Genomic DNA, 136941 nt, shown 5'->3' with positions numbered 1-136941 from the left:
TCCTGTCTTCCCTACACTAAACCACTGCATTTTACTGTATTTTTACTGCCTTCCAGCCCTCTGAGCATGCCTGGGGCTCACACCCATTCATCAGCTCTGGCCTGCAGGGAGGTGTCCAGACCCAGCTGCAGAGCAGCTGCCAAGGCCTCAGAAGCAGGGACTGGAATGGGATGATAACATCATCTTCCCTGCAGAACCCACTTCTGGGCAGCATCTGCTCTTCTGGTAGCATCTGAAACCCAAACCTATGAGTGCCTGACTGATACCCTGCAGGGAAGGGGACCAGATGGGTCTGACATGGTCCTCTCTTGACAAACCCATGTTGGCTTTTACTTATCTCCTCTTTCACGAACTCGCAAGAAGTTTGAGCAGAAAGCAGTTTTCTTGCCTTTTTTTGCTGTTGACACAGTGAATTCCCAGGGCTCAGACCAACCTCCATGGCCATTTTATGTGTAGGCACTAGTGGAATATAAATAACCATCCCAAAAAGAAAAATGTGGGTTGGTTTGAACTCAGCACAGTAGTTAGCCTGCCTGGAAAAAAAAAAAAAAAAAAAAAACAACCCACAGGCTTTTGGAGGAAATGTGATGATAACTGGACTTTAAAGTTGTTAAAAGTAAGAAATCCTGTTCTTTAATTTAGGGCCAGTGTGACCTGGCAATTAGTCATAGGACAGGCTCCAGCTCAATTAAGACAAACAGCCCAGTGTAATGGAAATGGTAATGTGACCAACAGGAGCAACCTGAGTTATAGCCTCAATTTTCTCCATGCCTGATGGATTTGAAATAAGTTCAAAGAAGGTCAAGTGGTTGAGTTTTCATTTGCTGATCTCACACAAAGTTTTTCTATCCGTCTCTCTCCCCTTGTGAACTCCCTGGATTTGTCATCATTGTTCTGTCTCCCAGGCCTGAAGTTCCCCCTGGCTGTGTCTGGTCCAAAACACAGTCAAAGGTCCCAAAACTCTCTGAGCACAGTCCAAGAAGTGTCTCTGCTCATTCTCTCTGAAATTTTTCTTCTGCCAGGTGTTCCTTGGACTTTTCCCTTTCCCTTTAGTCAGCTCAGGTTTGAAGAGGGAGCAGGAGGCAAAGCCCTGGGAGTCTTTGCAGAGCTGCCCTTCAACCACCCAGCACCAAGTAGGGTCTGAAAATGCCCCAGTGCATCCAAAGGAGGTTTGGGATTCATCTGCCTCCTGTCCTCCAGCCTTCCTGGGTAACTGGGTGGTGGCTGATCCCACCTGAGCCAAAAGCTGGCTGGGAGAACGGCACAGTCACTCATTTCAGAGCAATCCTGCCCAAGCTGGAGGCTCCCCATGCCATTCCCTGCTGGACAACACCCCCAGGTGCATTCCATGCCTCTCCTCGTGGATGGCAGCAGGACCCAGCCATGCTGATGATGTGAGAGCTGCCATTCCCAAGCTCCATCCCTGGCAGCAGTTCCCTTTTTACCTCCCAGACCAAGGCAGCTCCTCCCGTGTTTGTGCAAGGCAGCAGTGCCATCCAGTGGCTCCAGCCCTGCGCCCCAGGGCCCCCAGCCCCACCTCTGGGGCAAAGCAGCCCCACTTCCTTCTAATCCAGGGCAGGCATCATCACAGCTGCTGCCAGGGAGGAGCTGGGCATTGGCAGCAGCTGTTCTTGCAATGATGTTGTGTCTTCCCTCAGCACTTCCCTTCCATTGCCTGCTTGGCGTCCCCAAAGTGACATGACTGATTTTTGGGGAGGCACCATAAGACAAGGCAAAGGGAGCTCTCACCACACCCAGCAGCATGGCCAGGGCTGATCTGGCTAATTTTGCAAGTGCACCTTTTAACCATCCAGGCTGCACTTGAGAAAGGGGTCTCAGGGGATTAACCCTTCTGCCACCTTGACCTCCCCCTTCCCCTCGACAATCCATGGCCAGCCCATCCCTGGCACTGCCAAAGGTCTCCACAGACCCTCAGACTCCTGTATGGGCCCACCTTTGGATTTTAACCACCTTTTCTCTTGGTTTAGATCTAAAATTCTTTGGTTCCCAAGGTGGGAATTCTGAGATTGGCCCTCTGTTCTCTCCCAGTCTCATTAACTCCGCTGCCAACATCAGGGACCTGCAAAGCTTCATTTCCACACAGTCAAAAGTTATTTTCTGGTCTCAGTGACCAGTTTCCCCTGTCCCAGCCTCCTGTGGCACCGAGGTGCTGTGTTCTGGAACACAACAGCAAAGGCAACAGAAAATTCTCCCTTTAATGCCTCTCCCTCAGATCTGAGATGCCTCGATAGATAAATCCCTCCCTCCTCTCTATTTCTGCTTCAAAAGACAATGAACTTCAAGAGAAGCAGTTACAGCATCTACTCCAGGCTGAAATCCCCTGAAATACAGGTATTTTAGGTAACACAGGCCCCTCTGGACAGCTTCTTAATGTGTGAAAAACAAAAAAACTCCAAAATTCCAGCTGCTGCAGCCTCAGCCTGTAGAAGCTCCCACACAAGGTGTAGTCTCTCCACGTCTTACCAGCAGCCAGAAAGCACAATTCCACAACCAGAGACATCTCCTTAGCTTGGAATTTCACGAGAAAAACAACCTGTTGTTCCCACATTCTCCATGCAAAGCACCAGGCAGCCGTTCCACCTGCCCCAACCAACTCCTTTGGTTTCAAAGCATCATTTCCCACACAAATTAAGGCACTAAGTTCAGTGTCCACCCCCTCGAGAGCTCTGTGCTCAATCTGGGCAGCCCCCAAAGCAGGTGAGAGTCCCCCCCACCCTTAGGCACAGCCAGAGCATCCTCCCCAGCAGGTGGGGAAGGGTTTGGGTCCTGTTTGGACCTTTAGGTCAGGGCAGCAAATTTTCCTGGTGCTGTTCAATGATGATATAAATCAGCCACACCAGGCCACGAGTCTCAGAAGCTATTAATTCCTGAGGAAAGGATAATGAAGCTAATAAAATTAGACTTTGCTGTCCCCAGAAGGCCCCTGTGAGTGAGATCCAATTGCATCCTGGGGCTGATGGGGAGCAGTTTGTCTGGGGGGGGGAAAAAAATACCAGATCTGCTTCTACAATTTGGCTTCTGAATTGTAAAGAAGCTCTGCCAAGGTGCACACATTCCTGCTTGTTTTGTCCTTAGTTCTGGCATCAAAGCTCTGGGGAGATGATAAAAAAAAACCCCACTCCTATGTCTGAAAATTTAAATTTAAAATTCAAGAGCCTCTTTTTTTTTTAAAGGTTTCCTGCCAGAAATCCTTCTACCTGATGGATTTTACAGTGTCACAGACGATGCTACACACTGAGCTTCCAAGGCTTTATCTGGGAACCACTGAATATTTATTTAAAAATGAAGATGTTGAAGTGCCCCACTTATAAAAAAAAAAAATTCAGCAATGTCAGCATCCAATGCTGCCTTATTTCCCCTGGAGGAGATTTCCTCTTCTGCCTGACTTTCCCCAGTCCTTTATAGCCCAAAAGGTCCTTCCCTATAAAGAGAAGGGCACTTTCTTGATGTGGGGGGAGGTTTCCATCAGCTCATCCACCTGTAGGGTTGAACAGAGATGACCAGGGGTGAGAGGAGACAGGGGGAGAAAGGGGCTGGAATGGTTCCAGTTTCAAAAACTGGGAGGTGAAATGCTGGATTTTAGTTGCAATGACATCTACCTGAGAGAACTGAGGTTCTCCCTGTCCACTACAACACCCTGCAGGCAGGGCTGAGCAGGGTGAGCCCTGGGTCAGCTCATTCCCACCCCTCTGCTGGACTTGTGAGCTCTGCAAGACCCTGATCCATGTCCAGCACAGCAAAACACAAATATTCATGTCTGACCAAAACCCTGAGACACACCCAAGCTAATTCACAGTTTGAAGCAACCAAGTTTGGCATCATTTTTTATTCCCCCCCCCCCTCAGGGGTCTGTTCATTCCCTACATGGCATCCGTGGCAGAGGAGCCAGTGGTTGTGGCTTGGGAACTGCTGCCAGAGCAGAGCAAATTCAATCAGAATGAGAAAACCAAAAGCAGCTGGCTCCAGTTAGGGCCTTATTTTTGGAAAACATCTGCCCAGGGATTCAAAGTAGAATGGCCAAGCCCCTTGAGCACAGAGGAGCCCAAGAGCAGGCACTGGTTCGTGTTGGGAGCTGTGGGATCTGCCAGGAGGGAGCTGTCAGCACACACAGAGCCCCATCAGGTGGGTCTGGGGCACAAACCCCTGGTGGGACAGAGCTACAGGGCCAGCAGGATCCCATATTCCCAGCAGAAAGGGCTTTGCCAAGGTCAGCTGAACCATGGAACTGCAGTGGGGAGAAGAGGCACAAGGACCACAAGGAGGTTACAAGAACACAGCTCTTTTTTCCAAGGAATAGCAGAAAAACCTAAATTTGACAGTTTGCTTTTAACAGTCATCTAAAAACCAAGCCACTAAAGTATTTTTAAGAGCACCCTCAGGACTCATAAATACCAGCTAATAAGTTCAAAGCACGAAGCAGAAACACGAAGAAAACAGTGGGGCTGGGACCCCTCCTGCTGCTCAGACCCTGCTAAAGCCCCACTTCATCTGCTGCAGCACCTCAGAGCTTTGCCCAGCATTCATCAAGCTGCCCACTGCAAGCAAATGACATCACTGGCTTTTTTTTTTTTATTATTATTTTAAACTCACTCCTATGAGTTGTGAGACTGGTGCAAGGATGGCTCTTAATTAGTTGTGCTAATGAGAGATCTTTGCACTGCTGCTTTGGGCTTCTGCTGCTCCTCCCAGGTCACAGGGAGCATCTCTGCTCCTCAGAGCCACAGTGGGCACTCACACCCTGTGGCAGGGTTACTTTTTAGAGAGCCTAAACCCTAATTGGCAAGAGCTGACACTTGAGGTAATTACTGCAAGCTTGGAGCAGGAGGGAGCAAGTTTTTTTTCTCCCAGCCACCTCAGGCACAAAAATGACCACCCTATCTCAGCACAGACAGATGTGCAAACAGCTGGGAGCCTGCCTGACTTGGAGGAGGAATAGAAACCAAGCTCCCAAAAGCTCCTGCACTGACATCCATCCATCCATCCATCCCTCCTGCTGTCCCTTCCCACGCTGCTTCATGGTGCACATCCCTTCCCTGAGCTCACAGCCTGAAACAGGGACAACAGCAAGGGCTGAAACCACAGTTTACTGACCAAAAACTGACAGATTGATTTAAATGGTTTGTTCAGGCCTGAAAAGGTGACTCTGGTGCTTTGTCACCACCTTCTCTCCAAAGTGCAGGAGGTTTATCCACAGCCTGAGGAGATGCCACAGCTCCTGAAGGATATCATCACCCAAAACCTTGGTCCTCCACAGGCTGGACTCCTGTCTGCAGCTCAGGGAGAGCAGGCAAAGAACAGCAACGCTGCCTCCTGTCCAGAACATGCAGGATTAAAAATCCAGGCTGGAATCAACCAAAAGGCCATTGTGCAGCTCCATCTCTTGGCTCAGACCTCAAGCTCTCCCTCTTAACCTGCTCTCCTCAAAGTGCTGAGCTCAGGAGGAGACAGCCTGGGTCTTGCCAATGGAGAGGACCAAAACCACACCAGTGACTGCATGGAAGAGGAATTCGGGTGGAAAAGGAGCCTTAAAAGGGGAACACTTGGAAGTGCTGCTGCCTGGTGAAAAGTATAAAAGAATTAGATCATTTCAGAAATATTTACAGCCTCTCTGCATTGCTGCAGAAAAGCCTCATGCTGCCATGTTTAATTTATTTCAGGCTTGGAAGAATAAATCTCATTAAGGGCCCAGTGCTTTCTTTTCACAAGGGGAAAAGCATGTGTTCACACTTTAGATAATTGCAAACACCCCTGGCTTTAGAAATAACCCCCTGTGCATCAGCATGGGCTCTGAACCCAGCAAGCCAAGTGGCTCCAGCCCAGGGAAACCCCCCAGGATGCTGCTCATGGCAGCAAGAGGGGCCCAAAGAGAGCATCAGGTGGGGCAAGAGACCCCCTGACAGGGAGAAATTGCTGTCTGGATACATGGACACTGCTCCAAAGCAGCAATCACTGAGGATATCAGCCCCTGCTTTGCCACCACAGCATCAGCAATCACAGTATGAGCAGTGCAGGGACCCCACTTGCAAACCCAGTGAGCTCCTGCCCTACAAACATCTCCTGCACTGGCATCCAGAGCCCATCTCTGCCCCAGACTGCCCTTTTTCCTTGATCCAGTGTTAAGCCCAACCCTTAAATATGCTGCCAGCTGCAGAGAAAAAACAGTTTAAGTGAGCTCATAGTGCTATTTTTCTTTAATTTTTTTTTCCTGCACATTCACCTCTGAGTCACAGATTTTACTGTTCAGGCATGTGCAGGTCAAGCCATGGAAGTATTTTCCTTCCAGTCCCTTTCCTGCCTGGCAGCTCATCCATCCCTGGGGAAAGCATCAGGAGTGACTCTGAGCTGTTCTTGCCTGTGCTAAGTGCTGGTAGGAGGGATCATGACAAGCAGGGAGTTTTAGTGAGCTGGGATGTGTTCAGGGCTCTGCTTTGTGTCCTCACCAGACCATCAAAACCAAGTAATTGCTAGAGAGAGGAGCCTCCACATGGTGCCACCTTCCTGCTTCAGGGAGAGCTGCTCCTGCTCTGCTGCACTGAAGCAGATGAATGTGTTTATTTCCTGGTGCTCCAGAGCTCACATCTCCTGGAATCACAACAAGCCACCCTGCAGACTCAATCTCCTCCTCGCTGATGGGGCCTCGGTGCAGATTTGACATCTTATTTCAACATCTTTGGAGAGGGGAGAGCCGCTCCATCCTCCTCCAGCTCAGAAATGTGATGTGGCTACATTCTGTTTTTTCACACTCCCAGACCTGGCAGCCACAAGGCAGGGATTTTTGGTTTCTCTTCCTCCCCAGCTTCCTCCTTTAGGCACATCACAGCCCTTGGAACATCTCCTTGCTGATTGCTCCTGCACATGTGAAAAACATCCACACGTTTTCCTCTCCTCCCTGTCTGCCTGCTGATGGATCTGTCTCCTGCACAGCACAGAGAGCCCCCTGTGGTTTCCTGGGCTGAAAATAAAGGAGCTGAATTAACCAGCCACCTCTGGAAGGACAGGTTTCCCTGGGATGGTGCCCGTGACTACTGCAGGAGGCTTCAGGATAAGAAGCATCAAGGATCATTTTTATCCTAAAAGAGGCAAACACACAGAGCCAAAGAATAAACCCTGCTCCAAGGAGCATTGGTGTAGCCAGGGAATGAGGTTCTGCCAGAGAACAGGCTAAACATGGAATTTTACAGGAGCTGCAGTCCAACACCCTGCATGACACGGTGTTTCCTGGCAATTCCATCCCAGCAAGGACAGGGCTGGGAAGAAGCAGGACCTGCACATCATTCCCAAGCCACCCCATGACGGCTGTACCGAACACCAATAACTGATGGTCACCTACAGCAGGAAAGGTTTAGCCCCCCCCAGTTCCCCACAATCCAAGACCCTTCCCATCAAAAGCTGGGCAGTGGCAGCAGTGCCAGGGATCTGCATTCCCAGGGATCTGCATTCCCAAGGTGCAGATCCAGCTGGAGGCACAGCCTGCACCTCGGATCCCAGCCCTGGAAAGGGGCTAGTGCACAGCTATTTTCCTCCTTCCAGCAACCACAGGCTCTGCTGCCTTGGCAGGGAGAGTTCTCCCCACAGGCAGGAATTTGAATATAAATGGAAAGCACAAGCAATTCCACATCATGGAAAAAAACCTCGGCGCGCTCAAACAGATGGATTTTACAGCCCCAATTATTGCATTTCATTGTCTCGTGCTGGCAAAGTCCAGGCTTCATTATGCTGCAAAAACAACCAGGGGCTGCTGACAGGTTGTTATTCTGCAAGGGAAGAGCAAGTGGGCAACCACGACATGGGGCATTGTGGTCAACCCAGAGGACAGAGCCCCAAGGTCACCCTGGGGCCCAGACTGCTCAAAATTTACTTTTGCCAACCAGAGATGCTTTGGTGAAAAACTCAATCTTTCCCAAAGGGGAAAAGGAGTGAATAAAATCCCTTCTTCTTCCTCTCTGCACAGGAGATCCCAAGTTAGGAAGCCTGGGAGCAAGGCAGGAAAAACCTTTGGGCTTCCAGGAAACAGAGAAACCCTTGTCAGGGTGACCTGGGGAAAACCTGTCTGGGCCAGCAGGAGGGACTCTGAGCTCCCACAGCATCAACCAGACCCATCTTTATGGTTCTTTCAGGCAAAAAGGAACAACAATCTGCTGCTTGCCCTTTCCTCCCACCACCCCAGCAGCGAGCAGCCTCCAAACACGCTCCCAGATCCAGGAATTAGCACATGAACATTGCAGAGCAGCAGAGCCATCCCTTGGGACGGTGCCAGCGCTTCACACACTCCTTTTATTTACAGCTCCTGTGACAATTTGTCTTCCTAAAGCTGACACTGTATTATATCTATTATTTAATGTTTTGTCTCTGTGATACTCTGTAATTTATTCCAGCCCTTAATAACACATTAAAGCCTTATGCTGTTATTTTCTTTGCCATCGTGCTCTTCAAGAGTGTGAGCAGCAATTTTATCCACAACTTCAGAGCATCCCTGGTACATCCAGCCTGGAATATTCACTCTCCTGACAGTGGAAAGCCCTGGTGCTCTGCAGTGGGAGAATTTCTGCTCTGGCATGGCCAGAGGAACAGAAGTAGATTAATTTCTCCTCCTATAAACGCAATTAAAGACCCTCAAGGGAGACTTAATAGCAACAGAATTTTTTTTTTTTTACTGTCTTCAAGTGTCAAGTCTTTCTGCTTTTTCAGCACTGGATACACCACTGAGTTTCAGAAGCAACCAGAGGCCCAAGGCATTGAAAACATGAAATTATTACCTTCCAAATTGAGAAACAGCAGCTTTTGCACTGAACGAGGCCACTCAGAAACATTTGTTCCCATTAAAATGATGCAAGAAACACCAATGCTCCCCTAAAACTCAAGGGCTTGAAAGTCTTCCAAAACTTCAGACCCACAGGAACTCAAGTTTAACCTCCACATCCACGAGTAAAGCAAAAGTGAAACAACCACTTGAAGTCCTACCTTGAGCAGATCTTCTCTCTCTGTGCAGCAAAACCAGCAAGGCCCAAGCTCCCTTTGCACCTTCAGGGTGAAGCAAAAGAGGAACACCTTTGGGGTGGCTCCTTATAAAGGTCCCAGGAAGCCCAAAGCCAATTATTTGCACCTCTCCCACCTGCACCTCCCACCAGCCCTCAGCTCTTCTCCAAATGGTTGAAGTGCTTGACATAATTAGCTCTTAATTGTGAGCAGCTGTACCCATTATCAGCTTAATTCCTAATTAATTGTTACAATTATTGTTGCCTTGCTTACCCTGTCTTAAGAAGTGTTTGTTCGGGAAGCAAATGTTCCACGTTAATTAACTGACTACCAAATTTTTAGCGTTTAATTAAATATTTTAAATCTGTTGCTTTATCTCCCCCCATAAACAATTAATGACTCAGGGGTCAATTAAGTGTGTTTTAACCTGCACTCTGCTCTGCTGGCAGGAGGCAGAGACCTTCATTGCAGAGAAGGAAACACTGGAAATGCATGGAAACATTGGAAATGTATGGAAACACTGGAAATGCATGGAAACATTGGAAATGTACGGAAACACTGGAAATGATTGGAAACACTGGAAATGTATGGAAACACTGGAAATGTTTGGAAACATTGGAAATGTATGGAAACACTGGAAATGTATGGAAACACTGGAAATGTATGGAAACACTGAAGATGTTTGGAAACACTGGAAATGTTTGGAAACACTGGAAATGTATGGAAACATTGGAAATGCATGGAAACATTGGAAATGATTGGAAACATTGGAAATGCATGGAAACATTGGAAATGCATTGGAAACATTGGAAATGTTTGGAAACATTGGAAATGTTTGGAAACATTGGAAATGCATGGAAACATTGGAAATGATTGGAAACATTGGAAATGTTTGGAAACACTGGAAATGATTGGAAACGTTGGAAATGCATGGAATCGTTGGAAATCCCGCTCCTTGCAGGGTGAGGATGGGGACAGGCAGCACCGCCCCAGGCAAACCCACCCAGAGCAGCACAGAGCACGTGGATCAGAGAAGACCCTTAATTTTAGGGGTGTCCACATGTGGTGTTCCCACTCCCAGACGTGCCCCTTGTGCCCCCTGCTTCCCAGACTAACGGGATCTCCTCTCTCTCCGAGTCAACCCCAATGCCAGGGCCGCTCTCTCCGAGCAGGGCCCTTCGCTCCCAACGCAGGGAGACGCTGCTGATGAATATTAATTGCTTTAACATCTTGTTGTGATAAGGCCAGGCCCATTTCCCTGCTTTGGCTCGTTGCTAGGGAACTGGGAATGGCAAGTCATGGATTTCATTTGCTTCAGGGCCCGCTCGGGTTGCAGAGCAGCGGCTGAGCCACGGAGCACGATTCGCCTGTTAATTATTTAGAGGCTAATAAAAGAAAGGGTGGGGGGGAGTGGAATCAGTGGTTTTTTCTCTCTCCTCACAGTTTGGCTTTCAGACTACACAGGGTCATTAATCCCCAGGGCCAGCCAGCTTTGGGGGCAAGGCAGGACCACTGGGCTGTTTAACCGCTGAGCTGCACCGTGCAGAGCGCGCGGCCGCCTTTCGGTTTAATTGCCTGGAAATTGTGAGCATCACATTCCCTCATTTCGCTGCTAATCTCAGGTGTAAACAAGGCAGCAAGTCAGGCTCGTCCTGTCGCCTCCACCTGCACGAGCAGCACGGCGAGGAGGGATTTTTTGGGGGCTAATTTCACGCTGAGCAGCTTTAAAATGGGGTTCCAGCTGACGTTTGGGTTAGAGCAGCGAGGTGTGGTGCTCTGGTTGTGGCTGATGGGATGTTTGAGTAGAGACTGAGCCCTTCAGCACTGCAGGGCCCAGAGCTCTTTTGTCTGGGCTGGTGAAGGTTCAGATGCTTGCACACCTCCCTGTCATGACACATGGAAATGCAAACAGCCTCTTAATATGTGTGTAATGTGTCATTAGTCATCCCCATCCTGTGCCATTTCAAGCAATATTTATCCTCCTGACAGAAGTTATTTTGCACCTACTTGCTGAGAATTGGTTTTACAAGGTCCCTCATGCTTGGATTGATTACAGTTATTACTTTAATAGTAAGAAAAAGGGATTTTATGACAAGTAGTGTGTTGGCACCCCATTCTGAGTTGCCCTGTGCTTTCACTCACAGTCATTAGACAGAGCTGTGCAGTTCATGGGGGAAGCATTTAGCTCCCAAACCCATGCTAAGGAATGCACTGTGTGCTCTAAATTGCCAGAATTTACCTGTTGCCTCCACTCCTCACACCTTGTCAGGACCCTGCAGTGGAGAACAAGAACAGGGCAGGAAGGAGATGCAGGTTAATTCAATAACTAATAACATTTACTTGGCAGTGTTTCCAAGGACATTTGACTTAGAGGTATACACACAGGTAAGACCAATGGATTCCCTTTTTCCCCCTGATTTAGTGGGAAGTTCTCTTTTTTTTGTCTAATTCAGTGTGGAGTCCTTTAAAATCCCATCATCACAACCCATGAGTGAACTCCTGCCTCTTTGTGGGCTCTGTGTGTTCCACTGACTGGCTTCAAGGCATGCAGAAAACCCGGGTGATGTGAGCTGTGAACACCTTGTTTATCCAGCACACCAGTGCTGCCACACCAGCAATTACCAGCAGCACCACTGGCAGCCACAGAGGCTTCCAAAAAGCTGCACTGGCCAAGAATCCTCCGGGCTCTTGGGGCTGATCCATCTGGACCCAGCAGCGAGGGCTGGGTTGGACTGTTGATTTTCCAGGGGTTATGCACAGAGGACACTTGCTGGGCCCTCTCAGAGCAGGAACTGGACTGTTTTCCAGCTGGAGCAGTGGAGCTGCATCCCCGTGCCCGTGTGGGGCTCACTGATATCCCAGAGAGGAAATCAAATGCCCAGCTAAACCTCTTGAGAGGCAGCAGCTCCCACAAGTGCGTGTCCTTATCCAGAGGCCTGAGAAGAATTCATGTTAGCATTCTCTCCTCCAAATCAATAACACTTCAATAACAGGATTATTAGCAACACAATATCATATTTTGCAGAAAGCTCGTCAGAAAACACAAACAGCTCGGTAACGCATTGAAAATGTTCATTACCGTGAGATGCCTCCCTGGGATTGCAATAGATTTTTCACTTTTTTATTGTTGTTTTTTTTTTTTTTCCCCAAGAAGGGGATCAGATGAGGGTGATGAATTGTTTTTCCCACAGCAGCCAGGCAGCAGAGCGAGAGGATCAGCTCAGCTTTGTAGGAGCTTCTTGAAAAGGCGAGAGGTATCCCTAAATTCTGTCCCCCTCCAAAGCAGTGCCAGGTGGCCAATGCCAGGAACATCTTCAGTCCTGCCTTGAATCCCATCAGACTTGCCAGGTGCAAAAGGGTTTTAACCAGGGGGAAAAAACAACGTCTGAAAGGTAAACAAAAAACAAATAAAGAAATACAACAATTCCCTCTGTGCCAGGCCCCTGTCGTCACTTTGATGTTGCCGCTTTCCACTGGGTCCCTGTCACGGATAATGTCGTTTGTTCTCTTTCTTTCTCGGGCACTGTCTCTCCCTCCGGCTCTTCTTCTCCCTCCCGGTTTTCTTTCTGCTCTGCATTGTGTGCCTACAATGGCCCCTCTCAGTTCTCCACAGGCTGCATTGTCCTGTAATTGCTCTGCTATCTCCGAGGAAGGGGAAACTCGTTCTGATTTGATCACCTTATTTTCCTCTGTATACACGATAAACGCTCCCATTAATCCGTCTGTTTGCAGTGGTGGATCCGGGCGAAACGTGAATAAAAGTCCTTACATAACAGCACGTCAAATTACACATTCCCGCTTGGATACTGGGGCTGTTAACACACCCCACGTGCTTCTATCTGCTCAAAGAACTCTGCTTTGAGATCTTTTCCAGAGCAGGTCCAGCAGCTGGAAAGGGGAAATGCGGGAGCAGCTGAGCAGGACATTCCCCACCAGGTGTAATCCTGGTTTGGAGTCTGGGGTGGAGAGGAATTTTCTTGATATTTTCTGATAATGAGACTTTTCAGCACAGGGGGAAGAACCCTATTCCTGAATATCCTGAATGCCCTATTCCTGAACAACAAGTAGCAAGAAGCTGCTGGTAGTGTTAGTCTGGTATCAAAGCCTTGCAGAGCTTCCCCAGGCTGTGCAGTGGGGAGTGTGAGGGCAAGAGCACAAAGCAGGGCAGGTCATGCAGATCAACAGACCTGGAGATGAGAACCTGACTCTGGAGAAGGTCTCAGACCAAGGCAGATCTCACCCAGGGCCCAGCATCTCACCTCTTGTCGTTTCTTACCTTCCAGGTGATGTCTCTGTGGTGGAAAGGTGAAGGGATTTTTGGTGAATCAGAAAAATATTAGACCTTGATGGGGTTTCCTTCCCTCAGTGCATCCAAGCACTCTTTACACCTGCATTAGGAGTAGCCAAGGACGGTTCAGATGCCAGAGAATACCGTGCCAAGGGCTGGTTTGGGACTCTGGGGAGAGAGGCTGAACCTGAGAGCAAAGTAGACCCGCTGGGCCAGCTCTCTCCTCCCTCCACCAGTTCCCATGTAAAGTTAAAAGGCAGAACAATTCAGCATCACAGATAAAACACTCTCAAGTTTTACAAGCAGAGAAAGTATTTTATTGGCACAGACTCTTTTTTACTAACCTGGCATAAAAGCTATCAAACTATATAAATAAACCTGGGGAATTATCTCCTCCCTCAGCCAGGACCCTCACTGGGCCCTGAATGGATTCATTTTAAATGGGTTATAAATTTCTGATAAAGGATATTTCGGCTCCAAATTGCGTATTTAACGATGCTGCTGAGCTCCTGCCCCTCTGCAGAGCCAGGCCAGGCTCTCAGGGGGGCTGCAGCAGCTGGGCTGGGCACTGTTAACCCCCTGCCCCTCCTGTGCCCCTCCCTGCATCACAGAACGGTGCTGGGCAGCCTCAGCACCCTCCTGGGGCTGGACAGGACTCACTCACCATTCCTGCCCTGCAGGAAGCACCCTGGAATACCTTCCACACCTGCCCTGTGGATTTGAGCCCCGAGGTGCCTGGGAGCAGAATCTGGGCTGGGGTGTGGATGTGGGGATGTGGGGATGTGGGGATGTGTGGATGTGGGGATGTGGGGATGCTCCTGCACCTCGGGAGACAGGAGGCATCATTCCCACGGGCTGCTGCTGTGCTGGGCACAGCTTCAGCTCCCACCTGCACTTCCCCTCTTAATTTAAATGCTAATTCGGAAAAGGAACATCAGGAGGAGAAGGGATCGAGGGGGAGATGCAGAGAGACACAAAAACAGTCCCTGCTGGTGCCTCTGCCTGGCAGATGAGAGCACGAGGGGAAGAAAGGAGTGCAGGACAAGGAGACAGCCTGGTGAACTTCCAGAGAAGGAAAGGATCCTCTGGCTGAGGGATCACACCTCTCTCCAGGGCTGGTGGGTCACACCTCTCTCCAACCCCTCATCCACCACTTTCCCCCTTTATGCAAAGGCTCCATTAAATCCCTCAGAGAAGTAGAACTGGAGCAAGTTCAGAGGCAACAGAGAGGGATTTAACAAGCTGGTGGGACAGGGAGAAGCAGCACACGTGGTGCCGTCAGGAGCTGTGACACCACGACTGTGGCACGAGGGCTGTTCTCTTGAGCTGCTCCCGAGTTCCTCTGATCCAACACGGTGTTAAATCAGCTCACATCACTCCTGAGGACCATTCCAGAAGAAAGGCAAATGCTAATGAGAGCTGTTGGTTCTGCAGTATTTCAAATGCACGTTTTCTCTTTTGGTCAAAAAGGGCTCTGTTAGGTGCAGGATTTTCAGATGTGCTCTGCTCAGCCTGGAAGGTTTACCAAGAGATGGGATTTTATTGGCAGCTCCTCACCACGGGTTGGGCCTGACAAATTAAAAAACTGCCAGCACACTTCAGACAAACTTGTCAGTGATCTGCTGCCTCCCCTCCAGGAACTGCCTCCCAGAGCTGCCTCTGTCAGGCAGAGCAGGGGGGAGAGCAAAGCTCCCAAATTTCAGCAGCAGGGGAGGGAGGTTTAACCATTTTTTTATCTTCATAAAGCTTTGTAAAGGCTGGATCCAAACCACACTGAACTCAAAATCCCCCTGGCCCTGAGGCTGTGCTGCAAAGTTGTTTCTCGTGTGATATCCAGGATCTTTAGCAGGAGCAGAACCCCGAGAGCTGCTCATGTGAGAAAGAGAGCCCGAGACCAAACAGGGAGTCACAGCCAGGAATTCATGCTTTGGAAGACAATGTTTTTTGATTGACTTTAAATAGATGTTTCCCTTCTTGTTCATAATAAAGTGAATGGTGCTGAGAAAGCCAGAGGGAAGGATATAAATCCAGCCTGCCCATTGCTTTGGAAGCATCTTTAAATATTTCCCTCCCACAGTCAGTGCTGGCTTGTGAGTAACAAATGACAGACAGAAGAGAGCAGATGAGTATCTATTTATGCAGGGAAATGAAATGTATGAATAGTTATTTTGAGGACAAATGTATTTTGACAGGTATCTAATTTCATTCTGTTGATAAAATGCACTCTCTTGCATTCTGGAGTTGATGACTTGTTGGTGGGTTTTTCTATTTGCAATTTTCATGGGTAAAAAAAAAAAACCAAGCTGAAAAATTATATTTGTCAAACATCAAAAAGCAATTTAATTTGTTGTCATCACAAATGTGTTTAAAAAAAAAAATAAAATCAAATAGCCAGACACTATTTATTCAGCACAACCCCCAAATGAACAGGGAGTTGTGGTGAGGCACAAACATGTAGGGGAGGAGCAAGTTGTAATCTGGTAATGAAGGGGAGCCCAAAAATGCCTCCACAACTTTGCATTGGAACCAAAAGAGAGAAGAAAAATAGCATTAAATCCAGAATCAGTGCTCAGCTCTGCTGGTAGCCCAGTGTGAGGGCTGGGGTCCATCTGCATCCCTGTTTTCCCTCAATTATCATATAACAATTACCAATGAGATATATATATATATAATCTATAACAATTATAATGCCTGGGAAACACCCCCAGGCAGCCAGAGCAGAGAGGACACAGCTCCTGAGCTCACTGACTACAAACCAACAGCTGCTCCCTGAACGTGGCAAATCTTATTCCTCTGGTGTCGATAACTGATTATCCCAACCCAGCAACACAAACATCTCAGGCTGAATTTCAGCCCCTGTTTAATATGTCTCTTTACTGTGGCTGTTTGACTGGCATTACATGGGAATTTCATGGCTCTTTAAGAGCAGGACAAGGTACCCCAGAGGGATTTGCTGCCAGTGAAACACTGGCCCGAGGAAGCTGAAATTTAGTGAGTGAGTTCTGCTGGTCTGGAACTCTGTGGAAGAGCCATCACCTCAGAAGCAGTGTTCCCTCCAAGTTAATAAAAAAATTATGGTTGCAGTAAAAGCCAATGACTAAATATCATCTGCCATTAAAAAAAAAAAGGTGGTTTGGGGAAGGACACTCAAACCTCACAGCTACCAAAAGAACACTGGCAGCCTGTTCCCTGCTTGGCCTTGCCAGCAGATAAATATTAGCCCTCCCTGTTACAGGTTGGACCTAAAAACCCAGTATTTGGTCAGAATTGAACCCTGGGCTGTGATTTAAAGCTGAGGCAGTTGCTGAGATTTGAGCTGGGGGGGAGGAGCTGTGCCTGGGGAGAGGGGGCACAGCTCCAGCAGGTGAGGGCAGGGGATGCTGCTGCACCATCCTGGTGTTGCTTAGCAACAGTTTGTGGGACTGGGATGTGTCTGAGGCTCTGATGAGGATGGAAGGGTCACTGCTGGCAGGGAGTGACCTCATCCTGGTCCTGCTCCAGTCCCATCCTCTCCAGGCCCCACAGCTGAGGGTGAAGCAGCCACCCAGCTCCCCTGCCCAGAGCTGGGCTCACCCAGGAGCACAGCACAGTGTCCCTGCAGCCAGGCAGCACTGGGGCTGTTCAGCACTGCTGCTGCTCAGCTCCACATCTGGGGAGGTGCTCCAGGCTTGCCATTTGTCCCTGGAGGGCAATTACTGCTCCCAGCTCCAGAGCTGCCTTCCCACGGCGACTTCCAGAGCGGGGCGGAATGAAACCCCTGAGCTGCTCTGAGCCCGGCCAGCAAACCTGCCTGGACAGAGCAGCCCTGTCCACCCCTGCTCCCACCTTCCAGCAGGGTTGGGGGTCCCCTTGGAGGCCCTGTCTGGAGGATGCACCTCCCCCTTTCAGCACATCTGCCCCCCGGGCAGGAACACGCTCAGCTCACCCACACAGGCTCAAACGCTGCAGATGGAGAGGCAGTCACTCCCACTCCTCAGGAATGATCCAGATTACTCTCCCCTTCTGGGTTTAATGCTTAATCCCAAACATTTATCATACTCCACTCCAAGCCTCCTACTTCTGTGCGTGTTCATTCTTCCCCAAAGCTGCTTTTTCCTTCCAATCTCTTTAATTATCCCCCCTGCAGCAGCGTCTCCAGCTGGTTCCTTCTGCTCTGCTGTCCTGTGGGTTGAGCATTCCTCCAAGGGAGGCATTAGACCTCTGGAGCAAGAACTCTCCCCTTCCTGGTGCAGTGGGAAAGGATAATTATGACATCCTGAAAAACACAGCGTGCCTCGAGCTGCATCCTGGCAGGTCCCACATTTCAAAAGGATGCAAAGGAGAATCCCCTGCTGAGGGGATGGAAAGGGACTGTCATGAAGAGCTGACTTAGCCACCCACCTCCCACCCCAGCCCCCCTTGCAGGCTGGAGAGCAGGGAAGGGAAGATCTGCTGGCACAGCCACCCAGGGCTTCCCACCCTGTGCCAGCTCCAGAACACCTCATTCCTGAAGATTTTCCACTCTTCTCCTGGCTTTTGGGGCCATTTCCCCAGGAGAAGCAAGAAGAATCTGGTAAGAGCAGGGAGTGGGGTTTTTTTGTGGCAGTTTGAACCGCTCTGACCCTGCAGGAACAGGCTCAGCCAAGGACGTGCTTCCCTCTCCTTTACCAGCAACACAGAACAAATCTGCTGTTTTGCTTTCAGGACAACACAGCTCCGTGTAACCACTGCCTGCTTGGGTTCCCTGCAGCTTTATTGCTGCTCTGCCCAGGGTTTCTTAACACAAAGGCTGAAAACTCGGGAAAATCCAAGCCTTTTGTGAGGGAGGAAGCGCCGAAATAACCAGCTGTAGCTGCAGAAGCAAACCTGCAGGATGCTGGGACAAATCTGGGCTACTGAGCCCATCCTTACCCGGTGTGGAGAAGCCCCCAGGATCCCTATTCCATTTTCTTTCCAGGCTGTACCAGAAAGGGGCTGAACGCGCTGCTCCGGGGGGTTGCCATGGTTACGGCACGGGGTTGCGTAGCAACAAGCTAAGCTGAGCATCGCCGAGGCGTTCTTTCCTTTCTAAATTCCTTCCCCTTGCGGATTCATCCGAGTGAGTTAGATTGATCTGCAGCCCCAGCACAAACACGCAGCAGGGAACAGCCACCTATTGATTTTTGCGGCAGGACCGTCTCTGGTGGGGGGGTGGGACAGAACGAGGGAGGTGCCCCTGGCACCGGGAAAAGCTCCTCTGCCCAGGTGGGACACACCTGGGTGGGTGGGAGGGGCTGGCACGGCCTCAGGGAAGGGGGGATGTGTGGGAATTCCACGGGGATGGACAAATTCTGCAGAGACAGACTGGAAATCCTGCGTGCAGCAGAGCATTTCCACCTCCCAGCACAGCTCTAGCAGTCAGGGCTCAGGCCCTCACTGGCACTGGGCAGTGCCAACATCCCCAGCACAAACAGGCGTCCAGCACCTCCAAAGCGCTTTCCTTCAGGCCCAGAACATTCTCCCCTGTGCTTTTCGGGCTGCAGAGCTCTCCAGCACCACCCTTTCTGGCAGGGGAACCATCCGTCCTCCTCCTGCTCCAGGAGGGCACTGGCAGAGCCTGGCTGGCACTCAGGAATGCAGCTCTGGCCCCTCTGTGCCAGGGGAGGAGTTTCTTTTCTCACCAAGAGAAGGCTATTTCTGCCTCTGTGAGGGGCTGTCTAACCAGATATAACTCAGGAATAATGATGAGATCGTTTCCTCTCCCATCCCAGAGCTCACCTCTGCTGACCCCCAGCCCTGTCCCCTCAGCCAGGGTCGTGCTTCCCTTTCCCTCTTTGCTGTATTGACTCTTCCCACCTGCCTTCTGTTCCCTGGGAAGGAAAAAAAAAGGAGGATGAGGCTTCCATCTGCAAGCCTGACATGGAGAATCAGCTTCATGTTGGTGGAAGGGGGCCACATCAGGGCTGCAGTTCTGGGTCCCTGTTCCTGACGTGATCCGTGTGCAGGTTTACCTTCAGCCACAGAAGAGAAACTTTTCTCCTTTTTTTTCCTTGACAAACACAGAGCTGAGGCAGAAAACAGGTTGGGTAGGAGTCCCTAAAGGGGCCTGTGAACTTTGGATACCTCACAGTCCTCTCTGGATCTCCAAAGGAAGTTTCTGTCTAAGACCTGAGCTCTCAGGGCCTTGGCAGGTGAGTCTTTGATGTCCTAAATTCTTTTCTTAGTGAGGGAATTTTTGCTTTGTGCTTCCTCTGACAGATCATTTTTTTCCCAGATTAAAAAAAAAAAACCAAAACCGACAACAAAACCACCACAACAAGACAAACAAATTGTTCTAATCCAACAAACAGGTGGCAAGGAAACAGCTTGCCTTAAATTCTTATTTGTAACTAAGTAAATCTCCTGGGATTAGGGTTATTCTTGCCAATATTGAGAAGTTTATCTGTGATTTTCCATCCTCACGGGGCCTGAGCTGCATTAAGACCAAACCAGAGCTATTGTTCAGTGCTCCCAGAAATCAGCAGGGCCGATGTGCTCGTGCTGACACAGATGAGCTGAGATTCTGAGCCCTGTGCTGACATCAGAGCCCGTGGATGTGCTGGACTGGGGGGCTCTCACCAGGCTCCAGCCCAGCAGAGCCACTTGAGTAGAGCAACCAGCCCAGCAGGCAGCTCAGTGGGAGCAGATTGCACAGGGCAAGCAAAAAAAAGGGAGCAAAAACCAAACTGTCCTTTCCTGAGGGCTGTGCTAAAACCCCAGTACAGGCAGAGCTTGGAAGGAGCACACGTCCATGACGTGCCTTCATTCCCAGGGATTCCCTCTCCAGCACTGCCCTGCTCGCTCCCTCCCTGCTATTTTCAGCCTCTCCCTTCTCCCTCTGGGGTAAATTAAAGCCAGCTTTTCTCAGCCTGCTCCCAGCCCTGCCACAAACACCGTGCAGGGAGAGATGGAATGATACTGAGCCGTGGCACACGTCCTCAGTCATCCCTGCACAACCTCCCTGGCACACAGGGCACTCTCCCAGGTCCCTGCCAGCACTCCCACACCTTCCAGCTGGGCTGATCTGCTGCACTCTGGGGCATGGCAGCACACAGCATGCTCTGCTTGCAGGGGCACCATCCTTCAGGGCACCACCTTCATGCCAAGCGGTGCTGAAAGCTCCGCTCCCTGCGAGTTTCCCCCTCTTGGAGATCAGAAAGTTTACCCCAAGGTGTTCATCTGGCTCTGCTGGGACCTCAGGGCACTAACACAGCATCCATCCAAGCAGTGGGACGGAGCACTTGCCTTCTATAAATTATTAGAGACAGCAATAAACCCACCAATGTTCTGCCCTCCCTCCCTCCCGCCCAGTGGTTGCTAAAATATTTATTGCAAGCATTCATATACAACTATTAAGAAGTATTTCCTAATGAAAGGGCTTTATAATGCACAGCTTTGGCCCTGTTCCCTCTATCCATCACCTGCAATGCAGGACAAGATTCCAAACAATCCCTGGGAGCCTTTAGTTAAAATGGGATTGGCTCCTTCAAGCCCAAGCGTTGCTCCATCCAGGCTTCAACCTAAGGCAGCAAAATCTACTGCAGCTCCAAGGAAGGATCAGCTCAGGGCAGGGGTCCTATTTTTTACCAGACTGTTGGTGACTGAGAAAAATCTTTATACAGTTCATAGTGAACCTTATTTTGGAGCAAATCAGGGCTTTTTGAGGGAAGCTGCATAATTGCTGACAAAGAAAAGCTGGGCCTGCCTGTAATACCTCCTGGAAACAAGCTGTCACTGAAAGCTGTCTAACACTGCCAAAAAACTGTGATTTCTTAGAGCTCCTCACTTCATCACATTATCAGGATATTGTGCAGGTTCCTGATGGTTGGTTTCCATTGCTGATTACTGGGGATAAAAGGCAATAAAGTAAATCCAGTGACAGGTTCCACCACCAGGCAAGCACAACACTGAGAGAAACTGATTAATCAGGTTGTTGGGGGAAGGCAAATAATTGCTGCATGAGTTTTATTTGAGATTCCTGGAGCACTTGGCTAATTCTCTCTTTTTATCAACAGCAGTTTCTCTTCCCTTCAGAAGCTCTTACAGGGGTTTACCCTCGTGGAAACACTCTCTAAACACTCCAGCTCATGCCTTTCCCAAGCACTTACTCATCTTCCATCAGCCTTAATGGGGTTTTGTGTCTATTTTTGTGTCTGGTGGGCACCAAGCCCCAGAAGGTGAAGCTGTGCAGGCTCAGATCAGGGATTCCTCATTGCTGGGATCATTGCTCAGGTCACTTGGAGCATATTCAATGCACAGCTTATATTCCATTTACCCCAGGAAGCCAAAGGGCTCTGTGTATACACCTGCCCACATTTTACAACCAAGTTCCTGCCCATGTCTTGCATCATTTGGAGCAGAGGGTTCCAAATGCTCAGCAGAGCAGAGCTCATGCTATTCAGAAAACCAAATTGCTCACTTGGTCCTGCTTTTTCTTGTCCCCCCAGATCTCAGGACCTTTGCAACCCCGATGGGATTAGCACAGGTTAAACAAAACACGCTCTGAGTCACAGTTGTGCTTGGCAGGTTAAACCCCAGGCTGAGCCCTTCTTCCCTGGGCCTGGGTGAGAGTTAAATAACAATGCACCAGCATGAGGGATTAAGCAGAGGTTGAGCAATCGGGTTTTTGTGCCAGTTTAGCTTTTGCTGACCCATGTTTGATCTCTGTCACCCTTCCACGCCCACCTCTGCAGGGGGAGACAGCCTGGGCTGCAAACACCACGCTGTTTTCTCCCAGAACAAGCTGAAAACCCTGGAGGGTTCCCTCAGACCCGGCTCTGGTGGGATATTTGTGCCTCACATTCGTGTCATTCACAGAGGTACCACTGAAGCAAACTCTCCCATTTCTGTTTCAGAGGCTTTCCTGCTCTCCACACCTCTGGAGAGCTGGGACTGATCCGGGTTCAGCAGGGCCAGGAGGGAACTCCCCACTCTCCGGGTCTGCTGCTTTGCTCCTGTTTTCCATCCCCACTGCCCAGCCAAGGGACACTCTTCGCTGAAGGAGCTCTGCTCCAGCTCTTTGCTTTCCCCTGGCTCCATCAGGAGCTGGATCCTCCAACCCTTCAGTCTATTTTGGGTGTTCCTCTGGCATCTGATGCTGTTGCTCAACAGCTGCTCCATTGCAAGTGTCGACCTGGGCTATTTTTGGCTGTATTATAGTGAGAGGGAGCTCAGAGGAGGCAACTGTCTTCATTACAGTCTCAAGAGCAATTCCCAGACATCAGCCATTGTCTGCATCAATACTTTTATTAATTTGAGTGCAGCATTCAGAGCAGGGAATATGTGCAGGCACTCTTACTGCATGCTGGCCTCAGCTTAGAGCCATTTAATTACCTCCATTAATAAGCAATAAGGCTCTTAAGAGTAACAATTTCCTTCTCGGGCTCCAAGACAGAAAATGCTGTCTTTTAACTGGTCTGAGAGGATAAAAAAAAAAAAAAAAATGCTTCTCAAAGCTGTGGATTGTGGAGGAAATTGCGAGTGTTTTAATGGGCAGGATATTTTTGATGCAAATTCTGATGCACTTTGCTGGTTTAATTGCACAAGAAATGTGCATAATCAAGCTCAGAGCCTGCTGCTGGAGGAGACTGTAATGAAGGGGGGCTGACATCACCAGAGCACGTGCACTGGGGACAGGGGCCATCCCAAACAGTGACAGAGAAGAAAAGGTGTGGAGATGGGAGACTGTGACACCCACAGTCCTGCAAACAGATGAACCAAGAGGTAAAGTGCTACTTGAAATGTCTTCATAAGAGAAATTTGGCAAAAGAAAAATCCCCTCCCCGGGGGGCCCAGACCTGGACAAGCCTTTGGAGGATTCTTGTCAGAAGGAAGTCATCCAAGACATCTGTAATTATACAATCTCTGCTCCCTTTTTAAATTATAATGGCTCCAGGAACGGTTGATCTACAGCTCATACAGCCTCTGGAAAATGTTTTTTAATGTAACAAGACAAGAAAGGTTTCAGTTACTGTAAAATTCATGACTGTTTTCGAGGCATAAAAGAGTTCAATGGCTTTTGAGTCAATTTAAAAATATACTGGATTTCGTGGCAGGAAAAGAGTTGCTGGTGTGGGCTCTGCAGTGAAGGCTCTCTCTCCATGATGGAGAGCACATAAACCCAGATCAACCAGAACCCAAAGTGCTCCTGTTGGAATTTATCTGTCTCGTGAAGCCAATGAAACACGAAACATTGGCTCCAATCAGATTTCTGGGCCGTGTTCCTGTCTGTACCGGTGCTGCTCAAAAAAAAAAAGCATTTAGTGCTTCCCCAAAACTCCCCAGGGTGTGGATTTGAGGGGTCTCCCAGACCCACCTGTGTGCCAGCAATCTGGGGCCTGGCAGCACAAGGAAGTCTTCTGCTTCAAGGAAGATTTTTTAGAGATCAAACAAATTGCAGGGCTTGGGGACTTTGCAGCTCTTGCAACAGAGGCCCTGGGAAGATGCCTGAGCGTGGCAGCCACTGAGAGATTCACGCTCGGCTGCAGGGAGTTCATCAGCAGCCACTGGAGCAGCAGCAGCTCCTTGATTTGTTGCCCTGTGTTTTCATTTAGTCTTCCCAGCTACGACAGCGCTGAGGATCAGAGCAGTGGCCCATGAAGGAGCACACCAAGTGGGGAGGGAGGAGAGCAGAGGGGACTCCCCAGCCAGGCTGCCTTCTCTCCCAGTTTATCAATCTCAGCTCTGTCCCTTTAAGGCTCCTGCCCAAGGCGTGTGAGAAGAGCAAAGAGAAGAACGCCTGCATTTCTTCCCTTCAAATTAATGTTTCAAAGCCAGCTGACTTCGAGTCGGTGCAGCAGAGCTGTGAATTATGCATGGCAGGGAACCTGAGCATCCCACTCCCTTCGAGCAGGAGCAGGAGGAGAAGGAGGGGGAGGATTTTGGTAGAATCTCCCCCCAAAAAGCCATCCTATGCCTCTCTCAGAGCCCCCTCTTTCCAGGCTCCTTCTCACTCCTCGGGACCCACCAAATCCTTTGCTCGGGAGCTGCTGGAAGCTCCAGGAGCTGGATCTGGGTGGTCGTGTCGTGGACGGGGGTGGATTCCCAGCGGCACTTCCAGGAGCGCCTCTGGCCCCTCGGGAGCTGCACATCTGTGCAGGCAGGGATGGGGATGCTCTGGAGGAGCCCGAGCAGTGCCTGGTCAGGGATTGCCATCTGCTGGCACCGAGGGGAAGCCCCGGAGCCCCGGAGCGGGGCTGCGGATGAGGAGAAACCAGGGAATCACCGTGCGGGTGGGGAGAGACCTTCGGGCACCATCCAGGGAAGTTCCACGCGAGAGTGAGGAAGAACTCTCCACTGAGAGGGAGGCTGAGCACTGGGACAGGCTGCCCGGAGAGCAGATATTGCAAAGCCAGCTGGACACAAATCCCGAGTGACCCTGCTGGGGCAGGGAGGGTGGATTTGGGAACTTCCAGTGGTCCCTTCCCAAGCATCCCCAAGGGATCAGGGAACAGCTGGGTGTGAAGCCGTGGATGTGGATGGAAGCAGGTTGCCATGGTGATCCTCTGGCAATGAGGACACAGAGGGGCAGTGGAAATGGCTGTAATTAATTTAGGGCATTAAGAACAATTAGCGTTTATTAAACGGGGTTCGTTGAAATCAGCGCAGAGCAAACAAATCAGGTTCTTCAACCCATAAAATAATGGAATCTGCTCTTTCCAGTGCAGATAATGTTCAGTGGGGGAAATGGTGCACAGGAAGAATAAACCATGCTAACAACCATGTACAAACAGCAAATCTCATTCCTCGGCATAACAATTTATCTCCTGTTCATCTGAAATGAAACCCATGGCCTGTTAATCCATTTCATCCACAACAGGCATTTCTGGAGATTAAGAGGTTGAGGAGTGAGTTAGTGCAGATAAACTGCCCTGGTTCGTGGCCCTGAGCGACAATCACCGTGGTCAGGGCTGACAAAGTGTTCCCAAGGAGCAGGAAATCCGTCTGTCACTCTATCAGTCATCAGGAACCATTAGAGGCGAGGGTCTGGAGGTGCCCTCCAGCACAGGGAAGTCCTTAAGACACCAAGTCTGGCAGCAGCACTGCACAGAGCCTGCTTCTGCATCCCTCACTGAATGTTCTCTGTTCACTGCCCCACCGGGGGGTGAGATCCAGGGCAGAAATTCTGAGCACTGGCTACTCACCCACCACTCTGATGCCTCAAAAGCAGGAACCTGAGTGTGTCCAGTGCCAGCAGAAACTGGATTTGAGTTTGGTCGCTCCCTGGGTACATCAAACACAGATGTCCAGATTCCAGAGATTCCAGATTTATTGAGCATTGATTAAATGAGAGGAAAAAAAAATCCAGTAGGAGCTGGGAGAGTCACAGATGAGTGCTGCAGCCATGTGCCAGCTCTCCCTGAGGGCATCTGATGCAGGCTATAATTAATATTACACAGTCCTGACAGGCAAGATGAAAGTCCTGGCCGGGCCAGGGTGTAATTTAGGATCTATTTATTCCCCAGCACAATTTATGAACTCGAACAAACGCAGTGCAGGGCAGATTTGTGGCTGGTACGTTGTGATTGCTCTGCAAAGGGTGTCAGGAGCACACCACAGGTGGCACAGAGCTCCACCAACCCTTTGCTTGTTTTCTACAGGAAGCTTCAGAAACGCTCTCCGTGGAAGTTATTACAGTATCTACTGGAATACATTCCCAGGGAAAGGTTCTAGCACACCAAATTGAGATTTACCAATGAACAACAACAACAACAACAAAAAACACAAAACAAACAAACACAAACAAAAAAAACCAACAAAACCAAAACAACCAAAAAAAGCCAACTGGGGCTAAAAAAATCATAGAATGGCTTGGGTTGGTTGTTCAAGAAATAACTGGGTGTGGCACTCAGTGCTCTGGGCTGGGTGACAAGGTGGGGATGGGGCACAGCTTGGTCTGGGAGGTCTTTTCCAACCCCAGTAATTCTCTGATGCCGTGGAGAGGACTCCAAAGATGATCAGATTCCAACCCCCAAATGCTCCTGGCTCCTCCCTGGTCGTTTGGAGCACGGGCCTCCCTGAGCTCACCAGCCTGAACTTGCCCCAGAGCAGACCTGGCTGCAGGGGGGATGCTGGGCTTTGTCTTCAGAACAATGAGAGGCGTGTTTGGCAGGTGTGATGCAAACATTCCTCAGCATCCTGCCTTACCTGGGCACGGGGTAAACGTGTGTTCACCTCCCAGTGACACCTGGGCAGGAGTCCAAGGCACACAACCAGCACAGCCAGGGCTTGTTCCCCGTTCCCGTTCAGCCCTTTGGGAGCCGATCAGGAAGAACCCGATGCCAAGGAGCAACAAAAAAACTTGTTGGGACAGGACTAAGTAGGAGGTCTCTGGTGAAAGGGGCTCCTGCCAGCAGCCCCTCCCTCAGGCTCTCGCTCAGGCAGTGCTGCAAAGCTGCAGATGGAAGGGGCTGGGCAGGGCCAGCACTCCCAGCCATGGACTGGGCTTTAAGTGATGTCATTTATTTCAGTGCCAAGTGCCTGATCGCTGCCAGCAGCTGGAGCAGGTCCTGCCATCCCAAGCAGGGACACTCAGCAGCACAGGCTGTGGTAGCAGGCACAGGAGCATCTGAGCCAGGAGGGGGGTCTGGACAGTCCAAGTGTCCACTGGGGAGGTTTGCTCCTGGCCTTGGCACTGCTCAGGCTGTTGGTTATTGGATCTGAATCCTCTTCCACTCATCCACTGACACTCCAAGGTCTCCAGGGCTCAGAATTTCTCCTCTCATGGGTTAGATCTGTGAATTAAAAAAAAAAAAACCAAGCTTGTGCCCTTCTTGATCTGTGACATAAAAGGAGGTGTCTAAACAGTAGAGGTGATATTCCTGAAGGAATGGCACACAGGAGCACGAGGTCTGGGCTCAGGTACTCCCAAGACACCTGACAGAGCATCAATCCAGCCTTCCCACTGCTTCCCAGAGCCGAGCTGAGCCCATCCCGGCTCCACCGCTGGGTGGGAGCAGCAGGGCTGGATTCGTCTGTGCCTGGGGGAGCTTAACCACCAATTACACGAGCTGCGCTGCTGATAACAACAGCAACAACAACAATAATTACCATTTACAGGCGTCTTTGCCTTTGCAGGGCTCTTTAAACCCATTAACTAATTAACACGGTTAAAACCTTTGTTTAGTTCGGAGCATCATCAGATGGAGGTCGCGCCTCCAGCACACAACTGCTGACATGGGATGGCGCTGGGAGCAGCTCTTCTCGTTTATTTGTGGGCACGAGTTCCCACCTCCTTCTCCCGCTGGGAGAGCAAGAGGAAAGGTGGCAAACAGGTTCAGATACAGCCGAGAACACAACTGCCTTCGCTGGTTTTCTGTGGGCTCCACAGAGTAACTGTTAAGGGGTTTTTTTAAGAGTAAATCAATGCTTTTATAATGTATTCAGCTGGGAAAAAAAATTAAAAATTAAAAAAAATTAAAAAAATCAGCAGCTGGGCAGGAGCAGTGGGATGGACCAGCAAAATGAAATGAAAGTATTGTCAAGAAAGGCACAACAGCCACATGTCCTGCATGATTCATGCAGCCTTTAAATAATACATTGCATGGACACTGTGGGATTCACACCGCTCAGGGAAGGTTATTAGCTAAATCACTGTGTAATTCATATAAATGAACCTGGATCTTGCAGTGGGAGGATTTCATTGGGGGAAAAAAAAACCAACCCACAGAGTTTATAAAAATCAAAGGATTGTCAGGGATTTAAGCACCGTAGAGTGAGAAAATGAGAGTGAGTTATGCAGGATGACACCTTGGTTTGCACTGTCTCAGCTGAGTGTCCCTGGCTCTGAAGGAGTCTCATCTGGACAAAAAAAGCCTCCCTCCCTAAATCCTCCAGCAGGAACCTTACAGAGGCCTTTATTAGGGCTGCAGAGAGCAGCAAGGCACAGTAAATTGGGATTTTGTCAGAGGGCTCCCCCCGGGCTGTGCCTTCACTGGGAGCCCATGGAGTGGGAAACTCCAACACACAACCCACTGTATCCTCAGAAAAAGGGTCACAACAAGTGCCAGGGGAGGGCAGGCCAGGAGGGAGGGACAAATTGCCTCCAAGGTCAGAGCAAAAAAGTCACAAAGCAGTCAACAAAACTCCCGAGGAATGAGCTTGAAGGTCACAGCAGCTCAGTAATGATCACAGGAACACAAAGAAATGGCAAGAGCTAAAGTTTAAATAAGCATGTCTGGTAAGAAAGAACTGCTCTGCCTGCAAACCCCCAGGTCACAGCAACCAGGAAAGAAAAGCCAGGACAAGGCAAAGTCAGAAATGCCTCGCAGGGAACAGGGCCCAGCACCTGCACACTGCACAGCCAGGCTGTGAGAGCTCAGCTAGAGCCCTTCGTGTCACATTAATATAATCCTTGGTGTATAAACAGCTCTGCTCCCTCTTCAGCTTTGATAAATGGAGCACTGGTGCCCACCCATACTCTCCAAATAGCACCATTCATTAGTTTGTCATTGCTGGATGCTTCCAGAGGAGATGGTAAATCTTACCCACGGGCAGCAGGCTCAGCCCAGCCAGCTCTGAGTGGCCAGAGCTGCTGAGCTGGAGCAAAGTGATCCCACTGTGCCGGGGAAGGCACAGGAGAGGGGCCAGGCAAGCCTCTGAGCTCTTCCTTCTTCTCTCCCCCTACTCCTCTCCATCCTAACAGAGTTCTAAACTCCATCTAAATGATCCTTGAATCACCACTGATGGAAGGCCCAGCTCGTGGGAGGGCTGGGGACTGACAGAGCAGCCGTGCCTCGGAGGCACCGCAGGTCTTTGGGTAACAATTCAAGCTGCACCCTGAAAACATCCTGCTGCAGCCCTGCCTCAGAAATGCCACAGCCTCATCTGCACCATGGGGCTGGGAGTGCTGATGCCTCTTCCCTCGGAGCAGATTGCCCAGGAGATGTGTCCTGTCCGTGGCTCCATCCTTCCTGCTCCTGTCTGTGTGCCGGTGTGAGCAACTCCAGCCATCTCAGCCAACCTTCCACTCGCAGTGCCCGTGGCTGCCGCTGTCCCTGGGGCCGGGGTCCCTGTCACTTTGAAGATCCCACCTATTTGACTGCTCTGCACTCATTTGTTTAATGAACCTCAGGGGGCCACTGCACTAAAGCATCCCCAAACAAGTTCAGAGCTCTGCAGCTTCTCCACTAATTAGGGACCCCTCTGGGGCTCGACACGAGAGGTTCTGGCGTTCGAAGCTGGCAGGGAGCCAAGGCAGTGCTGGAGCTCCAGCTCAACCCAAGCATGTTTAATGCTTTCCCTCCTCTGTTTTGTTCCCCCTCTCCCCAGCCAGTGCAGGGTTGCCAGGCACAAACACAAACCATCAGGTCAAGGTGCTCTGAGGTGGGGGAGAAAGCATTTTTTGTGAGCATGAACAGACCAGCCGAGCTCTGCAGTGAATCCCTGCACGTCTGCACCTCTGTCTGCAGACACCACACAGCCCTCTCTTCCTCTTCCACAGGCCCTTCCCTCAGTGCCTGTTAACCTACTTACTATTAAAGGCTCCTGGAGCTCCAACTGCAGCTCAGCTTATTCATTAGTGGCTGTCCAGGAACGGACCAAGCTCAGTTCAAGGTCAGAGCATGGCCAATCCCAGGCACAGGCCACACACTGCATGATTTCCAGGGGTTCAAGGTGGGGAAAACGGGGGGGAAATCTCCTGTTGAAGTGCCTTGAGGATGTGGGAGTCTATGGCTGAGAGATGCAAGGCAAAATCCGCTCTTCTTGATGCAGGAGTTTTCTCTCTCCTTTCTCTCCTCTGCAGCGCCTGGCCCTTGTCCTTGTCCAAAAAGTGGAATGCACATGTCCTGGGTTTTTAAAAAAAAAAAAAAAAGTGATTCATGCTAATCAGGGGGAACAGGAAATAAATTGATATCTTTTGCAATTCATTACAGCAACTTTATTACTTCTCCGAATTTCCCCAAAGTAAGGGCCACTCAGAATCCGCCCCGCAGTGCTCAGGGCACCAGGAGTCCTGCAGAATTAATTGCCAGGCACATTAATTACTGATTAAATAGGAAATCCCCCAATACCATTAGAAAGGGATGATTAAACATGCACCACTGATTGGACACCTCCTCCCTCCCTCCCAGTCTCACTGTAAGTCACCTTCCTGTTGATCAAGTTCAGGAGGACAAATGTCTAATAGGAGGCAGCAGTGGTAAATAAAGAGCCTCACCAGAGAGCTGGAAACACCTTCCTGGACTGAAGCTGCAGAAACCCCATCCAGGACCCCACATACTGGCTGGAGCTGATCTGAAGCCAAGAAAGCTGCTCATTTCCCACCTTGGGTTTGGCAGCTGCGCTGGCAGCATCAGGAACCCTTCCAGGTGCTGCTCTCTTTTGCCACGTCCCATCTGCCCCATCGAGGGGCTGCCAGGAAATGGGCACAAGGCAGAAAAACCCGCCAGGCTCTGGACATTTCTGTGCCCACGAGGAGCCGTGGATGGGCTCAGAGTCAGGGCTGGAGGTTGGGAGCAGTTCCTGCCCTGAGATCTGCCTGCCTGCTGGAAGGGAAGGCTCGCTCAGCTCTTCCTAAGGCAGATCAAGGGGATCCCAGAGGGATCAGTGGTTGCTGCTGGAGCTGGGTAACTTTCTCTCCCCCTAAGCAGGCTCTCCATCCAGCCACGTCTGGAGAGCGATCCCGGGAAGCTGCCGGGTGGTTAATCCTGGCAGCTCTCACCAGAGGTCACTGCTGACCACTTGGATCCCCTCTCTGAGCTGCACCAGAGACTCACATCTGGGGGGAAGAATTGTGTGGGTTCCCACGCAGCCACCGTGGAAAGGAGGATAGTTTCTTAGGGTCAGCATCCACCTGGTGGATGGATGCAGGACAGGACAGCCCGCATTCCCGGGAGCGCTGGGATGAGCCGGGATGGTTGCTGAACCCCTCTCCTTGTCCCGGTGCCAGCACCTGCTAGAACCAGGACAGCAAACCCCGGCACGCCCTGGGAAGCTGCTGCCATCTCCTGGGCAGCCTGGCATCATCGGGAACCCTGTCCTCGCCCCAGGGACGGCACCAAACAGCGGCACTGCTCAGGGAACATCCCCCTGCCTTCCCCCTGGACAGGCCTGGGGACGGGGGGATGGCAGTGGAAACGCCAGGGGAGCAGCCAGGGAGGAGTGCAGGACGATCTGCAGAGCTTTCTTTGCAGAAGGGCTGGGCACACCTGAAAACGGGAGGGGAATGAGTCTGGTCCAGGAGTGCCAGCAGAGACCTCCTCTCTGTTTGGGGGAGAGGAGGCAGAGTAAATCCAGTCACTGCCCTGCAGACCTTCAAGCCCCTGGCTGCTATTTCACCTCCCTGTGAAGATGAAGGACCGTTTTGGGACCAAACTTCTCGGGCTGTTCCATGGTGCAAACCCAGAGACGGGCAGTGCCCTGTGCCAGGACAGTCCCTGCCTCCCCTCGCTGCCTCGGGCAGGTCTTTGCATGAGCAAACAGTGTCCATTTGCATGAGGGTGGGACAAACCTGCTGCTCCAGAGGTTCCATCTGCCCAGGTGCCACACAGACCCTTCAGCACCTTCCACCACCTCAGGGATGGAACTCGGGGCACGTTCGGTCCCTTAAAGGCCTCCAGTGCCACCCTGCAGCATCACCTCCCAAAGGAGGCACCTCGTGGGATCAGGGCAGGGGCAGGGGGAGCTGAGGAGGTGGCACAGGGGCGGTCTGATGGGAAGCTGCAGCTGTAAAACCCACGGCAGGAGGGGACGATGGCTCGGAGCTGACCTGAGACAGCACAAAGCAGCAGTGGAGGCCGGGCAGGAAAACCCCCTGGTTAAACTGCTCACTGTGGGGAAGTGGCTTTGTGCAAGATGTTTGCCCTTCAAACCAAAGTCCTCCCTCACCACCCTGCCCTCCCTCTCCCTGCAACCCTCCGGTGGGAATTACGAGGGGGCTTTTAGGACCTCGTCCCTGCAGGGAACAATCCACCTTTTCTTACTCAAGCCTGGATAAAACCCCTCCAGGGCTGACAGACTGGGGTTAAGCCCTTCAAGCTGAAGATTCCTTGTGCTGTCTGTGGGAAATCCCGTGCCATGCCAGAGCCTGGCTGGCAGGGGCCCAGGGCTGAGGTGTTTCCCTGCACACGGGTGGGGACTGGCAGCCTCCCAGCTGCCTGTGCTGCAGAATGCATTCCTTGCCTCATCTGCAGCCCCAGTGAGCACAGGTGAGCCTGCCCTGCTCCCTGCCCTCTCTGTTCTTCTCCCCTGTGCTGTCTGGAGGCAGGGGATGGCGTGGCAGGGCCCTCTGGAAGCTGCCGTGGTGCTGGGAGCTCCCAGGGGAGGACAAGGGATCCCTCCAGGCCAGCCCAGCAGTTCAAGCAGTAAAACACCTTCATCCTACATCTGAAAAAAACCACACTATTTGCAAAACAGGCCAGTAAAATCTCAACTGCCCCGTGTTCTTCACCCAAAGCAAATAATCCAATGAACCCCTGCAAGAGCAGCTCAGGGCAAACACTCCTTGCTGGGCAGAGTCCACCTGGTGCCATGCAGGGCCAGCAGCCAGTGGGGAGGATGCCCTGGTGTGCAGGGTGAGTGCAGCACAGACCAGACTGTCCCATCCAGCACCAGGCAAGGGGGTGCAGAGAACTCTGTGTCCCTGCTTTCCTCAGCACCCTGCCCTGGCCCTGCCTTCACCTCTGCTCCACCCGGAGGGCTTTGCCTGCTGGAGCCACAGTGCCTGACCCAGCTCACCTGGGATTCACCTTTCCAGCTTGCCCACAGTTCATATTTCCAGCTCCCACTTCCCTGCTCTGAAACAGGTGGGTTTGTGCAACTGTTTATTCCCTGTGACTGCTGCATTCTGCCAAAAAGACGCCCCCTCCCTGGCCATCCCCTCCTGGTGGGGTGCAGGTGGGAGGAGGTTTGCTTTTCCTGGCTTTCCCCAGAATACTCACTCTCAGCCAGCGTGCTGGAGGATTTCACTTCCATTCCTGAAGCAGAGCCCGGAATTCCAAGTGCTGCTGTTTTCCCGGGGGCTCCACTCCTCCACCTGCCAACAGGAACATTCCCTTAAATCATTCCTTTCACAGATTCACCGGAAGACAAGGCAGGGAAGGAACCACACACTTGTGCTAAGCAAGGAGAGACAGACAGGGAGATAACTGCTGTCTGCTTGCCAAAAGAGAAGAAAAGCCCGAGTCATTCCATCTGTAGTGTGGGTGGCAGCCAGGGAAACACCCCTGCAGCCTTTCCAAACCATCCCCGGGTGCCTGGGGAGCAGCAGCTCAGCGCTGTGCCTGGGGAGCCTCTCGTTACCCAGAGGCTCTATTTACTTTGGCACCTGCCAGCCAGACTTTGGAGCTGCCAGCCCAGCCAGATTCCCCTCCCTGGCTCTGATCCTCTTCCAGCCAGGGGAGACACGAGGTGTGCTGGGCCCCTGTTGGCACCCCCGGGGTCCTGCAGCTCCCTGGGGTGTTTTTGGGTGCTGCTCTGAGCACAGCTGAGCAGTCCCAGCCCTGTCAGCTCCTGCTCCACCCATCCTGCTGCTCTCTCCAAGCATTTTGGGCACTCTGGGAGCTCAGGCTCCTTGTGAGCCCCGTGACTCAGATGCCCCTGTAACACGTGTGGGTGTCCCACAGTAATTTCTGCTTCCTGCCCTTCCTCCATAGCCCTCACACCCCTTTGATTGGCTTCCTTACGTGGCCTCATCCCTGGCTAAATCAAAGACCAGGAAGTCACCTTTGGGGATAGAAACATTAATTTTATTGCTTCACAGACCCCTCCTTTTGACAGTTTTCTGGCTGGGTCCCCTCAGCTCCCACTTTCCCATGGAGGTTCAGCCTCTCCATGGTCCGATGAGGAGCCAACCTGAAAGGCCCAGAGAGCAGCTCCTGTACCCAACACTGTCACTTCACCATCCCTCCCGAGGATCCCTTTGGCCCTGGGTAAGTTCCTGTTGTGCTTGTGACACGGTCCCATCCTGCCTTCTCTTTCCAGGCTGAATTCTCCCCCGAGAGTCCAACACATCCAGTTCCACCCCTGTCCCAGTGACGTGCCCTTGAGTCACCCCCCACCACCCAAAGGATGGCACAGGGCTTGTGCAAGGAGCCTTTGTGTGAAACTGCCCAGGGCAAGCAGCATCACCAGGGTTTGTGTGCTTGCAAAACCCATCTGCTTCCAGCTCCATTTGCTCTCAGATCGCTGGCTTACTTTCCATGATTCTTATGGTGCTTCCAGAAGAGGTCGTTCCACAGGTGGGGAAGAGCATTCCCTGTTTCCAGGGGTCCCTTTGAGGAACCCTCTCCTGCTCCCTTGCACTTGGAGGGGGATGTGCAGAGCCCTGAGCTCAGCCCTGAGCTGACAGTGGCCATCAAAGGAGCCGCAGGCACTGCCCAGGGAAGCTCCCAGTGGGGCAGAAGGCAAGGGCAGAACCACAAGGAAATGGGGCTCTGCAGGAGCATTTGATTCTGTGAACTTGGCAAATCAGAAAATGTCCCTTTCTTGTTTTCTCCACCCTCTCTGCATTAGGGTCAGGTTTACCTCTGACCCATGCCAGCATCACTGAACAGGTTCCAGCTCTTTCCCTGGCCTCTTTGCTGCTGCTCTCCTCTCACTCTGCCTGTCCTGAACTCACTTATCCCTCTTCTTGAACTTTTCCCTCACTTGTGTTTAGCTTTTATTTGAAGCATTTAACACACCAGTTTCTTGCTAAACCTCCAGGCTGCTGAAACCCTCCTGGCTGAGGTGCTCTGGGGCTGGAGCGAGGGAAGGTGAGCACAGGGAGGGCAGCCCAGCCCTTCCCCTCAGCCAGCACGAGTGGAGTGACTCAGCAGAGCCAGGGAGGAGCTGGATGGAGTGGGCTCGGCAAAACTGCAGCATGAGGGCACCAAAAATGCCTCCAGGAGTTCCTGTGTGCCACCAGTGATGCACCCCCCTCACCAGGGCAGGTCCAGATTAGAATTTTTGACTGAAAAGAGCAGTCAGACTCTGGGGAACGTTGCCCAGGGAGGCGGTGGAGTCACTGGCTGGACGTGGCACTTGGGGACATGGTGTGGGGGTGGTTGTGGTGGTGCTGGGTTGGTGGTTGGACTCGACTGCCCCTGTGATTCTGTGATCTGCAAGTGTAAGGGGGCAGGGAAGAGCTTTCCCTTCTCCTGTCTGGGGGTGCAGCTCCTCTGCAGTGCCTGTGCCCTCAGTTTTCATTGCTGGAGGGGACTGCCCTCAGCACAATTCCCGCTGGGAACAGGCTCTGGAGCGCTCCCTGTTTCAGGGAAACCAGTTCAGGGCCATCCCCTGTAATTAGTGGGTGTCACACTGCCTGGTTTCGCTCTGCTCTGTCCCTGCTGCTTTCCCAAGGGGGTGGAAGGCGAGAGGGATGAGCCTCTCCTGCCTTCAGGAACAGGGAAGTGCTCCCGGTGTCCCAGTGCCCCCAGAGTTCACCCACAGCTCTGCCCCCAGAGCTCAGGGAGCACTTGCACAATCAGCCTCGAAATCAGCCAGTGGTGGGGTGGGGGAAATGGGGAAATCCAGGCAAGAGGAAGGAGAGGAAAGAGAAACTTCTTTTTTTCACATATTATTTGAGGGGTAGAGCCAAAGTGACTTGAGAAGAACCACCCAAGGGATCTGTCCCAAGAAAATGTTGTGTTCATCGCTGAAGGGCTGTGGAAGGGGGTCATGAGGGACCATCCTCTTGGTCCTTCACACTCCAGCTTTCTCCAGGCACGAGCAGAAGCTATATTTGAACATTTCTACAGGATGTGCCCTGCCTGGGTTTTCCACACCTTCTGGAACTGTTTGGCCTTCAAGAAGAGCCTGGACCAGAGCTGGAAACAGGGCTGGATGCTCCTCCACGTTTCCAGAACGTGGGCTTCTGCAAGAAGTTCTGCGAGAGGTTCCAGGACTGTGAACCTGCAAGCACACCCCAGTGTTCACCATGCAAAGCAGCTCAAGGGATGCACACTTGATTTCCATCCTCAGTGATGTTCCCATCTGTCCATTTGAACCCTTCCCAGCTGGCCACCCCTTTATTTCCACCAGTTCCCCCCCCGAGGCTTTCAGGTAGAAGGAAGTGATCTGTGCCGGTGAAATCTCCCAGCTGGGGTGTGTGCCTCGAGCTGGATGGGGAGGAGGAAGCATTTGCATTGACCTCATCAAAACCCCAGTATAAAACAGGCTGGGGAGCGTTGAGGCTTCCTCATCTCCCAGGTGCAGGTGTGGGAAGCAGAGACACCGGGGTGGATCATGGCACCTGCCCTCCTCTTGGCACAGCTCCTGTTCCTGGGGGCACTGCTTGTCCCGGCACAGGCACAGGCGGAAAAGTGTCCCCAGCTCGGGAACGCGACTGAAGGCAACTTCTCTGTGACAGTGACCCCCAGTGTGTACCAGGCAAACACAACCTACCTAGGTAAGGCATCTCTCCTGCAGCTCTGGGACCTCCCACTGCTCACAGGCGTGTCCCCTCTGCCCCTGAGCCGCTGCTTCCTCGAGTCTTGTGTTGTTCTTGGACGTGTTTAAACCGTGTGAGCTCCAACACTCTTTTTTTTTCCATTTTATTGTCGTTTATTGCAGGCAGGAGATAGATAAACAGCACTAGTTGTTACCTCTGTGTTCCTATTTCGTGTTCTATGCCTGCAGGGTCAATCCTAAATTCTCTTTCCTTCCTCAGGGCGCTTTTTTCTCCCTTCATCTTTTTGCCTCAGCTTGCCCAGAAGGACCTGAACGCTCTTGGGAACGCAGAATTTGGGGGGAAGTCGTTCTGTGGTTTTGCTCCCTTTCCTTCTCCACGGCAATTTGCCCTCCTCAGTGGCAATGGCTGTGAAGACGAAGGGGAAGAGGTTACTTTGATGCTGGCAAACCCTCAGCATCAATCACAGAAAAGGGCTTTCCGTGCTACAAAGTGGAGTAAATGGCAGCCTGACCCTGTTAGTTCCCTGCCAACAAATCCCCCTTTGCCCTGAGGTCCAGCAAAACCTAAAAGCTGAGGAAACAAGTGGAGGAGAGACACCCTGATCCCTTCCTGCTGGTGTAAATTGGCACAGACACCCTCAGACCTCACCTGAGGAGCCCCCACCGCAGTTGGTTGGTTTTTTTCCTGGAGAGGTGTTTTGTTCCTGTTGCTGTTCAGGGGCTGAACCTGGGACTGAGGAGTTCCTCTTACCCTATTCCTACGTGGGGAGGGGGCAGATGAGGGGGTTCTTCCTCCTGTGCTTGGGGGGCACTGTGGTGAATCAGCCCCTCTTCGCAGGGGTCACCCAGAGAGTGACACAGAGACAGATCACTGTGAGAGCAGACACCCCCCAGGCCCTGGGGGCTGCCAGAGCAGACAGCTCACTTTGTCCAACCTGCTCTGTTCCCAGTGGAGGTCGAGAAGGGCACAAACAGCACTGGCAAGGAGGTCACACAGTACGTGCTGCAAGCCCTGGGCCCGCGGAACGAGTCCCTGGGGACGTGGGTGGAGATGAGCACGGAGAACTGCAGCTCTGTGCACTCTGCAGTGCTCAACAGCACCCAGAACGTGGCCAACTGGACATCTCCAGGCACAAACGTGTCCTCTGTGCAGATAAGGTAAGGCTGCTCCCCGTGCAGGTATCCAGGATCTGGCTTCCCATCGGTGGGGATGTCAATCAGCCCTATGGAAATGAGGGCATCCAACAGCCCTCATTTCCCCCAGCACTAATGGAGCTGCATCGGTGGGAAGTGTTTGCCAAAGGAAACCAGAGCCATTAGGCTGATGGGCCTTATCTGAGGGAAGGAAGAGTGCAAGAGTTCCTGACAAGAGTGGCCCTAATTACAAGGAGCAGATGGTCACAGTTAATTGCCACCCTGTTACAAGGCATCGCTATCCCATCCAGAGAAGGGTAGGAAAGCAGCCAAAGTGTGATAAAGAAACAGTTTCAGATGCTAGAAATACAAAAAAAACCAACCAAAAGAAGTGCAATATGGGTGGAGGGCAACATAAGTGAGCTCAGGATGACTCCAGAGGTCTTGTCTCATCATCTACTTTTAATGTCACCTTCATATCCCTGCATGGGTCGACATCAGACACTCAGCTTCCCTCCTTTGAGTTTGTTCTCCTCTCTCTTCCCTCCTTCCACAGGGCATACATCATCTTCACTGATAAATCCACCCAGTTCAAGACTGTGACTCTGAGCAGAGGTAAATAATCTTCAACTGGGCAGTTCCAACAGCTGGGGGAAGGACACACCAAGCAAGGGCCTCCCTTGTGCTCTGGGGCTTGGGGAGAGGGGAGGGAGGGACTCAGGGCACCTCCAGCTGGAGAATATCTCCTATTTCCAGTGGTCAGGCAAGGACATGGAGTGGCAGAGGGTTTTCAGGTCAGAATGTTGAACTTGAAACTTTCTCAAGCTTCCTGTGAGATGAGAGCTAAACACAGACTTTTGGAGCAGGTCTGTAGCTCAGCTGGTTCCTTTGCCCTTCTAATCAACCCCTGGGGGGGTTTTCCTTCCATTTTCAGCACCAGAAACAACCAAGTCACCACCCACCACCCCCAACTCCATGCCCACAGTCCGGAGCAGCTCCCTCTTCGTGGCTGTGCTCCAGCTGCCCCTGCTCCTGGCCACGGGCAAACTGCTCTCCTAGAAGCCAGAAGAGAAGATGGCCCGGGCTGTGCTGCCCTTTCCCCTCCCTGGGAGTGGCAGGGCAGGCAGCTGATCTGCTCAGGAGATCTCTCTGTGTGTTGGGATGGTAACTGCACTTCCACATTCGATGATGAAGGTCTGTTTGACTGATCCTCCCCCTCACTCCCCTCGCCCAGGGCCAGCAGTCTCAGCCAGGTGAGATGTTCCAGAGCAGGGCAGAGCCCCCTCTGGCCTGGATTTTCAGCCAGAGAAGCACAACACGGGCAAGGGCAGCTCCTGTGCCACCAGGGCCACTGCAGGGATCAACCAGCACCTTCCTCACCCCCTGGGATTCCGTGAAGCACAAACCAGCACACCTGGAGAGGAGACAGGCCCTCTTCTCCTCAGGGCACCAGGGCTGCTGAGAAGCTCCAGGAAGGGGGAAGCAGAACTGAGCCTGGGAAGGGAAATTCTGGGTTTAGGATTTCACGTCTCAGCCAGTTCAAAGCCTCTGGAGGAGACCCCTCGCCAGGACAAGCTGGAGATCCTGCTGGCAGGGCATCCTCCAGAAAGACCCAGCCCTTGGGAATCTATGCTCCACATTTGGTCCAGCATCCCCTAAATTTTTTATTTCAGTGGATGACATAAATTTTTCTCTGTTTTTTTTCTTTTTTTTTTTTTCTCCTGGCTTTCTGGAATGGCAGGGTGGGTGTTTTTTGTTCTTGGTTTTTTTTTTAATCAAACAGCTGATTTTGCTCTAGGGCAAGACTGTAAAGGCCACTGAATGTCTTGGGTTTATTGTTATTGTTTGTATTTTTATATGGATAATGTTTATTGGGAAATTTTCAAACTCACGGAAAGCAATTTGTTTCTTTAACTGATCTAAATAAATTAAGGAATGAAGGTTGGTTCTTGCACCTTCCATTATTTCCTGGCTCCACGTGAAGGGGGTGGGGGAGGTTGAAATGATTCTGATACTGTGAAATATTTGGCTTTGTTCCCATAGATGCACATGAAGAAACAAATAAAGGTGAGGCCTGTCTCTGCTGAACAAATACTGGAATAAATTCTGACTCCCAGGCTGTGGAAGGTTTACTCCTGAGCACTGAGAGCTTGGCAGTAAAGCAGCCTGAAAGCTTCACCCAGGAGCTGGGCACCCCAGGAAATCATTGCCCCTGACCATCTGTGCTTCTCAGACATCAAGTGTGGATTAAGAGGGATATTTTTTTTTTCTAATTCCTACAGAATTGTCTGAACAGCTGAAACCAAAAGATTCAGACCTGCTCAGGCTGCTTTTGCTTTAAAGTGGGAGCACCTCACTCAACCCTGCTGCTTGTTCAGATTGTCTCTCATCTCCAAAAGCCTCGGTTTACACCCAAAAATTAAAGCTGTTCCTCCCTCTCACACCCTCGGGGTTCTCAGTGCAGGTGGAAATTTCACTTGTTTCAGGCAGATTTCCACCCGTTTTCCCCTGTGCTGATGGGTTGGTGAAGCCAGAAGTCCCAGGCACGATTCCCCAGCTGGAATTTCAACACTGGTGGGATGTTTCTGCAGAATTTAGGAGGAATAAAGTTTTAGGGGCCAGCCATTAAAACTGGCATCTGTTTAGCAGGGAGGGTAATGAGCAGAGATAGGGATATGGTTTATCTGCTGCTACTGCCGTGCACAACACACAATAAAATCCTAATTAGTGCTGTAAATTACTGCTCAATTTCAATCTCACTGTTGATCCATCTATCTCCCAAGATTACAGCCGTGGATAATACATATGAGATTACTTTGAAATATCTTTGTGGCAACTCCCATTTACCAGATTATCTGTGAGCTCAGGGCATGCAGAGATGCTCCAGGGAGGGGACTCCTGCTGCTTTGTCCCATTGCTGAGCCTCATCAGTGGCCTTTTCATTAACTTCTCCGCTGTTCAGCAGCAAATATGAACATTTCCTTTTACAGCCCTGTCTAATTTCCCTGCTAAAAGCTTATTTCACCAACATCACCAGGAAAAGGAGTGCAAAAGGGAACGAGTTGTAACTGGGAATCTGAAGCCAACATATGGAAACTCTCTGGCTTCAGCAGGAAGGGGAATGAGAGCAGGGCCTGCAACTCCCAAGAAGCACAAATCAGTCAAAAAGGCATTGCTGAGACTAAAACCTGTGAGAATAAAAAATGGGAATGGAATCTGACAGGGACTTCCCCGCCTGCAGAGGCAGAGAAGTGGCTCTGAGATCTTCCAGCCGAGCTCTGCAGCCCAATTCCTCAGGCCACATCCATGAAATCCTGAGTACAGCACGAGCACAAAGCTGTTACTGGAAGTCCTGACTCTAAAACATTGATTAATCATTAATAGGGGGATGACAGATGGGCACAGCTCTATTAAAAATGTGTCCACCCTTCCACCGGCTGCCTGAAGTTTTTATAGCCCCTGTGCTACCCTCGCTGATGCAAACCACCCCAAAAAGGCAGCAGGATGACCCCAAGCTTTTGGACTACAGATTTGCCCTCTCCTTAACATGAAACCCCGGGTACCAGAGGAGGAGGAAGGGCATTGCTGCCCCTGGCAGCCACACAGAAACCAGGACTGAATTTTCTGAATTTGCACCGCAGCCATCGGTGCATTCACAGGTATTTAAATGTTCCTTTCAGGGCAGGCCCTGAGTGTCCCAAAGAGTGTGAACAACAGCAGTGAGTGAATAAAAAACAAACCCAGCCCTGGCACAGCTCAAGCCTGTTCTCCCTGCCATCCTAACGACTGCCAGGCACCCACACCCACTCCAATAAAAGGAACACTGGAGTGGGCAGAGCACACAGACACCTGGGATCTCTGGAGCCAGGGCTTTGCCATAAACCAGCAGGGCTGTGATCACACCCTCCTCCCTCCCTGAGCACACAGGGCAAATCAGTGCTCAGTGCAGGGAGAGAGCCACAAAATGCTCCTTAACCTCCTCCCCTCCCCACTCCTGCTCTCTTCACTATCACTTTTCCTGTGCCCTTATGTTCTGCTTCCACTTGGCCTCCCCACTGCACACGGGAATGGATGGCAATTAGAGCCAGGGATGGAGCAAACACCCCAAAGAGCTTTAAAGCACAGTTTGGTAATTGCTGGATGGACTGAACGGTGTCTGCAGGAGGAGGGGACTGTGCTGGAGCATCCCTGGGCTTCCCCTGCCTCTGCTCTGTAAGCAGGAGAAGGGACAGAATACACTGTAATTTCAGTGACAATTCCAGCCCTGACATGTCCAACCCTTCCACCCAAGCCACCACCCGGTCAAACAGTTTATTTCCATCTCCCCAGATCTGCTGATGTTTAAATCAGAGAGATCAGAAGAGTTTGCATGAGGAGATCTCCAGTGTGCACACAGCAATAAATACAAATACCCAGGCTATGGTGGGACTTTGTCAGGGCTTTGTTGCACTGGAAAAGAACAGGAATTTGGGCTATTTGTTCCTGGCCTAGCCCCTCACTCCATGCCAGCAACAGCACTGGGCTGTGCTACACAGATGTAACCATTTGTTTGCTTGGGGTTTTTTTTGTCAACAGCTGAATCTCTCCTCTCATAAAGGCACCACATGATATGTCCTGCTCTTCATGACTCACTGAAGACACCAAATGCTCTGTGAATCACCATCAGCAGCTGTCATCCACTCTGGTTTACATCATCTCAGCAAACCACGGTGACACCACACCAGAGAGCAGCAGGAGGGGTCAGAGCAGCTGCAAAACCCCCCATGCCAGAGCCCAACTGAAAAAAAACCTGAGTGGTTTCACACCTGGGGGAAAAAGAGGGGAGAGGGGGGCCAGAGTGTCACCAGTGTCACCCTTTGTCTGCTGCGCTGGGCACTCCCTGCAGTGAACCTGCAGCCAACTGTTCACCAAAGCACCACCTTTAGGAAGGGGGAAAACCCCAGTGCTGGAGCTGCCATGGCAGAGGGTTTGCCCTGCCAAAGGGGGAAGGCTGGAATATCCCTCATCTCCAGCCCTTTCTTGCTCTTCCCTTTTTGAGGCTCGTCCAGGAAATCTTTGAGCAAAAGGTGACTCAAGGCAGGAGACAGCCCAGACCTGTCCTCCTGTAAAGTTTAAAAAAGTTAAAAAAAGGGGGGGAAAAAAAGGCAAGCCAAGTATTTCTTGGAAGTGTAAAATCCCACTTTCCAGCAGAACTGGTGGTTGCAGAAGGACACTCTCCCCTCAGCCTGCAGCAGAGTGTGGCAAGGTTAACTATTAGGCAAGCTTCATTAAACATTTCTAAATGCTGCTGCTTGCTCCCATTATTCAAATGCCTCATTTCCTTGTAAAGCAAGGGAATTACTGCCCTGGATGTCATTTTTTTTTTAAATTATGTGCATTAAGTTATTCTTCATGGCCATACCTAATCACTCCTCAGGATGTTGCCCATGTGGTGAAGAGAATCACACACAGCACAGTCACTTCTGCCCACAACACAGGAAATATGGAGATAAGAAATAAAAAGATAATCAGATAGTCCTCATTCTCAAAAATGCTTCTCTATTTCATCAAGAGGCAAAACAACACCAAAGCCCACGTTATTAAATATAATAAATTAATTCAACGTTTAATTAGAGAAAAATCAAAGCTTTTTGAGACTGGACATGACATACATTTTGCCAAAATATCATTTTGCTGAAAAGCTGCTTTATTGAACAGTTACAGTTACAGATTTCACATCAGCCTGGTGGTTTGGGTTTGCAAGACATCTGGAGACGAGATGAACAGACTCTGGGAAGCAGAGGGGCTGGACTGCTGCAGGAATTCTGGGGTGTTTGTGCTCACACAACACAGGACCAAGGCCTTGGTGCGTGAATCACAATGAGCAGGGTGGAAATAACCCACTGCTCTGATCCTGTGGCACAGTCTGTGACCAGCTGAGCTGAGGCTCTCATTTCAGTCCCCAGCCTTTGCCTCTTCCCCTTTGTAAACCACGACGTTGTGGTCGGTCTCGTGCACCTTCACCTTGTAGAGGCTGCCCGGGGGCAGGAGCCTCTGCAGGCTCTCCCAGATGAACACGGCCACGTTCTCTGTGGTGCTGAGGGGACACGGGGGGACACTCAGAGCCCACCTGGGGGGGCACCTGGGGATGCAGGGCCGAGCCCTGGGGACCGTTGAGTGCCCGGGACCCACCTCACCACCTCGGCGAAGAACGGCACGTCCTTGTCCAGGTTTTTGTGGTCCAGCGGTTCCATGACGGCCTCCTGCAGAGAGAGGAGTGAGAGCCCCGTCCCAGCTGCTCAGTGGGCCTGGGGGGTCAAACAACCATGCACAAAGCACTGGAAGGTATGCACAAAAAAAGGGGGTCAGAGCCCTGCATCCAGCGGGGAAATTGCTGGCTGGAGATGTGGCACTGCTGGAGCATTTTAGTCTTGAACCGCTCCTTAATTTCTTCTTTATCTCCTGCCATCATCAACCAGTTCTCCCAGGGGACGTGTAGGAAAGCAGTGCCATTACCTGCATGTATTCCTTCAGGTCTGTCAGGTTCATAACCATTCCTGAGACTGGGTCAATCTGCAGGGAAACCGAAAGGGAGATCAGCAGCCTGGCCACACAGCCTTACTGCCTGCACAAATCACACAGAAATAGCTGTGCTCAGGTCATCAATAACTTTCTACTGTCACAGAGTTCCAGCTCTACCCCTGTGACAGTCCCAAAGGCTTGTGAGAGCCTACAAACAACTCCAGTGGTTCCACCCTCTCACAAAAGCTGATTGCAGGGAGAAACAATTCACTGGAAGAGTCTTCAGGCAACAATCTGGAGTGATGATAAGGAGGAAAACAGGCATTAAACTGCTCTGTTGAACAAGCAGGGACAAAAGAGAGCCCAGTCTGAGCTCAGGGCATTCTCCCTTCCAGAGGCAAGGTGGACAGGACAGTGATTATGGAAAACCTCAGAAGAGAAAAACAATGCTGATTGCACTTACCTCTCCACGCACCGTGACTGTCACTGCAAACAGAGAGAGCATCAGGTCACCAGGGGACCAGCAACCCCAACCCCAGCCTGCTGCTCGTGGGGACAGCCAGCCCCACGCACTGCTCACCCCCAGGGGCTGCTGCAGGGGTCACTCCAGCACCCTGTAGCTTATCTTCCCTGGCAAAGCAGGTAGCAGAGGTTTTGGGGCACCTACAACACAAGGAACCAGTCTAGGAACTGGGGGCATCTAATTCTATGTGCTCAGGGTGCAGGGAGGAGGAGCAGGACTTGTGAAAACAGCATTCAAATAACGTTTGCAGGCTGTTTAATTTGCATGTCTTTTTGCTTAGAAAAATCCTCATTCAAATCACGACGATTTCGCGGAGTGTAAACAAGTAGATTTGATTTATGAAGTGACACTCTGAGATAAATATTTATTATCTACTCAACTGAATATACTGCAAAGCTATTCTTCACCCCCCTGCTGCTGAGGTTTCCTTCTAATTCCTAAAAAGACACAAAACTGGCCACTAACAACTATCAGACTGAGACACGAGTGGCCCAGCTCTCCCGTGGGTTATTCTCAACCTGAGAGCAGCCTCTGCCCCTCACCACAGAAGAGAGGATGGAAGTCAACTCCTCACCTTTGTAGTTGTGTCCATGGCCATTTGGGTTGTTGCATTTCCCAAACAGCTTCAGGTTTTCTTCATCACTCAGTGATTTACTGCGAGAGAGACAGACATGGCACGTCAGGGTCCATTCCAGCTGCTCGTGGCTTCACTTCAGCCCCCATTGCTCTTCAGCTCTCCATCTATTCCCTCTCCCAAATTTAACCCACCAGTTTTTCCTGCTCCAAAAAAACAGAAGGAAACCCCACCACCAGAATAGTATTTGGCCCATATTGTTGAAAACAACATGAGGGGTTTTTGCTGTGTTCTTTCATCTGTTTCATAACATCTGCCAAACTGCTGTAAATATTCAAGTCACAGGAACACAGAACATGCCCAGTTGGAAGAGACCCACAAGGATCATCGAGTCCAACCCTTAGGCCTGCACAGGCCCATCCCCAAGAGTCACAGCGTGTTCCTGAGAGCATCATCCAAACCCTCCTCGAGCTCTGGCAGAGGCGCTCTTTAGGAACATACACATTTCGAGGGGAAAAAAAGAACCCCAGCAGACGAGGGGGGATGTTTACAAACTGGGAGATGTTTACATACTGGGAGAGGTTTACAAACTGGGAGAGGTTTACAAACTGGGAGAAGTTTACAAACTACGAGATGTTTACAAACTGCGAGAGCCACCGTCGTGTCAGAACAAAGAACTCCAGTCCTCGCTAATCCCAGCCGGGCACCGACGGGCGCGATCCGGGAAGGGGCTGAGCCGAGAAGAGCCCGGTTCTGCCGGGCGCTACCGCGGGCTTTGGGGCGGCTTTGGAGGCTCCTGCCAGAGCAGGGGAGCGGGGCCGAGCCGGGGCCGCTCACCTGTGCAGGCGGTGGCAGGCGCTGAAGGTGACGGAGCGCGACAGCCGCGCCAGGCGGGCGGAGCGCGGCGACATCGCGGGGCTGCACCGGGGCTGCACCGGGGCTGGATCCGGGGGTGGAACGGGGCGGGAACGGGGCTGGACTGGGGCTGGACCGGGGCGGGAACGGGGCTGGACCCGGGCGGCTCCATCCCGGCCCCTGGGGCGGGGCGGGAGCGGCGGCACCGCCCGCGGGACCCGCCCGCCGAGCGCCGGGGATGCTCCGCGTCCCGGGGATGCTCCGAGCGCCGGGGATGCTCCGAGCGCCGAGGATGCTCCGGGTCCCGAGGATGCTCCGGGTCCCGGGGATGCTCCGAGCGCCGGGGATGCTCCGGGTCCCGAGGATGCTCCGAGCGCCGGGGATGCTCCGCGTCCCGAGGATGCTCCGGGTCCGGGGATGCTCCGGGTCCCGGGGATGCTCCGGGTCCCGGGGATGCTCCGAGCGCCGAGGATGCTCCGGGTCCCGGGGACGCTCCGAGCCCGGGGATGCTCCGGGTCCCGAGGGTGCCCTCAGGGCTCAGCCCCCACTCTGCCCCCCGATCTCTTCCCCTCGGTGCCTGCCCGCGGCCCGGTGATACAAAGAATCATGGAATTCTCCGCCCAACCCGGCCTCGGACACTGCCAGGGATGGGGCATCCGCAGCCTCCCCGGGCAGCCTGTGCCAGCTCTGGCTGGTTGCAGTTAGCACAAGGTTGTACACGAAGCTCTGACGCCTCCTTTCCGCTTCCCACCTCACCGAGAAAAAAAATAAAAGAGTTTAAAAGGAGCAGCGGTGGTGCCTGAGCTCCATGAAACACTTTCTTGGCGCCGTTCTGCTGCCAGTGCTGGGCGTGTGGCCTCGCTGGGGGCTGTTCCCTGCCCCGTGGGTGACAGGATACGGCTGGGCGGTTCCACTGGTGACATGGCAGGTGACACAGAGAGGAGGGAGGAGGACGGCAGGGCTGCAGCACCATCAACGGGAGGTGTTTGCCATCTAGTGGCTTTGCCCAGCTCTGGCCTGAGCCTCCCTCTGCCTCTCCCAGGGCAGCAGCCCTGGGGTACAACCCTTTTTCTTTCCCTTGCCTTTAGGAAGGTGAAGAAACGTCAGAAGAGATAAAGCCCCTGCAGCACAAGAGCTCATACTGTGCTCAAGGAAAATGGTTCAAACCGTTCTCTGGGCTTCTCACAGTGAAGAAATACAAGAAGTCTTTAAGCCAGGAGGGGCATCCAGTCCCCTGAAGTCTTCCCTCTTCACAGGGTACTTACAGGCAGAGCCAGCACAGGGCTGCCCCTGGCACACCTACCCATCTACAACAGCTGGAGCAGCCTGGATGAGAGCTGGAATTTGATCTGCTCTACTTACAACCAAAGGGATGTCAAGGCCATCCAACAGTGGAGTTGTACCTGTTTCATACTGGTTGAACTGGGAGGAGGGCAGGACCTGTGAGCCATCAGAGCCATCCAGCTCTGCTGTTTAAGCAGGAGAGTGGTGGAGATGTGTCATGCGTGTCACCACGTGAGGGCAGGGAAAGAGAGGATGAAACTTCACCACGTTTTATTTGAGGGCACTGCCAGTGTACAGAGAAAAGCACAAGTACAGCTCCTGTGAGCATCTGCATCTACCTCCTGGAGTCCACTGAAGGCAACCTGTATGCAGTGGGGGTGGAATTACACCCCTTCATTGGGCCCACCTGTTGCAGGCTGATTTTACATCTTCTCTTCTGCTTTCAGCCAAAGTCACTGCCCCGAGCACCAGTGTTCTCTCCCCTTCACAGCACACTGCTGCCAAAGAAGATTTCCTCTTCCTCCCTTGCAAGCCATGCCAGCATGGCATCCTTTGTGAACTGCTGCTAGGTGGTCTATCAAAATAGTGAAAAAATTAAGATAAAGCAGTGGGCTGCTGAATGAAGGAGCTTCTGCCTCCCTCATGCCCTTGGCTGGATATTGTGAGGAAAAAAGGAGTAATTCAGAGATTATGGTAGAGAAAAGCAGTTCCCTCATCCCAGACATAATGCAAAAGTGGAAGGTAGAAGCAGCAGAGGTTTCTTTCTGAGCCTGGCTTGGCCCTGAGTTACAGGAGGTGACAAGGAGTGGGGTCAGTGGGGAGTGAAGATGCCGTGGAATCCGTAAGGCATTTGCACCGGGACTTCTGCTCGCCCCAGCTCTCTGAAGGTCTCTGCATCCAGGACAAGCAGGAAAGCACTTCGGTTCTGCAGGAGGAAAAGAAAGCCAGAGTGAATGTGCAGGCTGAGCCTGGTTTCACTATCCAGCCTGTTGCACACAAGGGAGCCCAAATGTCCAGCCAGGCCACGCAGATCAAGCCTGTCAGACAGCTGGCCAGGAGCACTGGCAGTCACAGGAGCCACTCAAGAAGCACTGACATTTCAAGGAACACTCCTGAGGAGCAAGGAGCTATCTGCCAGAGAGCCTCCAGCTGGGTTCTGTGGTTTAAAAAGTTAACTAATGCTTTGTGACTTTGACAAACTACCAACAGTGAGTTACCTCAGCGGGGGAGACCACAACAGACAAGATGACTCCACTGTCCTCTGCTGTGGCATTAGGCACTGGCACAAACACAGGCTCTGATGGGTAGGATGCATCCTCCTGCCAAATCTAGCAAGCACAGGGACATACGGATGAGTTTCATTTCATTAATACTTGTCTGCTACAGTTAGCAGAGCTGCAAGTTAAAGAGTGCTCCCCACAAAGACACCCAGGCACACTCTGTGCTCAAAGAAACTCAGAGTTCAACCTCTGAATTAATCCTTTGGATTCCAGCAGTATGATGGTGCCATCCTCTCCTGCTTGGTGAGTCTCATTCACGGGGTGAGTGAGAGATGAAATTAGGAATCTCATCCCAGACCCACCTGGACAAAGACCCCCCAAAGCCCCTAGTATTTTCATATTTTCAAAGCCAGTTCAGTGGAACTGAAGGAGGATAATCTGGACTTCCAATTCACCTTGAAATTCTTGGTCTCCACATCAACCTTCATCAGGGAATCTCCGACCAAATGCCCGAATCCACACCCGTAGAAGTACCGGTACCTCCTCCCGTTGCACCGAGAGTAGTTGATCTGGGGGAACTCCAAACCCCCGACCTTTTCAAAGCCCTCAGGGTGCAGATTTTCATGTGTGCACCAGACCTAGAAAAAAACATGCATTGCACAGGTGTTGGTTTAGTTCTGACAGGGCAGAAGACCTGACTGGTCCCACAGCCACTGCGGGGAAGAAATGTTCTGGGAATGGGGAAGGAAAAGACCTGGGAAGACAACGGCACAGGATGACAACTGTTGCAGGCCACCTCCCCACAGTTATGTAGGTCTTGCATACACACCTTTCCATCTGCATCCTTCACAGCCCTTGCCAGGGTGTAAGGCAGTGGGTTCAGGTTTTTGCCCACGGGTGTGTCTGGATCCACGTGCAGAGGGAGCACAAAGCGGCGAGGGAAAGCTCGGGGCAGTGAGGCATAAACCTGGTACAGAGACAGCCAGTCATGTGCAAGGAGAGAGGAGAGACACTGCAGGCTAAAAGCATGTCTGGGGAACAATTCTGAAGTTGGAGACATTCCTCCTACCCCTAAAATCACTGTGTTCTTTCTGCTCTGTTTTCCCCAGTTCTGGTGAGGTAAAACACATCACAGAAAGAAGTTCTCTGCACCTTCCAGTAGTAGAGTAGAAAACAAAAAGACAAGCAATTGAAAGGGTCAGCATTGCTTTCACAGGGTTAGTTAATTAATTAATATTGAGTTGGGTATGCAAATCCCTCTGTTATCTTCCAGATTCAGCGTGGGGACACACACTGCACCATATTTAGTTAGAACACTTACATTGCTCTCCATCACTCTCTGGGTAAGTCTCCTTCTCCTCCAGATGGTAAGGCAAGCAGGAGACTGCTGCACCTCAGTTCAATGCCTGAAGTTATCCTGCAGGATTTCCCCTTCCATACTCAGGTACACATGGATTCATGTTTGGGAGTCCAGGGGAATGATGGAGGTACTTGGGCAGCAAAGGGAAGAGCAAACCAGCAGCCCCCCAGTGTGACAGCCAGCCAGTGGGTTGCAGGAGAGGAATGATTCCACCACTGCCACTGAAGTTCTGTCCAAGCCAAGTTTAGAACCCATCACATTCCCATATATTAAGCCTTTTAAATAAAACAGGTGACAAGGACCCTACTTTGGTGGTTTTCGGTTACTTCAGTCCGTAACTCACCCGTTCAACGTGACACTTCACTTGAATCATAACTTGAATCCTGAAACCCTATTTTCAAAGCTTTTATGGTTCATGTAACCCCAGTAATCTGGCTGAGGAACTCTGCCAGATCAAGTATGGTTTAGTGAGCAAGCAAAAGCACTTAAGCCTGGCTCGGGGACAAGAGACAAGTCATGCTCAGTCACGCCTTGGCTTTCTGAGGAGCCGCAGGTTTGAGACTCTGTTCTGAAATGACTTGCACTCCCCTCTGTGTGTGTGTGTGTACAGTTTAATGGTTATGTGCTTGTCAGTTAGAGAGCGTGGGTGCTGGAAGCACAAGCCTAGTGCTGACACAAGGACACCTTCAGCCAGGTCCAATCCTGGCTCAGAGAAGGAGGGACAAGAGCTGGGATCGGCGTGCGAAGCGCGCGGTCGCATCAACGCTCTGCTGTTCTCCTGGCCAAAACATACTCGAGAGAAACCAACCAAACAGAGGAAAGCAGAACCAAATGACCTGGCAGGAAGACAGCTGTAGTGTTCTCAGGTCAGATCTGACTGGGTTCTTCTGGGCAGCTCGGGAGGAAGCTCAGACCTGCCTGGACATGCAGCAGTGCTGCCCGTGCCCCACAGCACGGTGGGTTTCCAATAAACTCATCTGCAGGGCAAGAAATGAAAGCACCCCCACCTCCCCCTATGCAAAACAGTGCCTCTACCACGGCCTCAGATGGTGCTTGTGACAGAGCTGGATGAAGTAAGTGATTTATTAGAACGTGCTGTTGTGAGGGGGCTGTGAGGAACAACGCTGGGGTTTCCCTGGTGGTTGTGCTTCTGTGATTTTCCTAATCAGTGACACTTCTCTGAGGTAATGCCTTTAAAGAACAGGGTTCCTTTCTCCCTTTTTCAAAGCCATGCAAAAACTTGCTCTGCGTTAATTTCTTGGGGGGAAAAACATTGTTAACACTGGGATAAGGAAAATGAACGTCACTAAAAGCAAGGTTTGAAACCTTGGCAGGCTCTGGAGCTCTGTGTCACACAACCGGTGTTAAAGGTTTCAAGGGAGCACTCCATGGAGATTATCTGCTAAGAGATTTACAAGGAAGGAAACCAGCAGATCAACAGATCTGCATTTTAGTTTTGACACAGCTTCTGAGGTTCCCTTCCCCAGCTCACATCCTTGGCCTTGTGGTGCTCTCCATCCCAGCAGCCCGAGCCTCGCTGCAGCAAAGGAACTGGCCCAGCATCAGACCCCGGGGGGAACAAAGGCAGAGGGCTCACCTGGTCCAGAGCCTCCCCAGTCCTCCTCATGTTCTGCAGCTTGTACAGGGCCAGGCTGGTGCCATCGTCCTGGCAGCACAGATCCAGCACCACACAGCCACAGTCCTCAAAGGCATTGATTTGGTGGAAGGTCACAAAGGGCTTCGTGTACCACTGCCCTGGCAGCACCTGCAGGGGCCACGGCAGAGGCTCAGGCTCCTCTCTAAAGCTCCCAGCCACCCCTCAGAGAGTTTTACCCTCTCTCTCTCCCATTTCATCCCCCATTCCCTGGGATCTGCCTTGTGTTGCTACAGAAGGGCTGCTTTAAGCCAGTAACGAGGCAAAAACAGATGAAGAAAAGCCAAAATCAGGCCAGACCAGACCCCTTGATGTCCTGACTCCACCCCTAGAGCATCTGTCCCAGGCTGAGCTTTTACACCCCTGCATTTCAGTCTCATGAGCCCCAAACTGCTCATTTCTGCCTGCTCTTTTAGGGCTGGCAAAGAAATGAATCAACAGAGAGGGAACTGCAGGAAGTAATCCCATTTTTCATGGATTTACACCCATGCTTTAAAGCCCATACTGCAGCAACTCCTGGACTGATTCATCCAGCTCCCTGTGGCTGCTGCCAGGCACTCTCCTCTTGGGATTTAAGTTGCAGAGCAGCTGCTGCAGAGGCCAAAGATGCACCCACCTCCCCAGTGTGCTTATTCACCACACGGAAGTAGGTGTTGCACTGGGGCTCCCAGCTTATCCCGTCACAAATGGCTTTGCCACGGAGCTTGGAGGTGACAATCTGCAGCAGATTCAGCTTGAGGGGCTGCTCAATGAAAACGATGTAGTTTTCAGTCATTCCTGAGAAGGAAAAGTGACATCATCCAGGTATGAGGACGATGGGAGAACATCCCAGGGGCAGAGCCTTTTCTGCCTCCCGGCAGCCCAAATCCCCAGGAGTCTGAGGTGGAAAACTTTCTCACCAAAGCTGTGGTAGTAGGATGGCTTTGCCCTGTCCATGGGAGGGATGGAGCACAGCACTTTTGCTCCCTCTAACGTGTCAGTACAGCTTGAGCTCTGGGGAGGGACCTGGATGATGTTATAGCTGGACCCTGGGGGGGAGAAAGGGTGTTCAGCACCACTGAGACTGTTCACAGGCAGAAAACCAAAGTCAGGCTCTGTCCTTCCCGTTTCCCAAGAGCACTGGAAACCACAGTCACAGCTTAAATGAGCAGAAAAATCAACAGCCTGTCATCATCAAGTTAGTAAAACAATTTACAGAGCATTATCTAGCAAAAAAAAAAGGAATACTGAAAGGAAGAAGGATCTTCTCAGTCTGGTAGAGTGCCAGCTCATTTTACTGTCTGCAGGGTGTTTCTTATGTTATCCCATAATACCAGGATCAAGAACAAAACCAAGTTCATAGCTTGAGTATCAAAGGAAATGAAAACTCTAAGCCTTGGTGATGCTCAGTTAATAAATCTGAGCACGTGGGCAGGGAAGAATGGCATGTTTGAATAATCTAGAGTTTGGTCTCTCCAGCTGAAAAAAGCATGTGCTACGAAGCTGGGTATTGCTGAGGGCAAAAGGAAATGAAAGCAGCATGAATGAAAAATGATCAAAACTGGGAAACTGTGGAGTGAACTGAAACCAGCCTGAGGAATCACAATAAAGGGCAGTGGCTGTTTTCAGGGGCCCCAGGCACCTGCAAAAACAGGATTTCACATAACTAACAGTGAATACCAGCCCTGGGCAGCCATGGCAATGGAATTAGAGCCCAGCTAGATGCTCACTGGTTTGAGAAGAAGAAAAACATCCCATAAAATTCAGCTGGGACTGACTGACGCTGTAAACCAGAAACAATCTGACTCAAAGAGAAACAGCAACCTCAGGGTGTCTTCAGCTGTTTCTTCCACAACTGCTCCTTGAAACAGCCCCCAGAAGTGTCCTGCACCCCCTGCCCAGCAGGCAGGCCTGGCCAGGCCCATCTTACCGTGCTTCCCATAGGAATTTCCCATGTTGTACGTGGTCCCATCAGACTCGTAATGAGGATGAGCAGTGGCCCCGTTCACTGCAATGAACTGGCTCCAGTCTACCTGCAAATGCCAAGGGTTTTCAGTCAGGCTTTCCACGGAAGCCTGAGGGAGAAAAGCAGACTTTATCCATCAGCAATAATGTGGGATCTGGACTTGACTCTTCAGTTTGCCTGTAGTCTTCCTGAAATCCTTGAAAATTAATGACATTTCTCTCTCTGTTAGTCCTAGCAGTAAAATGGCACAAGTGACACAGTGGGAATGTTCCCACAGGAGCATTTCAGCTGGGACCCCATGTTATAAGCACAGACAGACATGTGTGAAGAGACAGTCACTGCCCCAAAAAATCATCACGTTTCTTAACACCAGAAGCTTAGAAAAACAGGTCCCACCTCCAACTGGAGAGCTTAAATGTGAAATCATCCCTTCCATTTCTTCACTTTGCCCAAAAATAACAGTCTGCATTTAAAAAGCAGCTAAAGGGGATTTTTTTTTTTTTTAATGGCAAGATGGCTCAACAGAGCTGAACACTCAACCTAAAAATCCCCACGTGTCTTCCTGTGGGGTGATGCACAGGACATAGGGAAAGACTGCTCTGACTTTCTGTTCATTTGCTGTCAGGGGAGAAAATGAAGGGGCAGCTGAACTTTGAGCTGACTTTACACTGACTTCACTCACTGGCAGGAGAGTTTTAGCCAAGACCTCGAAGGGCAGTTCTGGAGGGTTTAAAAAGGCAGAAAAAGCGAAGAGAGATGGAGTGACAGGGAAGAGTGCAGGTCTGAGAGCAGTGATGCTCTTTTTCCTGTGTGCACTTCTACTCTTCACACACTGGTAGGTGCAGACAAGCCCAGACAAGCAGCGAGAGCACAGGCAGAGTGGGGCTGTGCCCAGAGCTGCATCTGTGCCTCCCTTTCCTGGCCACAGTGGGCAGTGACTGCATCTCCCCCACCAGAGCTGCCAAGGAGATTTTTCAGGGGCTCAGCTAAGGGTTCTGTGCCCCAGTTCCCTCATCCCACCTGCCCACACCTTTTCCTTCGTCTCAAGCGTTTCTGGGTCCACCTTGTACATGAAGATGTTCTCACTGCTGATGTAATAATCTCCTTTATACAGCACGTAGTTCACATTGGCATTGTCACTGGGTCCTGAAACAAAATCCTGGAGTTGGGCACGGCTCTGCTCGAGCTCATGTCACATTATCTCAAGTTACACATGTTTAAACAAATAAACCCATTTGCAGTGACATTAATCCCCCTGTGGCTGATTAGAAATACCTCACTAATCTACAAAGGCACTCCGGGAACTGTCTGTGCAGGTGAACTCAGGTTAGAGGGACAAGGAGTAGTCCTTACAGAAATCACTGCAGTGATGCCAAGGTGATCTTCATGTTTCTCTGTGCCCTCAGCTCCTGGCCTCTTATTTGTTCATATTCTTATATCTCCCTTTCCTCCCCAGCCAGAGTCCCCTCCTGTAAAAACCACCTGCAGAGTGCCGTGTTTGATTTACAGCATTGGAAACCACAGGCAGGACTTGAGGCAACAACCTGGGCTGAGGGGATGCTCAGGGATGCTCTTTGTGTGGGACAAGGAATGCTTCTCTATTCCCTATTCCCTTTCTCTCTAAAACTGAGTCAGGGAGATGCCTTTTGAGAGCTACAGACACACACACAGCCAGAGCTGCTGCTGCTGCTCCAAGGGGAGCTGGCACTCACTGCCAGGTGGCTGGGAAGAGCTGAGGGAAAAGCTGTTCCCACAGCTGAATATTGTGTGTGTGTGTGGTGAACACACAGCCTGAGGCTGGTAGAGGAGAAATCCAGAGGACAGCTCTTCTGGCAGTGAGGAATTCCCTCTAAGTGTGTAAAGAGTCCAACAGGCAAAGGGGGGGCAGGAACAACCTGCAGGAGCTTGGGAAAGAAAAGGGGCGATGTAGATAGTTGTGAAATGCATTGAGAGAGCTGGGGTGGGGAGTTGGGGGGCTTCACTGGAGAAGAGATGATGTGGCAGGGTGGGGTCCATCTCCCCAGGGAAGGTCAGAAGCAACAAGTTGCCAACTTCAGGTCTGTTCTGATTCTAGCGGGAAGTCCTCTGCTTCATTAAGCCTATTTCTTCCCTGACACACATAGGATCCTCCAGGCAGTGGTACTTCCTCTCCTGGGCAATACCACCTCTCACCCTACTCATATAATCTGCACCTTAGTCTAGGAAGGGAAGGATTAGCCCACTTACCCTACAAGCTTAGCAAGGCAAAGCGTTTTAAGGGCAAAGCTGTGTCCCAGGTAGAACACCAGGTTGTAATGCTCATTACCAGCACTGCACAGGCTGTTCTCTGGAAGCTGATTTCTGCTGGAAACTCGCAACAAACTGGAACCAGGCGACCTGAGGTGGCCCACTGAGCTGAGTGTGCCCCTGCCAGCCCAGCCTGACACCGACTGGCACCACTTTTGCTGCTCTTATCCCAGTGGGGCCCATGCTGGGGAAAACCACAGGCTCAGAATAAGCCTACCGGACTTCCTCACACCCCCCCCTTCACAAATAACCACAGGTGCCCCCAGAAAATGTCTTATTTCTCAGACCCCTCCCCTTACGCAGCGTCTCGAAGCGGGACATGAAGCGCCCGAAGAGGCTCTTGCAGGGGTCTGGCATGGCCAAGGTGCCAAATTCCGAGAGCACGATGCGGTTGTGCCGCCTGTTGGTCAGGTAGGAGTTGCTCTGCAGGAACCTGCTCCTGTAGGACACGCTGCCGGCCCGCAGCTGGAACTGGTGCAGCAGAGCCATGCCGTCAAACCAGTGGTTGAAGCTGCCAGGAGTCAGGATTGGGGGGATGAAAGGAGGTGAATGAGATCATTAAGGGTTTTTTTTTAATCAAAGGGATAAGAGAGGAGAAAACAGGGAGAAAAAGGTATTAATAAAAAGAGGACCAAAATATGTAAATTAGTAAATTAGAGGTTAGTAAGAGGTAAGAAGTGACTAAGAGGACTGGAATTGGGCACTACATGAAGTTCTAATCTACTGTTCCCTCTTGCCTTTGGGTTTTTGTTATTTGTAAAAGGCAATGCCCAGATCCCAGGAACACTGAACCAGGTGGAGCTTTGGTTCTGAAAACATTGGAACTGAGTGACACAAAAGCAGTGTATTTGCAGCTGTGGGACTTGAAGTCAGAAACTGTTACGTGAAAGTTTGGGGGGAAATACTCTGTATTTCCTGGCAAACCAATCACTCTGCAAAGACTCCTGCATAGGGAACAGAATGTCCAGTGTAAATCACTGCTGAAAGCCCAGTGGCACGAGGAGGAATCTTTATCTCTCAGCTCCTTGCAGGGTGTTATTCTCTCTAAAACAAGAAATCTGTGAGACTCTCAGAAAACCTGATGGTCTCTGCACATATGGTAAGATGAGCAGCTTTGGCCAGTTGCTGCCATCAGCTTTGCTGGAGGAAGGGCTTATTTGTCACTTAGTTAGAATGGCAGAGAGTTGCCTTCTTGACATATTTTAATACATTACTTCTAAAACAAGGTGGATTTGCTAAAATCACACATAGTTTAGTGCAACCAAAGTCCCAACTTCCTGCCCTGGATTTCAGGGGTGAGCTTTTGTTAGTGCCAGAGGACTAGGGGTGGTTCATTCCCCAGCTCAGCTGCCTCATTCCAGCACTCTGAGGAGGTGAGAGCCTCTCCAGCCTTGACAACTCAGCTGTCTCCTGCTTGCAGAGGCAGTTTCCAAATGAGGGAACTACTGTTCTCAGAAGAATAACATAAGTATTTCTTCCTTCCCCTGCTTAAAAACAAATGACAAGGTGCTCCACACAGTGGTGAGACATTTTGCGGGGGGGTCCCCTTTAGGTTCAGGCAGAGCCCAGGCCAGAGCAATTTCCCAGACTTACCTGTCATTGCCAAACTCAAACCTGCCAGGCCCAGTCCTCAGCAGATTGCCATTGATCCATTTGGGAATGTGCCCTTTGACCTTGGCCGGGATGGGCTCGGGGGTCTCCTCCATGGTCTGCAGTAAGGGGGAGATGCATTGCAGCCCCCGGGGGCGGTGGCGGAGGATCTGCTCTTTGGGTGGGCTGGGAAGGTAATTCTTGTAACCTGCAACAAGAGCAGGGAGAACGGAAAGGAGGAGATTGGGATTGCTCCTGTAATAGCATGACAACTGCCAGAGGTTGAGTTTGGATGTCTAGGACAGCATTCAGCAGCCAGGCTGGAGTGGGTGCTCAGGGTGAAGCTGAAGTGTTCCCACAATAACCCCACACATCCCCAGGGAGCTCAGAAGTCCATCAGAGACACCAGTTCTGCAGCCCAAAGGAGGTAATAAAACATATGATGATAACTTTTAACTGCAGGAACTTCTATTTGTAATTGATTTCATAAATAACTGAGAGGAAAGAAAAGGAGGAAAAAAAGGAAAAGAGAAAAATAACTCCAATCCCGCCCCCCCCCCAAAAATGGCAATCAGGAAGAACACAAATGCAACTGAGCCGAAGCACATTTACAGGACGGGACAAAAGAGACTGACCTGTTTTATGTGGTAAATAAATAAGCAGTAGCAGAAAGGGATAATTTCTGATGAAGTCTCTTGCTTGACTGCAATAACTCCCTGGTTAGCCATAGTTCCAGGACAAAAGAATTAGAAAAGCATGAACTGATTGGAATGCTGTGAACTAACAGTGATGTCAGTCATTGGCTCCAATAGCCTGGTTTGCAAAGCCTCATCAACACAAGGATTGTTTGAGCAATCCATTTAGCTGCAGAGGTGGATTTACCTGTTGCCTTCCCTGCCAAGGCTCCCTGCCCACAGGGCACTGGAGCTGCTTTGCCCCTGTCCCTAAGACCACTGAACTAACCTAGAACTGATGAGACCGAGGTCTGAGTGAAATCCTGATCCAAAGGGCACACAAAAACCCAACCCTGAACAGCTCTGGTACAGACACCACCACACACTGCAGGAGTTCCAGACTGTTTACTGAACTTGCAACAGCAATTAGTTCTGGTTTTACCAGCCACTTTCACCACTTCTGCAGCCCAGGTGAGTAAGTGGAGCACTGCACAGTTTACCCACCAGCCTCTCAAACCAGAAGGAATGAGGGGATGTTCTTGCAAAGGTTTTAGCACAGTCACAGTGGGAAGCAAAAGGAAAATGCCCAAGGAAGGGCAAAAAGCCTGACAAGGGATCTGGCAAAAAGGGTGACGACTCTTGTATTCCTCCAGATGGTTCAAGACTTAAGAATAATTAAGGAAACAGTTAAGCCAAGACACCCTACAGCTCCTGATCCTCGTGCTTTTCTGAATCAAATTCCCTCTTCTCACTGTTCTTAATCTGTACTAGATTGAAAGGATGCATTTTGGAGTTGTGCAAGTACTGACAGTAGAAAACCAGGCTCTGCCTCTGACTGGGAACAAGGAGAAGGAAAGTAATTAAGCAGCAACTTACTTGGAGTATTGCCACAAGGATACACTGAATCCCTTGTTTTATTTGGACAAATATTACAAAAACTTTTAAATAAGGGCTCATTACCTCCACAAGGTTGTTGCAGGATGTGGATGATTAACTTATCTCAGGGAAGGATGGAAAACAAGTAGAAGACTCTACTGAGAACTTGCTTCACTTTTCAGCCAAAAAAGGATTGAGAGTCTCTGAAAACAGAGCTCAAATGGTAGAGACTGAAGTTAAGTATTTAGGACATTATTTTAAAGCATGGATCTGGATGTATAGATCCAGAAAGGGTTAAGGGAATCTTGGAAATCCCTCTACCGAAAATGAAGAAATAATTACATCAATTTTTAAGTCTAATAGGATTTTGTAGGGCTTGGATAGATTTTCCAGCAATGGCCAAACCACTGCATGATTTATTGACTTGGGGAAATCCAGAAGTAATTATTTGGATACCTGAAGGGAAAAGGAGTTTCCAGAAACTAAAGAGCAAATTAATTCAAAACAAATAAACAAAAAAATTATCCCGAACTTGGCTTTCGCTCACAGCTTTAGCAAGGGTAAGAGCCAAAGCCGGGGAGTCTTCACTTATCTCCACATCAGATAATGTTTGGAATCCCTTATCTGGTTAGTCTGCAAAAGGACACACCATGCAGAGGCAAAAATAAGCACCAGAATCCTGGGCTTCCCAGCCAGAGGAGAAAGAAGGAAAACCTAAACTAATGCTACGTAGAACTCGTGCCCCAAACGTCTGCTAAAGCTCTGCTCAGGTGAGCTCTCCAGTTCCAAGCAATTCTGCTTTGGGAAGAAGAAAGGAGTCCTTGGAGTTGTATCTCTCCCTTTTATTCCTGCAAAAGTGTTCTTTTCTTCAGTCAGCTCCTCCTGGCTTTTTCTGCAGCTCTCAGGACCTGGATGTTGGGAGTAAAACCATTTGCTCGCATCTACACCTTGCTGTTTCAGACAGAGTATCTGCAGAGGAGCCAGGCTGGCACACAGCATCCTTCTGAGCTGGCTTCTTCAGAACAGCCACCAACAGGGTGGGGGTTAGGCCTGCAGGAGGGCAAACTGCAAGATTCCTTCAGTCTACTTCTTCAATTTGCCAGTACCCAAATCCTTCTTTGGCTCTCTAATATGGTAATAATATAATTATTGTAAGGGGTAATTAAGATTTTTTAAAAAAGAGATCAGAAAAGAGATAGAAAAACAGATGGGAAAAAAAGATTAAAAAAGGAAGAATTTAGCCTCAGATAAAGTAATTAATCTCCAACCTCGTCCGTCCTCCCCCTCATGGAATTCAATTAAGCTCTGATTAAATCCTTTATCAAGCACTCAATCTGATCCCCAACACTGGGGCTACAGAATATTTCCTTATACAGAAGCAGAAGATTTTCATGTCAACCAGCACCTGGCAGGCTCAGTGGGTGCCATCAGAATTTGCAGGAATGCAGTGTGGGCTTGCCGAGCTGCAGCCTGCAAAGATGCAAAACGTGCATTAAAAAATGACAGCAGCATGTCCCTGAAGAGACATCTTGCACCCAAGCAGAAACAAGGATGGCATGACTAAGGATGGCACTACATCAAAACTTTCTGGAGGCGCACTGTAAACAGGAATTTTGGAAAGGTACTTCACAAAAGAGCCTGACCAGGACTGGAAACGCCCTCCTGAGTCATCCCCTCCCAACTGCTCTCCCACAAATTCGCATATATGAACTCTATCTGAAAAATTACTGTGTTTTCTGGCACTTATTCCCTCTTGGGATAGCTGCTCATTGTCCAGTTGACTAGAAACATGCTTTCAATTTACAGAAGGACTTTATTCATAGGACAGTTTATCCCCCTTGTTCTTCTGGCAGCTTCTTCTGTAGCTCTGGTAGTCTGTGTTTGCCACAGGCTTATTTAAAATGGAGAATGGCATCACTTCCTAAGCTAAGGAAGCCAAGTTGTTTTCCTTGTCCTGCGAAAACCATTCGTGTGGTCTTCTTGAAACCTGCTCTAATAAGAATTCATCTTAGAATTCATTCCAAGACAATGTCTACAAAAGAACAGACTATATACAAGAGTATGGAAGTGAACACCCTGTCCTATCAGACCAGGGAAAGAAGCACAGCAAGAGAATGGATTATTTTTCCTTCTGGAAACCACTCAGATGAGTTCCAGATCCTGAGAGAAATGCGTGCAAGTTGTAATCAAATCACGACATCCAGGTAGGCAAAACACAAGTTTTCAGAAACATGACAAGTTATCACAGGATAATTTGGAAGAGCCGGGAGGAAGGGAGGGATTTAAAACAAAATAAATCCTGCACTTCTTCCCAATCAAAAAAAATTAAACCTGAATAATAATCCTGAAATCTATTTTGTTTCATTGCATGCAATCTGAAGGCACTGAGCATATGGAACACAAATAATTCCTACTTTAACCCAATTTTCCTGAACAATTGCAAAAAAGGTGTATCACCTTCAGCTAAAAATTCAGTCATTAATCATAATCGATTGTAACTTCCAGCTACCCAAGAAGGGATCAATCTCTGCAAAAGACAGAAGACAGGCTTGTTTGCAACGTTACACAACACGTAATTAAAACTATCTATGGCTTCCATTCTGGCTACACTTCAAGCTGGCAGAACTTTAATACACAATAAAAGACCTACAGTCCCAATGGGGCTCACTGAGCACAACAAGTGAAAATGAGCACAGTATTGCAACCTGCCCTCTCAGAAATCTCCTTTTTTAACCCTAGTCTCCATCCTACCTTAATGGTTTAAAAATAAGCTTAAAGCTAAACTTCCTTTGGCACAGCAGAGCAGAGGCAGTGCCAAATACAGAGGTATAAATTTGCCTCAGTTCTTTTCTAAACATTGTAAGCAATTATTCCACAGTTATCGCAGCCTGGCAGTCTGTTTGGGTGCTGTTCCTGTTCACGGCGTGCTACGATTTCGCTGCTGACCCAAACTGCCATCCCAACACTGAGTCACATCCAGAAAAAGTGGGATGAAGGACAAGGCTCTTGAGAAAGCTTCTCTGGAGAAGAAGCCTCCCCAGCTGCTTTGTTGCAAGGGATCAGACATTAAATTGTACTTCAGCGACAGTGGGGGAATCGGAAAATCTTTCACGGCGGATGGAGGGAACACGGAAACCATTTGCTTACTGGAAAACTGGAATCACTGGGATCAGAGGGAGCAAATCCACCTTGATTTCAACCTACAGACTCAACTCCACGGCACAAGGGCACCACCATTTTGTCTCCACGCACAGTCCAACTGCTCGGCCCTTCCGACTCCCCGTTCTGTGATTCCGGGCACTGAGGTCACAGTTTGGTAAATGGGGTGCTCAGGGTATAATCTTCAAGCAGGGAGGCTGAAGCAAAAATTGTGCTTTCCCTGAGAATCATTTTCTCAGGGAGAAATCCTCTGGCACAAGCCACGACGGGCACCACGCTCCCCATAAAACACCGCCTGGCACGGCGCGGCAAGCAAAACGATTTTCCTCCACCCACCCACCCGGCCCGAAGTGGAGTGGCTGCGCTGTGGATTTTGTGCCTTGCAGACTCCAACCCTCCCCTCCTCTGCCTTTCCCCAGCTCAGCTGAGCGTCCCACCCCGCTCTCTGCACCGCAGGGCTTGCACTTGCCTGGTGGGCGCTGGGAGGTCCCCAGGGTGGGCTCCTTGTCCTGGGTGGATGCTCGGTTTCCCATGGGCAAGGGCTCAGCCACCCACTGCCTCGCTACCAGCCAAGGAAGCAGAGAAGAACACAAGAGAAGTGACAGGAAACACGGGGGAGGAAAGAAAGGGAGGGAAGGAGCAGAGAAAGGCCTGGCCAAGGGAGGAGAGCGTCGGTGCGTAAGAAATACCTGCTCATTTGCCGAAGGCACTGACAGAAATGGATGCCGCACTTTTTGGGCAGTTATGGTGGCACAACAGGGCAGATTTGAGGACTTTTCAGATCTTTGGATGCCCCTCCGAGCAATGCTTTGAATTTAAAGGGAAGGAAAACACCACCATCGCCACCATCAAGCCCCAGAAATTTTGGTGAATTAAGTTGGGATCTTTACTAGCTCCTATTTTGTAAAAGCGAGTCTCAGACCAAAAAACAAACAAACAAACAAAAAAACCACCAAAAAAACAAAGACCAAACCAAACCAAACAAAAAACCCCACCAGAGCAAAACCCCAAACCAAATCAACAAAAACCAAAACAAACTAAATGAAAGGAAAAAAAAAACCAAACAAAAAGAACTCAGGCAGCGCAGTGATGGCACAGATCTGCCGAGTTTGATTGTGATGCAAGATCCCTTGGGGTAGTTTCCAACCTATACGTTCAGATCGAAGCTCCAGCAATGGTGCTGCTCCAAACAACCCCCTCGCAGCCCACTTAGAGCTGCCTCCCGTGCGCTGGGAACCTGCTGTGCACTGCTCTTCCAGCTCGAAACCATCCGTGGCTGCTGTAATCCTCGCCCCTCCGTTCATCCATTCAATAAAATCACAGACAATTTCTAGCATCTAACAAAGCACCTTCGGTCGCTCAGCTCCGAATTTCTCATCGATGGAATAGAAATTGCTCTACCGACCTGTGCCAGCAGCAGCAGCAGCAGCAGCAGCAGCAGCAGTAGCAGCAACAACCCTCCTCCCAAGATAACAGGATAGAAGGGTTTGGTCGTTTATGCGTTTTACCTGGAATGAATTGCATCAAAGAGCAGAGGAAATACTGCAAGTGCGCAAGCAGGAGGCTGACGGCGGGCAAAAGGATCTGGGCTAACATATTCCGCTGGGCAGGAGGCATCGGCTCGGCGGATGGTCAAGCGGAGGCAGCGGTGCCAGGGCGGCGAGCAGCGAGCAGAGAGATGCGCCGGGAGATGAGAGCTGCCTGACATCATCCTTTCACAATAAGAGCCGGGGCGGTGTGTCCCGGCGGGCTGGCAAGGATTCCCTGATCCATCCCGCTGCCCACGCTCCGCTCCGCGGCTCCCGCCGGGCCCGGCCCTGCCGCCGGTGCGGGACGCGCCCCCGGCCCGCGATCGCTGCGGTCCCCGGGGCCGGGGGAGCCCGGCACGGCCGGGGCGAGATCGCTCTAGCGCTACGTGCCTTTTGTACCTGGGGAGCGGGAGAGAAAGGGGGAGATGTAGCGACGGAGCCGGGCGGCCGGGATTTAATAAGGCAGTTCTTTCGAGATCTCCTGTCGCCTCGGCTTCTTGTTCGCGTATACACACACACACACACAAAAAAAAACACACCCCAAAACATGTTGTTCTGTTTGGAAAGCCGAGTAAAGCATTTTGCAGCTCAGTGAATCGCGAGGCTTTAGCAATGTTGGCTGCCGCGCCAGATTAGCCCGTCGAATCCGACAGGGAAGGACCAGGCTGTTCCCTGCTGTTCCGAGCTAAGCCGGACCTAGGACAGAGCCTTCCTCCGGGATGCGGGGAGGAAGCTGCCAGCGCTCTGCGAAGGCGCCGAGAGGGAACCTTTGTTTCATGGAATTAAGCAGCTCTTTAAAGCTGCCCCGTGCCCTGAGAGGGAGCAGGGCAGCTCGCACGGCACTGCGAGGACCCCACTGCACACACAGATCAAATCTGCTGCAAATTAAGCTCGTTTCTTCCTGTCCTTTCTGCAAGACCCAGGAACACCTGGCAGCATCGGGTGCTTTCTGACCCCATCTCTGACCATGCCCTCCCCTGAGCTGTGCTTTCCTAAACAAACCCAGCTGCTCCTGCCTTTCCTCACTGATCACGTTTCCTTCACCTTTATTATTTTTGGTTCTCACTTTTAGTAAGACCAAACTACCACAGAGTGGAGGGCAACAACTACATTTCCGTCTTACTTGCTGTGCTGTACCAAACACACCTCACCACACAGTACCACCAAACAAACTCTAGCTATTGCTCTGCCTGGTAAGAAGCATGTAGGACACCCCTTGTCCTTTTCTAATTTTATTTATATTTCAGCTCTCCCCTTCGTCTTACTGAGATTACAATGAATTTTCAATGACTTCTCCTAGTTTACTGCTGTTAAATTAACTGTATTCTCTAATGTCCTTTTTCTAAACTATTTAGGATAATGTGGAATAAGCAAGGCTGGAAGCAGATCTCTAGAGGATAAGCAGACCTATCAGAAAAAAAATGAGTATTGATTGACTTTTTAAGTAGCCCCTACTTCCTGATTGCTCTTATTTTATATAATACCATACAGGATGGTGCAAATTGCTTTACATCCAGCTCTACCTATCTGTTATTTTTCCATAGTAAGTCAGCTCTTTCCCAAGTCCTAGTTAAGAAGTTTCCTTCAGACCCTCCCCAGGATGGGAGTTACACTGATTGTTTTTTTTCTGGCTGTTCCCCACCCCCCGATGATGCAAAATTCCCTCCAACTCGGCTCTTTTCCAGCCACCCCAGTCATCAGGGTTTCCAAGCCAATTCAGAGACAAAGATCCTGTGATTAGCAAACCTGCATTCTGATCAGTTCTGCACGGAAAGTCTGGAGCCTTAAACACATCCATGACCTGCTCACTTGGTCTTCCTCAATTCTGACCCCCATTCCTACCCCTGTGCTAAAAGGCAGTTTCATTCTCAGCAAACAGTCACAACCAGCCTTTTTCTCTCTCTGCCTTATCTGGTATTTTCCATTTGCCGCTTCTAAATAGAAGAGTGATCAGAACAACCAAGTTTTTCATCACTTACATTTTCCCAGCCTGGGGAGGTATTCACAGCAAGCTCAGAACTGCGAAAGACTCGGTGCCAAAATCCCCCTGACTTCAAGAGGGTCGGAACTTTGTCTAGGACGTTTCCAGGTTTAAAAAAAAATCCATTTATATTGGGCTACTGATCTGTAATCTTAGACGTTCGTGTTAATTTACAGGCACTGGGGCTTAAACGAGGAGGGGAGAAGCTTAAAGAAAACGTAGTTACCAGCTGAGCTTCGCTGATCAGATTTTGCAGCTTTAAAGCCAATTAATTTTCTGTCCAAACCTCCTTGAGTAAAACGGGAAAGCGGATAGTGGTGGGATGGGTGCCAGTTGGGTTTCACGTGGAGCTCCCTCCTCGGGGACAGGATGAATGAGCTTTTAGTGTCACATCAGAAGAGGAGAGAGACAACTTGTTTCTCCCAATGAACGCCAAAATACGTTAAGAGGAGGCAAAAGCATCATTAGTGGGGTGGATGAATTGGAGACAAGTAGGAAAACAGTAAAAATCTATTTTCTAATGGCTTAGAAGAAAAACAGTGTGTAAAGAGTACTCCCAAATATTTAGATATTGAGTGGAACCCTGAAGGGCAGCCAACAGAAGAACACTCTCTATTTTTGGCCAGCACCATAATTAAGGAAAGCTCCATTTAATCAGGAAGTGATTAATGTATGATTGATTAATTGCCATTGCTGACATGTTAATGAACTTCGAAAGAGGAGAGGCTGGTTTATTTTCAGTGGCTGTTTTAAGTTTTCTACACTTGCCATTTCAAGCCAAAACGTTATAAAACTCCCTATTTAATTAATTTTACTCGGTTTACTTATACACATATCCTCACATATATTCAGGCAGCAAAATCAGAGGCTTTGTTGCTCTTGGCATTTTAAAAACTATAATAAGCACAACCACACTGTTCACATGCTCACCTAGGTTACTGGGGCCCTATTTCCTGAATTTACTTTCAATATCTCTTCAAATTCCCCTTATTACTTCTTATATTCCATGTTATTAAATTATAACATTAAATGACAACCAAATTGCTGCAACAGTAACACTTGATGCCCTGAGGGAGGAAACTTATAGAACTATTGGATCACATAGTCTAAGTTCTGTTTCTCAGTAATACTTGGAGATATTGGCCACATAAACTAAATCTAGATAATTAAAAAGGCTGAATCATTTTCCCAAGCACAAGCAGACCAAAATGCAGGTAACAGGCAGATATTTGTCAGGAATGAAACTTGTGTAATTTTTCTTTAAAGCCTTAGATAAGTAACTGAGGTTAAATGTCTAAATTCAGACACTTGAGAGGCGTCAATTTAAAACTCTGGGGTTTGTCATCACTAGGGATGAGCGTAGATTTTAGAAACCCTTAGCACAATATACTAGAAAGTTTCACTGCCCTAAACCTTCTTCTCTTTTCCCCCCACATTTTTCTGTTTAAGCAGCATTACCAGAAGTGACTACAAGGTGAGATTATAAGGGGGAAAAAAACCCCAGGAGTCTGGTAAATATGATGCAGACCACTGGCAAGACTTTTGAAGGTCTTTACGTGCTAAAGATGCAGATAGGCACCTTATACAGGATTTTTCAAAATTCCTAAGCATGTAAGACGCTTACACCATGATTAGGCACTTTGAAAATCCTACTAAGGACATATCTGTACCTTTGGGTATCTAAATCTCACCCTACGTGTCCAGCTCCTCTCATGATTTGAGTCGTGTCACTTTGACATGCAGCACGTTTGCCTCTGACTTATAGTTAATAAAAGGGTAGAAGGAGGATGGGTTAAGTCTGAAAGGATTTTAAAACTGATACACAGCCCTGGGGTAAAGATGTAAATATATCTTATTCTAGCACCAGGACTTTCTGGCACTTTTCTTTATTCAGTAAGCCTCACAATTTGTACATGATCCTTTATACATTCTGTTTCATCTTTTTTTAACAGAGTTTAGTGACAAGGGAGAAAAAGGGCTCGAAAAACTCCATGATTGTCCTTAAATAAAGTGGATATACAGCAAACAATACTCATGTACCCAAAACAAAAGAGCATTTTAGACCACATTATTATTGCTTAGTTATTTATTGACATCACAGCAAAGTTTTGACTGTGTGCTTTAATGTTTATAACAAAATGGCCTTGAAAAGCTGTACAAGTATTAAATGCGTTTTCAAATTAAGACTTTATACATTTCCCAAAGTATTTTCCTTAACAGAACTCTCCTATTTCTAAGCTGATCTCTTCAACCTATTTGTATTCTGAGAAAAAATTGAAATAAGATTGCCAAGTACATTCTACAAAGACTTTAGCACCAAAACATTTTCTAAAGTAGAAAGAAAAAAACCCAAAAACTAAAACAAACCCAGAAAATGGTTAGTATTAAATAATCTGAGGTCCTTTTCCACTTACAAAATTCTATGTTTCATAGAAAAATTACTGTACTATGTTCAATGGGTTAACAAGTAAAATCCTTATATTTTAGTGTTTGAAAACCTTGGAGTCACAGGATTTAAATCAGGTATTTAGAACAGATTTTTACTAACTATGTGTAAGTCGCTGCTTAAGTTGTTGAAAGTTTTCTGGAGTGCTGTAAATATTTACCCAAGACCCAGACACCATAACACTCATCACAGTTTGTTTGAATACACAGAACGTACTGAGTTTGGCCCTGCACTTCTGCAGATGAACAAGCTCCATTTATCCTTGCAGAGCGTTTGCCATGACAGTGAATCTCTGTTTCAGACTCTCCCTTTTCTGGTTTAACTCGTCTTCTATGTCCCTCGCTTCTGTTAAGATTCCATCCAGTTCTTGGACATAAGAAGTCTCCATCTCTCCTGCCTCACTTAAGTGAAAAAATCCTGTCGTTAAAATCAACACTAATGCCATTAACTTTCTCACTACTTAAAGCTGCTTTTGTGCTTTTCTTAAAAACATGCTGTCCATTAATACCCAGTTCCATCTTATCTAGAGAAGTTAGACAGATGCTGTACAAATAGTGCAAAGTTAACTTGCCTTATGATGTTAGCATATTTTGATAACAAGGTCATGATTTCTTTGTTCATCTCTGCTAAAAGGAAAAAAAAAAAGAGGCAATTTTATTTAAATATCTGAATGGATCTCAACGTAAATCAGGGAATTGCATACTTACTTTTGGTATATTTAATACATCACCATTTAAAACCTTTTCCAGCGGTTCAGTGTTGCAAAGGGACCGCGAGTCCTCAGAAAGAGCCAAATCTGTTTTGTCAAGGAAGGACAACTGAGGATTTTCTGAAGCTTCATTCTAATAACAGAGCACATTAAAAAGACACAGCTTCTAGGACTTAAAACGAGCTTAGCACGGAGTTTAATTGAGGGAAAGAAGAGGTTTAAAAAGATCTTGAGAGACTGTATTTAGAGAAAATGCAAGTGGTGTTGGCTTTGGGGCATTGCGAATGGGCACAGCATCTTGGGCAGTGGGTGGGAAGTACCAGCTTGAGATCTCTGTAAATATATACATATTTGTTTATATATACACTGTATATATATGTGGGTGTATGTATATCTATGTATTTATATATATTTATATATATCAATAAAAGCCAGTGTATTTCAGCAGCTCGCTCTCAAAACATTCCACATAACTATGTCTCAGTGCACAACACCCAATACTGCTGGTCTTCAAACACTAAAAGAAACTGTGGTTTCCTCATACGAGAAAGTCCTCTCTGTTTCCCCAAACCTCCACGAAGTTACTGGAGCTCTGTGCCCGGGATCCAGAGCAGGACATGGAAGGAGGGTCCGCGTCCTCCCTCCCTCCCTCCCTCCCTCAGCACCGCTCACCTCCATCCTTTGACGTTTGCTCGCACTCTCATCGGATTTTTGCGCGTTGCTCGCCATCGCCGCCTGACAAAGAGCGGGGGTGTTGGCTACGCCGTTCTCTCGTGCGGCTGGGGGGGGATATTTACGCCGAACCGTGTAAAACCTGCAGCGCTCAGCTCTGTGGAGGAGCCCTCCTCCCCGCCCAGGGGCAGCGCCTCAGGGCGCCGTGAGGGGCTGGGCACGGCGGGGCCAGGTCGGGGGGTGTCCCGGCACAGCCTGGGGTGCCTGGGATTCATATCCAAGGGGATTTATCCCTTTTCCCGGTCCCCTCCTGCCCACGAGGACAAACAACGGGGACCCTGAGACCGGCGCCTTCCCCTCAGGCTCTGGGCGGGCCCGGGGTGGGGTGGGAATGGCCGTGAGGGGGCAGGGGACAAGGACAGGGGATGGGCGCAGGGGATGCGCCGCTCCCCTCAGGGCTGGCAGCACCCCCAGAGCTCCTGCCCAGCCTCGGGAGCGGCTCCTGCCCCAGCCGGCCCGGGAAGAGCCGTCCCCATCCCTGCCGATTATTTACGAGTTAATTATTCTACCTGCAGCGACCGAAACACTGAGCTGTTTCCCCCCAAATAACGCGTTTCGTCCCGAGTCCCTGCAACACGCGAAACGCCAGGGGGACCGTCCACCCACGGATCCGTCTCAAAACTCAAGCCACCGGTTCGTAAAACCTGAGATTATCAGTCACTAAAATGGGCAACACCGTCCAAAAAAAACCGCACAACTGCTAAGACCAGCTTTTTTTCTTCTCTACAGGGTGTCTCCGCAGCGAAAGAAATTATTTAAGGAATTGAAGTCATGTTGGAGCGAAGCAAATTTTGCCTGTGGGTTGCACTGCTTTTCCGCGTGTGTGTGTGTGTGGTTTGTGTTTTTTTTGAGAGAAGAAAGGATCTTAATCTCAAATACGTTATCTGATTAGGCTCTGAAATTAAAATCTCAGTACAAGAAATTAAACTGCTGAAAGAACAAGAACTAAATACTTCCCTAAAGTAGAAACAATACTCAATATGCTGACACACCCCACTTCACTTATTCTCAGACATTTTATAGAGATTTATGTTATTAGCTAAAGATTAAGAAATAGATATGAGAGATTAGGCTTGGAATTTGGCCCTAAGGTGTTTACTTAACTGTGTTATCATTAGTAGGTTAAGATATTTTCATTAACAGACCATCAATTAAACATCTGAATTTTCTTTACCACTCTCAGCACGTTATGGATGGGATAGTCTATGCAGAAACCTCAGTATAAATATAAAATGAATTTTAAAAATTATCTAAGGTGTGACAGTTAACTCTTACTGGAGTTCCAGATCCTTTAAGATTGGAGAAAAATTATCAAAGTGATTACTCTAAAAGTAGTTCCAGTTCTTTTATTATTGGAGATATTAAATGCCAGGAAAAATAAAAGCTTAAATCTTATCACAGAAGCCATTGTATGAGTTAGAGTCTGGCCCTTATAAATGCAAATATGCACAGAGGAAGAGAAGGGAACGCCTTTTATTCAATGTTCTAAATGACCTTATTGAATTTTTAGGTTCTCAAAGGCTGAAAGACCAAATCCTCACTCCTGATAGTTTTGTATGTAATATCAATAGACCAAAAATATTATTGCCAGCAGTTATCACAAAGTAAATAATATTGGCTGAGTGGCATTGGTTTTGCCAAGTATAATATTATTTAATGTTTAATTAGTTATCTGAAGGTGTATTTAAACTTAATGTGGAAAAAATGCTAAATGATAAATTATTAATACAGCATCATTTAAAAAAAATTAATGTAATTCTTTTGCAGTGAAATAAAAATTATCTGGGAACAAGAATCACCCAAATGGGGAACTCTCCTGAATAAAGCTCTGGAGCGAAAATTTTCAAAAAATATTAAAAGTCAATTGGAGTGAATAAAAGAGATGTGAATATTATTTTCAATGGGAAGAAAATTACTCAGAGGCAGAAACTTAAAAGGGCTGAAACTGTTTATTTTAGCTGAAAAAGACCAGGAGGCTTTTTGATCCTACTTGCAGAAAGGAACTATTTGTTACGAAATGTCTATCGGGAAAAATGTAAGAAATGGGTGACCAGAAACAGAAGTCAGTTAAATTTAGAAAGATTTAAATTTTATATATTTTTTTTCTTGTTAGAACCAACCTGTGGCCCCAAAATTACCTGCCTATTTTTATCAGATAGGTATTAAAGCATTCCTACCTTTCTTTTTCCCCCCTCTCCGAGGGCAGTAAACAGGTATGTTGGCAGGTGAGGGAGTGCCTTGGGGTCTTAGCTACACAAGTACCTCCAAGGGAAGAATTCAGGCTCCTGTTCTGGGATAATCTCTCGCTCCCCTCCATCACTTGCAGCCTTGGGGGGGTTTTGCGTGTTTGTTTTTTTTTTTTTCATCCCTACAACTCGCCCTCCTGCCTCGCTAATGATCAGCACTACAAACAGACAGTCGAGGCACGGGGATTTCCGCTGGCGCCACCAAGTTCTACAAACTCGGAACCCCAAAAAATATTGGTTAGTTACTCATTCCCAAAGCGGCGTTTCCTGTTTTTTTTTTAAGGCCCTTAATTACCCCCCACCTCCCACCACCACCACCCGGTGCTCGGCACCGCAGTTACAGCAGCGTTCGCTGCCTTGAACGCTCCCGAAAGGCAGCAGGTGATGGGGGACAGCGAGGGGTTATCCCTGAACAGGCGCCTCAGCTCCTCCCGGGAGCTCCCTGTGTCCCAAGGGATGCGAGCCGAGGTGCCCGTGGTGTTGGTGTCATCCAGGGCCGGCACACGCCGCGTTCCCAACCCCAAATTTCCGCTTTCCCGCGAGGGCGGGCGCGACGTTTGCGGGGAAGCGTGCGGGGAAGCGGGGATGGGGACGGGCGGTACCTGTTTCAAAACCCCACGGAGCGGGCTGGGGACGGGCACGCTGGAGCCGGGCCAGACCAGCCTTGATGTCAGCGGTGCCCCGTCACCCCAGATTTGCGTTTGCGCGGTGTCTCCGGCGGCGGGAAATGCCGCGCCGTAAATGCAGACGTAGGCAGATTTATCTTGGGAACGCGCCCGAATCGCCTCTGCCGCTACAAATCCCGCCCTGGCGGCACCGCTGCTCGGCCACCGCTTCCCCGCGGCTCGGGCATCCCCCGCGGGCGGCGGGGCGGTGACCCCGGCTGGCCCCGGGAGAGCCCCGGCCCCAGTCCCGGCTGCGGGAGCGGGTCCCGGCGCTCCCCGCCCCCCGCAGCTACGCCCGCCCGTCCCTCCGTCCGTCCGTCCGTCCGCCCGGCTCCCACCATTCGGCTGCAGCTCGCCGAGGAGCCAGCAAGGACCAGCGCGGGCTCTGCTCCCACGCACTCCGAGCTTCTCCCGCCCCGCAGTCCCGCTTTTCCACAGGGTGAGTCATCCCACGCCACCTCCAACAGTCAGCTAAAAACTTTTCAGCTTCTGCCGTGCCTTTCCAGCCTGCTCTGTTAAAGATCTTTTTGCTGCGCCAGGGGTCGGAGTTGATGATGCTGGAGGTCCTTTCCAACCTCAGCGATTCTGTGATCCTATGATTCAGCGATCAAGGGAAGCAGCACAGTCACTTTAGGTGTTTTACCCATTAAACCAAGGGCCTTAAATCCTCTGTCACTAAGTCCTGCCTATGCTTTCCCCTCTGCTGCAGAATAACAGAGCTTGCTGCTTAATTTGCTGCGGGTGAGGCTCGCAGGGTTTGGTGCTGGGGTGTCTCACTTCTAAGGCTCAGGGGTGCATGTTTGCCAACAAAGATGCAGTGAGCCTGGGTGTCTCCTCTGCACAGACTACAGAACTATGGACCACTGGGGTTTCTTATAAAAAAGTAGGATGAGAAAAAAAATCACTCTCAAATACATAAAGTCCTTTACTGAAGGGACAAGGAAATTCCCCACCCCAATCCCTGTGGCTGATGGGTGTGTGCAGCTTGATACTGCTCAGCTGCCTTGTGTAGTGAATCCTTCTGGAGTGATGAAAAAGCGTTGGAAGGATGCCGGACATTCTGATTGCACAAGGAAATGCCAGTGCAAGAGCCGTGATCCTCCTACTGTTCACCTGGCTTTAAAGCGTTTATTTAGTGCAGGGGATATGAATAGAGCTAAAGGCGATGTTGAGGAAAGCATCTGGTGCAGGGAGGGTTGCAAGCAGCAGGCTGAGGTGCACACTGAAGGGGAGGTTGAGCTGTGGGGTGGGAGCCCAGGGCAAGGGGCTGTGAATTGCCAACCCTTTGGCTGACAAATGGCTTGAACCAGGGATCAGTTTTAATGACTCCTGAAGTATTTAGAAGAGGGGTTGGAACCTCTCAGGTGCAGAAGTTGACTGGTCTTCAATGATTAGTTCAGGGTTTGTTGGATTTTTTATTTTTTTTTTAATAAAATGATTGCTGTTATTCCTAAGGGAAATATCCTTTCTTCTTCCCTCTTCTCTGTGTCACTCTTGAAAGAGAATAGCTGTGAAATCAAGATCAGAATTCAAGTTGAGATAAAACACCATAAGGAAATCAATGTTACTGCAAAATAAATTCCATCCAAGCTTCCCTAAGAGCCTCCACAATTCCAACCCCAGGTGCCAAAGATACAGGTCTTTCTAGGGGCGGTCAGAGGGGGAACTAAGGTTTGGGTATTTTGGAAGTTTGGTCTTTCATAGGGGAAGTCTGTGTGGATTTAGGTTTATAAAGAAGCATTGTGCTTAAATCTGAACCCTCTCCCTGCACCTCTGGCAGGGTGAAGATGAGTGCTGATGAGATCCTGGTGTGTGCAGTAAAACTTGGAAAAAACTTCTGCCTCTATTTTGACGGTAATTATTATCTGGAAAGCATTTAATAACCTTTCCTATTTGAATACTGATTTAATGCAAGTCATTTGTTTGTCTGATTTCAGCTAATTTTCCCATAAACTTCAGTTTTAAGTGTTACAAAGGACACTCAGAACTTTGGAATACTGTGGGGTGGGCTTGGAGTAAGGGAGCAAGTTCCAATCTTATAAAGTTAGTTAGAAAACAGTTTGTTCTTTAGAAGCAATTAAATTCTTGTCCTTTTGCTCACTCAGAAAGAAGGTTCTGATTAAAACAAAAATTCCCATGCAATTATTGCTCGGTTACAGGCTTAACCAGACCTGTTCACCCTTAAATAACCCTAAAACACTTTGCATACCTCTGGTTTGGTGGTAACTGCAGTTCTCAAATGACTGATGTTTTCATCATCGCGATGCGTTTGTCTGGCTCACAAATAAAACACTCTCTGGAGTGATGTCAGGTCAGCCTGGGGAGTGCAACATGTAGGTGTTTGCCTGGCTCCCAGCCTTGCCAGGGTGGAAGGTGGTTTCTTTTGTGGGGGCGGAGATTAATCTTGTTTTTCCTTTCTCTTTTTTTTTTTTTTTCCCCCTCATTGCTCACTTGGAACCAAGATGACGATGGTAAGCTGAGAGCTCATCATTTATAACTGCACCACCGGTTTCACATGAACTAACTTGCTCCTGCTTTACTAATCCACTGATGCTCTGTTAGAGGACAAGTTTCAAACTTGGCTACTGCAAGAAAAAGAGAGCTACAGCTCCCCTGCTCCTTCTGGGAGCTCATGTTGCTTTAATTCCTCCTCTGAGCTGGTCAGAGCTGAGGGCACTGCAGCTGAAATATTAAGAAATCTTCCTTATGGTCTCCACAGAGCTGGAATGTGATGCCCTTTGCAAGGAAAAGACCCTGCTCAGAGTCCTTCGGAACGTGAACAGCGAGTTGCTGGTGGTTCGCCCAGACCTCAACCTGGCAGCCTTTGAGGATGTGACAGACCAGGAGATGCAATTGGGTACCTTTTCACACCTAAACTGTGACCTCTGCACTGCTCCTTTACTCTCCAGGTGGTTTTGTTCCTTCCATCACTGACTCTAAAAGATGAGGCTGAGGCAAGGACTTAAACTTCGTTTGTGAGAATGAAGATGAGCTAAGAGAGCTGAAATTTTGGGTCTTGTGCACTGGGGAAGGGTGAGGTTTCTGGATTAGACCAGGAGCCTGCAGGGAGTCACAAGCAGAAAAAGGGCTGTTAAGAGTTTTGGTTAGCTCTGATCACAAAATTATTATTTTTTATACAGAAAGTAGTTTTAAAATTTAAACAATGTATTAGCACTAGAAGTTAACAATATACTTACAGTTTTGGTTTGGATTTTTTGGGGATGTTTCAGCAATTTATTCAGAACTGTATTTGTTGCACATATTCATTTATGGATCACCTGTATACAGATATAATCTGATTTACAGGTTTACAAACCCAAGTCTCACTTGAAGCACGCATAGAAGGGCCTGACATCCTACCCACACTGAGTGGCAACTTCACCTCATTACTGCATGACTGCAGAAAGTCAAAAAGGTGCAGCCAGCAGCCAAAAAAATTTAAGCCCTGGCTCTTGTGTCAGGAAAATTATCCAGGGAAGGCAGCCAGCAGTTGCCAGTGGAACGTGTGACATCACGAGGTTGTTGCAGCTCTCTCCTGAGCAGACTATTAACAACAAACCATTTTCACCCAGGCCAAGGGATGCACTTCACCATCCACTGCTACAAAACCACCACCCCTGCAGCAGGGATGCCTGTTGCCTTCAGTGTGCAAATAGAGGACAAAAGCTTCTACATGTGCTGTGAGAAGGAACGTGGGGAAATGATCGTTCGGTTCAAGGTGAGCGTCCGCTTCCCACACCCCGCTCTGAGGGGCAAAACAACAACCCAAACCTGCGAGAGCTGTTCGGGGCCTGTGCTGGGACTGACACCTTCCCTTTTGCTTCCTCAGGAAGGAAAAGTTCCCAAAGAAATTCCTGGTGAAAGTAACATCATCTTTTTCAAAAGGACATTTGCATCTTGTTGCTCCGGAGCGTTTACGTTCGAATACTCACTGGAAGAAGGAATGTTCTTGGCCTTCAAGGAAGAAGGCTACTTAAAGAAATTAATCCTGAAGAAACTGTCAACAAAAGATGAAGTGGACGAAACCACAAAGATAAGTTTATCTAAATTCAGTGAAAATTAAAGTCACAACCTGTAATGACAGGCTTCAACGGTTTTAAAATATATTTTGGGTTTTTATAAAAGAAACTTCAGTCTTTCTTTATCCAGAACCAAGCCAGATTTCTGTTTTAACTACCATAAGCCTTATAAAAGAAATAAACATTTTAAAAATTGTTTTAAAAATAAATGCACGTTTTTGACAAAAAGAAGCAGGAGAGTGTTTTCTCGCCAGGTAGAAGGGAAGAAAATGACACAATGAGGAAGCAACAATGTGAATGTCAGTGTGTACATGCAGAATTTGATCCCTAAAATGTTGAATGCCTGTTGAGCTAACTGAGTGAGGTGTCTCACAGATGCAGATATAGCCTGTGTTTGGGCTCACAGTGGAAAATATCAAACACTTTCTACGATCTAAACTCCGATGGTTCGGTGGGACTTTCCCATGACTCAGACCTGTACCTTCCTCACAGTGACAACATAATGATTGTTATGCTGGTATTGAAACCAGACCACAGCAGGCAAAGCAACCAGCTTTGTTCTGACCACAAGACTGACAAAACGTGGCCCGTTACCTGCTTTTGCCCATGACTGCACGAATAAGCAACTAAATAAACAAATAAAATTAAAGGTCCAGATTAAAAAAAATCAAAAAGCCTTGTAGAATTCAAACAGAACTTGGACATTATTGCATAATCAGCCTGATGGCAACACAGAATTCTCTTCCTCTTACCATTAACAGTACCACAAATGTACCAGCAGAATGTGGAAATAGCTGTTCACTCCTTGGTACAATGGAGGTCCGAAAAGATAAAACAAGAAGTCCAAACCCAGAATCTCAGTTCCCCCCTAAAATGCCCTAAAACCCTCAAGACACAGAGAAGAATGTTGCATCACCCTCGTGGCGAGCTACGACAGGAGGGCTGTGCTTGTTGCCTTTTCAGTCACACAGGACAATAAAGACCAGTGCATTCAGAAAACAAACCCCCAGAAATGCTGCAGATAAACATTCACACTCCAGGGGAGCCCCGAAGGTCAGATGCTCCTAAAATCAACAGGCAAAAGTATTTTTCTTCTAGGCCAATTGCTCTCTTTTCTAAGGGACATTAATCACTCTTGTGTTAAGTCTAAGTCACTTCTAAGAATTGAAGATTTTGTGTTATAACAGCCAAATGAAGCAGGGCAGAGGGACAGCATGAATTAGTAAGAAACAGTTCAGAACACAAGATTTCTGTAAAGTCTTTATTGCATGGATTAAGAAAAAAAGTAATTCCCTTTTCTACACCAGCTCTCAGGGTCCAAAGAGTTACAGGGTCTGCCTGACACACAGGTCAGTTGTTGTGATGTCAGAAGAAGCAGTTCAATTTTCCACAAGTTTTACAAAACAGGAAACCAAACAACAGATAAGGAACACCCACTAGAGCTCTCACGACAAGGAGAGTTGCCTTCAGCCATGCAAGTCTGCCGCTGATGTAATTAATTCATCCCAACTTACAGCGCGGCTTAAACCACCTCACGGATGCAATTAATTCATCCCAATTTACAGCACGGCTTAAACCACCTCGCTCTGATGGACATTATCCAGCTTAAATCTACTCTTTCTTCTCCAACATCTTCCCTGCTGGTGGGTGTTTCATTCTAAAGGACTCTGAGCTCCCTGCAGGACGTTCTCACTACGGACCCTTGGCTTTTCGCTCGTTAAATGGTGGTAAAAATACGATGAAGCAGAGGCAGCAGAGAACAACAATCGTGTGTGTCAGGGGCTCTGGTGGCACCTCAGAGGCTCCAGAGCATGGCCACAGCCTTGCAGATCCCCACGTCGTGGTAGTTAAAGTAGCAGAGGCCGGCGAAGGTGGCGGCCGACAGCACGTACAGCCCCGTGTTGGCCACTTTAATGGCTGTGTCTCCGTGGACATAATCAGTGATTACCTGGCCAAGACCCCTACAGGACAAGAGAAAAAAGCTGGAATCAGGCAAGACCACCCGCTGAAATCCACCAAATCCACCCAGGTTATGCCAGCATTCCAAGAGGCCTCAAACATTTATCTGTTTTACCCGCTGACATCAACGAAAAGACGTGTCTGTTTAAAAACCAAAACTGCACATGTTCTGTTGGGAAACACACACACTGGCTCCAAGCTTTGTTAATGGCACTGAGGAAACAAGGTGCTGGGCACAGCTCCTCAGACAACAGAACCCTTAGAATCTGCTTCCAAGAGAGAGCAGCTCATCTGGCTCCCCAGGAAGAGGAAGGTGTGGATCTGGGACCAGCTGTTGCCACAGAGGCACAGAAGGCTCCTGAATATTTAGATGAGTGGCAACCAAAACAATTACCATACTTTGGGTGGTTTTTCTTCTATATCTGTTAGACTGAAAGTGCCCCCTTATCTGGATTTAAACTATCCAGCAACAGAAGACACAGGATGCTGTTAAGCTCCAGAGTGAGGGAAGTGCAAGAACCCCTGGCACGAATTTCGAGGGGGGGAAAACTGAGGTTTAAGAAAACCTGGCACCACAAAGTACCACAAAAATCTTCACCACAAAAATGCTTTATCCTCGTGGCAGGGAGCTCCAAACCAGTCTCACCTCAGGGACGTGAAGGCTCTCTGGCAACCCCTGAGATTGCAAAGCCAGCCCAGAGCTTGGTTGATATAGCTCTGCCCTGTTTCTGTTCCCTCTGTTTGTACAACACTGATTCTACTACGAGAGAAAAACACCCCAAGATCCTACACATGCAGTGGCAAGGGAGTGCTGCTGAGGTAAGAGACTGTAGAACACTGAAGAATTTCTATGGATTCCTTGACAGTAACATATATCCTGTCTTCTGAGAGAACTGTGTGACAAAGGAAGGCCCCTTCCCAGGTGCTATCAGGAAATAAGTCCGCGGGCTTGCTGCCACGTACAGGTTTAAGCCAGAAGGCTTGAAGCCACCCTGACTTTGATCCTGAGGGGCTCTGTGCTTACCAGTGGCCGTGGAGGGTGAGGGCAGCGGCCAGGGAATAGTCCACAGCAGGTCCTGGGCACAGGTAGGCTGCAGGGAGGAGCCCCAGCAGGAACACGCTGACAGCTCGCTCCCCTGTCCAGTGCAGGGATGCAGCCTTGGAACCGCCTGCAAGGAGAAACAGCTCTCCTGTTGAAGGACTCCCGGCCACTCCCACACTGGGCACTGACATCCCAAATCCCAGTTTCACATCCCTGCAGTGTGACATTGCACAGACCTTGTCTTAAACCACACCCAGACACAGAGTGCAAATCAAGATGCTATTAAGTGCAAATAGTGCTGCTGAAGGTGATGGTAACACATTACAGACAACCAGAGCCACCACAATAGCACAATTATTTGTGACAAATAACACCTCTGCACAGTTACCTTCCTGCCTTAACAACACCCAGCACTTCACAGCTTTCCCCTCAGCTCAGGGGGCCCATAGGATTATTTTCTCCTGCAGTGGCTTTGCTGGTAACACCTGTAACCCTGCATCACCCAGGAAGAGACCGAGAGAAACCACTGTACCACGAGTAAATCCTTTCTGCCCCTAGTTCCTCACAGCTGCCACTTAAAATCTCTTACCTGGCCAAAAATATTATGGAATCACAGACTGGTTTGGGCTGGAAGGGACCTTAAAGCTCATCTCATTCTTGTGCCCTTGGCACCACTGTGCCACAACAACCTCCATCACCTCTGTCCTTTATCCCTGCACCTCTCCTGGTCCCTTGGCAGACCCAGCGCAAGACCTGGTCCCTTATAACCCTTTTTAATAGAATCACAGAAGGCTGAGGTTGGAATGGACCTTAAGGACCATTTAGTCCCAAACCCCCTTGCCCTGGGCAGGGACACCTTCCACTGGACCAGGATGCTCGGAGCTCCATCCAGCCTGGCCCTGAGCACTCCCAGGGATAGGGGAGGTACCACCTGAGCAAAGCGGCTTCCCTGACGCTGGGAAAACCCCGCACACCCACTGCCACCCTGTGCTGCCACACCAGGTGCCCACCGAGCCGCTCCCAGCCGGACCGGGGAGACACAACAAGGCAGAAAACAACCCGTAGGTCGAGACGAGGCCCTTCACTAAAGCAAAAGCCAAAGCCTGCGGGCGCACAAGCAAAGAGGAAAAAAAACCCGGCAGGTTTATTCTCTACTTCCCACCAGCGAGCGATGTCCGGACGCTTCCCCGGGAAGGGCTTCGGCAGGGAGGCAAACACTGTAAATAACGATTGTCACCCCCCACCCCTTCCCCCTTCTCTTGGCTTTGACAGCCGAGCTGACGCCGCAGGGTTTGAACATCCCCGTGGCCGGTCTGGCCCAGGGCTGTGCCGGGGGTGCCACCACGGCCCCCCAGCCCGCACTGCCGAGCCCAGCGCTGCGAGGGGGGCTCCGGGGAACCCCACCCCTGCTCAGCCCACCCCAGAACACCCCCCAGACACGCACTTACCGTGTTGTCCCTGCGGGGCCGGGCCGTGGCCGTGGCTGTCCCGGGCCGGGGCGCTGCGGGCGGCGGCGAGCACGGCGGGGCGGCGGAGCAGGGCCAGAGCTGCGGGGACAACGGGGAAAGGAGGGGAGCGAGGTGGTCACCGGGGTGTGGGGGGATCCCGCACCCCCCCGGGGGTGTCCCTCGCCCGCCCCGAGGGTCACTCACCCATGGCGGCCCCGCGGGGCCGCAGCAGCGCCATGTCCGCTCCAAGGGCACCGCGCCCGGACGCGGAAACGGCGGCGGCGCTTCCCCTTCCGCGGGGCCGGGGGTACCGGGAACACTGGGAAACCGGGGACACTGGGAACACCGGGAACACTGGGAACACCGGGGACACTGGGAAAACCGGGGAATACTGCGATTGCCGACGGGAACCGGGGACACGGAGGGAACCGACCTATCCCGGGTCCCTCCCAGCGCAGTCTGCCATCCCGTGTGATTGACCCTGTTTTGCACCGCACGCCGCCGCAGCCAGGCGCTCCCCGCCCGCATTCTCGCCTCTGTGCAAGGGAAGTTTATAAATGAACACCTCTGTGGACGTCTGCGTGTGCTAGAGCAGCTGCATTGTTACCGCAGGGCTGAGCAGCGGCGTCTGTGCTTTGTTCAGGCTGTGGCTGCTCACCAAAACAACCATCACACCACACAGTGTGCTCATCCCCGCTGGCTCCTTCCCTCGTGTCACCTCCAGGTGTGGCCAGGCACAAACACACGGCCCAGGGAGAACACCAGCACCACCCAGACTTCTCAGGCCTCTGCTCTGTGCCCGGGCTTTGCTCCAAAGCAATGACAGAAGCATCAGGCACATCTGGGTTGGTTTGTTTTATTAAAAGGCTTGGCTGTTCGCTGCAGGGAGAAAGGCCCAGTACCAGTTTCTCCAGTAACACACTGGGCACACCAGAGACACAGCACGACACCCACCAAGGCCTCTCTTTCAGCACAAATGGTTTCAGCATCCCCAGAGAGAGTGAAGGAAGGTAGACATGATGGCCAGCCCACAGCAGGCTTGGGAGAGGAGTCTAAACCAAGCAAATGCACTGGTGTCTTTTCTTCATCTTTATGGAATTAGTCACTGCACCTTCAGCTGGAATGAGAGTATTCCCTCAGCTCCCTGCTGTGTCCAGCTAACCCTGTGCATGCCCCCACAGGTCTGCTTTTGGTGCAGGATGGGAAGACAAAGCTACTGTGGGGTTAAATCCGGTGGCATCTCCTCTGCTGTCAGACTTGTTGTCTGACCTCTCTCCGTGCCATTATTTAGGTAATCCAGAAAAGCAACCTGTTAAAACTTAATTTAAAAAAAAAAAAAACACCAAAAAGGGTGCAAACGTGCCTGCCTCCCCCCTGCAGACAGCATGTAATGTTTTTGGGCATCGGAGGTCAACCTGGTCACAGAGAAAGAATCTGAAGTTGGCAGGACAAGCCTGCTTGTCAGACAGGTAACTGCTCTCCTGGATTTCGGAATGCCAAGTCCCTGGAAAGCAAGGGAGCCCCTCCTGCAGGCTGCCAGGGCTCAGCTCCTGCCTGCGGGCTGGCAGGATGGGCATAAACCACAGTGCTGGGACAAGTTGTACCATAGGGCAGTGCTGAACAATAAATACCCGGCCCTGTCCTCCCCCTCACAGTTTGAGCTGCAGCCCAGGCCCGTCAGTCCTCATCTGAGCTGTCCTCAGACTTCTCATCACCCGCCACCTTCCAGTTCTTCCTCTTGCTCCTCTTCTCTGGCACTTCACTCTGCCTCTCCGACGCAGAGCTGGGACCTTTCTTCCTCTTCCTTGGGGGCCGTTTCTCTTTCCTCCCCTCAGACTCACTGTCCTCAGAGCTGCTGGTGCATGAGCTGCTTGCATGGGAAAAGTCACTGTCCTGCCCAGAAGAAGAGGTAGGTTCCTTGGCAGGCACTTTCCTGGTCTTTTTCTTGCGCTTGTGTTTTCCCCTCCGGGTGCCTGGAGTCTCCTCTGCCGAGCACTCGCTCTCCCGGGAGGAATCTGTGGAAGTTTTCCCCTGCTCCTTTTTCTTTTTCTTCCTTTTTTTGTGGGAGCGCTTTTTCTGCTTCTTCTTGTGGGATTTCTTTGTTTTTTTCCTCTTGTGGGACTCACGGGCAGTCTGCTTCCCCAGGTGGGATTTCTTCTTCCCATTGACAGCGTTTTGCTCATCTCCTTCTTGCTGGTCACTGCAAAGAGAACAGGAGGGTGCTCACCGTTGATGATCCTGCTGGGTGCAGGTTAAAAATAATAAAATTCTGCCTAAGATCTTATTTTTCAGTCAAGTCTCCACTCTCCAGGACACTGCAAGGATTTATTTACCTTCCAGATCCACAGATTTCGGTAACTCCAGCTAAAGCTCAATGTCTAATTATTAAAAAAAATTTCTATCCCCTCCTAAGACTCACACCACATGAACTGATTTTTTTTCATGTAACAGTAAGGCTTTTACATTCCAGGCTGATCTGTATCCCAAATTTGAAACTCAGGTTGTAAAATTCCCTGCCTGATTTGACAGAAGGAGGATTCTGGATCCATCAGTAGAGCTGCTTGCCTTACCTGTCTGTATCGAATTCCTCAGGGTACAGCTCTTTATACCCACTGTGCCCCCACCTGTAACAAAGCAGAACCATCTGTCAGAAACAGGTAAGGTGTTTGAGGACAGAAATAGAATTCTGAAAAGCCAGAGCCACAGAAAAGACATGAGTTCAGACAAGGAGGAAGGAAATATGGCTGATTGGGTTGGTGCTAGTTAAATGCACCTTAAGTTCTCGGTCTCTTTTCCATTTGTAGTTAGAGAAAACTACAACTCAAATTTCTTTGAAACAACCCTGGAGAGCACTAGAGTTTGGGTTTCTTGAGATTCTTTTAAGCTCCTTGGGCAAAATAATAAATATTAAGCTTAGGGCTGAGCTCTTGCTGCTTAGTGTGGCTTAGAAACTCAAATTAGGTGTTCTGTGACACTGCAGAAGTTCGTGCATGTCACTTATTCATTCTCAAGGTGAACTCAAACGCACATGGAACAGAGAAATGTAGAGTTTTTTGATACAGTACCCCAAAAAGGTATTTTAATTACAGTTATAATCACAGAACATGAGTGTCCCCACATACCTGTCTGGCATGTTGGCTTCACATTCGTAGAGCTTTTTATTCCACGATCGGGCCCTGAGGAGATCATCTTCCACCAGGTCAAGGAGCTGCGGGTTCCTGGTTTTCCACTCAGCCCTGTGTCCCTCCTCATCGAAGCCATCGCTGCGCATGCGGCTGCTGGGGAGAGAGAGCATGTCCTTCAGCCCAGCCCTGAGGGAGAAACCACCCCCAGGGCCCCCCAGAACCCAGCTCAGTCATTAATAACCTCCAAGGTTACACATCTAGATGAAGGCATAAATGGTCAGACCAAAGCACAGGCCTGACCTCTTCCCAGGGACTCCTTAAGGAGAGAAGAAATCTGCCTGTGGTGTCTCACCTGGAGGTGTCTGACAGCATTCTGCTTTGCCTTTTCCAGTAAGTCTCTTCTGTCTGCTTCTCCCACTCCCTTATTTTCCACATTTCTGTCTCTTCCTGAAGCTGAAAGTCACAGAAGGGAAACAAGTTTAACATCAGGGAGACTTCACAGTCATGTAGCGCGTGACATCAGCTCCAACCTCAACACTCCTGCTGAGAAAAACCCACAGCAACCTTTCCTACCACCCTCAAACACATTATTTATATACATATTTAGTGGTACCAAAAGGAGAACCTCTTGATGGTAGTTCCCTATCAAAGCACTTAAGGAGAAGGATAAAAAATGGTGGGTTTGACTGATTTTACCACCTCAGCTGCCCTGTCATTCACTGCCATCCCAAACATATGGACTGTTACAGACTCCAGTGAATAAATAGCATCTGGAGGGACCAAGCCAACAATACCCCAGCATCTGATACTGTGTGGCTTGGCACAAATTTATGGTTATAGACACTGACTGTACATGAGTGACTTCATAAATATATGGAATAAACAAGTTGGACCTGCTGAATTATGACAGGGATTAATTAAATACTTCGCTAAAGTTAAGGGAGTTGCTTCATCTCGCACTAAAATCCTGCCTGTGCACACTAACAGAAAGTTTAAATTCTCTGATGTGAATAAAAGTACACACACACAGTACAACAAGGGAAAAAACCCAAACAGTTAAAGATTTCCTACTTTTTAAAAGGCAAACCATAATTTTCACAGGAGTCCTGAGAGAATGTGCTTCTCATTGGGCAAGTTTATAAACAGCATAAGTACGTAAATAAATAAACAAGATTACAAGTAAATATATACAAGTTCCTTCCGGTGGGGTGCGAATTTAAGAAAAAACAGGGTTAAACTGACACTCAGGAAAACAAAAAACGGGGTTAAAGTGAGACAAACAGGATTAAACCGAAAGCGAGAATAAGGAGCTGACGACGGGGGCCGGATTCAACAAACCCCTTTTTATCTCTTGCCAAACACTCCCGCGCTCCCCTCGCCGGGTCGGCACCGGGTGGCACCGGCGGGAGGTCCCCGCACCCGGGGATGTCCCCGCACCACGGGGTGACACCCCCGGGATGTCCCTGCACACCGCGATCGTCCCGCACCACGGGGTGACACCCCCGGGATGCCCCTGGACACCGCGATCGTCCCGCACCAGCGGGTGGCATCACTGGGATGTCCCCGCATCCCGGGATGTCCCCGCACCCCCCAGCACGTCCCCGCATCCCGGGATGTCCCCGCATGGCCGGGCTGTACCCCCACTCCCGGCGTGCCCCCGCACCTCCCACATACCCGCAGCACCGTGAGATCCCCGCACCCCCAACACGCCCCTACACCCCCAACACGTCCCCGCACCCCGGGATGTCCCACACCCCGAGATGTCCCCGCACCCCCGGGATGCCCCCACCCCCGGGATGCCCCGCACCCGCCCCGTACCCCCGGCCGCCCGCCAGCCCTGCCCTGCCCGCACCTTGTTGTGTGCCCCGGTGTGCCGGATGACGTTCCGCAGCAGCACCTTCCCCACGGGCACCCGGGACATGCTGGGGCCGCGCCGGGCCGGCCGCGATGGCGGGGCCGGGGCGGAAACCGGCGGGGCGGCCCCTTCCGGCGGCGTCTCCCGGGGCGACGGGCGCGGCCAGGCCGGCCCGCCGGGATCCGCGCGTCCTGCTCTTCTCAGGGGGAAAAAAACCCCCCAAAGCTCACATTAATCACGGTCACTGAGGTTGGAAAAGACCTCCGAGATCACGGAGCCCGCCCTGTGCCCCGCGCACGCCTTGTCCGCCCAGCCCAGAGCGCTGAGGGGCACGGCCGGTCCTGCCCTGGACACCGCCAGGGATGGGGACTCCAAACGTGCCCGGGCACCCTGAGGGATGCGAGCAAGGAGCCCCTCAAAGCTGAGCCGAGCATCGAGCTGCCCCAGGTCAGCTCTGCTGCCGAGTGTGGCCTGAGAATGTCAAAAGGTAAGGCGGCAGAAAGAGCGACCTTGTGTTCCCTGCCCAGCATCCCAGCCCTGGAAACGCTCACTGCTGATTCCCTGTCAGTTCATCAGGTATTTCATTTTTTTTTTTGGTTTAGGAGACGACATCACCATTGAGGGTCGTGGAAAACACAGCAGATTACAGCTAGGTTTGCCAGAACGGGTGGATGAAGAAACAACTACAGCAGTATTTAACAAAGCAAAAAGGGTGGTTATCTCTGCACCACATTGCCAAGCCAAATCCTTAACCCCTGCATCCTGCCCCGTTCCTGGTCACAGATTAGAGAACAAAAGCCTAGAGTGAGAATCCTTACTTTTAGATGAGTTGTTTTTGGGGGGAAGGTTATTAACTTTTTGATCTTTAGGGGTGAATATCTCAAATACCTTTAGAGGATGCAAGTAGCAAAGGAAGGATGGAGGAATGCCAGCACCCCCAAATTAAAGACTGCAAATACTCAAGGAGTACTTGAATATTTACAGTTACAGTACTTGTGTATCTACAGTTAAAAATCTGTAGATGCTTTACTACATCACTCACGTTGCCTCGAGGAGCAGCAAATAAACTTTTTGTTCAATAAACGGACTGGATTCACTTGGTTAGAGCAGCTCTCACGAGTCCTCAATGCTGGGACAGCCCGCACAGGTGTGTCACACACGGTCCTGCAGGCTGCCCAGGGGAGCAGGGCAGACAGGGAGGTTCCAGGTTACTGCTGCAGACAGCAAGAAAGCAGGAATTTTGGAACGTGGGTGATGAAATCTGGGGTTAATAGGGTGAGTTTCACTGCCAGACTGAAAGGCTGCAGAGCAGTACAGTAAAGCCACACACGACTGAAGAGAAAAGCACTGGAACAGGGTTTAGTAGTTGTCAATTCCAAACATTTAATGGAACATGGGTTCACTAGAGCGAGTCTGGAATCAGGGTATTTTAGATCATTAAAATCCAAAATATGCACTTTTTTTTTTTTTTTTTTTTTGCTTAAGCAAGGCATGAAAACCAGGTATCACAGCAACCAGACACTTAAGTAGTTCCCACAAAAATATTTAATTTCCACAGTATTTTCTTTCAATATCTTTAGTGAATTCTGTAGAACTTTACAGGAGACAGTACTTAATGCAATATACAGAATAACGGATCAGCTCAAACTCTTTCTGTTAAAACTCCTCCCCCCTCCCTACTTAATTCTCCTGGTCACTTTGTCATTACTGCACAGTTGCCCTTTTCACATGAACATTTCCATGTGGAAAGTGGAATCTAAGAATGTTCAGCACTGCACCCCCTTGCAGGATGCAACGAGTGGGGTAACTGGACACAGGTCCAAAGAACTAGTGAAGCACCTTACGTACAATATATACATGGAGAGCACATTCTGCAGCTTGCTGAGGCTGGCACAACATAGACAAGTCAGGGAAGGTCTCCAATTCCAGTGACTTTAAGTCAGAGCTTCCTATGTTAGAATGCCTGAAATAAAAAATTCCAAACATTCGAGTCCTCACATGATTTCATATCCACTGGCGGGATTATCAGCATGTGTGATTTGTCTACATTGGCTTCCAACACCCGGATTCTCCTGAACATTCTGCAAAACAGTTACTTCCATGGCATCAGAGTGCGGTGTTAACTTAGGAAGAGGAACGGCAACTGAAGAGCTTCCACAGAAAAGCACGTGAGTGGAAGTCCACGAGCAGACAGCACGTCCCCTGCGGCCCCTGAGAGCTGGGACCCCACACACAGCAGTGCTCTCTCCCCTTAAAGTGCTCAACAGGGATCACGTAGCTGAGAGGATCCAGACCAGGGCCAAATTCCAGGAAAGAGTTGGAACACTGGCACTTGGCCTTTGAGAAACTATCCCCAGGCACTTCAGTCCCTCAGGGCGTTTGCCACCTCACCCACCCCAGGGACAGGATAACACGGGAATCCCCCTTCTGCTGACTCGCTTCAGTGACCAATCTCATCTGCACTCCTGTGAAGAGATGTTTGTAATTCTGAGAACATGACATTTGCACCCCTCTTTCGAGGAGCAGCTGGCAGTGGGCATTCTGCCAGGGTCAGCTTTAAATCTGGGATGCTTAACTCTGTTTTTGGAAGAGTTTGCAAGTTAACTAACTGTATAAAAATACAGTGTAGCTGTAATATTGCTCTGAAAAGCACTTTTGCAAACTTTTTTTTTTTTTCCCTGTACAGACTGGTAATAACATTACCAGATAATATAATACATATTTTAAATAAAAAAAGGAACTCTCTTAAAGTCGGAACACTACAGTCTAAATAGCTTGTTTTAAAACACAACAGTGTGACCCAGGAAAATTCTGCTTGCATGGGTAAATTATAGCAGCATGGTTACTGGCTTCTCAAGGAAACCCTTGAACTCTGCAAGCCACTGTGCTCCCACTGCTCCATCCACAACACGATGGTCACAGCTCAGGGTAACAGACATCACGCTGGCCACGTCAAAGCTGGAAGGGAGAGACAATAAAACAAGAGAAAGAAAAGGTTAACACGCTCCCCTGCAAGTCAGTGCCACTCACAGAGCACGGCAAAGCTTTTCTTGGAGGGCCAGGAATAGCAGGTGGTGCTTGGTGACAGATGTTTCTCCCTGTGGACTCCCGGAGAGCAGATCATGTTCATTCCTTTTCTAAGGAAAACTAAGGGACTAAGACACTGAGATACACCTTTGTGTGTTCCCCTGAGGACAGGCAGCTCATCTTTCTCTGCAGCACAAGAACAGCCCCATACAGTCACTGAGAAAGAGCCCCCTTACCCTCATGAGTTTCCTCATGATCAGGGAGAGACACCCAGGACTGTTAACATTTTCAGTAAACCCAAACATTCTCCTGGGTCTGTGCTAGTGCAAGCTCCAAGCAGGGGGATGTTATATACAGGTCACTTGGATTATAACCAATCCCTTAGGTTTTCCTAAATGCAAATTTAAGCAGCTTGTTGGAGAGGAACAGGTGCCTGAACTGTTGTGGACCCCAGACTCACTTCCTCACCTCCTGCCCCTCAAAGAAAGAAATGGCCTTTCCTCCACTTGCAAAGAGGTTTCAAGAATAAATGTGTGGCAAATCCCTCCTCAGTCACTGCAATTCTCTTTAACACCTGTGTGGCCCTTTTCCTACAAGATCTCACTGTACTTCAGAAGGTACTGAAAGCACCATGCCAACAATAAATTTTAGGGGGGTTTTAAATGATTACCTAATGGAAGTGTTAGAAAACCAGCCATTATTTCAGAGTCTGGCTTCAGAATGAGGTGAGAACTTACCCTTTCTCATTATCAGCTGGCACCAGCCTTTGCTCTGAGGAGCCCACTGCGAGGATGCAGGCTTGAGGTGGATTGATTATGGCAGAGAAGTTCTTAATCCCATACATTCCTAAATTGGAAATTGTGAAAGTACCACCCTACAAGAAAAAAAAAAAAAAACCATCCACAGTCAAACTACAAATGGTGTTTTCATGGAAACATGAGACTGAGGGGTCTGCAGCTTCCTCACTGGGGGAAGCAGAGGAGCAGGCACTGAGCCCTGCTCTGTGTGACCAGGGGCAGGACTCAGGGAATGGCTGCAGCTGTGCCAGGGCAGGTTTAGGATGGGTATCAGGAAAAGGCGGTTGGATATTAGGAAAAGCCAGAGGGTGGCTGGGCACTGAACAGGCTCCAGTTTCTCACCTGGAATTCGTGAGGCTGAAGTTTCCCTTCCCTGGCTTTGGCTGCCAAGGAAGCCACATCCTTGCTGATGGCATCCAGGCCCTTGATGTGGGCGTTGAACACGATGGGGGTGATGAGCCCCGCCGGGGTGCTGACGGCCACGCTCACGTCCACCACGTGGTTCCTGCAACACACAGACACGTGCCACCTTCTTCCAGCAGGAAGAACTCAGCACTGTTCAGACAGCCCTAAATTAACATGAATTTGGCCACAGTTATTTCATCTTAGCACTTTAAAGAGAAACCCTCAACCTTTTTTTGCTCTCCCTCAAATCCCAGCGGTTCTGTTTTGCCGTGAACTCTCCACTGAACAAAGAAAGTCTCTGGCTTTGACAGCACCATAAACTTACTGCCTAATAACTGTGTCCATCCACGAAGAATTTGCCTCAGGCACCTTCAAGCATGCCAAAGCAGAAGCTTTAATTAGGAAATCGTTGACAGAAAGCTTTACGTTATCCTCCTGCAAATAAAGAGATTCCAGGTGTCAGTCTGTGTCCTGCACATCACCCCCCATCAACGTGGGCAGTCACACCCTTGTTCAGAGAAAATGTCAGAAGACAAACACACTACTTGCAAGCATTAATATTCAAAGATAATTTAGGAGGTGAATGCATCTCCTTCATAATTTAAGAAGGTACAGTAGTTTTTAATGTCTGTCTCTCCCCAAACTTCTAGTGTGGAATTATTATTTTGCTTACATTTTCTACCCTTCTTACAGTTAAAAAACCCTTTTTTGCCCTGCTTTCCACCTGGAATAATGGATCCCCAGCAAGCAGAGCACAGAGCAGCTCTCTTAGGGAAGTCAGAAAGCAGCAGGCAGTACCTGGCTGAAAGGTTTCAGCCCAGAACTGATCCACAACAGGTACAAAAGGCACTGAAAAGTCTATTTTCCCCAAGCCAAGATGCCACACCACCAAAACCCAGGGTGGGCAAATGCTTTACCTGATTGAGTTCTTTCCTTAGCACCAGCACTTTCCCCATGTTGATGTCGATGGAAAGGTAGTAGTGAGGTATTGTTTGTTTGGATTGCATCAGCCTCTGAGCAATGACCTGAGGGAGGAACATCAACCAGGCTGGAAAATTCACCACTGCAAAAACATAACGGTCTGGGGGAGGAACGACGAGTCCTTACCCTCCGAATGTTGCTGATGGGGATGTCTGTGAAGGTCCCCTCGGGTGCTGCTGCCACTGCAGCAGCTGCAGGAACTGCCCCTGGAGCTGCAGCCTGCAGAGAACAACAGCAGCATCACCCTCAGAACCACCCAAATATCAGCTGGAACAGTGTGGGGGGGACAAGTGTTGGGGCTCAGCTGCAGCTGTTTCTACTCAGCCTCACCTCTCCAGTACCCCCAGGGCTCCTTCCAATGTTTGATTATTAAATGCAGTATTTAATTTTCACTGCCCTGCCAGCAGCATACACAGCAACACCTCCACCAGCTCACAGAAGAGACAAGCCATGGCATCAGGACACGTTTGGGGCAACAACAGCAGCAGGCTGGTGGTTCCTAAGTCTGGCTTTCTAATTAGCACCCAAATGAAGGGCTGGGAGCACACTGTGGGTTTTTTCCTCAGTGGAATATCAGAGGGACAAATGAAGGAACAAAGCTTCTTCTAAGTATGTGACAGGTGATGCTTTGCAACCTCACAGCCCAACACAGTGCAGCAGTGCCAGTCCCATGCATTTCCCCTCCTCTAACACCCACCCTTACACATTGCCAGCCTACTCACTGGAGCAGCCTTTGTTGGCACAAATGACTCCACATCTTTCTTGGTGATTCTGCCATCTGGTCCAGTACCTGAGAGAGTCAGAAGAGAAATGCGAGAGGATTTCAATTCTTTGCAACCTTCTAAAGGCACCACTCGAATTCAACAGAGAGAAATCATTTAACACAACTCCAGGAACAGGGAAATCATGGATCTGCAGGGACAGACACTGACAGTGAGGGCAAGGAAGTGGAAAGGAAACCCACCTTTCACTTGGGCAAGGTCAATCCCTTTTTCTGCTGCCAGTTTCTTGGCCAGGGGACTAACCAGGATCCTTCCTGTGCGGGGAGGTGTGGGAGCTGCTGGAGTGGGAACAGCAGCAGGCTGGGGAGGAGGAGGAGCAGCAGCAGGAGTTGCCATCACCTTAACAGAAGGATCAAAGCTATCAGTGGAAGGTACAGTACGAGAACTGGCCCAGCTAAAAACTTATGCTCCCCATTCTCAAGGAGTAGAGGCATGAAAACTGGGGCAAGCGACAGGCTGGAGAAGAGATCCCAATGAATGAAACCTGCTCCAGTTTTTGGAGGGCAAACTAGTGATCACTCCTCCCCAACACACGGACCAGCCTTGCATTCACAGATCAGAAGCATTGCTGCTGAAGCCAGGGCTTCACACTGTCAAACCAGCACAACAGTTCAGATCAGGCTTCTGAGTGGTCCCCATGACTTGTCTCACGTGCCCAGAATGGTCCTTACTGGTGGTGGAGGAGGAGGAGGAGGAGGAGGAGGAGCTGCTGCCTTCATGTCAGTCACTGCAGCAGCCTGGTAGTCAGCAAAGGCTGGAATATCAGCCTCTTTCTCCACAATGATGCAGAGAGCAGTTCCCAATGGCACATCTCTTGTTCCTTCAGGCACCAGGATCTTTGCCAAGTAGCCTTCCTCCTGCACTTCAAAGCCTGTGAGGGACAGAAACAACCCTGCTTTGGTGCCTGATGCAGCTGGGGAGTTCCTCCAAATGCTGCTCCTGGAGGCTCTGGTAGCTAAAGCCCTGTCCTGTATTTAGGGGTAGGGGAATCCTTTTCAGTGCAACAAGTAGGGAAACCTCCCCACGTTGCCATGAAGGATTGAGGAGGAAATACAAATGTTTTTAGGAGCTCCAATGTTTAGTTCTCCAGTGCAATGAGAAGTTAACAAAACCTGCTTTAGCTGTCCCACAGCATCAACCCCTGAGCAGCCAGAGAACTGTGGATCCTTTTAAGGGATCCCTTCTTGGCTTTGGACTCACCTATTGTGGCTTTATCTGTCTCAATTTCGGCCAGTAAGTCTCCCTCGTTCAGCTTCTCCCCAACCTTCTTCTCCCACCTCTGCACTGTGCCCATTGTCATGGTGGGCGACAGAGCAGGGAGAGTGATCTGGGAAGGCAGAGAACACAAGAGAATCAGGTCCTGGCACTCCTGAAAGATCAGGAGCACAGTTGCAACCCCTGATAAATGATGCCAACCTAAAGAAGCAGCCAGCCTTTAATGCTCTCCTAGATCTGGCTCCGTGACAGCAAAGCACAGTGCTGTCCCACAGTGCTGCTTTGGCTTCTCTCAGCAAGGCCTGAGCAAGAAAGCAAGAGCAGAGAGCAAGAAACCTCCACATCAAAATAACCACTACCACCATCCCACCGGGACAATCTGGCAGCTGCTCCCTGCAGGGCTAAAAGGAAGGCTGAAGCAAGTCACTTTGGCTGTGACAAACACAGGGGGAGCAAAACTGGGCAGGTGAGGCAAGCAGAGGGAAGTTTAGTAGCTGAAACACAGATTAAGAAGCCATTCCTTAATTCTTCAACTGCTGACTTTGAGGAACGTCTCAGTTCCCACAATCAGTTCCCAGACGTTTTATCTGTGGGATGAGGTTTGGTATTTCAAAGTTTCTTTTTCAAAGGGATGTCACAGCAACCCCCTGCCACAAAGTGCTCAAAGACAACAAGGGATGTGCAGTCCAATATCTAAGCAAGGTAAAACACAACTCATTATTAGTCACCCATAAACCCATCTGCTGGGTTCATCAGAGGGCCCACGAGGGCTTTTTATACCAGAACTGTCCCAATAATGCAACCATAGCAGGTTTTTCAAGGCAACAACCCTGGAGAGACAAGTCTTTCCTTCACTTGTAGCTGGGATGCTAAAACAAATCCCTGAAAAAAAGCTTCCTGGGATCTCCCCCAACACCTGCTTCAAGCACGTAACTATGGAAGTGGCACACACGCTCCTGCAATTACAGTTAACAAATTCCCACTCCAGGTAGGTTATAGGACAAAATGCCCCATGGGCAGTGATGCCAGTGACAGAAAAAGAGTGCAACGAGCCTTAAGCCAGAAGCAGTGCTCTCTTACCTGCATGTGAGGAGGGTAAGAGCTGCCAGGAGCCTGAGGAGAAGGCTGAGGTGGTGGGGAGGGAGCTGCAGCTGGAGGGGGAGGCACTGAGGCTGCAGGGGGAGCAGCTGCTGCAGCATCCAGGGTGTAGTTTTTAAAGGCATCAACATATTCAGGCCTAGAAGAAAACACAGAGCCCCCCAAACCTGGTCAGCTGATGGTCCCCAAGCCTTTCAGCCAAGGCACCCCAGAAGCCCCAAGAGAGAGAGTTCAACTCAAGGGTCACCAAAATACATACTTTTCTACTGTGATACATATTATGGCCCCAATAGGAACATCCCTTGTTCCTTCTGGCACCAGGATCTTGGCCAAGTAGCATTCCTCCAGGCTCTCAAAGCCAACTGTTGCTTTGTCTGTCTCCACCTTCGAGAGAGAACAGAATATGGTGATGGCAACAGAACTGGTGAGTTTGGAGCCTCCCAGCCTGCCACAGGGTCACACACCACACACAGCTCTGGGACAGCACCCAGGACACACGTGCAGCTCAGGAGGAGGCAGCCCAGGATACCTCTGCTATGAGATCCCCTTCGCTGATCTTGTCGCCCTCCTTCTTCTCCCAGCGCGCGATGGTGCCCATCTGCATCGTGGGGGACAGCGCTGGCAGGGCCACCTGTGGGGGACAGGGCAGTGTCACCACGGCAGGGACCACACACGGCCCAGGGAGGGACCCTCAGCACAGCCTGGCACGGGGAGGCACAAACCCGCTGCAAATCCCCAGTGGGTAAAGTGGTAAAGACCTCAGGGCAAAGCCATCCTGGGTGCTGAGGTGAGACACTGGAACGGGCTGTGGCTGCCCCATCCCTGCAAGTGTCCAAGGCCAGGCTGGAGCAACCTGGCATAGTGGAAGGTATCCCTGCCCAGGGCAGGGGAGGTGGAATGACATGATCTTTAAAATCCTTTCCAACCCCTTAAGCTTCTGCGATTCTATCCAGGGTTATAAGGGGCCACGTCTCGGTCAGGGTCTGCCAGGAGAGGGGCAGGGATAAAGGACAGAGGCGGTGGAGCTGATGGTGGCACAGGGGCTCGAGGCAGGGTGGGCAGACCCACGGCAGTGGGGACAGACCCGCAGATCCTTCACCGTTTGGGGTGGCCAGGCACTGGAATAAGGCTGCCCAGGGAATGATGGAGTCACCAATCCTGGGGGTGCTCAAGGGGACGAGCGGATCCGCCACTGGGCGATGTGGCCTGGGAGTTACAGAGTGCTGGGCTGATGGCTGGGCTTGACGATCCTACAGCTCTCTTCCAGCCTCCATGACCCCACGACTCTGCCCGCGTGGGGGCTGCGCAGGCAGGGGATGGAAAACCCGGCTGGAGAAAGCGAAGGAGCAGCGGGGAGGGGGACACGACCCCGTCCTTCGGGGGACTCGGGGACACGCGGGGGCCGCGGTCTCACCTTCTGGTGCGCCGGGAGGCTGCAGCGGCGGGCCGGGACGAGCCGGGTGCCCGCGGGCGGCAGGAGCGGGCGGAGCGCGGGGCCGCCCCAGGCCGGGCCGCGCCGGGCCGGGACAGCGCCGGCCCCGCCGCCACCGCCACCGAGAGCCCGGCGGGGCCGAACCAGCGCCCCGGCCGCGCCCCGGCACACGCGTCGCGCCAACACCCGCCACATGCTGCGGCTGGGCCCGGGTGAGCCGGGCTGGGCGAGCCGGGCTGGGCGAGCCGGGCTGGGCGAGCCGGGCTGGGCTGAGCGGGGCTGGGGCCGCTCGGTGACCTCCGGGCGGGCGGCGCCGCGCGACACTGACGGCCGTAAAGCGGCGGCGGCGGGGCGGGACACACCGAGCGCGGAGGGGATGGAGCGGGGCGGGACACACGGACACGAGAGGGGATGGACCGGGATGGGACCGCCCCGAGGGGGGATGGAACCGCCCTGAGAGGGGATGGAGCGGCACAGGGACCGCCCCGAGAGGGGATGGACCAGGATGGGACCGCCCCGAGGGGGGATGGGAACCGCCCCGAGAGGGGATGGATCGGGATGGGACCGCCCCGAGAGGGGATGGACCAGGATGGGACCGCCCCGATGTGATGTGATGTGACTGGAGGGCATGGCGGAGTGGGACGGGAATGGACAGAATGCGGTGGGAATGGACAGAATGGGACGGGAATGGACAGAATAGGGTGGGAATGGACAGAATAGGGTGGGAATGGACAGAATGGGGTGGGAATGGACAGAATAGGGTGGGAATGGATAGAATGGGGTGGGAATGGACATAATGGGGTGGGAATGGACAGAATGGGACGGGAATGGGCAGTATAGGGTGGGAATGGATAGAATGGGACAGGAATAGGCAGAATGGGATGGGAGAGGATGGGAACAGACAGTATAGGATGGAATGGATAGAATGGGACAGGAGGGGATGGGAATGGGCAGTATAGGATGGGAATGGGCAGAATGGGACAGGAGGGGATGGGAATGGACAATATAGGATGGGAATGGGCAGAATGCGAGGGAGCAGGGCTGGGTTGCATCAACACTGCCCAATGCGGGGACAGGCAGGATGGAACGGGATAGAATGGAACAGGAGAGGGTGGGATGGGGATGGACAGAATGGGATGGGATAAGACAGGATAGAATGGGACTGCAGTGCCCTTTTCAGGGGTGCCAGGGAGAGGAGCAGCAGCAATTGCCATAAACTCAACAGATTCCACCTCAATACGAGGAAGAACTTCTTCCCACGGAGGGTGGCAGAGCCTGGAACAGCTGCCCAGGGAGAGCGTGGAGTCTCCCTCCCTGGAGACATCCCAAACCCACTGGGGATGTGTTCCTGTGTCACCTGCTCCAGCTGCCCCTGCCTTGGACTGCATGAACTCCAGAGGTCCCTTCCAACCCCAGCTACTCTGTGATCCTGTAATTTCTCCACCACTCACTCCAGGGGGGTTTGTTACAAGAGCAAGTTATGAGTACAGGAACAGGAAAGTAACCCTGAGGAAAGTCTAACAGAAATAAACAAACTGTAAGCAGTGACAAAGACAAGCCCTGGATATGATCCACAAATAAACCCACTGGAGTCAGTGCCAAACATAAGAGCCTTGAGCTACCTCCTGGACAGTGAAGCAGTGAGAAAATAAATACTATTGTTGCTGCTTATTAAAGCTGGCAAAAATATAAAACCCAGTAGTAACTGGCTGGATTTCCATAGTAAAAAAAAATAAATGCATAAAATTTACAAGCCCAGTGTTGTGTTAACAGAAGACAACACAAAACATTTCAGCATCCACCAGGAAATGAGTAAAACACAGTATAATGCGTGCAGAAATGTACAGAGAGCACTTGCACTAGTATAAAAATATCCACAGTCCTCAGACAAATGTAAATCGGTACAAAATAATTCCAAGAACATGTTTACAAAAGGACATGTCAATATAAAACAGTAAAACCAGGTCCCCCTTGTCCCAGCCTCATGCACAGCACACACAGATCACCCACGGAAGGGCCACGGGTACCAGGAATGCTCATTCCCGTTCCCTGACTTGCCATTTGGCCTCCCAAGCCCACAGTGGCTGCAGAGACAGGCAACACAGAGACATAAAACCACAGAACCAAAGAGACAAAACCCACCCTCGGGGATTTTGGGGCTTGTTCTTTCCCAAGCTCCCTGCTCCTGCAGGAGCCAGCATCCCAGGGCAGCGGTGTGGGGAAGTGCAGGGTGGCCCTGGCAGTGGGCGGACAGCAGCACAGTGATGCCTGTGCACAGGGGTGACAGGGGAGAGGGCAGGAGTGCAGGGAGAGCTCAGTTCCACACGTGAAACCCTTCAGCAAACAAACCAGCACCGAGATCCCACAGTGCCCACGGCCACGGAGCAAAGCCCGAGGGCCCCGGGAGCCAGGACAGCTTTGGAGAGCGAGTGGGGAAAGCAGGGCGGGAAATGGAAGCCTGAGTTTGGGAGAAAGGGAGCGTTGCCAAGGTGATCTTTGCTTCAGACCATGCACAAAACCTCCAGAAGACCGTTCCCTCCCCGGGACAGGCACTGTCAGGCTGGAGATGTCCACAAAGTCCACGTGCAAGTCCGGGACAAAAGCTGGTCCTAGCCTTCAGCTCCCGTAATCCAGCGGCTTCTTCTGACTCCCGTTTTGCTGCCATCAGTGCACATTTATGTAACATCAGCACAAGGGACCAGGCTCAGAAGTGCCCAGGTGGGCCCCCAGCACACGTCACAGGAGCAGGGGAGCAAGACAAGGGGGCAGAGCATCTTTAAGGCCTCCAGGGTTTCGCTGACAGGACAAAGGTGTTTCCTCCCCACAGACCCGTCCTTCCAGTCCCAGGACAGCACCTCCAGCTGGGCATGGCGGGTCAGGGGGCAGTGTCCATGCACACCACATGCAGTACCCGTTGTTTGCAGAGAGGCTGGGTGGTTTGTGGGTTTTTTTTGGCAGCTCGAGTTGGTCTCTTTCCTCCCAGCTCTCACCGCCTTGCTGGTCACCCTTGGAGCTCGGCAGGCAGTCGCAGGTTCCCATAGCAACAAGGCTTGGAAGCTCCATTAATTCTCCCCGTGGTCTTCTTCCACCCAGGCCACGATTTTCCCCTCCCAGCCAGGAATGATGTCATCATCATGGAATACCTACCAAAAAAAAAAAAAAAAAAAAAAAAAAAAAAGGGGAGTCAGATCCCAGCTCAGATTTCCCTTCACAACCCAGAGATCACAGACACAGCTGAGGTGAAAGTCATCTTTCCAGGTTTTAGGTAAAAAAGACCAAAAAACAGACCAGGCCTCTTTAACTGCTGTTATTAGCTTTTTTTTTTTTTAAAAAACGGTAAACTAAAGATAGAAAATATGCCTTTTCTGATCCAGACTACAGTCTCCAGCTGCTGCTGCTGCCTGTCCCCAGGGAGGGTGACCCTTTGCACTTGTCTTAATCAATTTGTGAAGCAGGAACTGCCCCAACAACCTTTAATGAGTCCAATCCACACCAACACCAGCCTGAGCATGAACAGGGCTGTATAATGCAGCACACGAAGGAAGAGATGCCACAAACCCAGTTCTCTCTGAAAAACCTTTAAAAGACAGTAGGAAAGTGTACTTTTAATATAGGCTTTCCCATTGCAACAGGTTTTATAAAGGCCCTGGCAGGGCCAGAAGTGCAGTCTGGGTTTTTGCCTGGACAGTGCTGTGCCACACACTGGCTGTGCTCTTTGCCCAAGGGGCTCTGCAGCCCCCTGGCAGTAGCAATCACAGTCATGGAACTGCTCTGGCTGGGCATGGAAACATGTTTTAGCACCAGAAGATCTTCATCTGCAGCCTCCTGGGGGGAAACTTCTGATATTCCATCAGTTTAAAGGTGAGGTGACCGCAGTCCCCAGGGCCGTGTGTTGGCACCGAGCCCAAGGCAGCAAAAGCTCAATTCCACATTTACCTCCTCCTTGACTGTGCCAAACTCCGGATCCAGGGCTTTGAAGTGGTACCTGTGGGTTCCCTCCCGATCAATAGCTGCCTTGAAATCCTTCAGGGTCACTTCCCCTAACCTGCAAGGGAAAACCAGCCCATCAGCTCCGGGAGCGCTCCAGGGAGTTCCCCCAGCCAGCGGCAGGAAATCCAAAGGTCCAGCTAATGCACAGCAAACCTGTGCTGGCTGGGACCACCCCCAGAAAATCAAGGGAGGTGTTCTGAGGGCCCAGCTCACCTCTTTGGTATGCTGACCATGAAGGGGGTGAGGGAGCGGTCGGTGAAGTACAGCACTTTGGTGCAGGCACTGGTGCTCATCACTGGGGTGCTGTGAGAGTGAGGCAGCTCTGCAAGGCATCAAGGGAACTCGTTACCACCCAGGAGAAACATCCCCTGTCCCCTTCCCTTCCCATCCTGGGTGGTGGAGCATTGATTTTTCTTTGCTCACTTGTGTTTCTCTCCCTGCCTGGGTATCCTGCTTCCCTTCCCTTCAATATGTATATTGAATTTACATACTCCATATGTATATGAACACATATTGTATCCAGCACTTCTAATTATTCTCATTACAATTTCTGTTCAGCAAAGCAATGAGGAATAGGGAGAAACAGCACAGTGAGACTGAAACAGCACATGAAACCAGAAGAAAACAAGAGTTGCTGTAGGAACAGGAACAACAGGTGTATAGATCAGGGTACAGAACACCCTGACATGACATGAAAAACCAGGAATAAAAACATAACTGAAACAGCTTGGAAACCATACCCTTACAGACTCAAATGTTTGAGAAACTACTGAAATAATAATAATTAATTTAAGAAAGATAACAGGAAGGAAAAAAAAAACAACTCTGAGAGATACAAAAATCAGCTTGAGTTGTGCAAATCAAGTCAAGCAGCTCAAGTACTCAACCTAACTCTGTTTTTCCTAAAAAACTGGGAATCCCAAAATAAACGAAGGGAACTACGGAAAGAACACAAATGGCAATGGCCTTGGTGTTGTTTTACTGACACGAAACTGAGGAAATAAAAACACCCAAGAAGGAGGGAACTGTGCAGTAATCCGTGCCCACTAGGTGGTGCAGAGCAGCAGGAAAAGCTGGAATAACATCCCTCTTCCCACCCATCCCAGCGACTCCTGTGGTTATTTATGCTGCAGTGCTGCTGAAACCACCCAGGCTCCCACTGTGCTGGAGCTCTGCAAGGAGCTGTACCTGTGTGCCCTCCCCTCTGCAGGGCAGCTGCTCTGTGCAGGGGGCACATCCCCAGGGGGATGCCAGGAATTAGGCAGTGGAAGGGGCAGGAGCTGCGAGGCACCTACTGGATTTGGGAGGCCAGGAGTCTCTGCACTCGTTGGTGGCTCTGCTGGCCGGCGATCTGCCCCGCACCTACGGCCAGAACGGGCACAGAGTGGCACCCCCGGCTGGAGCCCTCCGGCCGCTCAGCTCGGGGCTGCGCGCGAGGGGCACGGCCCGGGTGCCCTGGGGAGCCTTTTACCCTTCTCTCTTGCCTCTTCTGCGTCTCCAGGCGGTGCAGGCGCTCCATGAGGCTGGCGATGCCCTGCTCCAGGCTGTCGATGGTGTGGTGCTGGGGGTCGTGGCCGCTGAAGCTGTTCCTGAGGCTGCGAAGGGCATCCCGGACCAGCTGCAGGTCGTTTGCCTGCCCGAGAGAACACGGGTCAGGGCTGGCTCCAGGCTGCCTCCTGCCCTTCTAAAACCACGGGTCTTAACGAGGGGAAATCTGCCTTAAGAAGATAAAGGCTTCCAGGATGTCAGGGATGCATCCCCGAGCTGCACTCACCCCTCGGTGGGCCGTGGGAGCGGCTCCCTTTCCTGCTGTCTGGAGAAAGCCATTGCTCTGAGCACTGTGGCTGCTGTAAGCCAGCACCTGGGCAGGGGGAAAAGCAGGTGCCACGAGGAATGTGAGTGTTAGGACTCCCCCAAAATCCCAAAAATGAGAGGGCATGAAAGCTTTCCATGTCAGTGATGATAACTCCCACCTTCTCCCAGGTAAACACTCCCTAAGGAACGTGCAGGTGGTCCCACAGATCAGAGCACAAACCTGGCTCCTCAAATACAGGTGGAAAAAAGGAGGTAGAGCCTGGAAAGGGCTTGCTGCTGCATCCCAGGGCTCTGCAAGCTCTGGTGAATAGTCAGTGTTCAGGTGGCACTGTGCAGGGTCAGGTATCAGGGCTGGCCTGTCCACCAAGCCCCAGCCAAGTGCTCAGTACCAGGCTCAGCAGGAAAAGGAGGAGATAAGCTCAACCCTGCTTTATTAACCCCTTGCCAGTGTCAGAGATGGAGATGGAAGCCAAGAGTCTCCAGCTCCCACCGACCCCTGCGCTCCCCTCACTGTTTCATCCCTCGGGATTTCGACACGAGAAGCTGAGCCAGAGTGCTCAGTGCTGGCAGCTTTGGGAATCTGGGTGCTCTGTGGGGTCTGACTGCCTTGCTCAGGCACTGACAGTGAGACTGCAGAGCCAGGCCTCTGTGGGATGAGGTGGAGGGTTTCTGCAGGTATTTACAGGGTGCAAACACCACCCACCGAGGCTGCCCTCACCTCCTCAGCCTCCCTCTTCATGCAGTGAGCCAGCAGGGCCTCCTTGTGCTCCAGCTCCCGCTCCAAATCCACCTGGGAGGGGAGGAGAGGAGTCAACACAGGCACTGAGCCAGCCAGGTGAGTGCCAGGGCACCAGTGCAGCCCCCCAGTCCGTACCTGTTGGTAGCTGGCCTCGGACAGCTGCCTGAGCATCTCGTCCAGCTTGGTCTGGTGCTGCTGCAGGTGCCGGTCCTTCTGGCACAGCTCCTTCTGCAACACATTAATCAAGGGAATCCACGTGAGTAGAGCCCACAGCCACCTCCCCAGGGCAGGGGATCGTGGCAGCTGCACGGTGCCTTGCACAGTGTGTGTCCTTCCAGCCACATCTGAGAGCTGAGTGCCAGAGTTTGGGGGTTTTTTTGGGGGGTTGTTATTGCCCAGAGTGCCCCTGCCAGGGCCAGACAGCTCTCCCAGAGAAAACAGGTTCCTGAGGGATCAGTGGACAACCAGGTGGCTCAGCCTAACCTGGCAGGTACAAGTGGCAGGCATTTATCAAGCCATCACAGGAAAAAGAAAATATATACAACGAAAACCTGTGGGCAGAACACAGAACACCTGATCCCTCCACCATCCTCACAAATACTCATCCATCACTGCTGTGGATAAGTTGCAGTGCCATTCCCAGAGGTGACACACACACACACAAAAAAAAAGCCCAAAACTGAAGAGCCACCAGATGCTGCCCCCAAAGCCTCCAAGGAAGAGTTCCATTACTTTGTACTCTGCCAGCAGCCGGTTTCTCTCCTCCAGCTTCCTCTGAAGATCAACCTGCAGAAACACCACACACAGGTGTGAGACAGGCACTCCCTAACCAGTCATCCCTGCCCCTTGTGCCACAGGGTGACCAAATATCCGCAGAGTTCAGGGAGCTGGTGTGTCCAGGGATGGCAACACTTGGACAGGACAGTCCCTCCCGTGTCCTCCTCTCTCCAGACACTGCCCATGCCCTGCCAAAATGCCCCCTGCTCGCCCAGGGCCACCAAACCTCCTCCTAAAATAACCTCAGCAGTGACTCACGTTCTGGTTGTGCAGCTCCTCCTTGTCCATGTTTGCTCTCAGCAGCTCCTGCTTCAGCTGCAGGACTGAAGCATCCTGCTGGATCAGCCTCTGCTGGAGGGCATCCTGGGGAGAGATGTCCTCTGTGGGAAGGGGCAGGGAGGGCAGAGACCCTGCCCTGAGGAGGGAGTGACCCAGGACAGTGGCCAAAACACTCTGGGGCCACCCAGGGCTGCAGGAGAGCAGGGGGTGCACAGACAGCACCCTCAGCCCTCCAGCCTCTCTCCTGCCCCAGAGTGCCTGCCCTGCCAACATCCCAGCTGTTGGGACAGAGGGGTTTCTGTGCCTCAGCCTGAACTTCCCACTCCAGAAGTGGCTCCTATGGAAGGAAGCAGCTGTGCCTTTGGAGTGCCCTCAGCTGCTGATCCAGCCACCCATCTGCAGCACCCAGAGGGCACAGGGAGGCCAATGTCAGCCCGGGACACAGGGACACTTAAGCTCTCAGTGTGACCTAGTTGTGCAGTGAAATCCTCTCTGGAGGGGCCAAAGTCAGGACTAATTCTGCACCTTTCACTCAGGGCCCGAGAGCTCCACCTTGGACAGCTACTGCTGTTTGCTCCCTCCCAGCAGCATGACAGGCAGCTCTAAAAATACCTCTGGCTCAGGAGTGGATTATCAGTGTTCACAACTCCAGAGGGAGGAACTGAACAGTTTCTGAGGAGGGCAAGGATTCCCCGGGCTCTTTTTCCTCTGCTGTCAAGAAGGAGTTCACTGGGGCAGTGCTGCTGTGTGCACCCCAAGGCACCAGGAGAGGGGGAAAAAGAGCTTAGAAAACCAGGCAGGTCTCATATTTTGTTTAGGAGAAACAGGAAAAAAAAGAGTGGAAATTTGAGCACAGTGCTACAGACAGAACAGAAACCAGGAACCCCAACTGCTTGTACCTGCCTTGGGCCAGAAACAAACCCCAGGATCCCCCAATTCCAAGCCCCCCAACACACCTCCCTCCCCACTGAGACTCCTCAGAGGTGGATGGTTGCTGCTGGCCCCACTCATGGGCTGCAGGAGACTCTAAAGCTCTGCCAGTCATATTTGAAGTGTCCCCTTTCCTCACCTTTATCCCCTGCAGGTTTCGAGCTTCTTGTTTGTATTTCAGTAGCTCCTTCTGCAAAATGCAACACAATTTGATTAAATGGCACCTTGTCACCCCAAAGCCAGTGTCCCCTGTCTCCAGACACCTGCTGCAGGAAAAATAAAGCACATCCCACCTTTTCCCACAGATCCACGAGCAGTTTTAATGACTTACAAACGTGACAAATAGCTAAGCAGCTCCCTTAACCCCTGCCAATGAAGTTCTGAGCAAAAAAATGATTGCCTAGTCCCCCAGATCCGTCCTTCAGGGCAAAACCAAATCCTTCTCCCAGCATCAGACACGGTCCCAGAGCTCTAACATAACATATCCCCCACATCATCCATCAGGTTGTCCACCCTGCCCTATCATTACCCCATTTCCCCCCCAAAAAAAAAAGATTAAACAGGACAGTCTGCAAAGATCTTCTAGCCCAAAACCTCTCTGCCCCTCCACCTGTTGTCCCTCCAACCTTTAGGTCTTGGTTTTCTTCCACACTCTGGTCCAGGCGACTTCGGATTATGATCTGGAGGCAAAAATATCACCGTTATTGTTGCTGGCAGCGCAGCTGGCAGGAGCTTTAGGTACAGAAATGTGCTCACCAGCTGCTCTTCAGGGCAGGCCCCACGCTCACAGAGCTCAAAGGACCCTTCCTGCTCGTCCTCAGGTAAAGAGCCATTGAGCAACAAAGCCTGGGAAAATAAAAGGGAAAGAAAGAAAAAAAAAATTCTCCTCTTCAGAGGTTTCAAAGGAAAAATGATTGAGCTGCAGCTCTGGCCAAGAGTCATTCCTATCAGCCTCTAAACAGCTTCATTTTCCACTTCTGCTGACTCGTTCCCCCTCAGAAATGGGCACATTTTTTTTTCAGGAACGAACAAGAAGGTTTACCCCCTGAGAAAGCTCTCCCAGAGGTCTGCCAGCCACTTCTCTTCCCCTCACAGAAAGACACCAAACAAGGGCAACTCAGATTCAGACTGCCAGGCAGTGAAAGTCAGTCTCAGTTTCAGCACCACGTCAGATCCCCAGCACTTCAGTCAAAACTCTCTCAAACTGGAGGCTCTTGAGTACTGAGCAAGAGGAGGAAAATCGATTAATCAAATCCAATTTCTTGGCTGGTGACATCAGCTGCCTGTCCCTGCTCCCAGGGGATGGAGGGGCAGCAGTGCCAGCTGCTCCCCCTCCCTGTGGAACACCCAGGGCTGGAGAACAGGCCATGCCAGTGCCCCCAGTGCCTCCTCTCCCTGCTCCCAGTGGGCACACAATGCAACCAGATTTTACCAGGGAACCGAGGAATGGTTTTTTTCGTTGGTGTTTTTTTTTTTTTTATTTTGGAGGGGGAAATGATCTTTTGTGTCCTGCCCATTGTCCCCGAGGAAAGTGCCCACCCAGCTGCCTGTGCTTCTCACACAGGCTCTGCTTTGTTTACTGGCACATAAATATTTACAATCCAGAGCCACTGGGGCTCCCAGCACGAACAAAAAGGGATATTCCTGAGAGAGTTCAGCGTCTTTACCATATGGATCAGGGGCTGGGAGTCAAACACACTGGGCTGAGGGTCAGGGAGGGACTGCAAAGGGTCCCACAGATAAATAGTTGTGTGGAGAGTGTGCCAAATATGATGGTTCAGCCTCGTTCCTGGGGAGACTGATGCGGGACTGTGACCCCTGATCAGCCCTGGGAATCTTGATTGATTTCCTGCCATCCCTTGTCTCCCTGCATTACTTCTGATCACAAATCACAGGGGGCTGCCCCGCTCTCTCAGGCTCTAACAAAGCCCCCAGCACGTGGGAAAACAAACACTGGGGCATCTCCACCCCCCTGCACAGCACCAGCAGCACTGACAGCACACACAGGGCCAGCACAGCCCCACGGGACAGGGAACCCAAAAGCCAGACACAGCCACCTTCCAAACACAGGCTCTGCTTCAGACTCCCTGCAGTGCTTCCACTCTGACCTGCACTCAGTGCCCTCTGCCCTCCCCCAGCCCATCTCCATTACTATTGATTAATATCACCGATTTTCAGTCTTCACAGCCACAGAACCTTCCTCTCTGCACGCCCTTCCCTCTCCCTCCCTGCAAGGGAACACTGGCTGGGAAGAAAATCCATTACCTGCAAGCCTGAAATCATCTTTTTTGCTTCCTCCATCTCCTTTTCCAAGTGGTCCTGTTGTTCCAAAAGCTGCTCCTCCCATGAGTTCTCCAAGTAAGAGCCAGAGTTCCCTGCTTGCCACTCAGGCTGGAGATGGGAATCGGTCTCCTCTGGAAGAGAGAGATGGATGTGGCCATGGCAGACAGGTGAGCCCAGGGAACTTCCCAGCAGGTTTATCACCCAGACAAGCCCCAGTAAAGCTTTATCTGCAAGGTACCTGGTTTAGTTTCTGTTTCCTCAGTCTGGAGGATCACAAGCCTCTCCTTCTCCTCTGAGGGGGCTACAGTGGATTCACTCTTTGCACTGTGGACAGGGCTGGGTGATGTGAGGCTGCAGGGGAGAGAAGGAACAGCTGCTTTAGTGCTGGTCAGCACCACCCTCATCCAACAGTTATCTGCATCCTGGAGGGGCCTTTCACAAACCAAACCGGGCATGTAATTTTTTTTTTCATGCCAGTGCCACAACAAGCCAAGTGACAACCACAGTGTGTCCCTTCATTTTCCTTAACAGGATGTGAGACTGAGGCTGACACCACAGAATCCAGACACTCACTCAGAAATAAATTTACACCACAAGTCTGACCAAAAAGCCACCCTGGCTTGCTTCATCTTTTGCTCCAGCTTCCAGAAGCATCACTTCAACTCAAAATCCCAAGGGTAAAATATTTCTCAGAGTCAGATCCCACTCGCTCCTGTTCTTAAGATTAAAACTACTTCAAAGTACCCACATATTTTCACTGGAGCTATCTCAGCTGACTGGCAGGGGTCAAGCAATCTTTTCTTTTTTTTTTTTTTCCCCCTCCAGAAATTCTTCCCAAATGCATCACCCAGACAACACCAAAAGGTGGCTGAAGCTCAGTGACCCATTCAATGTACCTCGAAAGTTGGGGGAATTAATCCCTGTGAGCGTGAGCAGGAGTTAATTTTTCATTCCCCCCACCACCACCCCAACACAGACACAAAAGGGCAAGAGAACAAAAAGAAAACACTGTGGAAATAATAAAATAGGGTTTAGAAAAAATAAGAGGCTTCAGCAGCTCGCCTGTCTGCATCCTCCCAGCACTGCTGCTGCGTGTCCCACAGCTCCCACAGGAGGAGAAAAGCCCTGCAATAGAGATGGAAATGACTTGTTGCTCCTGCCTGCCCCACTCCCACGGCCAGGGGAGCCTCCTCCTCATTTATATTACAGACCTGCAGCCTGCTTCTCATGGGCCACACTCCCCCCACGTTAAAGGCAAGAGGAATGCAAGGAAAAGAATAATCCTCTTTTCCTGGAAATCTCCAAGAGCTGCAGTACCTGTCCTTTCAGGTGGGTGCAGGACTGTTAAAGGGGTCCAGGCTTTGCTCAGGGGATTTACCTTCAGGAATTTTAACTCCATCACAGCGGCCCCTCACCACACGTATTTCCTTATACAACATCTGTAACCAGCTCCCTCCTCCTGCTCCTTGCTCCTTTATGCACAGCATAAAATTATGAGGTTTAAACTGTAGGGGTTTTTATCTTGTTTGGAAGCCCAGGCAGTTCTGTGGGGTTTGCATGATGTAACGAGGCTCAGAGGAGAGGATGGAGCATTCACACAGCACAGGTGCAGGCAGGAAGCCCAGCTGATCCAACAGGGCCAGGAACTCCAGGAGGGATTGGATTTCACCTCCTTCGAGGAACAGCTCTCAATATTCCCCCTCCAATATTCTCAGCTGAAGCTCCAGTGCCCTCACCCTGATAAGGCTCTGCTGCTTCTCAGCCATGCAAAAAAGATGAAAGGATGAGCTGCCCTAGAAAAACACCACCAGCAACTGTTGGGGGAGAAGGTGCTGGCACAGGGGTGGGCGAGGGCAGGGAACTAGAGAGGATGAAAAACGAGGGGATGTGAGCCTGGAAACAGCACTCTCCTCTTCCAAATCTGCCTCTCTTGGCAGTGGATCCACATTCCAAAGCCAATATAAGGCACCCCAGGTGGGTTAAGCAGTCCCCACAGGTCTGCACAACACAGACAGTTTTACATTCCCATGTCCACAGACCCTTTTCCAGGCAGTTTTCCTGTTTTGAAGGGCCAGTGGGCTCAGATGGCATCAACAAGCCCCCAAACGTGCCAAGCAGTGACAGAACCAGCGGCAGGTGAAGCAGCAGCACAGGTCAGGCTGCCCCATCCCTCACCAAGTTAATTCTGGGAACACACAGGTTTTGTGTCAGTCAAACCCACCAAAGAACAAAACCCCCCCTGCTGTAACTCGCTCTTTAAAGTACACAACCATTCACACCAGAGCATGCAGAAATAACTGCTGGGGAAGTTAAACCTGTTCAAGACACATTCACGATGCAAACTGTTCCACTTTATTCCTTCTACCACTTGGTCCCTTAACCCACATCCCTTCTCCCCCGGGTCCCGGAGCTGCCGGTGCCTGCACGGCCAAGGCTGGAGGGCCCCGAGTTCTCACCCCTAAATAAACGCCCCATCCCCGCTGTTGGAAACCACGACGGCCACAATCGCTCACCATTTGACCTGCTTCCCTCCCATGATCCCACTTTAACCTCTCGCCTCACAGAACGCGTTTCCCCGGGAGCCTCAGGATGCTGGATGCAGGCATGCCTTGTCCCTGATCCAGCGCTGGGGAGGAGGGGGGAAAGGACGCCAGCTCCTGTCAAACTACTGGAGGAAGGTTTGCGAGCCAGATCGCTGGAAAAATCGCGGCAGGAACCAAAAAAAAAAAGGAAAAACACCCCCAAAAAAAAACCCTCAGGGTCTCGGCAGGAACGGCAGATCCGCAGCCCCCACGAGCGGGTGTGATTCCAGAGTCAGGGAATTCTGCAGCCTGGGCTTGGCTGCCGCTGCTCTGCCTCTCGGGTTGTTATTCTCCCTCGCCGCTGCATCTCGCTCAGCCGCACAGCCGCTCCTTTCGCTCCCCGGGGCTGCCGGGGGTGTTTCTCAGCCCATCCTGCCCTCTCCAGCCTCCGAGCATCTCCCGCGGGTCCCGCAAGCCGTGGGCTCCCGGCGCTTCCCAGCCTTGGCTGCGGGCTGGGCGGCTCTTCCCAGCCCCAGGAAAGGCTTCCCCTTCCTCGCTGCCTCAGCTCCTCTCCCTCCTGCTGTCACACGGGCTGTGCGAGCCTCAGCCTTTCTCCCCGGCTCGGGGTGGGGGAGGGAATGCTGGTGGGAAGGGGAGGGGAGAGGGAGGTGGCTGGGTGAGGGGCTCGGCAGCCTGGGAATCATCTGATTTTGGCAAATTTTCCATGAATCATTTCCGATCGCCTCCGCTTATTGGAGGGTTCGTCTCTGGGAATTCTGTTATTGAGGCTGGGAGGTCTCGGAGCGAGGAGTTAATGCAGGAAGAAGCTGCCCTGGGATCAGATGGAGAAGGGGGGTGGCTGCACTTAATAAGCACATCTCTCACTAATCAAAGACCATCTTGATTCTCTCAACCAGTTCTCAGAACTAAACCAGAGCATTTCTCCCTGGAAGGGAACAGAAAGCATCTTGTTTTCATCATGCAGAGCCTGGTGTCAGCACAGACATCCCTGGGAGCTGGAGGGAACACTGCTCCCAGTTTTGGGTAAGCACTGATCGCTTCTGTCAAGATCCCTGCTGCATTCTGTCTCATCAGCAGTAACATCACCACTGCCTGGTGGGCAGAGAATTCGTGACGTGACGGGGGAAAAATAAACCCCCGTGATTTTTGGGATGTGCAGAGAAATCCTCGCTGGCAGCCAAAACCCAGCCACACGTGGGCCAACACCATTGCCTGACAATGCCTGGGGGGGTGGTGGAAGAGCAGATAAAACACCCCAGCCCCCTTAAACTGGAGGATGGGGAGGGAGCACCAAGTGACACCCCCTGCCCCACTGAGATCCCAGTTCAAGAGTCAGCGCCAAGGTCCTGTGACATTGGCCATCAAATCCTGCTGCCAAGCCCGGAATTTTTGCATCTCCCCTGGAACAACAGCCTCAAAAGCACGCTGCTGACATCATGTGGAGGCACTGGTCCAGTACTGGCTCGCTGGGAGCCCCACGCTCCTCCAAATGGCTATTTATAAACATGCCCTCAGTGATACACAACGAATTCAGGGGATAAACACAAACTCTCGTGGTTTTTCTCCTCTGCTGGGCCAAGCAACCTGAATTCCCAGGTAACACAGAGGATTATTTGTACTGTGGAGAACAAAAATCAGCCTGGAAAACCCTGTGGAGAGATCCTGCCTGCTGAGGAGCCCTCAGAAGCAATCTGTCCTTGGAAAATGAAGCCCTCACTCCCACACAAACCAGAGGGGGATAGCTGAGGCACCCAGGGGAAAACCCAGGCAGGAGAAGGAGACAGCAGAGAAGAGTTGGGAGTTCCACTGGGGACAGGGAACTGTGAACCAAAGAGCTGCAGCTCTGCCCTCACATCTGCTCCAGATGGGATTGAATGGAGCAAAGCACCACATCCAGAGGGAGATCCAGTGTGTTCAGTAACACAGCCCCTTGTCTTAGAGTAGTTTCTCGTTCTCTGGGGGAAAAGGGCTCTCCTTGGCTCTGAAGCTGGGTCAGCTCCCCCATGGGAGTAGTTTATTCTTTGAAAGCCATTCCAGCTCTCCCACATCCACTCTCTCTCCTATATCCACGAAAACAGTGGCAGCAGACCACTTCACGTGGCCCCCAGCTTGGTTCCTGAGGCTTCATCCTGCAGGTTAGGCAGACACAATATTCTGGGAACGCCCCTTTCCATCAGGAACACCCAGATGATGGTGATGAGGGACCAGCACTTTAGGGAATGTCACACAAAGGACACCTCTTGGCAATAAAATGCCTTACCTGGAGGAGTGGGACTCCAGTGGCACGTTCTGCTGCCCCTCATACTGCTGCACCAGTGCCCGGACACTCCAGTAGGGATTTTCAATCTCCTCATCCATGCTGCTGTTTCTGCAGGCAATAATCACACAGTGAGGGAAGCCCTGTCCAACAGGAGCAGAAATTCTTCTTGTCTCCAAGAGGGAAGGTAGAAAAGCTGATGAAAGGAAGGTGAGAAGGAGGGGACAGCCAGGAAAAACACCAGTTCTCCTGTCAGGGATCCCCATCCCGTCTTCTTGGTGTGAGGGGAACACAGGCCCTGCCCTTTTGAACTCATCCCTAATTCTGTAACTAGAAAACTACACAAGCTCTGGGAAGGCAAGGAAAGAGCAGTCTGCAGGCAGCACAAGGACTGGCTTTGCTGAAGAACTCCTGGTCCAAGGCCTTTGCAAGATAAACCTCTAAGTTTTTCAACAAAATATCCCATTTCAACCTCGTTTCCAAACTGCCTCACGGGTACTCCCTTGAGCCAGTATCATATGGGCAGGTGACCTTCAGCTGTGTAAACTGAACCCTCAACAGACCATCTGGCTTCCAGTTAAATGTCACTGCTATTATTATTATTATAACGGTTATAATAACCTACAACAGCACCTTTTGCAAGTGGTTAAATGTGGAATGGACCTGCACATTCCCTGTGTAGGTGGATCACCTCCCTCCAGCATCACCAGAAGTCAGCACACAGCACCCTGAATCCAGCTGGAGCAGTGGGGGTAACGTTGGGATGGGCAGCAGGGGAGAAGCCAGGATGGGCTTGTACAGAGTTCTCAGTGCCTCAGGTTGGGGTGTAACTGCTCCCAGATCCCCCAGCAGGACCTGGAGTTGAGACTTCCCTGGAGAATACGAGAATATCTCCACAGAGACAGCTCCAAGGGCGCTGTGCTCAGCGGGAAAGCGAGGCAGCACAGTTCCCTCTGCCTTGCCCAGAACTCACTGTTCTCTTCTGGGGAGATAACAAGAGATCCAGCTGTTCTTTTGCTGTAAAAGCTGAGGAGAGCCTGGGATCCCTGCGGTGCCTCCCGAGGCGGCCAGGCCGGGTCAGGGCACCGTTTGGGTGTGGGACAGCAGTGCCAGCTTGCACAGCAGGGGCTGCCCTGCCCCAGGGGCTGTCAGGACACCCATTCCCAAGGGCACTGAGCGCAGCTGGTAACCCCCAGGAGGAGGGAGCAGCTCCTCACCGGTGCCTGTGGCGGAACACGTCCCGGCCGGAGTGCAGCACGTCCTGCCGGACCTCGGCCAGGGCAGCCACCGCCCCCTGGGCCATGGCAGCGGCAGAGCGGGGCCTGTGGCTGCCCAGGGGCGCTGCCCAGCCCTTCCCCACCGCGCCAGCCCCGCTGGCACCCACGGCCCTCCCGGAGCCCGGCTTGAAGTGGGCGGCCAAGGCCAGGATCAGCCTCATGGTGGACTTCAGGTTCCCGTCGACGATGTCTGCAAAAACGCAAGCGAAGCCAAGGTCAGCGTCAGGAGGTGCCCCCAGCGAGCGCTAAACCCTGCAGGAGCGCTGGTGCCCAGCTCTGCAAAGTGCCCCTGCCACCCACCCAGCACAGGTTTAACGCTCTGAGCCCTCCCTGCGTGGCCATTTCCAGCTGATGAGGCAGCTCAGAATTCCTGAGCGCTCACTGGAGAAGCACAGCGGGTGCTGCAGCCTCACCACCGCCCCAGCAGTGACTTCTGCCAGCTCTCAAGAGTTTCCTTCCTTTAGAACACACAGGACCAGAGAGCAGCAGCGTGTTTCTTTGGTGGCAGCACCTTGCAGATGTTAATTGTTTTAATGGCACCACACCAGGCACTCCCCCAGCCTACAAACCAGCTCAGATGTCGTGGCAGAGCTCAGCCACTCTTCCAGACTAAGGTTTTCCAAAACAGTGTAGTCAACTGAGGTACACAGAGCCCTGACCAAACCAAGCCACAGCCATGTGACTGTGCATTGGGTCTCCTCCTGATTCACAGGAGGAGTGAGAGCAGTGCCCTGGGCTTCCAGTGAACCAGAATCATGTTCCCATAGAAGAGCAGGTTTACAAGTCCTCGTAGTGAAAAGATTTCTGGGTCTGTATTCCTCGTTGCACCAATATCTGAGCTTCTGAGTGCTCAGTAGCAGGACAAAAGGCACTCTTTTTCTTTCCAGTGCACTGCGCTGCTACCACTGTCCTCCAACCCAAAACCTCCACTGCACCACAGGGGACAAAACCCCAAAACTCCCCCACAAACTAATACATGAATCCACTAATACATTATCAGTTTGACATAAAACAAAGAGAGAAACAAGCTCTCAGCAGCTACAACCCCCCTGTGCCACCCCCAGGGCCGGGTACCTTTAGCTGATGTCTGGTGCATGCGGATCTTCTTGGATGCCACAAACTGTAGGACTTTCTCCACATTTTCCCTCATCTGCTGCTGGCTGGTGGGGTTGGCCTCAATGCCACTGAGCTTCTCACCAGCTGAAGGAGGGGAAAAAGCTTTTTCAGAGGGGAACTGAAGCGCTTGGTACCCTCAGAGGAGCAGCTGTGGGTGCAGGGACTGATGTGATCTCCTGTCTGGGGACTGCAGGAGGCACATGTGGCTTCTTGTCCTGCTTACAGGGTACCCAGTGCCAGGGATAATGGGGCTGGAGACTGTACTGGGTTTATTTTAAGGTGGGAGTTCGTATTGCCTGACAGGTTTCAGCACATCTGTTGTAACTGCCCCTAAAACACGAGGGCTGGATGGAACTGCACTTATGATCTGCTCCATGACTGTTTCCTTTGGAAGTCCCTCCCCCACAGCCCCTCAAGCTCTGACACCATCAGCAACATCTGCCAGGGTTCCTGACAGCTGCCAGGGCCAAGGCAGCCCCTTCCCCACCAGAGCCACAACTGCAGGATGAAAAACAGTGCCAGATGGCATCACTGACCTACAATCTCAATGAGCAGAGCCAGGGTGACTCCATCCCGCAGATCCTGTCTCAGGTCCTGCACTGGCTTTACTGCTGGCTTCTTCTTCAGCTGGGAATTCACCCAGGCCACATATGCCTGGAGCTGTTGCTGAAAATAGAAAGCAGAAACGCCTGCACGTCACGGCCGTTTCAGGGCAAGTCACACAGCCCTCAATTCTCCCTTTCATCTCCACGGATCTCGGGCTTCTGCCCTCGGGAATGAACACCAAAGGTCTCTGCTGGGCACTGAGTGACATCACTGCGTGCTGGGGGGGCAGCTCAGCCCACCCCAGGACAGGGAGAACACGCAGAGAGCAGGTCAGGACTCCTGGGCTGAGGGAAGAGCTTGTTCTGTCCTTTGATGGTGTCGTCCCCTCCTTTGTGGTGCCACAGTTCGCTCACCCACAGCGCTCACTGCGCCATCCAGGCTGCTCTCATCCACTTACCAGGAAAGCAGAAACCCCACAGTGCAGGAGCAAGGAGCAATCCCCCACCTGAACTCTGCCAGGACAACCAGGATGGATCTCCTGGAAGGGCCAGCACTCTCCCTCCACAGCACTCCCAGGAGGGTGCCCTGGGTGCCCCTTCCCGTGGCTCTGGGTGCTGCCAGGGAAGCCAGCTCAGGTTCCTGGCCAGCACAAACCCCCATCTGGCACAACTGACCACGAGGCACAGAGAGGATTGAAATGACCTTTCCCTTTCCACCCCACCCTCTGTGACCCTTCCACGGCGAGCAGGGCTGCTGGTGACACCGAAATCCCTCTGGGCAGGGCTGGAGTGGGACATGGAGGGTAAACAAACTGATCCATTGATGGGATTACCTCTCTTTTCACTAAGCTTCCCGTTATTGTGCCGATGCAGCAGGTTTTAAGTCCCCCTTCCACGTTATCTCAGCGATGCCAGAGTTTATGCTTTTACAGCCCATCAAAGTCACAATCTGGTCACAGCTTCACTCTTAATTATCCTGACATAGGAAATCCAGCTTTAATCCCACATGGCTCGCTCTGCTGGCTCAGAAAGGTGCCTGGACCTGCGTTCAGTGAGTTCTGCTCACTCAGCAGGGCTGCAGAGCTGGGAGGGGACATGGGCTGGGGGCAGCCTGGTGGCTTTTGGGGGGAAAAGGCAGCAGATCTGAGGCAGGTTTGCTGGAGCAGACAGCACAGGTCTTTTGTTTTCTGCTTTTCCAAACCATTTTACAAACTGGCACTAATTCCACGAGGACACAGCCCCATCCCAGCCCACAGAACATCGGCAGGATTTGCAGGATTCTTTATGGCTCTTCCACTCAGACACTCCTGCCTCATTTAAAGGGAAAAAAAAAGACCCTTTCACTAGGCAGTTTGTTTTCTGTTCCTTTTCTCAGAGCATTCTTCATGCATTCATAAGGAAGCGTTTTTGGCAAGCTTTCAGTGTCTGTCTCTTAAAAGCACGAAGAGGTTGTCATTGTTATTATAAGAAAAAAAGTCATTCCTAAATCCCAGGGCATTTACATTTTAAACTCTGAGTATTAAAAGGAGGCTTTTGAGGCAATGGAATATGAAAGTCACCAGTACAAAGTAATTTCATACCAGTGACTGCTGGGACTCTGCAGACTTACACTTCATTAACAGACTGACTCTGTTGTTTTGGTTGGTTGGTTTGGGGATTTTTCCATTAAAGCACAAGATTTTCCTGCAGAAGTTCAGACAGTTGGACTGATCAGCATTTCCTAGTCTTGCATCCAAAGCCTAAAAGCTCCAATGACTTTAGCAAGAGGCTTGGATTGCTGCAGAGCTGAAAAAATCCAGGGAGCACTTCTGGCAGCTGAGGTGAGCACGTGACTGAACTTCCCCAGAAAATAAGAGACATCAAATTTTAGTGACCTAAAAGGTGCTGTTAAATGCACGAAGGGGCAAAGGCCCCCCCAAGCTGCTCAGCAGAAACCCCAGTGGCAGTTTTTAAGCTGAAGAGTCAAAAATGCTTTTGCTTCACCCTCCTCTGTGGCCTCCCCATCAGCTGGGTGGTGACACTGAGGGTCATGCCTTCAACACAAGCACAGCCACAGCTCCAGCTCAAGGAATCAGAGCCCTTAAAAAAAAAAGGTTGGGAGCAAATAAGGAGGTGGATAACACACCCCAAAAGTGTTCCTCCTTTCCCGTGCCAAGGTTGTGTCCACTTCTGCCTGCACTCCTGCTCAGTCAGATCTCACACTTGCCAGGGCTCACACTGCCCTACTCCTCACTGGCATTTCTCTCAAAACCAGAATTTTCCAGAGGAAAACCAGCCTAGTGTAAAGTTTACCATACAGAACACACGTTATTAGGATTATGGGGGAGTTAACCTTAATCCTGTTTACATTAACACAGCTTTGTGTTCCAAAAAAAGCCACATTTACCTGTACCTTGCCACTTTGGATCTCTTTTGCTCTGAGCACCACCCTGAAGTGGTTCAGCCCTCCTGGCTACAGGAACACAGCCCTTGGAGGTCAGGAGCAAACATCTCTGTGCTCCCAGTTCACAGCCAGGGGATAAGGTTCATTTTCACCTCTCTGGGATGAAGGTATTGCACCTGTTGATGTTGGGCAAGCCTTTGTCCATGGATAAAATCATTCTTCAGCCTCCCAGTGGCTTGGCCTCCCTGCTGCCATCTCACTAGACCCCTAGAACACTCTCTGCCTCTGGACACAGATTACTCCTCTACATTGATGTGATGAATTTGAATCTCTCCTTATCACCAAATCTGGGGAATAATCCTGCTGGAATAACATTTCTCAGGATCTGTGCTTCTCCTTTATCCCCTGCCATGGGCAGTGCCCCAGCCCCAGGTCTCACAAGGTCAGCAAGAACAGCCCTCGTGCCACGGGGCTGGTCCCAGCATGAAAGGCTGTCAGTGTTCCCTCTGCTCAGAGCACTGGACCAAGCGTCTGCAGCAGCCTAATTGCATCAGGACGTGCTGTCCAAGGCCTTGTGTGATTTCTGAGCTTTCTGGCATTACCTTAATTAGATGGGAGCTGTAATTTTCCACCCGCCATTCCTCCGGTTCCGCGATTATTTTTGTCATTGTTTGGGGAGGCCTTTGCAGAAGCAAGAGAACAAAAACTCACGAGCAAAGAGAACGTTCCTCCCTGCTCTCAAAGCCAGCAGAAGGTTTCTTTATTTTTTTTTCCCCCCTCAAAATTGCTGCCTCAATGTGACTCAGGCTGTTCAACGCGTTGAGGCAGCTCCTGATGGGCCAACAGTAACACCCACCCAGTTATGACCAGGGTGATGCCAGGACAACCAGCAGCACCCACAGGGCTCCTCTTCCAGAAAACTCTTGCTTGAAAGCAGAAGTTGTTCGTTCCCAGCTGCCCAGCAGGACAGGGAATTTCTGACTGCCAAGTTTTCCACGTGTTCCACAGTTCTTTACCCATTAACAGGCTCAGTTCCATTCCAGCTCCCTAAATTATTTCTACCACCTGGATTTTCACCTCTTGTAAAGCCAACAGCAGCCATGCTCCATTCCAGAGGCATCCAGCTTCCAGGACAGGATGAAGTCATTCCTACCTGGGCCTAAACACAGTGGCACTTCATTAATTTCGTGTTGTGAAAGAGCTTGGTGCTGCAAATGTAAGACCCTGGACCAGCAGCACCACTCAGATCTGAAGGGGTTCTGCTCAGTGGGTATTTGAGGCCCTTCTCCCACCCAGGCAGGATCTGTGTGCCAGCACACAGGCAAAAATACAGGCAAATACTGGCAAAAAGCTGAGCCACAGGGGAGCTCTGACTGTGAACTGCCAGGGCTTGGGAGCACATGATTCACCCTGAGTTATCAAATGGTTCCACTACACCCAAATAGAGGCCAAGGTCTGTCAAAACAAGCTGCACTGAGACATCCCCTGATGCCCTGGGAAAGAAAAGGAGCATTGTTCCTTCTCCAGCAGGATGCATCCCCAGCCCTGAGCAGGCAGGGAGAGGCAGCCCTGTGAGGGGCTGAGCACAGGGTGGGACTGACTGCTCAGGGATTCCTGCAGGAAAGGACCTTCCAGCTGAAGGAGAGGGGAAGGGACACCCCTTGAGGCTCCCTGAAGGGCACTAAAAGGCACGTTTAGGACACAGGCTCTTTTCTTCCCTCTGCCAGCGACTTGCTGTGAGCGTGGCAGCCTCAGTTTCCATCCAGAGAGCAGCTGTAGCAATCTTTATGTTCCTTGCAAAATGGTTTGACAGTAAGAAATCTGTGGGTGTGACTGTGCAGATGCTCTGGAATACACCCTGCCAAGGGAAGGCCAAGTAATAGCCTGGCTTTCACATACAGGGGACCTCAGGCAGGGATTGAATCCCAACTGCTCCACCCCTAATCCTATAGAACAGCAAATACATCCTTCCCTAGCTGGCCAGCCACAAGGCTGGGGGGGAAAACTTGCTGAGAATTCCTGCTGGAGCCAAAAAAAAACGCCTGCTGGAGCACATCTGTGTGTGAATGCAGGAGTGGGCAGCCCCAGCTGTGCTCTCTGATGCCTCTGGTCAAGGCTTAGCAGAATTACAGCCCAACAGACAACCTGCAAAGGTTCAGATGGTTCTTCAGACCCAGCTTTTGCAGCCTGACCATCCTGTGGCTTCAGCAGTGCAGAGAGGCTGTGAAACCCCGAGGTGTGAAACCCCGAGGTGTGAAAACCCTGCCCAGTCACGGCAACACCGAGCTGATGTGAGATGAGGCTTGGTTGGCCCTGCTGTGCAAAAACAGCAGCTTCTCCAAAGGGCTTCGTGTGTTTTGGGGGACTCACTGCCACGGGGAGTGTTCAGTTATGGGCTGGTCCTGAAGGGCTGAACGGGATGAGGGAGCCAGAAGTCAAAACAGCTCTCCCTGGTGAATCCTATTAGCCAGAAATAGCACTCCCTGCACGGACAGGGCTGCTGCAAGTTGCTGGTGCTGGGCTCACGGCAGCAGCAGAGCCCTTTTTATCACAGATCAGGGGAACAGGAGGGCTGCCAGGGCCAGGCCAGCAGCAAGTCCTCACTGCCAGAAAACAACTCCAGCCAGAGAAACAAACCAAAACCAAACCCAGGGCAAGGAGGCAGGGTGGCATCTCATTCTCATCACATCCCCCAAAGGGTAGAGCAAACCTTGGAGAGTGAAGGGGAGAGACTGTACATGTGGGAAATCAGGAATTGCCCCTGCAGCCACTCAGAGAGGAAGAACCCATTATTTGATGGAGAATACTCCATGAAGCACTTGGTGAGGGGCTGTCTGGTGAGAACAGGCGAGAGAACACGGCCCTGCCTGCCCTGCAGCACTTCCTGGGGAGCAGCAGCTCTCACCTAGAAACGGGTAGGTATTTCCACTTCCAGGCAGAGCCTTGGCTGGCAACCCTGAACTTCACTTTGCTGCTGTTTGGAGACCCTGATTTCAAATCAAACCTCTGCCTGGGCTCTTGAAAATTCCCTGCCAGCACATCCTCTCTGGAGTGGATTGTTTGTTCAGCGTAATCTCTGGGGGAGGGGTGGGTGCAAATATCTATTTTTAAAGTACTCACTACACACAAGCAACCACATAATTAAATCTGCAGGAGGAAATGATCTTCCAACTCGAAAAGGAGAAGGTATGTTATTGTTAAAATGCAGGCTCAGTGATGCCTTGGAGCTGTCAGGGCAGTTTCTGGCACAGTCCTCTGTGCCCCATCTGTTTTAGGGAACTGGCAGCAGAAGTGTCAACACGTACCTCAAATAAATTGCATTTCCATGAGGAGGGAGAACAGGCTGAGGCCACATGGCCAGAGTCTCTACAGAGGAGACCCCGCTCTCTGTGGTTCCTTTCATTACAAACTGCTGCTTTTAGCAGCCACACGGCCCCGTGGCACCATCCAGCTGTGGCACTGAATTATTTATCTGCCTCAGAGCAGGGTGAGAGCCTGCTGAACAGCAGGGACAGGCAGGGCAGCCCCTTAATGAGCCGGGGAGTGATGCCCAGGGGGGCTTCATTTCAACATCAAACCAAGCCCCCCGTTTGGGTGCTGCAGGTGACAGGGCCCAGGGGGTGTTTTGGCCAGGGGCTCAGGGAGGGGGGCACACTGAGATTGCAGCTTGCAGGGCCCCCTTTACAAGCTGTGACTGGAGAAAACATCAGTGCCACATGGCCTGTGGAGCAGAACAGGCCTGGGCTGCAGAGGGGACGAGCACAGGGCATTCTCCAGCCCTAATTACGAGGTAATTGGGCTGCCTGGGGTGGCTCTCGCTCAGGAGGATGGACAGAAAGGGGGGAAACAGTGCAAAGAACAAAAGGAACTCGCCTGTGGCGTCCTGGGAAACCTCCCAGGCGCGGATTATTGACCAAAACTGGTGAGATGGAGACACACAGTCAATACCCCCGGAGAAAACAGGACCATGCCTGGCACGTGTAGGGATGCACCTGAGCTCTGCAACCCCCAGGAGCTTGCTGAGCAGCTCATCTGTGGGGTGAAGGCAACTTTTGTTACAGGCTGCAGCCTGTGCTGTGGCAGAGGGTGGGACACACCAGGCTGAATCTCTTTTCACGGTGGGAGAGGGGCGGTTTTCTCCCCAGCTGGGTAAAAACCAGCCAGCCGGGGTGGGGCCAGCACTGAACGCCGCCGTTCCGTGTCCCCTTCATTAATTATATCACGTCAATTATATTCTTAGTACACAGGGCACTATCAGTTTATGCCTGAGAAGCATCTGCTGCCCTCAAGCACAGGAAGTGTGAGCCTGAGCTAAAGCAAGACCTTTGCTGGCTGGGAGTGAGACGGATGCTCTGTGGAGGAGGGGATGGAGCATTTCCAGCTACCCTGGGCGATCAAAGGAGACCCCGGGCCGAGCTCAGAGGCTCAAGTTTCCCCCCCGATTCTGTTTTCCCCGTGGAGCCCAGCAGGGATGTTCGTGCCCCGTGAGCTCTGCAGGGAGGAGGAATCACCGAACACCAAACAAAACTCTGTGTGCTCTGAGAAAAACACCCCAAGAGACTGTCCCTGCTCCCAAGTGAGGAGGCAAACAGCAGCCACCCTTTGGTTCCAGCAAAAGCCCCCACAATTTTTCTCCCTTTTCATCTTTTCAGCGTGTTCTGCCCTGGTATTTTGTGCTGAGTCCATAAAGACCCCAATTCTTTGTGCACCCCAAGGAGGGAAATCACACTGCACACCCCCCCCACTACAGCCACAGGATTCCCACCTCTGGAATTGCTGCTTCTCCCTATTTTATGATTTATTACCCTCCTAACGGCAGAATAAGCAAATAAAGAAACACTTTTAAAATTACATTTTCCCGACCAAGCTGAATTTCAGTCCCGTGGAGGTTCAGCTTACAGCAAAAGATGGGGGGAGAAAAAAACCACACCAAAGAGCCAGCCTGCTCTTTGTCAGCCTCTCCCAAGAAATGTGAGTCCACGAAGCGGATTTACAACCTTCAGACATCGGGAGAGGAGTCAGCTCCACACAGCAAACCAACCCGCAGCCTCCCGCAGTTTGTATTATTTACTGGTACCACAGTGAAGCAACCGGGGAGGGAATAAAAACTCCGAGCTAAAAGCACCAGATGGAAAACAGCCACAAACCGCTCAAAAATAAAAACCAACCAACCAACCAACCAACAAACAAAACCCAAACAGCCCTATGGGCGAATTGAATTCGAATCATCCGCCCCGGCCGCGGCTCAGAGCAGGACTGAGTGCTGCCTCCACTCAGCAGAATTTCCACTCCTTGTCCCCCTTCTCCTCCGCTCCCTCGGAGCGCGACAATCCCTGCGAAAAAACACGCGGGGAAGCGAGGTTTGGGGGACCTGGATACTTCTTTTTTTTTTTTTTTTACCTCTGTGAAGCCCTCCTGCAGAATATCCAGCAAACTGCCCCTGGCCAGGCAGGCGAGCATCGTCCTGCGGGAGCCCGCGGGCGGGCGAGGCTCTCAGGGGACGCGGGGCAGCTCCGGGCGCCTCCTCCTCCTCCTTCTCCTCGCAGAGACAAAGGCTCGGAGCTCATGGGGGACCGCTCTCATCGTCCCATATGTGCAGGGCTCGGGGCTCGGCGAGAGTTGAGCCAAAGTCAGGGCTCGCAGTGGGCATGCCCGGGAAGGGAGGGAGGGATGAGGGAGGGAAGGAGGGAGGGAAGGAGGAGGGAGGGAGGGAGGGATGTCACAGCGTTCCCATGGAAACGCCTCCGCCTGCGAGATGCAGGACTTGAGCTCGGGGTGGTGGTGGTGGTGGTGGTGGTGGGAGGAAGGGGGAAACATCTGAAACCCATTTCCAGCCGCACGTAAAAAAAAAAAAAATAATTAAAAAAAAATGAGGTTTTAGCGAGCCCTGCGCGAGGGCGCAGAGGGAGGGAGGGAGGGAGGGAGGGTGGATGGCTGGGGCAGCCAGGAAAGCGAAAGGAATGGGTTCTGCAGCCCACCAAGAACCGGCGGGGCTCCAGCATTCACAGCGCTCGCCCGTTCGGACCTTGAAACGGTCGTGGAGAAAAAAAAAACCAAACCGCAAAGAGGGAACGGGAGAAAAACGCTCAGACTGAAGCGAAATGCAATTAAATGAAAGCCCCGCCAGGGTTCTAAATCAATAAGTGCACTCAGCCCAGGTATCAGATGTCTCTCCAGGCTCGCATCACCTTACAGGAAATGCCCAGGGGAAAAGGAAAAAAAGAAGGGAAAATAAATCCCCTGTCAGAGTGGGTGAAAACCCTCCAGGGACTGCCCCGTGCCCCCAGGGCCCAAAACCACCTGGCCAAGCATTTCTAAGCTTAAAAACATGGGTTTTTTTCTGCCTAAGTGTTGAAGAATCAGGAGGAAAAAGGGTAATTTCACCATTTCCCCCCCTGTCACACAGGGAGGAGCAGCTGAAACACAGCAGGGCAAGCAACAGGTAATTTCCCTCTGCAACCAACCCAAGTCGTTCCAGAAGGAGTCACCCCCCAACACACACACCCCTCCATGACATACGAGCTTTAAATTATTCACATTTGCTCTCCCTACCGCTGATAATTCACTGAGCATCGAGATTTTTTACGTTTTCATCGATTGCAATACCACATCTGTTAAGCAAAACAACAGATTACTGGGAGGCTTTGCATAAAACCTTGTAAGCTGGGAATGCTGGGGGTTGGTACCTTGATCCAGTTTGCTTTGGAGCCTCAGAATGCCATTAAATGGACAGCAGTAAATGTTTATCCCCATCTCTCCGTGGTGCAATCAAGCAGCTCGTGCCTTTGCAATGTCACTAATATATTCTGGAAAAACTAAGTGGTTTTCCCCCATCAGACAGAAAGTGACCTAATTTTGGAAGCAAAAAACCGACAGAGCCTTTTCTGTGGAGTTTGTAATGCTCTTGTTGGCTCATAATTTATGATATATATATTTACTTATTACATTATATTTGTTTATAATACTGATATATTTATATTTATAATATTTATACATTGTGTTTATTGTAACTATATATTTATATATATTTATGATCTGTTTTTCAGGGCTACATAGTACATGTACAACACAGCAAAGTGCTCTCTTTGTATGTGCCAGGCATCAGAGATTTGCTTCTGCATGGGGTTTCTCATCCCTGAAAGAACTGCCTGGGTCTGACAATGGGAATTCACTCTGGAATTTCAAGCTTCTTGGAGCAGAAACCGTGGGGATTTTTGTCAGTTTTACAGCATCATAAAGTGCAATAAGCAGGTGAAAACAGCCTCTCACTGAAATGATGCTCCAGAATTCTCCCCGGGTTTTCCCTCGGGGAAGGGGGAAATTCCAAAACGAAGGGCAGGGGGCAGCGATGCCAAAAGGGCGTTCACACGAGGTGTTCGTGCTGTGAGTGACCTTCAAACCAAGCCCACAGCGTGGCCGTTTGGTTGGTGGCATTGCCACCTCCTGGCCACTGCCAGCACGTCCCCAACCCTCGTCCTTGCCCAGCTCAGCTCTTGCTGATGAAGTGTTGGTTGGGGAGATAGAAGCAAGTGAGGCCGAGGCAGGAATTCATCTGAATAACCAAAATGTGCAGCTTTGTGTCCCCTCCCAAACTGCCCAGCAAGCCCCCAAAAGGGAGGTGACACACGGAAAGGGCTCCTGGGGACTCACAGAGGGTGCAGGAGGTGACAGGGCACAGGGCACCGTGTCCATCAGAGTTCCCATGCTCGGCTCAGCCCCAAGGGGAAGGCACCAGCACTCCTTGAAGCCTGAGGGGAAAAGCAAATATATTAAATAAAAAGCCAAAAAAATTTTCTCAGAGGGAGAGTAGACCAAAAAAAAAAAAAAAAAAAGTCTGAATATAATTAAAACAAAGTAGGAAAGTTGCCCATTTTTTTCATTTCCTGCAGAAAACACTTCCAAGGGCTGCAGCCTTAGGGCCATTTACACTTTTTTGCATTTTCTTCCCCGTGTAAAGTATGTCTGGTGGACAGAATTCCTCTAAAACACAGGGGAAAAAACACTGCTGATTCTATTGTCTCACACTGCACACAGGCTTTAATCATCTCTTGCCATCTCTGGAGGGGGAATCCGAGTTCAGTGGAAGTCAAATCTGCCAGTCAAAGCTGTCCCTACTGTTAAATATTCAGGGCATCCTTTCATTCAGGGCATTTAGCCCAGACAGCACATATTCATAAATAGTTTCAGGGGAAAAAAAAAAATTCCACCTGCCGAGGCTTTCCAGTAATTTATTTTCCAGCGATCTCTATTTGCTTGGCCTTCCATCGGAAGTCCCGAGGGGAGTGGGGTGACAGAGGTATTTTTGGGGGCTCGTTCAGCCCTCACAGGGGTGTGTGGGCCCAGGTGCCCGTGGGAGTGGGGTGGGATGGGTGCGTGGAGCAGGGGGAGCCCCGGGAGCAGCGGGGCTGGCTGGGGGAGCCGGGAAATGGGGTGAGGGGAGCGGGGGGAGCTCCCCGGGAGCAGGGGGGGCTGAGGGGCTGCTGGGGAGGGAGGAGACAGGGAGAACCAGCGGCACGGGGGGCAGCGGGGACCCCGCGGGGTGCAGGGGGGTGGGATGGGGTGCGATGAGCAGGGCTGAGGTGCGCTGGGTACCAGACCCGCTCCCTCCCGGCCGTACCTGCTCCCGGTGCGCGTCTCCGGTTGCCGTGGGGACAGGGGCGGGATGGGGCGGGATGGGGCGGGATGGGATGTCCCTGGCTCCGCCCGCAGCCGGGACAGGGGCCGGGAAGGGGGACTCGAGAACGGGGCCAGCCGGGAGCCGGACTGAGACGAGTGGAGACCCCAAACCCGGCACCGCATCCCCCGTGTGCGGTGGAGCCTCCCCCAGAGCGCGGGGGTTTTATCGCTTAACACGAAACATTCCGTCTTTAATGCTGCATCAGCATCAGCGCCCACGCGGGACACCCGCGGGAAGCACACGAGATAACAACGTTGGGGGGATTTTAACGTTCAAAAAGTGCCGAAGCGAGCCCTTTAGCAAAGATCCGCCTTGCAGAACACGGGGCTTTCACGTTTCTCTGCCGGGAGCCTGGAAAAGCAGGCAAAAATCACCACTCCTGGTGTGGTGGGGAGAGAATGGGATTGTCTCCCAGATGCGCTGCACTTCCAGAATCAACCTGGAGCTCCTCAGGGAATGGGAGATTCCAGGGCTCAGGCTCTCACTAAAACACGGCTGAGCTCCCACTCGTTCACTGCACAGACCAACAGGACTAAACAATGTGACTGCCAAATCCAGGGCAGTGGCAGGAGCCTTCTGGACAAACTGCTGTGCTGCATTATTAACACTATTTTAAATCCCTGAACAGGCACAGAGGTGTGTCTGGGAGGGTTAGCAGGTAACACCTCGTGGTGTGTTCCTGGGCTTTATAACTAAGGCTGACAGCACAAAACGAGAAAAAAACGGAGGCAAAGTCCAGAGTCCTCTCTAAGGCTGCCCAGGATTCCTCCCAGTATCTCAGGCATGCAGACAGCTGCTGGACTCTGGGGACTGGATAGCTGCCCTAAATCTAGGGCTGCCTCAGCAATTTTCCTTGTGTCACTCCCAGTCAGAGCCGGGAGCTCAGTTCCCACTCGTGTGCAGGGAGGGCTACAGACGCACAGCCCACCAGGGAAAGGAATTGTCCTGCACCCCTCGTTAATTCTGCCTTCCTGGCTTGCTTTTCCAGCGCTGTGCATGGCTACAGAACACTGCCTTCTGGGAGAAGGGCACTCACACAGTGCATGGCTGCAGCTCTGGCAGGCGTTGGGGGAAGGCACTGCAGCAGATGCTGTTGAAGGTTTCATTTCTTCACAGCATCATCCCCGTGTCAGTCCTGCACGTTCAGGGTATCCTGAACGTTGACACAAAGCCCTGTGTCGAGCCCTCCCCTCGTCCCAGCCCTGAATCCTGGGTGCCATGTTCCCAGCCCCAGCTGGTCCTGAGCCACAGCAGGGACCTCCTCCCCGCAGCTCTGAGCCTTCACCAGCCAAGGAGCAGCTCTGCCCCCTCCCAGTGCTGCCAGGGGGTGGCTTTCCAGCTTCAGAGGCGAGCCTTCCAAGGGGAGGAGGTGTTGTTTTTTGTCAGCAGAATCAGATGGGGGAAGCACTCATGCTGAGAGGATGTCTGTGGTGGGAGGCACTTCCCCAGAGAGTCACGGTGTGTCCACGAGGTTCTCCTGGATCTACAGCATCTCTGAGTCTGAGAACTCCTTTTGCTGCTGGAGGAGGAGCCACCGAGTCTCTTACACCAGGGTGCCGTTCTTGCTGTCGTACTTGAGCCTGGCCCTGGGGAAGTTGAGGGTGGCATATTCCGTGGCGTTCTGCAGCTGCAGGTTCTTCACCTCGGCCGCCGAGCGCTCCCGGGCCTTGGAGAACACCTGGATGTCTGCATAGTGGATGCTCTCGTCCTGCTGCACCCCCTGGGCTTTGCTCACCGTGGCGTACACAGGGACATCGGGGACATCTTCGTACGTGGGGACCTTTGGGGAGGGAAAGCTCTGGAAACTCAGCTCCCTCAGGGCTGCTGCTGCTGCCCCTGCCTCCCCCAGCCCCAGCCCCAGCCCCAGCCAGCCCTCTGACACCTCAGGGGTTTCATCCTGCTGCTTCCACCGGGAAAACAGTGCCCTGCACACTGTTCCCACAGCCAGGGCAGCCTACATAGGGTGAGAGGGCTCCTGGCTCTGGACAAGCTGCCCCGTGTCCTCCCAACCCAGCCAGCCCAGGAGGTGGTGGCCAGCTCTGTCCTCTCCCTGCACAGCCAGGGAAGAGGCTCTGGGAAGCTGTTTACCTTCCTGCCAGGCTGCTGCTGTCGACTCTCATGCCTCACATTAGTTCCTGCAAGGGAAACAGCAGCAAACCAGGTTAAGAGCTGTTTGTTGTTCCACCTTTGGGTTCCCCACTGGGTACAAATCAGATTTCCTCCTCATCTGCCACCCTCGGCCCTGATGCTGTCCCTGAGAAGAAAGCCTGGCCTTGTTTCTTTGGGAAAAATAAGGTTTCCCAGGATGACAACATGCTGTGGACCACAGTGTTCTTGGCAGGAGCCAGGAGTACAGACACAGCACAGAGAGCCTCCTTGTCAGGCCCTTGGAGAAGCCAGATCCAGTTTTAACTTTGTTATTTCCTTTGCTGCCTGGCAAACATGTTTTGCCCAGCATGGCCCAAAGGCCACAGGACACAACTGAGATACTTATAAAGAATGCACTTTATTCTGGGGGACTGTTGTCAGGCAGATGTTTGCAGCTCTTACAGGGGCTTGATGCTGCCAGTTGAGAGCACTTGCCTGTGTTTTGATGTGAGACTTTGATATTCTAAAGGCACTGCTGAAGTCCCTGCCCTGCCCCATGGCACACCACACCCCCGGCTTTAAGACTCAAAGAAATGTTGCCTTTTGCTTCTACCAAGCTCCTCTTGAGGAAGGTTAAGCACAAAAAGTACGGGAGGGGAGCTCAGGGATCCCCTCCCAGCCAGCACTGACTGATGCCACCCAAGCAGGGGCTCAGTCAGCCCACCTCTAAAGCATTTTCACACATCCTTACCTTGCTTTTCCTTCTTTCTTTTGAAAGGGGAAGGACATTTCCTGAAAGCAGAGAGAGAGAGACACGTGAGCCCCGACAGCCCCCTGCCCTCACAACACACCCACCCAAACCCGGGTACCACCTGTGTGTGGGGTGAGACGGGCCCAGGAGGTGTCTCAGAGAAGAACAGGGTCTCAAACAGCCCAAACAAACCCTCCTCTGGGGGTCAGATGCTCTGGCACCCCCATTCCCTGGGCTTTGGCCCCCCTGCCCAAGGAGCAGCTCTGCACAGACCTCGTGCTAACTCAGTGCTTCTGACAGTTTTCCTGTTCTCAGCTTCCCACTCAGAGCACAACCAAACCAAACAAGCTGTGCACTTATCAGCCAAGCCAACCCCTGATCTCAGCTGTACCTGTGTGACCAGGAGGAGAGGAGCCAAACACAGTTACATTCCAGCCACGGGATGAACAGGAGCCAAATCCATTCCAGCTGTAACAACAGAGCCCAGAGCTGAGCTCCTGCAGGCTGGGGCTGGCAGGGGAGAGTGCTGTCACGTTGTGGGACAGATGCATGAAGGAAATGTCAGCAGTGCAGGAGTGTTTGGGGGGGTCAGGGAGCAGGTGCCAGCCCTTGTATGGCGCACACACGTCCATGTGGTGCTGGCCACGGACCAACAGTGCAGCTGAGGGGCTCACAGGCCCCTGCTGGATGGGGCTGCAGGGCAATCCTTTGGTCCCCAAAGGAATATTAGACGTCCCACGTGGTGTGCATTCGCCAGTTGGTCGTGCCCCAGTGCAGTGCCCGGGGCAGAGCTGTGCCCGTGCCAGCTCCGGTGGGCAGGGGAGCGGGACAGCCTGTGCACTGATGCCTTGGGCACTCCAGTGGGAAAACAAAAACCCAGCCTGAATGCAGGCAGAGAACCTGGAGACATTCAAAATGGTCAGTAATGATTAACCAGGCTTGCTGGGAAGGCAGAGGCAGCTCTGGGAAAGGCAGGGTGGCCGCACGAAGGGATCCGGCAGAACTGCTTTGACCCCGAGATTAGCTCAGCTGGTTAGAGCACGGTGCTAATAACACCCAGGCTGAGGGTTTGACCCCTGTCTGGGCCACTCACTTAAGAGCTGGACTCGTGGGTCCCTTCCAACTCAGACTATTCTGTGCAATTTGTCTTGTAGTGGTTCTCCCTTGGCTCTTGCAGCTCCCTCCTCCACTGCCTGCAGGGTCTCCAGGGCCCTCCTTGGCAAGGCTTGTGTGGCAGAGCCCCTTCCCCCTTCGCAGCCTTCAGGCACGTTGTGGGCTGCAATCAAAGCAGCCCCATCTGGGGCAGAGCCAGCAGGGTCCCTCTCCCCTCGGCTGCCAGGGAGGCTGCTGGATCAGCTGCTCGTTTGGGTTGCCTCCCTCCCCTGGTGGAGGGAGCTGTTACAGGCAGTGTGTGGGCTGGAGCTATTCTGGGCTGTCTGCAGGATAAGCACAGCCAGGCAGGAGACGGCATCTCCCAGTAATTGGGACATGTGTGGCAAGGGAAACGGGAGCAGGGAAACCTCTCCCCTCCTCTCAGAACCAGGTCAAACATGTTGTAACTCCCAGGCTGAGAGAAGCACATCGCATCCTACATGACAGCACGCATGTCCCTGCTCCTCCACTGCTTCCTCCCCTTTTCCCATGCCAGTGCCATCCTGATTTCGGCCCTGCATAATCCTGAATTTGGGCACATTTTCCTGTCCCTGCACACTGCAGTGCCCTGGGTGGTGAGAACACCTGGGGCCTGCCCTGCCCGTGGTCGTGCCTGCAGAGGCACCCAGGCCCGAGGGCATATTCATCAATAACTCTCTTCTGTGAATAAATTTGCTGTAATAGCTTTTCTTTAAAGACCTCAGACTGTGCCCCAGGCACCTCCTGATCGGGCCCTTGTTCACTGGCGCCCTGGGTGCCTCATTTACCCTCCAGCACAGGGTAGAGGAAATAGAAAATGGGAGTTCTGGTGGGTGACACATCAAGACCCAGCCTTCCACCTCCCACCTCCAGCTCCTAATTCCTAAATCCCAAACTCCTCTGCCCTCCAGCTCAGGCTTGGCAGGACCTCGGCGTCCCGAACCTTCCTCCCCACTAGGTGATGCTGTGCCGCTTGGAATTATTAACAACCGCGGATGAATTTGCTCACACTTTTTAACAAACGCGGTGTTGGAGAGAAATGTCCTCGGAGCTTCATTCTGCTATTCACGGCTCTTCCCCTTGTTCCACGCTCCGAGCCGAAAGTATTTCCACTTGGCACCGAGTGATGCTCCACCGTGCCCTTTCTCTGCGAGCGGGAGGTCCGGCGTGACCCAGGAGGGATTAAAGTGTCACCCTCGCTCCCTCCCTCCCAGGGAGAAAGAGCAACAGCATCTCCAAAACGTGGCCAGGATTTCCCGAGCTTTAAATAAAGCCCGGGCAGAGGACGGGCAGGGAGAGGGGCTGGAACAGCTGAGAGCAGGAGGGGGTGGCCGAACCCCAGGACCCCTCCCAGCAGCTTTTTCCTAGAGCTGCGCTATTCCCAGCCGCTCCTTGGGCTGCGGGAGCCCCAGCCGGCACTCCGGGGAGGAGGCACAGCCCGTCGGGGCTCAGCGATGTGACAGCAAAGCCCCTTCTCGCCCCTGCGCCCCCCGCTGCCCCCACCCAGCCGTGACCCCCCGCTCCCTCCTCCCGTGCCGGGGTGGGCTGAGCAGGGAGCAGCGCCGGGAGCCGGGGGCAGCCCTGGCAAAGCCCAGCACAAGGACTCGAAGCGTTCCAAGCGCTGCCGAGCCCCCCTCGCCCCTGCCCGCGCCGCACTCACCACGGGCGGCCGCAGCTGCACAGGTTGCCCATGTCGCTCCTTCCCCCATGGAGCCCGAGCGTTCTCTGGACGGGCAGAGCTTGTATTTCCTGGTTCCTGCTCGGCCCCTGGCTATTCCAAGGGAGTGTCTGGCAGTGTCGGGTTTCTCTCCGCGGGCTGCGCGGGGCTGTGCTGGCCCCGTGTGGCATCCCCCGGGGCCGGGATCACCCCTTGCTCACCCAGGGAGGAGGGGGAGAGGTCGCGGGTGCCCCCAGGACATCACCCCCGGGGCTAAAACTCTGTGTTCTGGTTCGCACGGTGGCCGCCCCGCCGCTGTCCCTCTCTGCCCCCGGCGCCATCCCGCTGATGCCAGCAGTGATGCAAAAGGGGACGGAGGAGGGACTTCAAATGCTCCCGAACAAAAGGAGAAGCCCCAGAGTGGAAGCTCTCAGTGCTGTTCCCTCTGCTCAGCCCCGCGTCCCGAGCTGGATGTCAAAATAATGTGTGGCACGGGCTGGCACCACCTGGGAAAGAGGGAATCTGCTTGGGAGGGCAGGTGATGCCCAGGAACAGGGGCCTGGTAGGTCTGCTCTCATCTCCTGACCTGCAACCCCAGGGACACTAGTGGAAATTCACTTTTTTTACAGCTACCTAGGTGAAAGTGTGCAGTGTTGTGCTTTTGAGAAGGGCAGGATCCCGTGAGGCACCTCACATCATTAAGGACCTGCAGAACAGCTCTCAGGCTCACCCTCAGCATGGCAAACAGGAACATTAACATGCATTTTATCCCTCTGCTCCTCTGAGAGCCTTTCAGGCTCTGGCTGGTCATTCCTGGGCTAATCCTGCCGCCTAATCTCAGGCAGCACTAAGAGGAGTGATGCTCAAAAGATACCAAAAGATACCACGTGAATGTCATTCCTGTGCACAGAACCTGTGCCCCACAGCTTTGATTTGGCACAGACCCAGTTCTGTGCAGGTCTGAGTCTCTTGTGGAGTGCCCTAACAAGGTTTTAATTCACCCTTCTGGCCAGTTCCCCTCCTCCAGGTGTGCCCATGCTCTCAGCCAGGCTCACAGCATCATTTATCACCTGCCCAAGTGCAGGGCAAACTTTGTGCCCATCCAGGAGGCAGCAGGAGGAGAAGGATCGTGCTTTGGGAGGGCCACAGGGCACAGCTGCTCTCTGGGCTGTCCTGGATGAGCTGCACTGTGACCTGCAGAGCCCAAGCCTTGCTCTGACACTGCTCCTCATCACGTGGCTGGAGAAATGGCACAGCCCAGTCTGCACCCCAGGGAGGATTTAGGACTTGTGCAGCAGCTGGGATTCAGTCCTGATCCCAACAGGACCGTGTTCTCAGGGTCCTGCAAAGCCCAGGTGGTCTTGGGGGTCTTTGGGAAGTTGCAGACTGTGTGTCTCTGGGTTTGCCACAGACACTGTTGTTTTAGTGGACCAGTGGCTGTTTTGATTTCTGGGATAACTTGGGCTTTGTTGCTTTGTGGGGAAGGAAAAAAAAAAAAAGGGCTGGGAGCCTGTTCCCATCAGCCTCTTTCACAAATACTGGAGCTGCTGCTTTGAGCTCCACCAGAGAAACAGAAAGGCATCAAAAACATTGGCAGGGCCGTGGAGCGCTTGGCTGCCACTCTGCATTCCCTCCTCAGGCTGTGTCTGCAGGGATGAAAGAAAGCATGGCTTCCAGCAATCCTGCTGGGCAAAGCCAGCAGGCTGGGTGGTGCAGAGCCTGCCAGGGGGCAGAGGAACAGCCCTGGCTGACACCAGGCAGTGCCAGCCCCTGTCTCTGCAGCCCTGTCTGGGTGACAGGCTGTGCGACTGGCACAGGGCAAGGCCCAGCCACAGAGAATGAACTCGTGGCAGAGCAAAGACAGGGCTAGGAAAAGCTGGAGGGGGGAACAGAGCTGTGTGGTGACTGCCAGTGCTGGGCATTTCTGGGGCAATAGTGCCAAAGTGCACTCCCAGTGCAGCCCCAGCCCCGGCCAGGTCCTGCTTTGAGCCCCGAGGGCTCCAGCAACCTGCAGCCCTTGTGCAGCCCAGGTGGCACTTCATGCTCTGGCGTGTGCCAGGTCTGCACTGTGTGTGGATGTGCCCTCCTTTGCCCAGCCTGAGGGTTGTACATTGGCCATCCTCCCTGTCCCCAGTCCCAGGAAGGAAGTTTATCCCAGAGACAGGAAATCTGCAGTGAGAGAGGGGACCTTCAGCCTTTCTTACCCGCACAGGAGATGCCAGATCAGAGGCAGAGGAAAGCCTTTTGTAGCTGCTGCCCTGGAGTGTCTGTGAGTTTGAAGACACAGTTTATGAGGGGGGACTAAGGGAATGATGGCTCTGCCTGAGCCCACACACAGACACAGGGATTTGGGCTCAGGAGCTCAGCCCTCCTTGGACTGGGGGTTTGGGTGGGTGTTGGGTGACTGGGATGCAGCTGCTTCAGGTGATTGAAAGTCACCAGCCCAGAATTATCTCTGGAATTACTATTAAGGACTTAGACAACTTATATTTCTATTTTGACAGTGCCTCACTGGCAGCAGCTTGTCTGCATCCCCCAGGGGTGTCCTGACTGAGTGTGGTACTTGGTGTGCACCGGGGGTGGAGGCTCAGCCACCCTCCCACTGGCTCCTGAGCTGTCACACAGGGCTGCTCTTAACCTGACTGTCATCCTCCCTGCTGCCAGGGGCCCTGAGAAGCAGAAACCCCCCATATTTAGGCACTGACACAGCATTTTGCCTACTTTACTTGGCTCTGACGAGACGAGGACTGCAACTGGCACCTGCTGAGCCCTTGGGGCCGCCCGGGGCAGCAGCTGCCCCGCCAGCAGCTCACACGATCCTGGCCAGCACCACGAGACCACGGGGACATGTCTCATGTGGCCAGTCAGCAACCCCACAGTGCCTGCAGAGGGGCTCTGGGCCAGGAGGTGAATCACAGAGATGCCCCACAGTCCCTCCGTGTCACCACTGATGCCATTTCCATGGGGTGAGCTCTGCTGCTCTGCTCCTCACAGCTCTGCTCCTCACTGTCCATCCTTCCTGCTGCAGGCCAGGAACCCAAGGCAAACAAGAGAAGACCAGGGGCAGGTTTATTCCTCTCTCCTCCTGAGAACTGCAGGCACTTTTACAGACCAACAACCACCTCCCATGGTGTCCACAAAGCTCAGCCACCAGCCCAGAGACAAGGCACTGGGATCATCTCTTCCCTCTTCCCACTGTGGCACAGCCTCACAGTTTGGGGTAAGAGTGGCCCTGGTTTTTTGGGGTGAGAGAAGAGCACCCTGCCTGGTGCTCCATGAGCACTTGACCTAGGAGAAAACTCACATCACACTCACTCACTCACACTAACACTTCAGTCCCCCTCTGTTTTCAGCTCCAAGTCCCTTTTTTTTCCCAGCCATCAGCCCTGGGAAGCAGCAGTCTGGCTGCCTCAGAGCCCTGCTAAACACTGATGGTGAGAAACACGAGTCTGTCACCGTGGGTTCCCCACCCCTGTCCCCCCCACCTTCCCTGTGCAAGCCCACACCTGGGGCCCTTAGGACTTCTCCTTCTCTTTTCCTTCCTCGGGCTGCTCTTCTTTCCCCACTGGCTGCTCCTCCTGGGTTATCTTCACCTCGTTGACCTTGGCCTTCAGCTCCTTGCCGGTGCGGGGAGCCACGATGCTCAGGATGCCGTCGTGGGACAGGGTGGCCCTCACCAGCAAGGGGTCGACGTCCAGGGGGAGGATGTAGGTCCTGGTGAACTCCCTGGAGATGAAGCCGTGGCGATCAGCCTTCTGGGGGTGCTGCCCCACCACCTCCAGCAGGTTGTCCACGGTGCGCACGCTGAGCTCGTCGGGCAGGAACTGGCAGACGTCCAGGAACACCTGGAACTTGTGCTCGTTCAGGCAGATCTCCGAGGTGCCCCGCTCCAGCTGCTTGTTGATCCGAGGCCTGATGTAGTAGCCGTGGTACAGGGCAGGGGCTAAAATCTCAGATGGGGACACACCTGGAAAGGAGACTCAGTGAGGAGGGCGGGGTTTCCAAGGGAAGAGCTGGAGGAGGAGGGTGGCAGGAGGAGGAGGCCGGGACCTGGCACACACCTTGGGTTTGCCACCACATCAGCACAATAGGGGTGGAGCCTCTTGCAGTTCCTACCTTTGTGTCTCTGAAACACACACACACACACACAAACAGAGCCTGCCAGCCACTGCCTCCCACCACACAGCCCAGGGCTGCCAGCGGGCCCAGGGCTGGCATCCAGCTTCACATGTCTGTTGGGTGGACTGGGAGGGACTGGGAGGTGCACTGGGCGCTCTGCAGTGCAGAGCCCACAGCCAGGGATGGGCATGGAAAATGCTGATGGTGGAGAAAACTGCCCTGAAGAACTAAAGGCCTTTTGTGTGCCATTGTCCGGGGGGCTTTCCTTGGAGCTTTTTGCCTTTTCACGCTGTTGTGCTGGAGCTGAATGGTTCTGCTGCTGCCCACATTCCTTCCCCTCCGCCAGCCACTGCCCAGCTTTGTGCTGAACCCCCCAGCTCAGCTTTTCTCCACATCCCCTGGCTGAAAAAACTTCCCCCCCGCCCTCCCCTGAGCGTTTCGCTCCATGTTTGCACAGCATGTGCACGAATGCCAGAGCATGGCTGGCACGAGGGAGGGACAGGACACACAGCAGTAGGCACGGATGGAGGCAGTGGACATGAACAGAGAGACCCTGGCTGTCCCCCTGGTTTGATCTGGGTTCTCCCACTCCGAATTCCTTGGCTCCTGCTCCCTTCGCCTGCTCTGGAGGTCAATCTGCCCAGGGGAGCTCCACCACAGCCTTGCTGCACCAGGGCAGAGAAAGGTGCCAGGGGAATCCCACCTCCTTTCTTACCTTCTCCGAAGTTCTGGTCGTAGATCTTGCTGGGGTTGGCGAACTCGTACTCGGCGCTCATGGGGTGGGCGTGGGGCACGGTCCGTGCGGCCATGGCGGGGCTGGGGACGGGGACCTGCCGAGCCCTCGCTGCCTCTGAGAGTGAAGGCTGCAGATTGCAAGGTTTTAATTGGGTGAATTCCAAAGGGAGGAGTGTGTGATAAAAAGATGGACCAAAATAGCCACACGCACAGGGCCCAGGATGCCTCGCCAGGGTGACGGGAGAAGCTTCTCGCCGCATTCCAGCAGGGAGTGCAGGCGCTGCCTGCAGTCAGGGACACCTTGGGAACATCCCACATCCAGAGATCCCCTTCTGGAGCAGGGGGTGCAGGAGGGGAATGGGCAGCCAAGTACAGCCAGGAGGCACAGGGATGAGCTGGGGGAGGCTGAAGCAGGGAAAAGCAGGACAGACCCCAGGCTGTGCTCCAAGGTGGTGCTCCAAGGCCAGTAAGCAGGTCCAGGGAGTGCCTGGCACTGGTATGGATGGTCTTGATGGTCCTGATGGCCCTGAAGCCCCTCATGGGGATGGGGCAGTAGCTAATGCTGGTTGGTCCTGCCTGTTCAGGGATCTTGAGTTAACCAAGGGGCTGCAGTTGGCATAGACCCAGTCCTGTTGAACAGGGCTGGGGAGCTGGTGGTGGTGCAGGAGGGGAGCAGAGCCCAGCTGAGCTCCACGTCCCCTGAAACCAGAGATTTCCCTGAGCCCGTGTCCCTGCAGTGTGAGGGAGCAGGTGCAGTGCTGTTGATGTAATGGGGAACTGGAGAGGGTATTTATGGCCTGAGCTGCTGCACAGAGCAAATTCTGCTCCCTATTCTTGCAGGCAAGCTGAGAGGAAGAGGCTCAGGGCCTTTTGCAAAGGGCTGGCAGTGCTGGCAGCGCCCCTGAGCCAGAAACTGTGTCTAAGTTACGAGCTCAGAGGCAGAGACTAGTTCTTGCCCTTTAAGTACAGTTGCCAGGCTGAACCCATTCCTGTGATTGAGGCTCACAGGCGAGGCAGGAATTAAAATAAATGTGTGAGTTAAGATGCATTAGGAGCACAACTATAGAAAATGAGCTTAGTGCAGGGGCACAGGCAGACAGAGATGGCT

The 136941-nt window shown here is 51.4% G+C and overlaps 8 protein-coding genes across 18 annotated transcripts; 1 reads left to right on the top strand and 7 right to left on the bottom strand.

Annotated features, from left to right (window-relative positions):
- Window positions 1-43351: 43351 nt before the first annotated feature.
- On the bottom strand, window positions 43352-46328 carry PTS (6-pyruvoyltetrahydropterin synthase). Its single transcript, XM_050323021.1, has 6 exons — window positions 46183-46328; window positions 45346-45425; window positions 44712-44734; window positions 44243-44299; window positions 43919-43989; window positions 43352-43823 (listed from the first exon to the last, which is right to left on the bottom strand). Exons 1-6 carry the CDS (start codon window positions 46254-46256, stop codon window positions 43682-43684), a joined length of 447 nt encoding a protein of 148 aa, XP_050178978.1. The 5' UTR covers window positions 46257-46328; the 3' UTR covers window positions 43352-43681.
- A 1409-nt stretch (window positions 46329-47737) lies between these two features.
- BCO2 (beta-carotene oxygenase 2) lies at window positions 47738-81331 on the bottom strand. 4 transcript variants are annotated; one of them, XM_050323015.1, is made up of 13 exons: window positions 81229-81331; window positions 81025-81123; window positions 57543-57747; window positions 56249-56460; window positions 54694-54809; window positions 53628-53730; window positions 52618-52746; window positions 52335-52495; window positions 51662-51829; window positions 49534-49671; window positions 49160-49342; window positions 48702-48812; window positions 47738-48409 (listed from the first exon to the last, which is right to left on the bottom strand). In XM_050323015.1, the coding sequence occupies exons 1-13, from the start codon at window positions 81260-81262 to the stop codon at window positions 48296-48298; spliced, it is 1773 nt and encodes a 590-aa protein (XP_050178972.1). In that variant the 5' UTR covers window positions 81263-81331; the 3' UTR covers window positions 47738-48295. The 4 variants fall into 4 exon arrangements, with proteins under 4 accessions (XP_050178972.1, XP_050178970.1, XP_050178973.1 ...); XM_050323013.1 differs by lacking the exons at window positions 81025-81123; window positions 81229-81331 and adding exons at window positions 62718-62810; window positions 63757-64256; XM_050323016.1 differs by lacking the exons at window positions 81025-81123; window positions 81229-81331 and adding an exon at window positions 63757-64224.
- TEX12 (testis expressed 12) lies at window positions 67721-72990 on the bottom strand. Of its 2 annotated transcripts, none has more exons than XM_050323022.1 (5): window positions 72494-72990; window positions 69586-69648; window positions 68935-69046; window positions 68772-68830; window positions 67721-68601 (listed from the first exon to the last, which is right to left on the bottom strand). In XM_050323022.1, exons 2-5 carry the CDS (start codon window positions 69640-69642, stop codon window positions 68461-68463), a joined length of 369 nt encoding a protein of 122 aa, XP_050178979.1. In that variant the 5' UTR covers window positions 69643-69648; window positions 72494-72990; the 3' UTR covers window positions 67721-68460. The 2 variants fall into 2 exon arrangements, with proteins under 2 accessions (XP_050178979.1, XP_050178981.1); XM_050323024.1 differs by having other exon boundaries at window positions 68772-68827.
- Window positions 74068-76634, top strand: IL18 (interleukin 18). The gene is given in 5 exon segments (XM_050323146.1): window positions 74068-74410; window positions 75019-75027; window positions 75276-75413; window positions 76129-76274; window positions 76386-76634. Coding segments are annotated over 5 exon segments (609 nt in total). The 5' UTR covers window positions 74068-74343.
- A 535-nt stretch (window positions 81332-81866) lies between the features above and the next one.
- On the bottom strand, window positions 81867-86148 carry NKAPD1 (NKAP domain containing 1). Of its 2 annotated transcripts, none has more exons than XM_050323019.1 (5): window positions 86002-86148; window positions 84502-84602; window positions 84147-84302; window positions 83595-83648; window positions 81867-83224 (listed from the first exon to the last, which is right to left on the bottom strand). In XM_050323019.1, the coding sequence occupies exons 1-5, from the start codon at window positions 86068-86070 to the stop codon at window positions 82702-82704; spliced, it is 903 nt and encodes a 300-aa protein (XP_050178976.1). In that variant the 5' UTR covers window positions 86071-86148; the 3' UTR covers window positions 81867-82701. The 2 variants fall into 2 exon arrangements, with proteins under 2 accessions (XP_050178976.1, XP_050178977.1); XM_050323020.1 differs by having other exon boundaries at window positions 84147-84299.
- A 1383-nt stretch (window positions 86149-87531) lies between these two features.
- Window positions 87532-95951, bottom strand: DLAT (dihydrolipoamide S-acetyltransferase). Of its 2 annotated transcripts, none has more exons than XM_050323011.1 (14): window positions 95724-95951; window positions 94839-94940; window positions 94569-94693; window positions 94292-94448; window positions 93197-93323; window positions 92668-92867; window positions 92179-92335; window positions 91937-92004; window positions 91341-91433; window positions 91151-91258; window positions 90559-90668; window positions 90171-90333; window positions 89769-89905; window positions 87532-88962 (listed from the first exon to the last, which is right to left on the bottom strand). In XM_050323011.1, exons 1-14 carry the CDS (start codon window positions 95934-95936, stop codon window positions 88833-88835), a joined length of 1890 nt encoding a protein of 629 aa, XP_050178968.1. In that variant the 5' UTR covers window positions 95937-95951; the 3' UTR covers window positions 87532-88832. The 2 variants fall into 2 exon arrangements, with proteins under 2 accessions (XP_050178968.1, XP_050178969.1); XM_050323012.1 differs by having other exon boundaries at window positions 92671-92867.
- Window positions 95952-97550: 1599 nt separating this feature from the next.
- Window positions 97551-122295, bottom strand: DIXDC1 (DIX domain containing 1). 4 transcript variants are annotated; one of them, XM_050323008.1, is made up of 20 exons: window positions 122076-122294; window positions 114284-114413; window positions 113706-113831; window positions 112572-112821; window positions 111358-111465; window positions 106793-106905; window positions 106537-106685; window positions 105028-105117; window positions 104898-104951; window positions 104411-104461; window positions 103321-103425; window positions 103018-103071; window positions 102421-102513; window positions 102265-102336; window positions 101506-101592; window positions 101203-101364; window positions 101027-101093; window positions 99945-100053; window positions 99678-99786; window positions 97551-98884 (listed from the first exon to the last, which is right to left on the bottom strand). In XM_050323008.1, the coding sequence occupies exons 1-20, from the start codon at window positions 122133-122135 to the stop codon at window positions 98804-98806; spliced, it is 2070 nt and encodes a 689-aa protein (XP_050178965.1). In that variant the 5' UTR covers window positions 122136-122294; the 3' UTR covers window positions 97551-98803. The 4 variants fall into 4 exon arrangements, with proteins under 4 accessions (XP_050178965.1, XP_050178966.1, XP_050178964.1 ...); XM_050323009.1 differs by having other exon boundaries at window positions 111358-111459; XM_050323007.1 differs by having other exon boundaries at window positions 102265-102513; window positions 122076-122295.
- A 2389-nt stretch (window positions 122296-124684) lies between these two features.
- On the bottom strand, window positions 124685-135948 carry LOC126644173 (heat shock protein beta-2-like). 2 transcript variants are annotated; one of them, XM_050323219.1, is made up of 5 exons: window positions 135814-135948; window positions 134486-134946; window positions 128192-128232; window positions 127441-127487; window positions 127108-127132 (listed from the first exon to the last, which is right to left on the bottom strand). In XM_050323219.1, exons 1-2 carry the CDS (start codon window positions 135905-135907, stop codon window positions 134495-134497), a joined length of 546 nt encoding a protein of 181 aa, XP_050179176.1. In that variant the 5' UTR covers window positions 135908-135948; the 3' UTR covers window positions 127108-127132; window positions 127441-127487; window positions 128192-128232; window positions 134486-134494. The 2 variants fall into 2 exon arrangements, with proteins under 2 accessions (XP_050179177.1, XP_050179176.1); XM_050323220.1 differs by lacking the exons at window positions 134486-134946; window positions 135814-135948 and adding an exon at window positions 130983-131312 and having other exon boundaries at window positions 124685-127132.
- Window positions 135949-136941: the final 993 nt, after the last annotated feature.

Source organism: Myiozetetes cayanensis, unplaced genomic scaffold (genome assembly GCF_022539395.1).
Source record: "Myiozetetes cayanensis isolate MyiCay16 unplaced genomic scaffold, myiCay2020 scf29, whole genome shotgun sequence".
NCBI lineage: Eukaryota > Metazoa > Chordata > Aves > Passeriformes > Tyrannidae > Myiozetetes > Myiozetetes cayanensis.
Note: the sequence above shows the minus strand (reverse complement) of the source record. Positions and strands in the feature narration are given on the sequence as shown.

What these genes read in the sequence shown, in the direction of transcription:
- LOC126644173 (XM_050323219.1), bottom strand. Translation starts at nt 135,907, where the DNA reads ATGGCCGCACGGACCGTGCCCCACGCCCACCCCATGAGCGCCGAGTAC. An exon ending in CGACCAGAACTTCGGAGAAG is followed by an intron (nt 134,947 to 135,813) that starts GTAAGAAAGGAG and finishes TCTCCTTTCCAG; the next exon opens with GTGTGTCCCCATCTGAGATT.
- BCO2 (XM_050323013.1), bottom strand. Translation starts at nt 63,865, where the DNA reads ATGCCTCCTGCCCAGCGGAATATGTTAGCCCAGATCCTTTTGCCCGCC. An exon ending in GACCTCCCAGCGCCCACCAG is followed by an intron (nt 57,748 to 62,717) that starts GCAAGTGCAAGC and finishes CTCTTGTTGCAG; the next exon opens with GTTACAAGAATTACCTTCCC. An exon ending in TGAAGGATGCAGATGGAAAG is followed by an intron (nt 49,343 to 49,533) that starts GTGTGTATGCAA and finishes GTTTTTTTCTAG; the next exon opens with GTCTGGTGCACACATGAAAA.
- NKAPD1 (XM_050323019.1), bottom strand. Translation starts at nt 86,070, where the DNA reads ATGTCCCGGGTGCCCGTGGGGAAGGTGCTGCTGCGGAACGTCATCCGG. An exon ending in ATGCTGTCAGACACCTCCAG is followed by an intron (nt 84,303 to 84,501) that starts GTGAGACACCAC and finishes CTCTCTCCCCAG; the next exon opens with CAGCCGCATGCGCAGCGATG. An exon ending in GAGGAATTCGATACAGACAG is followed by an intron (nt 83,225 to 83,594) that starts GTAAGGCAAGCA and finishes TTCTCTTTGCAG; the next exon opens with TGACCAGCAAGAAGGAGATG.
- PTS (XM_050323021.1), bottom strand. Translation starts at nt 46,256, where the DNA reads ATGTCGCCGCGCTCCGCCCGCCTGGCGCGGCTGTCGCGCTCCGTCACC. An exon ending in CAGTCACGGTGCGTGGAGAG is followed by an intron (nt 44,300 to 44,711) that starts GTAAGTGCAATC and finishes GTTTCCCTGCAG; the next exon opens with ATTGACCCAGTCTCAGGAAT. An exon ending in ACCTGAAGGAATACATGCAG is followed by an intron (nt 43,990 to 44,242) that starts GTAATGGCACTG and finishes CTCTCTCTGCAG; the next exon opens with GAGGCCGTCATGGAACCGCT.
- DIXDC1 (XM_050323007.1), bottom strand. Translation starts at nt 122,135, where the DNA reads ATGCTCGCCTGCCTGGCCAGGGGCAGTTTGCTGGATATTCTGCAGGAG. An exon ending in AGGAGCTGCACAACCAGAAC is followed by an intron (nt 103,072 to 103,320) that starts GTGAGTCACTGC and finishes GTGTTTCTGCAG; the next exon opens with GTTGATCTTCAGAGGAAGCT. An exon ending in ATGGTCAGCATACCAAAGAG is followed by an intron (nt 99,787 to 99,944) that starts GTGAGCTGGGCC and finishes TTTCCCTTGCAG; the next exon opens with GTTAGGGGAAGTGACCCTGA.
- TEX12 (XM_050323022.1), bottom strand. Translation starts at nt 69,642, where the DNA reads ATGGCGAGCAACGCGCAAAAATCCGATGAGAGTGCGAGCAAACGTCAA. An exon ending in GCAAACGTCAAAGGATGGAG is followed by an intron (nt 69,047 to 69,585) that starts GTGAGCGGTGCT and finishes CTCTGTTATTAG; the next exon opens with AATGAAGCTTCAGAAAATCC. An exon ending in GCTGGAAAAGGTTTTAAATG is followed by an intron (nt 68,831 to 68,934) that starts GTGATGTATTAA and finishes TTTTCCTTTTAG; the next exon opens with CAGAGATGAACAAAGAAATC.
- DLAT (XM_050323011.1), bottom strand. Translation starts at nt 95,936, where the DNA reads ATGTGGCGGGTGTTGGCGCGACGCGTGTGCCGGGGCGCGGCCGGGGCG. An exon ending in GCCTCCCGGCGCACCAGAAG is followed by an intron (nt 94,941 to 95,723) that starts GTGAGACCGCGG and finishes TGTCCCCCACAG; the next exon opens with GTGGCCCTGCCAGCGCTGTC. An exon ending in CCAGCTGATAATGAGAAAGG is followed by an intron (nt 88,963 to 89,768) that starts GTAAGTTCTCAC and finishes TCTCCCTTCCAG; the next exon opens with CTTTGACGTGGCCAGCGTGA.